Below are 144,179 nucleotides of genomic sequence, written 5' to 3' on the forward strand. Positions count from 1 at the left end.
CTTTGAATGCCTGCTCAGTATGAAGGTCCCGACTGGCTTCTTGTCGAATATAAAGGGAACAATAAATACGCCAGAGAAAAAGTTCCAGAACCTAAAGTCTCATGACTGCCACGTGATTATGATGCAACTGCTTCCGGTTGCATTGAGGGGGCTTCTACCGGAAAACGTCCGATTAGCCATTGTGAAGCTATGTGCATTCCTCAATGCAATCTCTCAGAAGGTGATCGATCCAGAAATCATACCAAGGCTAAGGAGTGATGTGGCGCAATGTCTTGTCAGTTTCGAGCTGGTGTTCCCACCATCCTTCTTCAATATCATGACAGACGTCCTAGTTCATCTAGTCGACGAGATTGTCATTCTGGGGCCCGTATTTCTACACAATATGTTCCCCTTTGAGAGGTTCATGGGAGTCCTAAAGAAATATGTCCGTAACCGCGCTAGGCCAGAAGGAAGCATCTCCATGGGCCATCAAACAGAGGATGTCATTGGGTTTTGTGTTGACTTCATTCCTGGCCTTAAGAAGATAGGTCTCCCTAAATCGCGGTATGAGGGGAGACTGACTGGAAAAGGCACGCTTGGAGGGGACTCAATAATATGCAGGTACGGATATTCTTGGTCTCAAGCACACTACACAGTTCTACAGAACTCTACCTTGGTGACCCCGTATGTCGATGAACACAAGAACAGTCTGCGCTCCAAACACCCGGAGCAGTGTGACGACTGGATTACATGTGAACACATCAGGACTTTCAGCAGTTGGTTGGAAACACGTCTCAGAGGTGACACCACTGTTTGTGATGAGTTGTACTCGTTGTCCAGGGGACCATCTTCGACTGTATTGACTTACAAAGGATACGAGATAAATGGGAATACATTTTACATGATCGCCCAAGATCAAAAGAGCACCAACCAAAACAGCGGTGTCCGCTTTGATGCAGCAACCGAGAGGGGAAAGGACACATATTATGGTTACATAATGGACATATGGGAACTTGACTACGGACATGATTTTAAGGTCCCTTTGTTTAAGTGCAAATGGGTCAATCTGTCAGGAGGCGGGGTACAGGTAGACCCATAGTACGGAATGACAACAGTGGATCTGAACAATCTTGGGTACACTGACGAACCGTTCGTCCTAGCCAATGATGTGGCACAGATTATCTATGTGAAGGACATGTCTACCAGACCGAGAAAAAGAAAAGATAAGGAAGCGAATACATCATACGATGAGCCAAAGCACCACATAGTTCTTTCAGGAAAAAGGGACATTGTGGGAGTGGAGGGCAAGACAGACATGTCTGAAGATTATGAAAAGTTTCATGAAATTGCTCCCTTCAAAGTCAAGGCTGACCCAAGCATCCTGATAAACGATGAAGATTATCCATGGTTACGGCGCAATAAGCAAATGACACAAGCGAAGAAAAAGTGAAGACTTTCTCCCGCAACTATTATGATGATACCATGCCAACTTTGTAACAGACGAGTATGATACCATTGTCCGTTTTGTACACGAAGTGCATCTAGTTTTTGCCGTAACCCTCTCAACTTTCTTGCACATGCTATGTGGATGAAATGATGATACCATGCCAACTTTCAACCTTTTCAGAGTTCATTTGAAATGCTTTTCAATCTTAGGGTCTTATAGCTCAAAATAATTAGTAAATGCATGAAAAATAACAGGCCAAAAATTAAAAATTATGCCACCTACTGGGCCACCACGACCTGAATACGATTAGAAACCCATCCATGGGCCAGGATTCAGGCCCGCAGAAGGCCCAGTAGGCCCACAGGCATGTACAAAGAGGTTAGGCCCGTAAGCCTGCTTTAGAGAGGAGCTCGACAGCTCAGGTGCACCGCAACTTATAAATGAAGGAAATATGCCCTAGAGGCAATAATAAAGTTATTATTTATTTCCTTATTTCATGATAACTGTTTATTATTCATGCTGGAATTGTATTAACCGGAAACATAATACCTGTGTGAATACATAGACAAACAGAGTGTCACTAGTATGCCTCTACTTGACTAGCTCGTTGATCAAAGATGGTTATGTTTCCTAGCCATAGACATGAGTTGTCATTTGATTAACAGGATCACATTATTAGGAGAATGATGTGATTGACTTGACCCATTCCGTTAGCTTAGCACTTGATCATTTAGTATGTTGCTATTGCTTTCTTCATGACTTATGCATGTTCCTATGACTATGAGATTATGCAACTCCCGTTTACCGGAGGAACACTTTGTGTGCTACCAAACATCACAACGTAACTGGGTGATTATAAAGGTGCTCTACAGGTGTCTCCGAAGGTACTTGTTGGGTTGGCGTATTTCGAGATTAGGATTTGTCACTCCGATTGTCGGAGAGGTATCTCTGGGCCCTCTCGGTAATGCACATCACTTAAGCCTTGCAAGCATTGCAACTAAAGAGTTTGTCGCAAGATGATGTATTACGGAACGAGTAAAGGGACTTGCCGGTAACGAGATTGAACTAGGTATTGAGATACCGACGATCGAATCTCGGGCAAGTAACATACCGATGACAAAGGGAACAACGTATGTTGTTATGCGGTCTGACCGATAAAGATCTTCGTAGAATATGTGGGAGCCAATATGAGCATCCAGGTTCCGCTATTGGTTATTGACCGGAGACGTGTCTCGGTCATGTCTACATAGTTCTCGAACCCGTAGGGTCCGCACGCTTAACGTTACGATGATAGTTATATTATGAGTTTATATGTTTTGATGTACCGAAGGTTGTTCGGAGTCCCAGATGTGATCACGGACATGACGAGGAGTCTCGAAATGGTCGAGACATAAAGATTGATATATTGGACGACTATATTCGGACACCAGAAATGTTCCGGGTGATTTCGGAGAAAACTGGAGTGCCGGAGGGTTACCGGAACCCCCCGGGAGAAGTAATGGGCCTTATGGGCCTTAGTGGAAGAGAGAGGGGCAGCCAGGAGGGGCCGCGCGCCCCCTCCCCTCTGGTCCGAATTGGACTAGGAGAGCGGGGGCGGCGCACCCCTTTATTTCTCCCTCTCCCCCTTCCTTTCCCCCTCCTAGTAGGAGTAGGAAAGAGGGGGGTCCTACTCCTACTAGGAGGAGGACTCCTCCTCCTGGCGCGCCAACAAGGGCCGGCCGGCCTCCCCCTTGCTCCTTTATATACGGGGGCAGGGGGGCACCCCATAGACACAACAATTGATCTATTGATCTCTTAGCCGTGTGCGGTGCCCCCCTCCACCATATTACACCTCGATAATATCGTAGCGGTGCTTAGGCGAAGCCATGCATCGGTAGAACATCATCATCGTCACCACACCATCGTGCTGACGAAACTCTCCCTCAACACTCGGCTGGATCGGAGTTCGAGGGACGTCATCGAGCTGAACGTGTGCTGAACTCGGAGGTGCCGTACGTTCGGTACTTGATCGGTCGGATCGTGAAGACGTACGACTACATCAACCGCGTTGTGTTAACGCTTCCGCTTTCGGTCTACGAGGGTACGTGGACAACACTCTCCCCTCTCGTTGCTATGCATCACCATGATCTTGCGTGTGCGTAGGATTTTTTTTGAAATTACTACGTTCCCCAACAATAAACAGGTGCGGATCTCTCTCAGCTAGCGAGGTGGGACTAAACTCCCACCACCACGCCGATGTGCAAGGCCATTGGTCCCGGTTGGTGGCATGAACCGGGACCAATTCCACCCTTTGGTCCCGGTTGGTGCCATGAACCGGTACTAATGAGGTTGTGGCCCCACGAGCACCTTTAGTACCGGTTCGTGGCACGAATCGGTACTAGAGTTTCTTACTAAGCAGTTTTTTAGTCCCACCTCGCTAGCTGAGAGGCACTAGGAGCGGTTTATAAGCCCTGAGTGCAGAGACGATGAAGAAGAGGCGCAATGCTCACGTTGCTTAGCTCCAAGCCTTGAGGAATAAGGTAGACTGCATGGAGCTATGTGCAGTGCAGTCTACACTATTCCGAAAGGCTTGAAGCAAATCAACGAGCATTGCGCCTCTTTTTTATTTTTAATAACTTATTACAACTCCGGACTTCTTGTGTTCCGACAAAATAAAATAAACTTTAATAAAATTTATGAAACTAAAATTAACAAAGTATTTTCTGTTCAAAACATTATAAGAAACCTCCAGTATTATTGAAACTAAAATCATATAAAATTGATGCAACTAAAATTATCGAAGTATTTTTTGTTCAAAATCATTAAAAGCAAAGAATTTTCATAAAGAACTTTTTTTGATAGAAACTTTAATAGCAAAAAGAATTATCATAAAGTAAAATAAATAAGTAATTAGAAACAAAATAAAATAAAATAAATAATTTTTTTGTTGTAAGTAGAAACAAAACAAAATAAATAAAGCAAAAAAGAAAACAAAAAAACTAAATACAGCAAAAAGAATTTTCATAAAGAACTTTTTTTGATAGAAACTTTAATAGCAAAAAGAATTATCATAAATAAAATAAATAAGTAATTAGAAACAAAATAAAATAAATAAATAAGTTTTTTGTTGTAAGTAGAAACAAAACAAAATAAATAAAGCAAAAAAGAAAACAAAAAAAACTAAATACAGCAAAAAAAATTGTTGGGGCGCTGCCCGCTGGGCCCTCCAACCCTCGGGTTTGCAAATACAGGCCCAGAAGGGCTAGAGGGCTCAACGGGCAGCGTGCCAAAGTTAGGCCCAGAAGCCTGCTATAGAGAGGAGTTCGAGACAGCAGCCGCAGCGGGGCTTATAAACCACTCTGAGCCCCTCTCAACTAGCGAGGTGAGACTAAACTTTTGGCCGCGACGCGGGCAGCAAGAGGCCTTTGGTCCCGGTTGGTGCCACCAACCGGGACTAAAGGGGTGCATTGGTACCGGTTCGTGGCACCAACCGGGACCAATGCCCCCCCTTTAGTCCCGGTTGGTGCCACCAACCGGGACCAAAGGCCGCCGCTTCCCGCCCTTTGCGCTGCTGAAAAGAGGGCTTTGGTCCCGGTTGGTGGCACCAACCGGGACTAATGCCTACCTTTAGTCCCGGTTGGTGCCACGAACCAGGACTAAAGGCTTTGCTATATAAGAAAACACTTAGGAAATTTTTCAGAGTTCATCTGCAGTTTTCCCTGACGACGCCGACGCCGCCAGGCTGCCCCGACGCCGCCCGCCGCCCCGACGCCGCCAGGCTGCCCCGCCTCGCCCGCCGCCCCCGCCGTCGCCCGTGCCAGTCGTCTCCGTCGCCGTTGCCCGCGCCCTCGCCGTCAGCCGCGCCCCTGCCCCGACGCGCGCCGCCCCGGCCCGTCCCCGTCATCGCCGTCGCCCTGCCCCGCCCTTCGCCGCCGACGCCTCTGCCCCTGCCCCGACCACGCCGCCGTCGCCTCTGCCCCTGCCCCGACGCGCCGCCGTCGCCTTGGTCAGGGCCGGCACTGCCCCCTTCCTTCCTGTCTTTTTATTGCATTTTTATAAAAATGTATATATGTATGTTCATGTATATATGTTCTCTGTGTATATATATGTATGTTCATGTATATATGTTCTCTGTGTATATATGTTCTCTGTGTATATGTTCATGTATATATGCAAAAGATAGATTTTTAGAAAAGTTAGGATTTTTTTTTCTGTTCATAGATTTTTTGGTGATATTAATTATTGTAGAATATGCAAATGTTTGTATATTCATATGAACAATGCATTAGGCAAAACCTTTACCTTTTTTCGAAATTTTCTATTTGAACATTTTTTATGAATGAGAGGAAAAAGGAAAATAAGAAGAGGAAGAAAGGAGAAGAAGAGGAGAGGAAGAAGAGGAGAAATAAATAAGAAGAGGAAAAAAGAAGAAAAAGAATCTTCTCCTCTTTTTTTTTCTTCTTTTTTTTCTTCGATCTTCTCCTCTATTCCTTTTCTTCTTCTCCTCTTTTTATTTCTTCTTCGTTTTCTTATGTTTTATCGGGTCTGTCGTCGTCGATATACCCCTCTCCCGATAACTTCAACACGAGGGGGGTCGATATACCCCCTCCCCGATAATATTATTTTCCCATGTACGTTCATTGTCGTTGTCGATATAACCCCCTCCCGATAACTTCAACACGTGGGGGGGGTCGATATACCCCCTCCTCGATAACATTATTTTCCCATGTATGTATGTCGTCGTTGTCGATATATATAACTCCCTCCCAGATAACTTCGACATGATGGACGGTCGATATTTATACCCCCTCTCGACCGTGATAACTTATACCACGGGAGCACCCCCCCGGCCCTCTCGCTCGACCAAAACTCTCGAGGACACCCAAACCGTAGAAAAAAACGATGTCGGTCTCCTACCCCCTCCCGCCGCGCCCCTACCCTTGAAGCGTTGCCGAGGCCACCCCAAACCCGGAATAAGCTAGGTCTACGTTTGCACTAACCACCTGCTGTCATGTTTGTGTAATAATTGCCATGTTGTAATATTTGCAGAAACAATGGAGCACGGACGAGACGAGCAAGCAGAAGAGGTGTTGGGGGACATAATCTTAGCCGGAGGTGATATCTTGTCGTATCTTAACGACAATGATGGTCTGGAAGAACAGGGTGAAGAAGCAGGCTACGGCGATCGAAGAGTGGAGGAGGAAACACATGATTATGATGGCTCCGGTGACCCAATGCTGGTGCAAGAAGGAGCCCGTGGTGACGGCTCCGGTGACCGAACAGAGTCCGTCCAGGTAAATATATTAGTTAAGCCTGTGCTGACTAGCTAATTGATGCATTCATTGTTTTGGTATGTACACATATTAATTAACACTCGTCTTTCTTCTTTTTTCTAGCCCTCCGGATCGAGCACAACTGCGGTAAAGAGACGAGGCCCGAAGAGAAAGTTGTGCTCGGATGGAAGGTTTGAGATCACAGCAATCGCGCGCGACGGCCAACCGATTGAACCCATCCGGACAAAGGATGCATTTGCTGCTCAGTGCGGGGTTCTAGTTAGGGACAAGATCCCGATCAGCATCCACCAATGGTATAAGCCTAAGAAGGAAGACCCTGAGGTGTCTTATGTCAATGATATGCAGAAAGATGATCTTTGGACTGAGCTGAAGGCAAATTTCACCCTACCGCCATAGGAGGATCCGGAGAAGCCAGTTAAAGAGCAATTAATCAAGTCTCATGCTCTTAAGAAGATGGCAGACCTATTCAGGAGGTGGAAGAATGAGCTAAAAACGTTTGTCGACAAAGAAGAGACACCAGAATTCATCGGCCGGTATGAGAAGATCAGAGATCACTTGCCCGCATTTGTGGCCCACAAGACATCGGAAAAGAGTAAGAAGATGTCAGCGACAAACAAGAAGAATGCTGCGAAGAAGAAGCTTCACCATCGCACGGGGTCAGGTGGCTACCTCAAAGCCCGGCCTAAGTGGGCCAAGGCTGAGAATGATCTGCTTGAAAAAGGGATCGAACCACAGACAATGAACTGGACAGACCATTGCCAGACTTGGTTCTTCGGGGCTGGAAGAACCTTGGACCCTGTATCAGGGAGGTGCATTTGGACGAACGAGCTTTTGAGAATACCAGTCAAGAAGATTCAGCAATATATGGATGCAGCGCGGGAAGGGACGTTCGTTCCAGACAGAGAGAACGACGAGCTCACAATGGCCCTCGGGAATCCTGAGCATCCTGGACGGACACGAGGCATGCCAGGCTCCGTTCCGTGGAAGGCTGGTTTTCCGGACGCAGGCGGTTACAAAAGCCAGGAGAGGAGGAAAAAATGGAGCAGACCCAAATTCAGAAGCTGCACGAAAGGGTTCAAGCGCTAGAGGAACGAGACAGCAATCGACATGCCGAAACTACCCCCGAAGCTACCCCGCCATCTCAGCGGAGAAGCAGTGTGGCTTCCACCGAGCTGCTTCAGCTGGAGCATGTCTTGACGGCTCCTGCTAGCTACCCCGTGGATGCTATCACAGAGTCTCAACATTGGCACCTTATGGCGCAATGGCAGAACTTCAAAGTCAAGGCGGCTGTTGGCTCTGTTTTACCTCCTGAACTCGGCGCAACCTACCACTGCCGGCCGATTCCAGAAGGTATGCTAGGGTGATGGTGGATGAAATAACGGAGGGATTTGAGGACCTCCAGCTTGACCACCCTACCGGTGAAGGGGAGACTCGGCTGGGTTTAGCTCTGAAGACTCCGTGCCTATGGCGGAAGGAGCTCATCAACCTTCCGAACTGGACGGCTCCGGCGAGTAAGGGCAGTCCGCCTCCTCCTCCGCCTCCTCCTCCGGCGAGTGATCAGGGCACTCAGCCTCCTTCTCCGGCGCGTGGCGGCACTCCGCCTCCTCCTCCGCCTCCTCCGGTGAGTGATCAGGGCACTCAGCCTCCTTCTCCGGCGTGTGGCGGCGCTCCGCCTCCTTCTCCTCCTGCGCCGGCGCGCCAGAGCAGCCAGCCTCCTCCTTCTCCGCCCCGTCAGCAAGGGCGGAAGAGACCCGCCGCCGCTGCGGCTGCTCCGGCGCGTCGTAGTCCTTCTCCTCCGCCTCGTAAGCAAGGAAAGAAGACAGCCGCAGCCGCTCCGTCTGCTCTGCCGGCGTCTAGCAGTACAACTGCCAGAGGCGGGAGGCAATATAGATTCGGTCCTTCTTTGAAGACTCCAGAGAAGTTACCATACGAGAGGACCGAGGAGGAAACCAGGAAGATCGTGCGAGCCGAAGTGACAAACTTCTTTGAAGGGGTGAAAGCAAAGAAACATCCACCTCCGGAGGAGAAGGTAGATCCGGTGAAAGCAAAGCGCACTCTGGCTGCCCTGACAAAACCACCAAAGTCTCCGCCGAGAGGCAACTATGAGCGCATTCTTGCAAAGACATATGCCGAAGCGGAGCGGTCGGGAAGTACTGTCAGTGATCAAAGGTTAAAAGAACGACGAGCTAGGAAAAAAAATTGCCCAGCTCGGCGAACAAGCGAACCAATCGTGCCCCCCGCTCAAGGTGTCAAAAGACATCGTCGCTAATGATCCGAGGATGGTGGCCGGTTATAGCAATCTTGGAGATTACCTGCCCGACGATGTACATTATGAAATCATGGAGGTGGATGAACACAAATACCATTACGGGAAGCCTCTCGTCAAAGATGAAAGATCTCTAACAACGATGATGCGAAGATTACATGATTGGTACATGAAAACCTGCAGAGAGTCTGATGGGACGAGTACTTTGACGCTGAGAGTTAAACCGGAGCATGACCTCGTTGGAATTGAACTGCTGAATGTTCCATTTGAGGATTTCTTCCAGTTTTACAATCAAAAGGCCCTCGATAAAACAACGATCACTTGCTACTGTCTGTAAGTAGTACTACTTCTATCATTAAGTCTCTCTATATAGGTCAGCTCTTTCATTGCATGTATTTATAATTATCCTCACTATATTATGCAGATTGAAGATCGCCGAATTGAAGAAAAGACAAATCGGTGATATTGGGTTCATTAACACAAATCTCATAGATGCATATACGGTTGAAAAACATCCCAAAGAAGCCGAGGCCAACTTGCTACGATCGTTGGTATTAAATCAAAACAAAGATATAATACTCTTTCCTTACAACTTCAAGTGAGTGTTATTGTCTTGTGCATATTCGGTTTCCCTTATTAGGCCAGGTTATGGTAATGTAATTGATGACTTATGCATGCATGCGCAGCTTCCACTATATTCTTCTAGAGATTAAGCTTGAGCAGGGAGTAGTAACCGTCTTAGACTCGAGACGAAAAGATCCCCAGGACTATGCGAACATGACTCAAATGCTCGAGAAGTAAGTTAAATCGATCATTATCCACCATATCGGCAACTTTGTTCATTTCCTGATATCAAGTAATTGTTTTCTTTGTCTGGCAGGGTTTGGAGAAAATTCACCACAAAAGCTCCGGGACTGCCAAAGAAGCTGCAATTTAAACACCCGAAAGTAAGTACTATAGTAGCATGTTCCGCGCATCTCCTAGTGATTCAAGCGCTAGTTTCATCAATACCATTTAGCATGCTTGCTTATCAGTTTGATTGACCTCTATTTCTTGTAAAGTGGTTGTGGCAGGAACCCGTGAATAATTACTGTGGATACTACGTTTGCGAGTCCATCCGCTACACGACCTGTGAGCGGGGCTACTCTGATGAACAATATGAAGTGCGTAAGCAATAATATTCATAATTTTATTTTATTACCATCATTTGTGTTGAGTTTCATTTATTCATATATATATGTATTGACCCCCTTCTTCAAATTAGATGTTTCGGAAGCGGGATGAACTCCTAGCACCAGATCGTATGCGAGCAATTCAAGAGGAATTGGCGGCATTCTTCCTTGACCACGTGATCGCTGAAAACGGAGAATACTATGTGGACCCTGTGTTCTTACAATTTAATTAGGAGATTGTATTGTAAGAGATAATTATTGTATATATGTAGCCGGTAGTGTCGGATAGATATACAAGAACTTGTTGTTCGACCAATCTCTCGGAGAAGGAGAGGTGGTCGATATCACTTCTCTCTGTATGCATATGTTCATGACGATCTTCTGTTTCCTTCATTTGATTACTAGCTAGCGTGTCTAGTCCTCTCCATACGTATATAGTACGTAGCGTCGACCAAGCACGGAGATAAGAGAGGACACTTCTCTCTATTAATTAGCTAGCTAACACAATATATGAAACACCTAAATTAACCCCCCAACCCCCCCCCTTTCAAAAAAACAAAAACCCCAGCCCCTGAAATGCTGACGCGTGGATGCCTATTGGTCCCGGTTGGTGACACCAACCGGGACAAAAGGCCCTGCCTATTGGTCCCGGTTGGTGGCACCAACCAGGACCAAAGGCCCCCCTGCCTGGGCTGGCAGCAGCGGCCACGTGGAGGACCTTCTGTCCCGGTTCGTGTAAGAACCGGGACTAATGGGTTAGGGCTTTAGTAACGACCCTTTAGTCCCGGTTCGAAAACCGGGACAAAAGGCCCTTACAAACCGGGGTAAAAGCCCCTTTTCCTACTAGTGGTACCTGGTGGGACGGTCGGGGGAGAGGGGTTGAACGGCGATGGAGAAGAAGCGGGGTGGAGCCCGACTGGAACCCTGGAGGTGACGGAGACGTAGAGTTCCGGCAGGGGTGTGGCGTGGCATGGCGGCCGGGGTGGTGGAGCGGCGGGGAAGGCAAGAGAGAAAGAAGGAAGGAGAGAAAATGGGGAGGATGGAGGCGCGGGGTCCGGGAAGGGTTTTGGGTGGGCCGGGGGTGTCGGAGTCCTACGTGTTTGTTGTCCGGACTCTCGCAAAGCTGCCCATGTTTGTCTTCGGTTGCAGGAGAAAATGCGTCCGAACCGTCCCGCGAACCGATACAAGACCGTTGGATGGTTTCCGCAGTCTGGACACAGTCTGGACAGCGCGGTGAGGACGTATGCGGGCGGTTTGCGGATTCGCTTTGAAGATGCCCTTAATAATGGAAGCTACATGCACAAATATAAATGTGGCAAATTTTAGTACACAGTTAGATGAAGATTGTATGACGATTGTGTGTGCCAGTAAATAGTGTACTTAATCATTAAGTATATGTTCATATAATATGTTACGGCAAAGCAAAATCTAGAGACGTATTCTCATGCTTTTATTGCCGTGGAGGTGTGAAGTAACTAGGTTGCTTACCCTGCGCCATAGGAGCAAACACAGACGAGGTTTATGGACAAGCACAACACGATCGATTGATAATCTTCTCCGAAATCGATATGTACAACTTAATCATCTTGTGGTTAATTTTGATAACGAATTGCCAATCCAACGCGAACCTTTCAACCTAAAAAGACATGCCTAAAGACATTACCCTTTCTGCCTTTCAAATCCTACATGAACTCCACACGGGAACGTGATCGATCCGGGCTGTCTGGGTTATATATAATATACCATAATGTACTCGAGGACGAGAAACGAAAGCATCTTTAGTTAACTGTCACTTTAGCCGCGCGCGTGAATACATCGAACCACCATGGACGCAAAACTCCTACACTACGACCGGAGCGACGAACAACCTTTGATGGAGCGCCGGGATAAGCAGCCAACGGGTACGGTGACTGCCATGGATATGCTAGTCATGGTCTTCGTTCTGTGTATAGTCGGCCTACTTTTTTGGGTTCTTGCCCTGGGTCTCGTCGGCTTGGAGGCATCCCGGCGACCGGAGTTCTCCGTGGTGATGGACGGATTCTCCGACCTCGAGGACCACGTCGCGCGGACGTTCAATCTCCCATGGTCATCAGCAACTTCAGGGGCAAGTCCGAGGTCTGCGTGGGCGGCGAGGCAGTGGTCTTATACGGAGGAGTACCACTCGCCGGCCGCGGCGTGCAGGATGTGTGCGTGCCGCCCAAGTGCTCCACGAAGTTGCCTATGGTCGCCGCGAGCGGAGGGGTGGGCCTACCGAGGGAGCTGGCCGACCGCATGACCGAGGAGAAGCGCGCTGGCGGCGCGGTGCAGGTAGAGGTTCGCGTCGTCTCGCCGAAGCACCGCTCGTTCGTGTCGTGCATGGGGGCGCTGGCTCGTGGGGCAGCGGCGCCGCCGTCCCCATGCCAGGGCGTGTTTCTCTCCGATGAATCCGACGGCGTTAGGCGTACGGATGACCCGCCCAGCTTTCTGTTCTGACTTCTGAGAAAGCTTGTATGCCTTTGCCAGTTTGTCTGCATTTTCCTCTTATTTTCCCGTTGGTACATAATTCGTGCATGTTAATGTACAAGAGCTCTTGTTTTGTAAAATCTGCTCTGGCCTATATGTACTTGGATCTAGCGATGAGCACGCTCCATCCTTGTCCTTCCTTTTCTTGAGGCATCGCCGTTCAGAACCTTTCTCGCAGTCAGAGTGTTGCCAACGGCGATGATAGTTGTTGATGTTTCTCTGCTGGAGGATGTACACCTTGCCTTCACCTCTGTGGACCCTTTTTTTTCCTGATGGGCCAATCCTTAATGGCTTGGCCAGTTCTCAATTTTAACATTGCAGAGACACTTAGACTAGTTACAATGGAGAGTAACATACACATATCCCTAAACTATGTTACTACCTTCATAGTGGGTAGTAACATAAGTATGATAACATGCAAAGCCTCATTTATTAGGTTATAGACTCATATTGCATTGGGACATGTGATGTTACAGTAACTAGCTAAGTGTGATGCCCCAGATTGAGCGTCGCATAGCATAATCCTACCCGGCGATCCCCTCCTCGTCACCCTGTTAGAGAGCGATCACCGGGTTATATCTGGCACTTGGAAGGGTGTGTTTTATTAAATATCCAGTTCTAGTTGTCATAAGGTCAAGGTACAACTCCGGGTCGTCCTTTTACCGAGGGACACGGCTATTCGAATAGATAAACTTCCCTGCAGGGGTGCACCACATAACCCAACACGCTCGATCCCATTTTGCCGGACACACTTTCCTGGGTCATGCCCGGCCTCGTAAGATCAACACGTCGCAGCCCCACCTAGGCTCAACAGAGAGGTCAACACGCCGGTCTAAATCCTATGCGCGCAGGGGTCTGGGCCCATCGCCCATTGCACACCTGCACGTTGCGTACGCGGCCGGAAGCAGACCTAGCCTAGCAGGCGTTCCAGTCCAATCCGGCGCGCGCCGCTCCGTCGCTGACGTCAAGAAGAGCTTCGGCTGATACCACGACGCCGGGATACCCATAACTACTCCCGCGTAGATGGTTAGTGCGTATAGACCAAATGGCCAGACTCAGATCAAATACCCAGAACTCGTTAAGCGTGTTATTTGAAGTAACCGCCGACGCCGACCAGGGCCAGGCCCACCTCTCTCCTGGGAGGTCTCAACCTGCCCTGTCGCTCCGCCACAAAGTAACAGTCGGGGGCCGTCAGGAACCCAGGCCCACCTCTACCGGGAAGGAGCCACCTATCCTTTCAGCCCCCTCATCAAAATCACTTGCGGGTACTCAACGAGCCGACCCGACTTTAGTCACCACATGTGTCATGTATATAAAGTATATAGTATATACCCGTGATCACCTCCCAAAGTGATCACGGCCTAGTAGTATAGCATGGCAGACGGACAAGAGTGTAGGGCCACTGATGGAACACTAGCATCCTATACTAAGCAGTAGGATAGCAGGTAAGGGTAACAACTGTAGCAACAATGCCAGGCTATGCATCAGGATAGGATTAACGAAAAGCAGTAACATGCTACACTACTCTAATGCAAGCAGTATAGAGAAGAATAGGCGATATCTGGTGATCAAGGAGGGGCTTGCCTGATTGCTCTGGCAAGTAGGAGGGATCGTCAACTCCGTAGTCGAACTGGGCAGCAGCAGCGTCAGTCTCGTAGTCTACCGGAGAGAAGAGGGGGAAGAAACAGTAAATACAATGCAAACATAAGCATGACGATGCGTGACATGACAATGAGCGGTGATAGGTGTGCCCTAACGCGGCAGTAGGTGGTACCGGCGAAGGGGGGAACATCCGGGAAAGTATTCCCGATGTTTCGCGTTTTCGGACAGTCGGACCGGAGGGGGAAAGTTCCATGTTCGCTATGCTAGGAACGTGTGGCTGACAAACGGACTACGTATTCGGATTCGTCTCGTCGTTCTGAGCAACTTTCATGTACAAAGTATTTCCATCCGAGCTACGGTTTATTTTATATTAAATTTTAAAGATTTAAATCATTTTTAGAATTTAATAAATTAATTTAATTAATGCATCAGCATGACGTCAGCAGTCAACGTTGACCGTTGACCTGGTCAACCTGACAGGTGGGTCCCACTTGTCAGGGGCTGTTAGCTAATTGACAGGAGGCACGGGCGCGTGGCGCGCGAACGCGCGCACTTCGGCGCGGCCAGGAGCAGGGGTGCGGCGATGCGGTTGTGCACGGGCCGGCGGGAGAGCGTGCTCGGCCACAGGGGCTAACGGAGGAGAAGGGGGAGCTCACGGGGTGTTGTAGGGAACGGGGCAGTGGGGCCCGAGGAGGAGGTCGGAGACGTCGTTCCGGCGGGGAGGCAGACCATCATGGTAGCTCCGGGCGGCGGCGGGGTCCGGTGGGCGTCGGGGTCGACGCGGTTGTCGGGGGCGAGCGCCGTGCGGTGGGGAGGAGGATGGGGATGCGGCGCAGGAGGTTGGGAGCCGCGAGGAGGAGGCCGGGGGTGGCGGTGCTCGGCGCCGGCGGGCGGCGGCCTCTAGGGAGCGGCGGCTCGGGTGTCGGTCGCCCGCTCCACTGAGCGTGCGCGCGTGTGGCGGCGCGGGTGAGGGGAACGATGGGGGAATCAAGTGGAGTGGGGGGTAGGTGGAGTTAGGGTTCGGGGGGGATAGGCCATATAGGCCGTGACTAGGCCAGCTGGTTGGTTAACTAGCTGGGCCGGTTGGCCCAATGTGGGGGGGGGGGCTTTCATTTTTTTAATTATTTTATTTATTTCACCTTTTCTGTTTTAGTTTTGTTTCTATTACTTCTTTTTTTGTTTTAGTAAAATATACACTTATCATCTCAATTAGTATCTCAACTTAGTCCATAGCCACAAAAAGTGTAGTCCTCAAATAAATTAGTTTGACATTTTATTAATTAAAAAAAAGGTATTTAAATAATTGTTTTGCTGGTGTTTTAATCATCTTAAGGTATTTAAACATTTTATAAAGGTGTGGTTTCTCCACCATAATTACCTATGTAATATTTGATTCACTCCGAACATTTTAGTTTTAATATTTGAAAACTTTTATGTTTGCGTGATTTTGAATTTGAATTTTGAACCGGTTTTTTGAACTAACGAGAGATTAGTAACAGTAACCGAGGTGATGTGGCATCATTAGCGTGGGATCACTGTAGCCTAATTATCCGGGCGTTACAATTCTCCTCCACTACAAGAAATCTCGTCCCGAGATTTAAGAGGTAGAGTAGGGGGAAAAGTTCTGGTTACGGAATTCTAACGAATCTTCTCGGTCTTGGTTGCTCTTCTCGAAGAAGTTGATCCGTTACGTTGATGTCTTCATTTTTGATGCTTAAGGTAATCATGATGAAGCTGGCATTGTTTCTTCGGGAACTCCATCGTGCTTACGAAGGACAAGGGGTAACTTCGGAATAACGGACCTCTGAATGGTTGACTATCTGGTTGATAACATCGGGGAAGGTGGCAGAAAGTAACTCTCGAATGGAAATTTAAGACAATATCGAGAGCAAAGTAAGGAGGTATCGTGGGGAAGTTTCGAGCGGGCAGGCAATCGCTCGATGCCTGTAGGGTTCAAAGCAACGGGAATAAGTATTGTGTCTGATACCAAAATTGATGATCTCACGAAAGGTGGCACGTGAATTACATACGAAGCCAAACGTGAGAAATAACCTTGGGAACAGGGGGTGTACAAGAGAGTCAGGTTTCGATCCTATGGAACTGTGGGTTATGGGCCCACCATGTGGTTTTTTTTGTAGGAGCAGTGACATCTTGCACGGTCATGATAGCAAGGCATGTCAGAGAGTACCCTGTCAGTTATGTCGGCAACACGTTGGTACCAAGGGCGAGGGACGAAGAGAACTATTTTCCTGCTCGTTGAAACGAGGCGGACCAATAGGCAAGTTCTCATCCATCGGTGGCTACCGAAATGTCCTCAACAAAAGTAACATGGTCTACTGAGAGAGTGGTACAACGAGGTGCTCAACTAAGCAGGGAATTATCTCTGCTCAGCTAAGTCAGATTACAAGAAAGGTTAAACAAAACAATGGAAAGGAAAATATGATTATCAGATTAAACAGAACAATGGAAAGGAAAATGTGTTTAAACACATATTTCAAGGGTATAACCTTCCCAAGGTCAAGCAGAGCATGATATCCATGACAGGATATAATGTAGAAAACCCTTTAGGTAAGGGGAGAGAAATTTCATGTCATTACCCATACAACGGTGTCTGGTTAATTGAGCAGGAAACAATTAGCTTTGGGCTTCAAATGTTTTTATTGAAGATCGGAGTACCATAGACATTCTTCGAGATAGCATTGACATGGTCAACAGGTGAAGATCAGACTTTGGAAACAAAAAGGATCCATCAGGAACAACTTATAGAATAAGTCTTACAATTCCCTCATGGAAGAATGGCTAACCTTGCTAAAAGGAAATGGTAACAATAGGTCCTCTGGCCAGGTGTGCTAGGCACGACATCGCCCTACCGGGTCATATAAAGACCAATGTATAACTCTTGGAAATATGTTCCAACCATCATATCTGACCGAGGTTCAGATCTGATTGGTGTTAGGATACCTCAGACTCAGGATGTCTGAGAAGAAAGGTGCAACACAAATTGATGGGATGACATTGTAAGATTCTCGGGAAATGAACTATGAAAGCAAGTTCCGAAACAAGAGTTCATCATTAAACCAAGGAGAGGATGAGGGGGTGGCTGATGGACTCAGCGACAATTCCTCGAGATTTCCAAAAAGAGGGATTTCCACACTTATGTGAACAAGGAGATAACATTTGTCAGATCAAATGATATAATGAGGTATGCTCGAGGAAAACATACACAATTAAACATTGGTTGAAAGGTGCACCCGAAATATGGGCTTAGGTAGAATGATCTATGTTAGAACGGTGATTCGATAACCAATGGTCTAAGAATGAAATATCGACCATTAACTTCAAAGCAATAGGGTTGCTAGGAGTTTTGAAGTCGCACATCATAGTTCAATTGTCGGTTTTCCGGTTAGAAACAACACGGGGATCAGAAAACAAATGGAGATGGCAAGAAGTATTACTATATCAAGAATTCTCAAGAGGTGGAGAAATTCTCACAATATCCTTGACATAAAAGATGGTAATACTCCAAGGTAGAACATAACATAAGCTGGTTAGCAAGGAGCTCCATAACATGATCAAGTTTGTGATGAAAGGAATGTAAGGATGTTGTCGATGGTAACTCAAATTACCAAGGAACGAGGATGGCACTTATCATCAAGAATTCCATTGATATCCTGGAAGGAGTCAAAATGTTGATGATGATCACGACATTTTGTTGTCGAGGGGATCCACGAAGAAGCAATTGATCAGCGACTGCATCAAGCAAAAGGACTGATGCAACAAAAGATTATTGGAGCCACAGATACTACACAAACTCGGGGTCAAGTTTGTTGTTCGAGGTGAAACGATATGACGAGGAAAATCGACGTAAGCTTAGCTCATCGTCGAAAGTGGTGCTCCGGGAATAAGGACCAGGTAGCACAGTTAAAATCATCAAGATAATGATATAGCCAAACAGGCTAGGAATGGCGTGATCGGGTACAAACTCGTACTTAAAGAAGATTACTAAGAGTTGTTGAACCGTAGTGCGGACTCGGTTCAGTTATCGGTGTCTTTGCGTGATTAATAACCCAGAGCGCGTGGAAAATTGGAATCAGTGAGAATGTAGCACTTGATGAAGAACTCATAAGAAGTTATGCAGTTCCATGATAATCTCGAGATACCAGGGGGTAATACTCGACGACAGATCAAGGTAGAGGTTGGACTAGGATATTGATTTGCAGAAGACAAGTGCTCAAACTTGCACGAGAAACGGAATCAAGGAGAAACATGGTCGGAACCACGATTGCAAAGGATCAATTCACCGACACCAGATGATATTATACCAGGGAAATAGCTATTATTATAAGAAGCTTCCCTGATAGGATCTACATCGTGTCCATGGGCATGAACACAAAGGTTCAAGGTCGACTCCCACTTCTTCAATGCATAACCTTCCATTCGCCTCTCGTATTTTGATAATGACATTAGTTGTGGAAAGTTTTTACCTAATGCAATACCAGATAAGTATGACCCGTGAAATCTTTCGGGTTCACACGGATTAGGGAAGGTGTAGGTTCAACCCATCAGGGCATCTTAGGAACATATACCACAAACTTCGGAGTAAATAATACAAGCTCAAAAATAGAGCATGGTTCACAAAGCAGAGGATACAATTTACCAAAGGCATCATGTATTCGAGGAAAAGCTCACAAGCTTATTTAATATGGAGGACATTGTCGGATAAAATCCGACAAAAGGTCTGGTGGTCCACAAGGGATCTGATGTGAGCATCAGTACTCAACCAGAGGAAGAAAGAATGCAAGGAGATCAGATTATAGAAACAACTGACTAACTCAAAAGCTCAAATGCAAAGGAATTATGAATTCCAAGACAAGGGATCAGAAGCAATGCTCTGATTAGGGATGGATAAGTCGAGTAAACTTACGGGTACAATCGATGGCAAATTTGATTGGTCGAGATCCAGCTCATGTTTAAAATGACGTCTGAGCCGGAAGGATGAATTCTAGGATCTGATTGAGGATTGCGAGCTTTCGCAACAAATTGAATCAACGGACTCAAAATGATAATGACAAGAGATGCCAATAAGATTTAGACTTATGGGATTAACCATAATGCAAGCAAGTAAGAATTTCAAGAGCAATAGGCTACTCAGGATTTCGGAAGTTCAAATAGTATTTTGAGGACTTTTGTGAAATACATGAATCAACTGGGGATGAGCAAATATCCGGTGAGTGCTAGAAATTATCCTTAATGATATTCATGTGGCAAAGAACAGCAAGGCAGTAAGCTCAAAGGATTCTCGGAGCAGCAAAGAGAATTTCGGGGTATCTTGTAATAACAAGATCAACTGGGAAACATTGTATGAATGGCGAGTATACGTGGCTATCCATAGGAGTTTATCGTTGAAAGGGAATTGCAAAAGCGATGAACACAAGTTCTCGGGTTATCAGCGGAGAGTATCTTCAGGGTCTTCACGTGCAACAGAAGATCATCAGTAATAAGGGGCTCTCCGGGTGAAAGTGATAACGAGATCCTAATGTCAGATTTAGCAAAATTCAATTAACCCGAATAGAAGAGAGATCAGAGTCCCAGAGTATAGACAAGGAGTAAAAGATCTTAATACCACCCAATGGCGACGTAGGCCCGTAAGACACACAGCCATGTTAGTAAAGTTTTGCAATGACTAGACTCAATTTCGGCCAAGGAGTTGGAAAGGGGACTCCTACAGGCAGTCGGCTCTGATACCAACTTGTAACGCCCCCGATTTGACCGTACACTAATCATGCATGCAAATGTGTACGATCAAGATCAGGGACTCACAGGAAGATATCACAACACAACTCTACAACATAAATAAGTCATACAAGCATCATAATACAAGCCAGGGGCCTCGAGGGCTCGAATACAAGTGCTCGGTCATAGACGAGTCAACGGAAGCAACAATATCTGAGTACAGACATAAGTTAAACAAGTTTGCCTTAAGAAGGCTAGCACAAAAGTAGTAACCATCGAAAAGGCAAGGCCTCCTGCCTAGGACCTCCTAACTACTCCTCGAAGCCGAACTCCACGTAGAATCATCCTCGGGGTCTCTAGCTCCTGGACTCCAGCATCTGGTTGCGGCAACCAGGTAGAAAGGAAAGGGGGAAAAGAGGAAGGAAAGCAACCGTGAGTACTCATCCAAAGTACTCGCAAGCAAGGAGCTACACTACATATGCATGGGTATATGTGTAAAGGGGCATATCAGTGGACTGAACTGCAGAATGCCAGAATAAGAGGGGGATAGCTAGTCCTGTCGAAGACTACGCTTCTGGCCATCTCCATCTTGCAGCATGTAGAAGAGAGTAGATTGAAGTCCTCCAAGTAGCGTCGCATAGCATAATCCTACCCGGCGATCCCCTCCTCGTCACCCTGTTAGAGAGCGATCACCGGGTTATATCTGGCACTTGGAAGGGTGTGTTTTATTAAGTATCCAGTTCTAGTTGTCATAAGGTCAAGGTACAACTCCGGGTCGTCCTTTTACCGAGGGACACGGCTATTCGAATAGATAAACTTCCCTGCAGGGGTGCACCACATAACCCAACACGCTCGATCCCATTTGGCCGGACACACTTTCCTGGGTCATGCCCGGCCTCGTAAGATCAACACGTCGCAGCCCCACCTAGGCTCAACAGAGAGGTCAACACGCCGGTCTAAATCCTATGCGCGCAGGGGTCTGGGCCCATCGCCCATTGCACACCTGCACGTTGCGTACGCGGCCGGAAGCAGACCTAGCCTAGCAGGCGTTCCAGTCCAATCCGGCGCGCGCCGCTCCGTCGCTGACGTCAAGAAGAGCTTCGGCTGATACCATGACGCCGGGATACCCATAACTACTCCCGCGTAGATGGTTAGTGCGTATAGACCAAATGGCCAGACTCAGATCAAATACCCAGAACTCGTTAAGCGTGTTATTTGAAGTAACCGCGGACGCCGACCAGGGCCAGGCCCACCTCTCTCCTGGGTGGTCTCAACCTGCCCTGTCGCTCCGCCACAAAGTAACAGTCGGGGGCCGTCAGGAACCCAGGCCCACCTCTACCGGGAAGGAGCCACCTGTCCTTTCAGCCCCCTCATCAAAATCACTTGCGGGTACTCAACGAGCCGACCCGACTTTAGTCACCACATGTGTCATGTATATAAAGTATATAGTATATACCCGTGATCACCTCCCAAAGTGATCACGGCCCAGTAGTATAGCATGGCAGACGGACAAGAGTGTAGGGCCACTGATGGAACACTAGCATCCTATACTAAGCAGTAGGATAGCAGGTAAGGGTAACAACTGTAGCAACAATGACAGGCTATGCATCAGGATAGGATTAACGAAAGCAGTAACATGCTACACTACTCTAATGCAAGCAGTATAGAGAAGAATAGGCGATATCTGGTGATCAAGGGGGGGGCTTGCCTGATTGCTCTGGCAAGTAGGAGGGATCGTCAACTCCGTAGTCGAACTGGGCAGCAGCAGCGTCAGTCTCGTAGTCTACCGGAGAGAAGAGGGGGAAGAAACAGTAAATACAATGCAAACATAAGCATGACGATGCGTGACATGACAATGAGCGGTGCTAGGTGTGCCCTAACGCGGCAGTAGGTGGTACCGGCGAAGGGGGGAACATCCGGGAAAGTATTCCCGATGTTTCGCGTTTTCGGACAGTCGGACCGGAGGGGGAAAGTTCCATGTTCGCTATGCTAGGAACGTGTGGCTGACAAACGGACTACGTATTCGGATTCGTCTCGTCGTTCTGAGCAACTTTCATGTACAAAGTTTTTCCATCCGAGCTACGGTTTATTTTATATTAAATTTTAAAGATTTAAATCATTTTTAGAATTTAATAAATTAATTTAATTGAAATTTAATTAATGCATCAGCATGACGTCAGCAGTCAACGTTGACCGTTGACCTGGTCAACCTGACAGGTGGGTCCCACCTGTCAGGGGCTGTTAGCTAATTAACAGTAGTTAATTAGGTTAATTAATTATTAGGTTAATAAATCTTAATTAGTTAATATTAACAGGATTAATTAAGTTAATTAATTATCTTAATTAATTAATTAATTTTTATTATTTATTTATTTTAAATCATTATTTATTTATTTTTTACTTTTATTCCTTTTTTTCTGGGGGTGGGCCCCATATGTCATAGGCAAGGGGGCCATAGCGAGTGTGGGCTACGGGCACAACCCGAACGGGCGACGGGCGCCAGCCCGCCCGACAGGGCGCTGCGGCCAGCGGGTGAAGGGGGCCGGCGCAGGGCCCGGCGCCGGCGACAGTGGCCGGAGCGGGGCGTCGGGCGACCAGGACTCGCGTCGGCGCAGGCGAGCGTGAGGGGAGGTCGTGGGCGCGACGACTGGAGGCGTCGCGGTTGGGCGAGGCAAGCGGCCGGGCAGAGTGGGGCGCGCGCGGGCAGCATCGGCACTAGCAGCGGCGGCGCAGCAAGCAGGCTGCAGCGCGGGGAGCGGGGTGGGGGCGGCGTGAGGCAGTAAGCCAGCGCGCGGGCGTGGCCAGTGTGGGGCGCACGAGGAAGCAGGAGGCACGGGCGCGTGGCGCGCGAACGCGCGCACTTCGGCGCGGCCAGGAGCAGGGGTGCGGCGATGCGGTTGTGCACGGGCCGGCGGGAGAGCGTGCTCGGCCACAGGGGCTAACGGAGGAGAAGGGGGAGCTCACGGGGTGTTGTAGGGAACGGGGCAGTGGGGCCCGAGGAGGAGGTCGGAGACGTCGTTCCGGCGGGGAGGCAGACCATCATGGTAGCTCCGGGCGGCGGCGGGGTCCGGTGGGCGTCGGGGTCGACGCGGTTGTCGGGGGCGAGCGCCGTGCGGTGGGGAGGAGGATGGGGATGCGGCGCAGGAGGTTGGGAGCCGCGAGGAGGAGGCCGGGGGTGGCGGTGCTCGGCGCCGGCGGGCGGCGGCCTCTAGGGAGCGGCGGCTCGGGTGTCGGTCGCCCGCTCCACTGAGCGTGCGCGCGTGTGGCGGCGCGGGTGAGGGGAACGATGGGGGAATCAAGTGGAGTGGGGGGTAGGTAGAGTTAGGGTTCGGGGGGGATAGGCCATATAGGCCGTGACTAGGCCAGCTGGTTGGTTAACTAGCTGGGCCGGTTGGCCCAATGTGGGGGGGGGGGGCTTTCATTTTTTTAATTATTTTATTTATTTCACCTTTTCTGTTTTAGTTTTGTTTCCTATTACTTCTTTTTTTGTTTTAGTAAAATATACACTTATCATCTCAACTTAGTCCATAGCCACAAAAAGCGTAGTCCTCAAATAAATTAGTTTGACATTTTATTAATTAAAAAAAGGTATTTAAATAATTGTTTTACTGGTGTTTTAATCATCTTAAGGTATTTAAACATTTTATAAAGGTGTGGTTTCTCCACCATAATTACCTATGTAATATTTGATTCACTCCGAACATTTTAGTTTTAATATTTGAAAACTTTTATGTTTGCCTGATTTTGAATTTGAATTTTGAACCGGTTTTTGAACTAACGAGAGATTAGTAACAGTAACCGAGGTGATGTGGCATCATTAGCGTGGGATCACTGTAGCCTAATTATCCGGGCGTTACACTAAGTTACTCAAACTACCTCTCTCCTCATTAACTCATTGCCACATAAGCAAATTTGCTGAGTTGGACTCGATGTTACTGCTGAAGTTACTCCCATTGTGGCTAGTCTTAGGCAAGTCTTAGTCAAGTGGCAGAATATATAGGGAAAGGAAGAAAAAGTTTAAAATAAATTTTGCACAGATCTCCATGTAAGATCTCATAAATTTAGCATCGACTGAGATTTAGCAATCCTGATTATCATTTAGAAAATAAAATATGGATGGCATATGGCAAAACAAACCCGAATGATGAAGCGATAAAGAGACAAGTCCATCATGAAGCAATGTTGTTCATAAATATAACCGAGGGAGGGTCAAAGGGGAGGTGTTGTTAAGATTAAGTTCGACAGACATACTACCGAACGAATGCATAGGGTTAGCCAAGTGTAAATTGTACCAAAGAATTCCTTAGATACTTTTTTTTGATGGCGTATCTGTCTCCATGCAGTGTGTGCAGCTTCGGGCGGCAGACAAAAACCTTAAGGCTTCAGATAATCCCTTGCCCAAGTACACCATCTGAAATGCTTTCTTTGATACGCATCTACTGGATGATTGTGCTGTGGCTGTCGATTCCTCACATAATGAGATTTTATCACTAGTTAGAGTGAGAAAACTGCAGCCAAAGTTGTGGCCAATGCCTTGTCGACGGTTTCAGCTGTCGGGGTTGCTGGGCCAGAGGCCGATGTGCCCGTGGGAGCCGTGGGGGGGATGCAGGAGAGGTGGTTGTTGTATCTCCCTCTTGTTACCGCGTGTAGGCGGTGAGGCGAGTGGCCAAAGCGGTGAGCTCCAGGGGAGTTCTCCTTTGTAATCAAATTATATAATGCATTTTTTAAACCTCTCTCGCTTTGGCTATTCTAGTAGGCGTACACAGCTTAAGGAGTACATTTACATGGAGCAAATTGATGTGGTGGCACTTCAGGAAATGATTTAGTCAGATTTACCTTTTACGATTTGCTTGCGTTGGATCCTACGCAACGTTTCGACTGGTGTTGGGTGGCGTCCGTAGGTCATTCTGAGAAGATCTTATTAGGATGTAGCCTTGATTGTTGCGACGTGGTTAGTTGGGATCAAGGTTCCCTTTTTCTGTCGGCAATTATTAGACACCGACGCTCAAGGAGTGGGTGGTGGTGGCTGTGTATGGCCCCGCTGACCGCACACTCTCTGGGTTTCTTGGGGGAAATCCAAGACCTGCTTGGGTTGATCTCCACGTGTAATCTTTCGGTGGTAGTAGGTGTCCATTCTAATTTGATCCGCTGAGGGGTGGACAAAACAACACAATCGTTGATTGGCCTCGTGTGCATCTATGTAACAATACTATTGCCTTGATTGCAATCAGGGAAGTAGCCAGATCGGGTGCGAGGTACACTTGGAAAACAAACAACTCTCTCCAATTCGTAGTGTTCTAGACACGGTTTTAATCTCCTCGGAGCGGGAGGTGCTTTTCCTTTATGTTTTTTGATCGCCAAAACACAAATTGGCTCTGATCATGTGTCGTTTGTCCTCTCCTCCGTGGAGGAGTGTATTAGGCATAGTCCAAGGTTCTTAGTAATGGCATGGTTTGAAATTGAGGGCTTCTACTAATTGATGACTGCGTGCGGTTGCGGCGGCTAGACAGCAGCAAAGCCCCATAGAGTTGTGGACGACGGTTGCTGCCAATATTAGGGCCTTGCTTCGTGGTTGGGGAGCCAATCTGGATCACACTGACAAACTTATAAGAGCTAGGTTGGTCGATGAGCTTGCCAACATTTAATGAGCGGGCTAATTAACTTGTCTTCTCATAGGCAAAGTGGCCCCGTAGGTACGCACTAGAAAACCAAGTCATGGCTATCTTGCATGCCGAAGAGGAGTACTGGCGGCATCAGGCGGTGTTAAGTGGGTCACTCAAGGCGACGTGAATACAACCTACTTTCATGCTTACGCGAATGGGCGTATGTGTAAGTGCTTTATTTTACGGTTACAATCGGAGCAAGAGCTCCTGATACGCCATGATTATATCGTTGTTCACATTTACGAATTTTATATTAACCTGATGGGCATAGCTGAGCCCAAGCCGTTGAGTGTGTGTCATAATTTGTGAGATCAAGCAGGCAGTGTATCGCAACATAAAAACGACGTACTTGACATTGTGGTCTATGAAAATACACACCGCCTCGGATCCGGACAGTTGGCCTATTGTTTTCTTTCATAAATTTTGGCCCATCTTAAAGGATGCAATGCTTGCTATTTTCAACGGTTTTGCTCTAGATATGGTCGACATATCTCACCTCATCTTTGGGTCGATCTCTCTTATTCACAAGGGGCTGATTCTATCAAACTCTTCCGTCTCATTGCTCTTATAACCTTCCTTTTAAGATCTGTGCTAAAGCTTACCCGTAGTGTTTTCTTCTGGTAGGCCAGCGTGTTATTCACAAATGCCGGTCCGCCTTTATCACAGGGCGGTATATTCTAGAGCGTCCGGTAGCTCTTCAGGAAATCGTACACAAACTCAACACGATTCTCCTGATGCTTGACTTCGAGAAAGTCTATGATCTCCCTAAAAAAAACCGTCCACGATCGCGTGAACAGAAAGAAAAATGACCGGTCGATATAAGTGCAATACACCAAAAAAAAAAAGATATTAGGGCGATACAAAATATACATAGACCTTGCACATAGATGGTTGTGAGTATCTCAGATGTGCTCATAAGGGTATGGTGTGTGTGTGTTCGTTGTGAGTTTATATGCGTATATGTGAGCATATGTGATTGTACTATGTTCAGAAAAAATATGGTGGGTCGATGTAAGTGCAACACAAAAAAAAAATTGATATTAGTGTATATTAGTGCAATACAAAATATACATAAACCTTGCACATAGATGGTTGTGATGATGCACTTTTTATATCCACTCGGCACGACAGTAGACGGTCAGCGCCACCTCGGTTCCGAGCGCGACCATCCTCACGCACTTCTGCTCGTGCCGCTCCACGCAGAACCCAGGCACGCGTCCCCACGCGAGCACGGCGCCCGCGTAGGAGACGGCCACCGACCCACCCTCCAGGCAGAGCCTCTGCGACTGCGGGCTCCCGCTGCTCGCGGCGTGGAGCGTGAGGTTGAACGTCGACGATATCGCGGGCGCGGGCGCGGGCGTCTGCAGCCCGTCGAAACCATCTAGGCTGACGGAGAAAGTCGGGAGGAGGATCTGCTTCGGAGTGGTGCCAACGTGAACTATGAACGCCAGGAGGATGGATACTGATAACGCGATCATGACGACGTAGACCAAGACTTTGCCGCCGTTGCGCGATGCGGCGGCGGGATGATGCGGCATCGTGCCTGCTCCCAAGTCGCTCTTCTCCATGGCAGATTCGGTCCCTGCAGCTTCCAAGATGATGTACTCCGTGGAAGGTTTCCGGGCGTAAGAAAATTTACTCCACTTGTTTTTGAATCGTATACTGGACGTATTCATTCACGCGCGTCAGGTCTCGACTATATACGTACGAGTTGGAGTTCGTATACATGACTTTGCCGGAGTTTGTTCTGGATATGAATTACTCTCCTATAAAAATAACTTTGCCGGAGTTTGTTCTGGATATGAATTACTCTCCTATAAAAATAACTTTGCCGGAGTTTGTTCTGGATAGGAATTAGGCCGAGTTCTTTTGCCGATTCTCCTAGAATTCTAAGAATTGAACCTACACCCAGCTTCTTCCAAAAATTTGAACCAATATGTTTTTAACAATCTTAATTGTTTACATCCTAACTAGCTACTGTGTGGATAGAAACAAACTTGGCGAGCCCTAGGTTTTTGGGTCGGGTATCTCCGGGGTTTTCGACCTGTTTTGTTCGGTTTCATTTTTCTATTTTTCCTTTTTCCTTTTTTCTATTTTTAAATATTGTTTTTTAAAATACATTTGTGAATATTTTAAAATCAACGAACATTTTAAAATTCATGAAAAAAAATCTAAATTCATTAAAAAATCCAAATTCATGAATATTCTTTGAAACTTTTTAAATCTGCGAATATTTAAAAAAAAGCAGCCATGAACAAATTTTTGAAAAAAGGACTTGTTTAAAAAATTTGTAAACAATTATCCAAATTTGTTGTGATCTTCAAGCGTACCGTACGCCGCTGCCGACGTAGCGGAACACCGTGGGCAACCGCATCATCCCCATCTTCGGCCTTGAATGCTGCTCTCTCTGCTCATGAAATCGACGGACACGATTTGAATTTTGAAGCAACTAAGGATTAGCAAATTCAAGAAAGGTTTCATCTGGTCGCGAGTTGCCACTGGATCATATTCTCTTACTCAGTTATTCTCTTCACGTACAAAAAAGCTTCAGCGCGGCTAAAAATCCCATATAGAGGTGAGCCGTGAGTCCCAACCACCAGATTATATCAGCACTGTTGAAAACCCCATATAGAGGTGAGCCGTGAGTGCTCAAAACATTATGTAGCTTGTCATGGTATCTTACCAGCAGCACTGTTGAACAATGTAGCAGATACGGGACTTGGTCTTCTCTTCTCTTCATCTCATTCATGTGAGCTGTGTCCAGGACGAAACTATACAGAAACTATTACCAAGCGATGTCAGATGGAGATTAAAGAAAAACTCTGTGACAAGATATTGCATTTTAACTTTGGTTGGGCTATCCGCTACAGAAGGTATTCAATAAATATAATCAAGATTATGTGTACCTGAATGGTTCGAGCCTTTTGGAAGCTAACCAGGGAGATAAATGTGTGATGATAGTATGATACACTGATCCGTATCTGACTGGACCAGTGGATAAACCTCGGGATCTATATCCCAATCTGCTGGTGGGTTGTTCTCGGAAACTCATATGGAAAGTCAGCGACAGTTTTCACTAAAAGGTAGCGTGTAGGAACCAATTGCTTATAGATCTAGTCGTTATCACCTAATACTTCTGTAGGCAAGTCAACTAAGCGTACCCTAACTATTACAGAAAAGAAATGTGTGACTTGCTCATGAAGTACCAGCCGGCCAAACCTTATGTCGGCTAGGATTAGGAAAAAAATAGAAAGAAAAAAGTGTAGCTTCCACATGAAGTAAATACATCTACTCAGCTAGGATTAGGAATAATATCAACTGATTAAGGTGGAGAAAATTTCCTGATAACACTTGTTATCTTGCAATCTTCAACTTACAAGGGCGATCGAGTCAGGTCTGACTGATCCTATTGTCGGCATGTCTTAGCTGGCAAAGATACATGATAAACCAAAAGCATGTACAGAGTACATGACTAGATTCACCAAAGGAATAGTCCGAATCACATGAGCATATACCCTCTGATAAAAGAAATAGTAGTATTTAGTAATGTTTATTGTTGGAAAAGTCAAATCGTTGTCTACGCTCTATCCTAACCATCAAATTTTTATCAATAAAGCAGCAGGCAGGATGCGTGTACATGCCATCTCTGTCTGATGTGAGAAGTAGCATCTTCTGTTGACCTAATGTATTGATACTCTAGCAACGTTTTAAAGCATTTTTTCGAAGGTTATACATAAACACCAGAAATTTGGAAGCTTACAGGCTGCTATTAGTTGACGAAGGGGCCATCATGTACCTTCAAAGAACCTAGCCCCTGTGCTCCGTTCTAATCCAAAGCCAGTATGTAGATTCCAGGAAGCTGCACGGGACGATCTTTTCTACATTATGCCCCGTCATAGCTTAGCCCTATTAAATAGGAAGTGTCCAAACTGGATTGTGATAGATTGAAAATAGGAAGTTTGTGGAAGTACAAGAGAGAGAAAGAGTGTTTTGTACTATATGTTCCATAGCTCTTCTTTTCCTTGCTTGAACTATTGAGCTGGATCCTGATATCCATATAATTCCTCACAAAACACCCCCATTTACATGGCTGACCAACGAAAAAAATAGCGCGCTACAAAATATAGCGAGCCCCTTCTCAAAATGCTACACAAGTTATAGCGTGCTATATTTTAAAATAGCGTTTGCACAAAATGCTAAATATATCCACAAATAAAGTATTTCAGTACCTTAAGACACCATCGTAGAGAGACATAATCTAGCCAGATAGGAATCACAAATTTTAAACTGAATGTCAAACTATAGTCAATCTATTTAACATATATTAACTCTGAACACTGAGCACTTAGCCTATATCTACCGTGCAATAACCACAAAATAAACCTGTGCTTCCCTATTTTTCTGATATTTTTTATCATTTGAACGTTATAACGTTACCCGCTACAACGTTATAACGCCCTGTAGCGCGCTAATTACGTGAATAGCGCCATAGCGGCTGAATTTGCTAAAATATAGCGTTTCCTTCTCAATACGCTATAACGGCGCTATAGCGTCGTTATAGCGTGCTATTTTTTTCGTTGTGGCTGACCCTAGCATGACGATTTGTGCAGCCCTGCAGCCTGTGTGTGGCTTCATCAATAACACAGGGGCGCCGGCAGCTACTGCAAGACGTTTCTCATCTTTCGTTTGCATCAAGCGCAACCGGAGAGCCCTTACGAAAGCCATTGAAGACCTACAAGCTGTAGAGAAGGTGGTTCAAGAACAAGTTAGCGTTGAAACCAACCAGCTCAACAAGTGCGATCCTCGAGTCGAATTATGGCTGAGCAGAGTTGATGGAGTCCTCGTTCCAATTGATGCCATCGAACAAGAGTGTGACCAACTCATGCAATACTCTTGCTTCTGTAGCTCTTCCCTAAGCCTTGGGAAACGCTATCGTCTTGGCAAGCGTGTTCTTGAGATTCTGGAGGATCTTCGTGGGCTAATTGAGGAAGGGAATCAATTCAAGGTATTCGGAAGCAAGCCTTTGCCAGCTTTGGTTGAGGATCAACCAAGGATAGAAGCCCTTGGCATCAAGCCTGTGCTGAAGAATCTCTGGGAATTTTTCAACAGCGGCAATGTGGGCATCATTGGAATTTGGGGTCCAGGAGGGGTTGGGAAAACAACCCTCCTCAACACCTTCAACAATGAACTCAAGGAGTGGGGCACCGATTACCAGGTACATAACTATGATACGTTGCCTAGATGAACATTTAGATGAGATTTGTTATATGCTTCCAGAGAAACTTAAAATGAACACAATAAGAAAAGTTAATGGACGCCCTTGAGTCTATTTCTTTACAGTAGATTGGAATTAACATAAAACCTTCCATTTAAAATATTTTTGACTAAACTTCAAGTACAAGTGTACAAATCGAGCTTTTGTCCAGAAGTGCGTGTGCATTTGCTATAAAACACTACAACATCAAATTTCTCAGTTCACTAATTATGTGCATACATCTAACCACTTAAAGATACACTGCAGTTTCATCTGATGGATATTATATATTTCTCCAAATATTTCGCAACCAAGATAAATAACTTATTTTCATTTCTCTATATATGCATTAGTTATAATTTGTATGGTTTTCGTAGAAATAAAAGGTAGTATCGATCCTTTGTTTAGTGGCATTAATTAGATAAAAGGAAGAAAATTTTCAGAGTAATTTGAATTTAAACACGTGTTCTGAAAATATTGAATGTATACAGCAAAAAATACGAAGTGAAAAAAAAAACACCCTTTTTCCAGAACCCCACATATTTAACTATGTTCTTCTTTCCCAGAAATTTGGATTAGTGTACATTCTCTGATATCACAGAGTCAAAAATTCACAATGTTTTACCTTGCCTGGCTGCATTTCTCGCGTGCATATTTCTGAAGTTACTATTAGTTAATTGAATAAAGGATAGAACTGCTTCCCTTGCTCAGATAGATTGGAATCAACAAAGCAGAACATCTCCCTTGCTCATATTAGTATGTCCCAGTTATTTTGTTAATAAGTGGACTTTTACATCAGTCCGGCAATGAACAAGAAAAATATGAGTGAACATTCTCTCACAATGTGAACAGGAATGAGAGCATAAGCACGTCACCAGGCAACCTATCAATTTGATTTGATTTTTGGAGCGTTTAGCAGTCATAGAATGATTAACTTACCTATACTCCCACTGCAACAAATTTTATTTACCTACACTTGATAAATTATTCACAAGTCAGAAGATTGACTGCATGCGAATCCACAACTTATTTTTTTTCATACATGTTTACTGGATCCTTACATTTCTACTGATTCAAATTGACTTCGTTAGGTGGTAATCATGATTGAAGTGTCCAACTCTGGAAATCTAAATATAGCAGCCATCCAGCGCATGATTACAGACCGCCTTGGCTTGCCTTGGAATGACATAGAGACAGTGCAAACTCGTGCCAGATTCTTGGCAAAAGCACTGGGAAGAAAGAAATTTATCATTTTACTGGATGATGTCCGGAACAAATTCAAATTAGAAGATGTCGGGATCCCAACCCCAGATTCTGAAATCAAAAGCAAGTTGATTCTTACCTCACGTGATGAGGATGTTTGCTATCAAATGGGAGCACACCAGAGTTTGATCAAGATGGAGTACCTAGAGAAGGAGTCAGCGTGGGAGCTCTTCCAAAACAATTTGAGCACTAATGCCATTGCAGCCATTGAGTCTCCTGCCCCTAATGTTGTACGAGAGCATGCTGAAGCAATTGTCCAGAGCTGTGGTGGTTTGCCACTTGCACTCAAGGTAATAGGGAGGGCCGTTGCTGGACTAACAGAACCCGAGGATTGGAGCCTGGCGGTGCAAGCAACCAAGGATGACATAAAGGACTTGCATGGAGTACCAGAAATGTTCCATAAATTGAAATACAGTTACGATAAGTTGATCAAGCAACAACAACGGTGTTTCCTGTACTGCACCCTTTTTCCAGAATATGGTTCAATCAGAAAAGATAAGCTTGTGGAGTACTGGATGGCAGATGGGTTGATACCTCAGGACCCCAAGAAAGGCCATCGTATAATCCGTAGCCTGTTGTCAGCATGCTTGTTAGAGAGTTGCAAATCTGACTCTTCGGAGGTCAAAATGCACCACATTATTCGCCATCTGGGGATTTCCCTTGCAGTGCGGGAAAATATTATTGTGAAGGCTGGAATGAGTTTGGAGAGGGCTCCATCAGAGAGAGAGTGGCAAGCAGCAAGAAGGATATCACTCATGTTTAATGACATAAGGGACCTTTGTATCTCACATGAGTGCAGGAATCTAGTAACTTTGCTAGTTCAGCATAATCCTAATTTGGAAAGGCTCAGTCCAACAATCTTCAAATTCATGCCTTCCTTGAGGGTCCTTGATCTTTCACACACCAGCATCACAACTCTTCCACCCTGTGAAACATTGTCCAAGCTTAAGTATCTCAATTTGTCCCACACATGCATTGAGAGGCTTCCTGAGGAGTTTTGGGTGCTCAAAGAACTAACCCATTTAGATTTAAGGGTTACCAAGGCCCTTAAAGAGACATTTGACAATTGTTCCAAGCTACACAAGCTAAGGGTCCTAAACCTCTTCCGAAGCAACTATGGGATTCGTGATGTTAATGATCTGAACATTGATTCCCTAAAGGAACTTGAGTTCCTTGGTATCACAATTTATGCTGAGGATGTGTTAAAGAAGTTGACCAAGACACATCCGCTGGCAAAGTCGACACAGCGCCTTAGCCTCAAACACTGCGATCAAATGCAGTCGATCCAAATATCAGACTTCACACATATGGTGCAACTTGGAGAGCTCTATGTTGAATCATGTCCTGACTTGAAACAGCTTATTGCTGACTCTGACAAGCGAAGATCTTGTCTGCAAGTGCTTACCCTTGCTGAACTTCCTGCTCTAGAAACAGTTCTTATTGGATCTTCGCCTCATCACTTTCGGAACCTCCTAGAAATTACAATCTCCCACTGCCAAAAATTGCACGATGTTACCTGGGTTCTGAAGCTGGAGGCACTTGAGAAGCTTTCTATCTATCACTGTCATGAATTAGAGCAAGTTGTTGAAGAAACAACTGATGAGGTGGAAAGCAAGAGTTCGGGAATTGAACAGGGCAGTACTCAGAGATGCAGGAGGAAAAATGGTTTCTCTGAAGAACAAGAGATACATGGTATGGTAGATGACGCATGGAATGAATATGCCAAATATTACCAGATTATGACCAAGAGTGGGCGGATCAATGGAACAGAGCACCAGGTAGACTTCCCAAAACTGAGATCATTGGTACTGACTGACCTACCAAAGCTGAGAAGGGTATGCATCCCAAGAGACTTTCCTTGTCTTGAAAGTATCAGGGTGGAGGACTGCCCGAATCTGAAAACAATTCCATTGGGTCAGACATATGATTGCCAGAGACTAAATAGGATTTGTGGATCATATGCCTGGTGGGAAAAGCTAGAATGGGGTGGCAAGGACATAATGGAGAGCAAGTATTTCATTCCCATCCAAGACAAAGACTAGCACAATCACGGCAACATGATGAAACAACATGCATTGCTGATATATTATGTTTACCTCAGAGTATGATGAATGTTCTGCATTACCTTCAATTTCATCTGCCACACTCAAGCATAAGCAACAATATTTGCTTCCTCAATCAACCTCTGGGGCGGCCTAGGATCCCTCCTAGGCCTGTGAAGATCCTCTGCAATAGGTGCATCATGAACAGCAATGATGTCAATCTATGTATATATTAATTACATTTATACGTTCAGGTTCATAAATAAGTGGCTTTGTATTAACCTATCTGTATTATATTATGTTCATGATGTAAATACCAGTCTATTAGTTCCATCTATTAATTACACTTATACTATCGTTCAGATTCACAAACAAGTGACTGTTGTACAAGCCTATCTGTATTCTGTACATACAAACCAAACTGTATAAAGCTATATATTGTGCACAGATTGTATTTTCACAGAGCATATCCTTTAAATGCCTACGCCCAAATAGCAATACAGTTAGCTCATACCTGATTGACTTCCCTTCGATGGTCACGCTTATAGCATACCAGAGGGACCAACTCTGCAGCTGCACTTGCTTAGTTTGCCATGCAACACCTCCCAAGGAAGCAACGAAATATCAGTCTCCAGATTCCACCATATATTCTTTCAAACAAAAAGTCACAAGGCTCAAAGCTAACCCGGCTTCAAGAAGATGATTGCTATATCCTATATGCGTAGCAAAACAGGTCAAAGCGTGCAACGGTACAAAGATCACAAACACGATGGATGACTCCCTGCCGTTGAGAACATCAAGTGTCCGCTCACGCATTTCATCGAACACCATACACCCGCAGACATGGCGGAGATCAGTTCTTTCTCCTGGAAGCCCTCCGCCGGTACAGCCCAGAAACCCTGAATACTCATGCAGGCCCCATCTGACCAAAGGTCGCTCTCTCGTTGGGCTTGCACTGGGCAGCAACCTGCCGACCAGGCAAAGTGCATTGCTGCTCCGGGTAGGCCTGCGGAGAGGCAGTCATTGAAGCACGTCGAACCTTGGTTAATCGTGAATAGTACTGGCTCATTCCGTGCGCGGAAAGGCACTGGATGGCACTCACGGCGAGCCTGCGATGGTGTGCCTACGGCTCTTCCCCGTTCTTCCCCGCCTCCGGCCTCCCGTCTGGAAGGCGACAAAGGAGGGAAGGTCACCTAGCTTTTCTTTTATTTTTTGATTGAGAACAGAGAAGGTCACCGAACCAGCCGGACCTCGCGAGGAAAGTTGTGGGCTGAATCCTGGCAGCCCGTGTAGGCAACCGAGGGCCGACGTTACCCCAATACCGAACAGCCGGGCCGTCGTGGTTTGCTGGAAAAAAGTACTGCGGCCGTTGGGAACTTTTATCCGCGGTGTCCCCTGCCGACGGCAACTTTTGTCATCCATCCATCCATCCATGGTCCACCTCCGAATTTCTAACCGCAACTCCGACGTCCAGCCACCAGATAAAAACCAGCTTCACCGCCGCCCGCCGGCCGAAATTCCCATATGGACCACTACCAAGCGTTCCAGAGCCCCGCGAGTGGAGAAGCCAAGGTAAGCTCCCAGGACGCGCGCTCCCCAGCTCGGCGCCGCACGCAACGTGTTCGATGGATTGACTCTTCCACACGCAGTCTCACCGCGAACGCAGCCGTTGCTTCGCTTGCGATCTCGGAGCTCCTCTTCCCGAAACAACGAGGAAACATGACCGCGGGGAGAAGTTTTCGCCCCCCGCACTCGGTTTCGGCTGGAAGAGTATGCCATCCACAAGTTTCCTTCTCGAATGATGACTTCTTCGTGCCTCCCATTACCCAGCTGCGCGTTCATATTTTCTCCAGACATGTCAGTCGCCATCAGCAGAATAGTTGCCGTGCCTTCGCCGTACATTCTCGCCGTGCTGCCCGGTTTGACCAGGGGACCGCGTGGCGTCTCGCCGTTGCATTGGGTTGTTCTTTATAAGCTTTACCTTTTCCCCCATATTGGCATCTTCCATGCCTACCCCTCCTGGCTGCCACTTGAAAATCGTTGATCCCAATGGCTGACGCGATCAGCGCCGCCGGTTCTTGCCTGCAGCCCCTCTGCGAATGCCTGGATGGCACAGGCATGCTGGACGCGGCGGCCCGGGAGGTCGCCTCGTTCCTTCACCTCAAATCCAACTGGTCCGATCTCGACAAGGCCAAGAAGCTACTGCTGGCTGTCGAGACGACGGTGAGGGCGCGAGTCACCGCAGAGGTGGACAAGCTGAACATCTGTGACCCTCAGGTGCAGGTCTGGCTGAGGCGTGTTGAAGAGCTACAACTGGATGCCATCGACGAGGACTACAGCCAGTTAAGGAAGTATTCTTGCCTCGGCCAGTGCACCATCCATGCTCACCGGCGTGCATCGATCGGCAGGCGTGTTCTTGAGGCTCTAGATGAGGCAAATAAACTTATTGAAGAAGGGAGGCGGTTCAAGAAATTTGGATTCAAGCCCCTTCCCAAGATTGTTGATCCATTGCCTCAGATCAAGACGTTTGGTTTGGAGACCATGCTGAGTCAGCTCTATGATCTGTTTGAGAAGGGCGACTCGAACATAATTGGTGTGTGGGGTCAAGGAGGTGTTGGCAAGACGACGCTTCTACATGTTTTCAACAATGATCTTGAAAAGAAGGCCCATGATTATCAGGTATGTTGCTTTCTCCAAGACTGCAATTTATCCCTTGGAGCACATGTGTAGCTGTACATTAATATTGCTATTTAACTTAAGAGAATACTTATCTCAGTGACCATGCTTATATTTGTAACAATAAAAAAGGGCAGCCCGGTGCATGTAGCTCCCGCTTGGGTCCGGGGAAGGGTCTGGCCGCTTTGGGTCTATAGTACGCAGCCTTTCCCTACATTTCTGCAAGAGGCTATTTCCAGGACTCGAACCCGTGACCACAACTTTACCGCTGTGCCAAGGCTTCCCTTCTTATATTTGTAACAATACTCAAAGAAATTTTATGTATAAGCAGAAAAGAGAAAATTTGTGCAGCCATGGATTTTAGAGAAGGCAGCAAGTTTCATTGTAGACAGCTACACAGTGCACTGAAGTAGTTAAGTCTGAAGTAATGCTGATGTTCTTGTACAGGCAAAATTTGACATGGTCTTCACACGGAGAGACACTTACCGTTCAGCATGAGAATTTGACTAGTTCATAGATATTATAGGTGCACATTAACCAGTAGATATGGGCATGAAAAATGCATTGTTATTTGATGCAATTAGTGTGTGTCATTTGCTGTTTTCCACAAGATCTTAAAAGGTTGTTCTTCTAAGCATATTTTACGTAAACCAAGTAAATGTGCATAAAATGCAGCCACGTAAATTGGTATTGTTGCCTTTTTGTGTAAAAAAAATTGACACATGCATCTCTTTTTTGGCACATCTTTCCTTGACTCTGTCTCGTCGTTTCTACTTTTCAGTTATATTTCTATTCATATTTAAAGTTACCTTCTAGCTATAATTCATGTTCCCATTTTCCTTAATTTGCGTGTGCCAGGTTGTTATCTTTATTGAAGTATCCAATTCAGAGGCGCTGAACACAGTGGAGATACAACAGACTATCTCTGAAAGGCTCAACTTGCCATGGAATGATGCAGAGCCAATTGCCAAACGGGCCAGATTCTTGATAAAGGCACTTGGTAGGAAAAGATTTGTAATCCTGCTTGATGATGTAAGGAAGAAATTCTGTCTGGAGGATGTTGGTATCCCAACTCCAGATATCAACAGTCAGAGCAAGCTGATCCTCACATCACGTTACCGAGAAGTATGCTTCCAGATGAATGCACAAAGAAGCTTGATTGAGATGCAGATTTTGGGTAATGATGCTTCATGGGAACTGTTCTTGAGCAAGCTGAGCACGGAAACTAGTGCAGCAGTTGAACCCCTTGGTTCCCAGAGTGCTACTAGAGAGCACGCTATGAAAATAGCCCAAAGTTGTGGAGGCTTACCACTTGCACTCAATGTCATTGGGACTGCTGTGGCAGGCTTGGAAGAGGGAGAGTGGCAATCAGCTGCGGATGCAATTGCTACCAATATGGACAATATTGATGGTGTGGATGAAATGTTTGGTCGGTTGAAGTACAGCTTTGACAGGCTCACACCCACTCAACAACAGTGTTTCCTATACTGCACACTTTTTCCAGAATATGGATCCATTAGTAAAGAGCAACTTATTGGTTATTGGTTAGCTGAAGGTTTGCTATTAAATGATTCTGAAAAGGGTTATCAGATAATCCGCAGTCTTGTTTCAGCTTGCTTGTTGCAGGTCAGTGGCTCAATGTCTTCAAAGGTAAAAATGCACCATGTAATTAGGCAACTGGGGCTATGGTTGGTCAACAAGTCAGATACAAAGTTTCTTGTTCAACCAGGGATGGCCTTGGATAATGCTCCATCAGCTGAAGAATGGAATGAAGCTACAAGGATCTCCATCATGTCTAATAACATCACCGAGCTTTCTTTCTCACCAAAGTGCAAAAATGTCACCACTCTGTTGATGCAGAACAACCCAAATTTGAACAAGATGAGCTATGGATTTTTCAGAACTATGTCATCCTTGAAAGTTCTGGATCTTTCTCATACTGCAATAACATCACTTCCAGAATGTGATGCATTGGTTGCACTGGAGCATCTGAATTTGTCTCACACACACATTATGAGATTACCTGAGCGCCTATGGTTACTGAAAGAGTTGAGGCATTTGGATCTGAGTGTGACTGTTGCACTTGAAGATACCATGAACAACTGCTCAAAGTTGCACAAGTTGAAAGTGCTCAATCTCTTCCGCAGCCACTATGGTATCCGTGATGTTGACAACCTGAATCTGGATTCTCTGAAGGAACTACTGTTCCTTGGAATCACTATTTATGCAGAGGATGTGCTAAAGAAATTGAACATGCCTCGTCCTTTGGCAAAGTCAACACATCGCTTAAACTTGAAGTATTGTGCAGAGATGCAATCAATCAAAATCTCTGACCTCAGCCACATGGAGCACCTTGAGGAGTTGTATGTTGAATCATGCTATGACCTGAACACAGTGGTTGCTGATGCTGAGCTTACAACTTCACAGTTGCAGTTCCTGACCCTGTCAGTTCTTCCCTCGTTGGAAAGTGTCCTTGTTGCACCAATGTCCCATAATTTTCAGTACATCCGCAAATTGATCATTTCACACTGCCCCAAGTTGTCGAACATCACATGGGTCCGAAGGCTTCAGCTTCTTGAGAGGCTTGTCATATCTCATTGTGATGGGGTGCTCGAAATTGTTGAAGATGAGGAGCAGTATGGAGAACAAATGAAAATGCAGGACCATGCTTCATATGAACAAGAAGAGCATGCTATGGTAGAAACTTCACGGAATGACACAGGGCAGAGTGACTTCCCAAAGTTGAGATTGATCGTATTGACGGGACTTAAGAAGCTGAGAAGTATTTGTAAAGCAAGAGAATTCCCATGCCTTGAGACCCTTCGGGTGGAGGATTGCCCAAATCTGAGAAGCATCCCGCTAAGCTGCACGCATAACTATTGGAAACTGAAGCAGATATGTGGTTCAGTTGAATGGTGGGAGAAACTGCAGTGGGAAAATAGGAAGGAGGTGGCATGTCTGGACAGCAAGTACTTCATTCCAATCTGACACAACCCCAATTTCAATGGCTTTTGCATGGCACGCAGGTGGCTTAGTTCTGTCTTCAGTCTTCACACAAATAAGAGGTCTCCTCTTAAATTGTTTAAAATTTGTATATGTGACAGGCATAGCTTCTGTACATTGTTAGTATTGTATTCATGTATAGAATATGATATACTCTGTAATTTTCTGGTATTGCATTCGTGTAATATGAATTGTTCATTTAAATCATAGTCCAATAAGGCTCTGTGACTTTCTGTCCTATCAATTGTGCAGTACCTCCACAAAAAAGTTTCAGGGCATTATTAACTCAGTTACATGTAATTACACCTTCTCAAGATTTACAGGCCAAACCTTGCTCTGGCATGAACATCAGGCATGGCATTGGATGCACCACTTTGTTACAATAGAGTGATTGACTGATGTGATGATATCAGGAGAAATGTTTCACTGATGGGATTGTACCCGAAGTAAAAGATGCCTTGAACATTTCTAGTATGTACAGGTACCTTTCTAGATTCTCTTTCCCGATGCTTTATTTTGTACTTTAGCTATAAGCCCTTGAGTGCTCACTACATTTAGAATATCACTAATAGATTCACTGAGAAGGCTTGTGAAGTGCCTCCGAAAGGGAAAGGCATTGGGATTGGCAAATGATCTGAGTTCTAGTAGCAGAAGCAAACACTACAACAGGCTGCTATTTCTTATCTGGTAGGGGTATCTCCTGCCTCTTGCTAGAATAAGGTACTGCATTATCCCAATTTCCGTTCCTGCTCTGTTTTGAATTCAGAAACAGCATACTTTATAATTTTACTTAGTATAGTCGAACAATGTGTTATTTCATTATTTTTCCAAAAGAACATTTGTCAGAAACAGCCAGCGATTGTCTTTTAGCAGAAATAGCTCGGTCAACTCCATAGATATGTTGTATGTTCTATATGGTGTTTGCAAAATCCTGTCATCGGGAGATCTGCATCTGTTCTCAGTAGTTTTCTCATTGTTGGTCATACCTCGCACACAATGTTCATCCTTCTGCTGGCAGCAAAGGAGAAGCAAGGAGTACAAGTCTGCCAAGTGCCTCATTTCAAAAGTTCTATTCTACGACGTAGAACTATGTTCCCTCTCAACCTCTCATGGTAGAAGCATAGCAGCTAGTATTTTTCATGCATTTCCAATGTAAACTGCATGGGGCAAATCAATGCACGTTCTGAAAATTTTGATATTCCAAGTAGGAATGACAACCAACCACCATAGCCTTGCAGAAGATCACATACTCGCTGACAGATATAAATATGTTTTCCTGTAAATATTATGAATGGTGAAAATATTATGAATTGGTATTTAATATCAGCCAGCTAAGCTGTGTCCACATGATTTGAGTCGAGGTCTGAAAATGACAACAATTTCGGACATTGTTAAACGGAGGATTAGGCAATGATAGAGCCAGGTCAGACAATGATTCGTCAGCAGTTTTAGATATTGTTAAACGGAGGATTAGGCAGAGTGGCAGACCACTTGCAAGACCAAGTTGTGAGAGAAGACTGAAGGGATGTACGCAGTACCTAGCTAGTAATGAAGATGGAATACATTATGACAGCAACTTGAGAAGGGATACGCGGTACCTACTTCCAGCATCTCCAGTAGATCATCACTAAATTATGGTTGGAGTAAAATATGTACATCACTAAAAAGAGATTTTTTTTTTCATCACCAAAAATCTTCAACTCTAACAGATGATGTAAAAAATGTGTTGCAAAATAAATCACGGTTTGTGTTCTTGTGAGTGCCCTATTTTACATTATCAGTTGGAACACTTGGACACTTGGTGATGTAAAAATAACACTTCACTATGCAAAATTTGCTTCAGCCGCGCGGTCCCCTGGTGATGTAAAATATGCTCTAGAGCATCAAGTGATGCAAATGCCCTATTTACATCTAGAGCAAAGCTGTAATAAAAATATTTGCATCTACTCCCTCTGTTCCTATATATAAGTCTTTGTAGAGATTTCATTATGGACCACATACAGATGTATATAGATGCATTTTAACATGTAGATTCACTCATTTTGCTCCGTACACTAGTAGAAAACAGGGCTTAGGTCACAGGGCAGTTTTCACATTAGCCCCGGTTCAGTCACGAACCGGGACTAATGTGAGCATTGGTCCCGGTTCGTGAGCCTAGGGGGCCGGCCGGGGCCTCGTGGGCATTGGTCCGGGTTCGTATGGACCCTTTGGTCCCGGTTGGTGGTACAAACCGGGACCAATGGGCCACGCTCCTGGCCCACCACCCTTTAGTCCCGGTTCATACCACAAACCGGGACTAAAGTGCTGGTCCTAGTTGCGGCCAGTGTTTAGTCCCACCTCGCCAACCGAAGGGCGCTCACACCAGTTTATAAGCCCGTCCCTCTATGCCTTGTTGAGCTTCTATTAAAGTGAAAATAGATGCCCTTATACAGGAAATTTGACTTAAATTCATAGTAAATTTCATAGAAATTTAGTATGAATTTAGGTTGAATTTTCTCTATAAGTGCATCAATGTTCATTTTTTATATTTATAAAATAAATAAACCTTAATAAAATAAATAAAACTAAATAAACCTTGATAAAATAAAATAAAATAAACTATAGTAACTACAATAAATAAACCTTAATTAATTAAGTAAAAATAGCAGCAAGTAAAATAAATAAAAATAGCAGCAGTAAAATAAATAAAAATAAAATAATTAAAGTAAAAGACATAAGTAATTAGAAATAAAATAAATAAGTTTTTTTGTAAGTAGAAAGAAAACCTTTTCAGAGTTCATTTGAAATGCTTTTCAATTTTAGGGTCTTATAGCTCAAAATAATTAGTAAATGCACGAAAAATAACAAATGAAGTCAGAAAGGATTGACAAATGATGATGTGGCTTTGAATGGTGCATTTTGAACACACAAAAAGTCAGGAGTTCAAATAAGTTTTAAAAAATGAAATCCCTTTGTAACAGACGAGTTTCCGGATGAAATCCTGATACTTTGAAAGAGATTGTCCGTTTTGTACACGAAGTGCATCCAGTTTTTGCCGTAACCCTCTCAACTTTCTTGCACATGCTATGTGGATGAAATGATGATATCATGCCAACTTTCAACCTTTTCAGAGTTCATTTGAAATGCTTTTCAATTTTAGGGTCTTATAGCTCAAAATAATTAGTAAATGCATGAAAAATAACAAATGAAGTCAGAAAGGATTGAAAAATGATGATGTGGCTTTGAATGGTGCATTTTGAACACACAAAAAGTCAGGAGTTCAAATTAGGTTTAAAAAATGAAATCCCTTTGTAACAGACGAGTTTCCGGATGAAATCCTGATACTTTGAAAGAGATTGTCCGTTTTGTACACGAAGTGCATCCAGTTTTTGCCGTAACCCTCTCAACTTTCTTGCACATGCTATGTGGATGAAATGATGATATCATGCCAACTTTCAACCTTTTCAGAGTTCATTTGAAATGCTTTTCAATTTTAGGGTCTTATAGCTCAAAATAATTAGTAAATGCATGAAAAATAACAAATGAAGTCAGAAAGGATTGAAAAATGATGATGTGGCTTTGAATGGTGCATTTTGAACACACAAAAAGTCAGGAGTTCAAATAAGTTTAAAAATGAAATCCCTTTGTAACAGACGAGTTTCCGGATGAAATCCTGATACTTTGAAAGAGATTGTCCGTTTTGTACACGAAGTGCATCCAGTTTTTGCCGTAACCCTCTCAACTTTCTTGCACATGCTATGTGGATGAAATGATGATATCATGCCAACTTTCAACCTTTTCAGAGTTCATTTGAAATGCTTTTCAATTTTAGGGTCTTATAGCTCAAAATAATTAGTAAATGCATGAAAAATAACAAATGAAGTCAGAAAGGATTGAAAAATGATGATGTGGCTTTGAATGGTGCATTTTGAACACACAAAAAGTCAGGAGTTCAAATAAGGTTTAAAAAATGAAATCCCTTTGTAACAGACGAGTTTCCGGATGAAATCCTGATACTTTGAAAGAGATTGTCCGTTTTGTACACGAAGTGCATCCAGTTTTTGCCGTAACCCTCTCAACTTTCTTGCACATGCTATGTGGATGAAATGATGATATCATGCCAACTTTCAACCTTTTCAGAGTTCATTTGAAATGCTTTTCAATTTTAGGGTCTTATAGCTCAAAATAATTAGTAAATGCATGAAAAATAACAAATGAAGTCAGAAAGGATTGAAAAATGATGATGTGGCTTTGAATGGTGCATTTTGAACACACAAAAAGTCAGGAGTTCAAATAAGGTTTAAAAAATGAAATCCCTTTGTAACAGACGAGTTTCCGGATGAAATCCTGATACTTTGAAAGAGATTGTCCGTTTTGTACACGAAGTGCATCCAGTTTTTGCCGTAACCCTCTCAACTTTCTTGCACATGCTATGTGGATGAAATGATGATATCATGCCAACTTTCAACCTTTTCAGAGTTCATTTGAAATGCTTTTCAATTTTAGGGTCTTATAGCTCAAAATAATTAGTAAATGCATGAAAAATAACAAATGAAGTCAGAAAGGATTGAAAAATGATGATGTGGCTTTGAATGGTGCATTTTGAACACACAAAAAGTCAGGAGTTCAAATAAGGTTTAAAAATGAAATCCCTTTGTAACAGACGAGTTTCCGGATGAAATCCTGATACTTTGAAAGAGATTGTCCGTTTTGTACACGAAGTGCATCCAGTTTTTGCCGTAACCCTCTCAACTTTCTTGCACATGCTATGTGGATGAAATGATGATATCATGCCAACTTTCAACCTTTTCAGAGTTCATTTGAAATGCTTTTCAATTTTAGGGTCTTATAGCTCAAAATAATTAGTAAATGCATGAAAAATAACAAATGAAGTCAGAAAGGATTGAAAAATGATGATGTGGCTTTGAATGGTGCATTTTGAACACACAAAAAGTCAGGAGTTCAAATAAGGTTTAAAAAATGAAATCCCTTTGTAACAGACGAGTTTCCGGATGAAATCCTGATACTTTGAAAGAGATTGTCCGTTTTGTACACGAAGTGCATCCAGTTTTTGCCGTAACCCTCTCAACTTTCTTGCACATGCTATGTGGATGAAATGATGATATCATGCCAACTTTCAACCTTTTCAGAGTTCATTTGAAATGCTTTTCAATTTTAGGGTCTTATAGCTCAAAATAATTAGTAAATGCATGAAAAATAACAAATGAAGTCAGAAAGGATTGAAAAATGATGATGTGGCTTTGAATGGTGCATTTTGAACACACAAAAAGTCAGGAGTTCAAATAAGGTTTAAAAAATGAAATCCCTTTGTAACAGACGAGTTTCCGGATGAAATCCTGATACTTTGAAAGAGATTGTCCGTTTTGTACACGAAGTGCATCCAGTTTTTGCCGTAACCCTCTCAACTTTCTTGCACATGCTATGTGGATGAAATGATGATATCATGCCAACTTTCAACCTTTTCAGAGTTCATTTGAAATGCTTTTCAATTTTAGGGTCTTATAGCTCAAAATAATTAGTAAATGCATGAAAAATAACAAATGAAGTCAGAAAGGATTGAAAAATGATGATGTGGCTTTGAATGGTGCATTTTGAACACACAAAAAGTCAGGAGTTCAAATAAGGTTTAAAAAATGAAATCCCTTTGTAACAGACGAGTTTCCGGATGAAATCCTGATACTTTGAAAGAGATTGTCCGTTTTGTACACGAAGTGCATCCAGTTTTTGCCGTAACCCTCTCAACTTTCTTGCACATGCTATGTGGATGAAATGATGATATCATGCCAACTTTCAACCTTTTCAGAGTTCATTTGAAATGCTTTTCAATTTTAGGGTCTTATAGCTCAAAATAATTAGTAAATGCATGAAAAATAACAAATGAAGTCAGAAAGGATTGAAAAATGATGATGTGGCTTTGAATGGTGCATTTTGAACACACAAAAAGTCAGGAGTTCAAATAAGGTTTAAAAAATGAAATCCCTTTGTAACAGACGAGTTTCCGGATGAAATCCTGATACTTTGAAAGAGATTGTCCGTTTTGTACACGAAGTGCATCCAGTTTTTGCCGTAACCCTCTCAACTTTCTTGCACATGCTATGTGGATGAAATGATGATATCATGCCAACTTTCAACCTTTTCAGAGTTCATTTGAAATGCTTTTCAATTTTAGGGTCTTATAGCTCAAAATAATTAGTAAATGCATGAAAAATAACAAATGAAGTCAGAAAGGATTGAAAAATGATGATGTGGCTTTGAATGGTGCATTTTGAACACACAAAAAGTCAGGAGTTCAAATAAGGTTTAAAAAATGAAATCCCTTTGTAACAGACGAGTTTCCGGATGAAATCCTGATACTTTGAAAGAGATTGTCCGTTTTGTACACGAAGTGCATCCAGTTTTTGCCGTAACCCTCTCAACTTTCTTGCACATGCTATGTGGATGAAATGATGATATCATGCCAACTTTCAACCTTTTCAGAGTTCATTTGAAATGCTTTTCAATTTTAGGGTCTTATAGCTCAAAATAATTAGTAAATGCATGAAAAATAACAAATGAAGTCAGAAAGGATTGAAAAATGATGATGTGGCTTTGAATGGTGCATTTTGAACACACAAAAAGTCAGGAGTTCAAATAAGGTTTAAAAAATGAAATCCCTTTGTAACAGACGAGTTTCCGGATGAAATCCTGATACTTTGAAAGAGATTGTCCGTTTTGTACACGAAGTGCATCCAGTTTTTGCCGTAACCCTCTCAACTTTCTTGCACATGCTATGTGGATGAAATGATGATATCATGCCAACTTTCAACCTTTTCAGAGTTCATTTGAAATGCTTTTCAATTTTAGGGTCTTATAGCTCAAAATAATTAGTAAATGCATGAAAAATAACAAATGAAGTCAGAAAGGATTGAAAAATGATGATGTGGCTTTGAATGGTGCATTTTGAACACACAAAAAGTCAGGAGTTCAAATAAGGTTTAAAAAATGAAATCCCTTTGTAACACACGAGTTTCCGGATGAAATCCTGATACTTTGAAAGAGATTGTCCGTTTTGTACACGAAGTGCATCCAGTTTTTGCCGTAACCCTCTCAACTTTCTTGCACATGCTATGTGGATGAAATGATGATATCATGCCAACTTTCAACCTTTTCAGAGTTCATTTGAAATGCTTTTCAATTTTAGGGTCTTATAGCTCAAAATAATTAGTAAATGCATGAAAAATAACAAATGAAGTCAGAAAGGATTGAAAAATGATGATGTGGCTTTGAATGGTGCATTTTGAACACACAAAAAGTCAGGAGTTCAAATAAGGTTTAAAAAATGAAATCCCTTTGTAACAGACGAGTTTCCGGATGAAATCCTGATACTTTGAAAGAGATTGTCCGTTTTGTACACGAAGTGCATCCAGTTTTTGCCGTAACCCTCTCAACTTTCTTGCACATGCTATGTGGATGAAATGATGATATCATGCCAACTTTCAACCTTTTCAGAGTTCATTTGAAATGCTTTTCAATTTTAGGGTCTTATAGCTCAAAATAATTAGTAAATGCATGAAAAATAACAAATGAAGTCAGAAAGGATTGAAAAATGATGATGTGGCTTTGAATGGTGCATTTTGAACACACAAAAAGTCAGGAGTTCAAATAAGGTTTAAAAAATGAAATCCCTTTGTAACAGACGAGTTTCCGGATGAAATCCTGATACTTTGAAAGAGATTGTCCGTTTTGTACACGAAGTGCATCCAGTTTTTGCCGTAACCCTCTCAACTTTCTTGCACATGCTATGTGGATGAAATGATGATATCATGCCAACTTTCAACCTTTTCAGAGTTCATTTGAAATGCTTTTCAATTTTAGGGTCTTATAGCTCAAAATAATTAGTAAATGCATGAAAAATAACAAATGAAGTCAGAAAGGATTGAAAAATGATGATGTGGCTTTGAATGGTGCATTTTGAACACACAAAAAGTCAGGAGTTCAAATAAGGTTTAAAAAATGAAATCCCTTTGTAACACACGAGTTTCCGGATGAAATCCTGATACTTTGAAAGAGATTGTCCGTTTTGTACACGAAGTGCATCCAGTTTTTGCCGTAACCCTCTCAACTTTCTTGCACATGCTATGTGGATGAAATGATGATATCATGCCAACTTTCAACCTTTTCAGAGTTCATTTGAAATGCTTTTCAATTTTAGGGTCTTATAGCTCAAAATAATTAGTAAATGCATGAAAAATAACAAATGAAGTCAGAAAGGATTGAAAAATGATGATGTGGCTTTGAATGGTGCATTTTGAACACACAAAAAGTCAGGAGTTCAAATAAGGTTTAAAAAATGAAATCCCTTTGTAACAGACGAGTTTCCGGATGAAATCCTGATACTTTGAAAGAGATTGTCCGTTTTGTACACGAAGTGCATCCAGTTTTTGCCGTAACCCTCTCAACTTTCTTGCACATGCTATGTGGATGAAATGATGATATCATGCCAACTTTCAACCTTTTCAGAGTTCATTTGAAATGCTTTTCAATTTTAGGGTCTTATAGCTCAAAATAATTAGTAAATGCATGAAAAATAACAAATGAAGTCAGAAAGGATTGAAAAATGATGATGTGGCTTTGAATGGTGCATTTTGAACACACAAAAAGTCAGGAGTTCAAATAAGGTTTAAAAAATGAAATCCCTTTGTAACAGACGAGTTTCCGGATGAAATCCTGATACTTTGAAAGAGATTGTCCGTTTTGTACACGAAGTGCATCCAGTTTTTGCCGTAACCCTCTCAACTTTCTTGCACATGCTATGTGGATGAAATGATGATATCATGCCAACTTTCAACCTTTTCAGAGTTCATTTGAAATGCTTTTCAATTTTAGGGTCTTATAGCTCAAAATAATTAGTAAATGCATGAAAAATAACAAATGAAGTCAGAAAGGATTGAAAAATGATGATGTGGCTTTGAATGGTGCATTTTGAACACACAAAAAGTCAGGAGTTCAAATAAGGTTTAAAAAATGAAATCCCTTTGTAACAGACGAGTTTCCGGATGAAATCCTGATACTTTGAAAGAGATTGTCCGTTTTGTACACGAAGTGCATCCAGTTTTTGCCGTAACCCTCTCAACTTTCTTGCACATGCTATGTGGATGAAATGATGATATCATGCCAACTTTCAACCTTTTCAGAGTTCATTTGAAATGCTTTTCAATTTTAGGGTCTTATAGTTCAAAATAATTAGTAAATGCATGAAAAATAACAAATGAAGTCAGAAAGGATTGAAAAATGATGATGTGGCTTTGAATGGTGCATTTTGAACACACAAAAAGTCAGGAGTTCAAATTAGGTTTAAAAAATGAAATCCCTTTGTAACACACGAGTTTCCGGATGAAATTTAAACTATTCAAATTTGGAAACTAATGGATTAACAGAAAGTTTATAATTATTCTGAGCTAAAAGCAAAAAGAATAAAAAATAAAGCAAAAATCAAAAGAAAATAAATAATTCAAAAAACAAAAAATACTGGAAAAAATAAAAAAATGCCGCCTAATGGGCCACACAGCCTGCATACGACTAGAAACCCATCTGCACATGGGCCAGGATGCAGGCCCGCAGGCCCAATAGGCCCAACATGGCAATGACAAAGGTAGGCATGTATAATGACTGCATATTAGAGAGGAGCTCAGCACCTGAGCTGCAGCACAGCTTATAAACAGGTGCTGAGCTCTCTCAGCTAGCGAGGTGGGACTAAACTTCCCACCGCACCGCGCCAGCACATTAGTCCCGGTTGGTGGCTCCAACCGGAACCAATGCTCCCCTTTGGTCCCGGTTGGTGCCACCAACCGGGACCAAAGCCCTCTGCTTCCCGCCCTTTGCGCTGGTGAAAAGAGGCCTTTAGTCCCGGTTGGTGGCACCAACCGGGACCAAAGGGTGGGTATTGGTTCCGGTTGGAGCCACCAACCGGGACCAAAGCCTTTGCTATATAAGTAGCACTTTGGAAATTTTCTGATTTCCATCGCCAGTGTCCCCCCGCCCAACGACGCCGCGAGCTCGATCTACGCAGCCAGGCTGCCCTGTCGTCGTCGCCCGTGCCCCCGAGCCCACGCCATCGCCCGTCGCCGTCGTCCTCCGCCCCCCCGCCGCCGTCGCCGTCGGCCTCCGGCGCGCGCCCCGAGCCGTCGCCCCGTATACGTCACCGTCGCCGCCCTCCGCCCCCGGCCCGCCGCGGTCGCCGTCGCCCTCCGCCACCCTGTGAGCGCCGCCCCGATCCCCTCCTCCTCCTCCCTGTAATGGCCGCCGCCGCTGCCGCCGCGCCCCCTAGCTATAGTACTAATTAGATGTGTAGTTAATTTAGTTAATTTAGTTGTGTAATTTAGTTGTGTACTAATTAGATTTGTAGAGATTCAAGTTAGATGTGTAGTTAATTTAGTTGTTGTAATTTAGATGTGTAGTTTAGATTTTTCATATTTAGAAGTCATTTATGTATGTTCATATTTAGAAGAAAAAGAAGGAGAGAAAAAAGGAAAATAAGAAGAGGAAGAAGGAGAAGAAGAAGAAGAATAAGAAGAAGAGGAGAGGAAGTAGAGGAGAAATAAATAAGAAGATGAAAAAGAAGAAAAAAAGAGTAGAAGAAGAAGAAATAGAGGAGAAGAAGAAGAAATAGAATAATATATTATTCTATTTTTCTTCTTCTCCTCTATTCCTTCTTCTTCTCCTCTTTTTTTCTTTTTTTCTTCGATCTCCTCCTCTATTCCTTTCTTCTTCTCCTCTTTTTTTCGTCTTCTTCCTCTTCTTATTTTTTATCGGGTATGTCGTTGTCGATATATGTACCCCCCTCCCCGATAACTTTTAGTAAGTACTACTTAGAAAGTGTTTAATAGAATTAGTTAGAAAAATAATAGAACTAGTTAAACTAGCTAGTTTATTTGTAGTAAGTACTACTTTATTCTATTTATAGTAAGGAAATTAATAGAACTAGTTTGTTTTTTTAGTTAAAGCAATTATTCCCGCATCGACGTCGACGATGCCTATCCCGCATCCTCGTCGTCGACTCGGCGGAGGAGGCCGGCTTGATCAGAGGGGCCATGTCCGGGACTGGGCTCCGCCGGGCTGGTTTTGGGAGGTGCTACCTTCCGGTGGGCGTAGGTTGGTGAGGAACCAGCCCGTCGTTGACCCGATCCTTGTTTGGTGGCGCTCGCGTGGGCCAGTGACGGTGCCGAGGCTTCCGGACACCGCGGAGGTGGTACGTCACCGTGTCAGCGAGGAGGACCAGCACGTCCGTCGCTACATGGTTGCGTTGGAGGGCAGGTTCGACAATACCTGGCAGGTTCTTCAGGGATCTCACTGGAGCTATGATCCTGTGATGGTTCCGTCCCTTTGGGTGTCCACCGCCCGCGCCGATGTCCGTCGGGCGCTACTGTTCTAGCTGTACTAGCGATGCTATATGTATGATAGTATTCGAGGTGTATTAGTGATAATATTCGGCGATGTACGGACGCATGGAGATGATGTAGTTTTGCTTATAATTGAATGCATCCTAATTTGAATACTACTTTATTTTGTGATTTGATTTTGCTTATTGAATGCTCAAAGTGGAAAACTACTCCGATCCTACTTTGAATGCTAAAATTGGAGAGCACTATGATTAGTTGATAGCTTATAGGGTTTTTGTTTTCGCAGAAATCTAGGAGCCCCCCGGCCCCTCCATCATCCCCGCCGTCGTCCCCGTCACCGCCCCCTCCGACATCGAGGTGAGACCAGCCAAATCCTCTTTTAGAAAGATAATTAAACGATATTTCGGGTTGACTGTAAGTCTGTCGAGTCTCCACCATATATGAGAGGACGAAGAATCCCGACTGTTGTCGTGGGGGTAGCTTCTCCTTCGTTCCCGTGTGCTAGACAATTTGGTGTAATGCACTCGAGAACGAAAGGAGGAGCTACCATCACCGACGGTCGCAAATGTCAGAGAGGAATCAGTGAGGGAGAGTTCCACCATATATATATGAGAGGACGAAGAATCCCGACTGTTGTCGTGGGGGTCGCTTCTCCTTTGTTCCCGTGTGCTAGCTAGACATTTTGGTGTAATGCACACGGGGACAAAGGGAGGAGCGACCATCACCAACGGTCGAATGTATACACCACGTGAGCTGAGAGTTTTCAAGAAAAGACTCGACAAACCGATAGTCAACCCGTGATGAATAATAATGATCTAACTTAGGTTTTTTAGTACATATATTTAATTGTAGATGTTTAATATTTGAATTATATATGAACATAGGAAATGTCGTACTCGGACGACGAAAGTCTCCCGGGGGAGTGCGACTGGTGCCACGACGACCGAGGTCAGTGCGACAGGCCTCACCTGGACGAAGATCGGCGCTTCAGTATTAAGCTGGAGGAGACGTTCGATGTTGAAACGGTACGCAACGACGACAAGTGTTATTTTTTCGTAATTAAGCACGACTTCAACTATTTCAACGTGTACTTTTCATCTTTTACAATTCGGCTAGCTTATCCCATGCCATGCAAGACGCTACGTCTTGGAGAGGATGGGTTTTGAAGACCATGAAAGTATGGAAACAAAGAAAATTCACCTAAGGACCCATCATGATATAGATTTTGAAGTAAAGCTGTATAATTCTGAGAGCGTAACCCATTTTGGTTGCAAAAATTGGGAAGCATTTTGCAAGATGTATGGTTTTGATGAGGGTATGCTTGTCACCATGGATCTTGGTGATCCTGACATCGAGCAAGACAATATGGACATTTGGGTCCTTGTTGATACGCCTCCAATTCTACCGCTATGTGAGTTTCTCAAACATAGTTATTAGCTAATTTATATTGTTCATTTCAAAATAGTTGACAGCTTATTTTCATTGACAGCTTATTTTGATTGTTCAAACAATGTGCGGAACATGGTAGACAGAACCTACTACACCGATGGCTCTGAGTTAACTTATAAGGAGAAAACTCATCTGGTCGGATTTTGTACTGATATTGAGAATTACAATATCTACAATCAAACTCCTCATCATTATGGTCCTCCATACGTGCCACTAGTGCACGTGTTGAACTACGGTAACTACTATGGAGATACCCTGGTAAGATTTCTTACTATTACGACATCCGTGCATATTTTGCATAGTTCTAAAACTAGTGCATTATCATTGCTAACTATGAAGTTATTACTATGTTTTTCAACAGATAATCCCAGAGGATTGTGTGCCTCATTTGATGTATCAGAATGGTAGGCTTGATGTTTTGAATATACAACCAGGTCATCCTACGAATCTCAACTGTCCATACCGGATTTCTAAAAGAAGTGGAGACATGCAAATCAAAGAATGGAAAAAATGTATGGACAGTCGCAAGGAGCTTCTTGGAAGCAAAAGGAAGCGAGGCGCAAGAATTGGAGACAGGATGATCTCCATTCTCCATAATGGAGAGTCAGGGTCTATATTGTTTTATGCTATTTTACCTTAAAGAGGGTATTTCGGTCCTACCTAATACTGATGATCATGTGCTAAGAACAATTAAGTAGGGTTGGTTCGATGACTGTGAGGATGATGATCGTATGACTTGTTATTAATAACGAGTAGAAGTTGTATGATGATGATTAGTAGGACTTGTTATTATATATGATGATGCATGATGCGTGCATGAAGAGTTATTATATATCAGCGGGTGAAATGAACATGGATTGGATTGAAGTGAAGGCAACATGCATGTGGTGCGTGTCGAAAGTAGTACAATCCAAACTTGATCAAGTCCGGATTAGTATTACTTTCGACATGCACCACATGTTGCCTTCACTTCAATCTAAGCCATGTTTAGGCATAGCAGTACGTAGCGTTGGTAAACCAAGCACGGAGATATAAGAGAGGACACTTCTCTCTAATAGCTACCTAATAACAACCTAAATTAACCCCCCAAAACCCCCAACCCCCCCCCCTTTCAAAAAAAACAAAAACCTCAGCTCCTGCCAGGTGCTGACGCGTGGATGCCTATTGGTCCCGGTTGGTGGCACCAACCGGGACCAAAGGCCCTCCTGCCTGGGCTCCCCGCACCGGCCACGTGGACGGCCTTTAGTCCCGGTTCGTGTAAGAACCGGGACTAAAGGGCTAGGGCATTAGTAACGACCCTTTAGTCCCGGTTCCTGAATCGGGACTAAAGGCCCTTATGAACCGGGGTAAAAGCCCATTTTCCTACTAGTGGTATGTAGTCTATAATGGAATCTCTACAAAGACTTACTCCCTCCGTTCCATAATACATGTCTTCTATTTGTCAAAATATAGACGTATCTACACATGTTTTAATATATAGGTACATCCATTTTTGGACAAATGGAAGTTAAGTATTTTGGAACGGAGGGAGTATTTTTAAGAACGGAGGGAGTACATCATTATGAGAGCGTCGTTTTTTTGCTCTTCATGATGTTAAAAGTGGACCCGATCTGTTTTACATCATCTATTGAAGATGTTCTTATCGTCTGTACGCGTGTGTGAAGCCTTTTTTTTTTTGGTTGGCAACATCACCACTGCTGAAAAATCATACTACTCCACAAGATGCATGCTTAATTATTACTCCCTCTATCCTGAATTACTTGTTGCAAAGATGGTTGTATCTAGAGGTATTTTTAGTTCTAGACACATTTATTTCTGTCAATTAAGTGATAAGTAATCCCGGCCGGCTGCCGTGTCTGACTAAGCGTAGTGTTCAGACTTCAGAAAGCGTGCCAAGTCAAACTTCAGGCCGCCAGTGGATGAGAAGAAGTACTTGGGGAAATGGTGATGGGACCCACGCAATGAATAAATGCGCCCACGTTCTCTGGCTCTCTATCCTCCTGAGCCGAGTCAAACGCTCCTACCTACCTCCTGCCCTGCTCTCCATCCACACCAGATCAGGGAGGGCACGGCGGGGTGCTCGCCGGAGCGCAGAGAGGATAGGAGGCGGCGGCCGATGATTTGCTTGCTTCGTTGAGCAGCGGCTGGTTTGCTTCATCACATCTTTCCATTCTTGGATAGCCACACCGGCCCGGCGACCACCTCTCTGCTGGTACGATATCCCATCCACATCCCCTCCTCAACTCTCCTCCATATGCCCCGTAGCTTCACAAGAGTAATCAGGCAACATCTGAAATAATTCACTACTCACGGAGGAGCTAGCTGCAGGCCTTGCATTTCCAGGTAATTAGTTACTGATTAACATCTTTTTATTGAACCTCTGCTAGCTTAACCATGTTTAACTCAGCTTTTTGCATGCTTACTGTCGATTTGCTGCCAACATGCTACACCTACCTCTCGGTCTAGTACAACTAGTTGGCAGGGATTCATGCAAACAGCAATACTAATGTTGGGTTTATTTTTATTTTTATTTATTTATGTTTTTCGAAAAGGAGGATGCATGAAAGAGATATATGCTTGCTTGCTTTGTTTCATAGCAACTTATTCAGAAATAGTACTGCTTCATAGTATATAGTATAATGCTACGCCTCGAGGAAAAAAACAGAAACAGTCTAACTAGTTTTAGAAGTTTATGTTAGGGGTCAAAGTTTTTCATTATATTCGCAAAACAGATGATGGTCTCTTGATCTGCTCTAACAACAAATAGTAGTCTCTCATAATAAATTATGTGCTTCATCTTGTTTCAAGCTAGGTTATAAGAACTCACATTACATATAACTGGAGTATCAATGGATCCCCAATTGCAAGCTAGTAGTAGTAGGAGTATTACACAAAGGGACCTGGAGCGCATGCTACTTGATGAAGCTGCAGAGCCCAAGGCCCTTCCGTTCTCACTTTTGGAGAAGATCACAAACAATTTCTATTATAAGAATGAAATTGGTAGCGGTGGTTTTGCAGTGGTTTATAAGGTATAGTGACCATTCCCTATTTTATTTTTACTGCTCAAATAACTTTACATGAAATAAAAGCTAAATTTATCCATGCATATCTCGTGACTGCAGGGAATGCTTAAGAATGGGGAGGTCGCCGTAAAGAGGTTACGCGATGCATATAAGTATGAGAAAGAATTCCTCCGAGAGGTTGAATCTCTCATGAAGGTGAAGCATAAAAATATAGTACAGTTCCTAGGGTATTGTGTTGACATACAAGGGAAGGTGGATAGGTACAATGGAAAAATTATTATGGCCGACGTACAAGAAAGATTGCTTTGCTTTGTGTATCTACCTAACGGCACTCTCAATAAGCATATCAAAGGTAGGATCATGTGCTGCCTAACATTTCTCTTCACTTCTATTATCTTCATTGAAGGTGACTTGGTTCAGGCAGCACATGCATATGATTGAAATCATTTACCATGTTGTAAGCTATGGTACAATGGAAATTAAAGAGGTGAAATGTCTCAGTTACGCACTAAACCCCCTAACTCATCTCTCATATGTAGACACATCTTGTGGGACTGAATGGAAAACATGTTATCATATAATCAAGGGGATATGTGAGGGCCTACATTACCTCCACAGTATAAATATTATGCACCTCGACTTGAAACCATCAAATATATTGATGGATGATAATATGATACCAAAAATAACTGACTTTGGTGTCTCGAGGAACTTTGAGGAAATGCAAACCCAAACCATTGCTACAAAAATGATTGGAACGATGTAAGCAATCTAAAGCATTTTGTAAGTAAAACCTTTACACAAGTATGATTATATCAACTAATCGATCTATTTGTTTTCATGCAGTGGATATTTGGCGCCAGAATTCCACACCAATGTAATCACACGCAAGTTTGACTTGTATAGTCTTGGTATTATAATAATGGAGATATTGACCGGAAAGAGGGAGTCTCAACCTGTTGAGAGTGTAAGAACAAATATGTGTCACCATTCAAGATAAATTCTCAATCGATAATAGCTCAATCAGCTTAGGCTTGAACATTGCATGATATTATATCCTAATTTTTTAGAATTTTCATTGTAGTATCATTTGTGGAAGTGTACATCTGAAAGTAAAAAGTAGCATAAACGGAAAATATAATTTGACATGGGAAGAAAGTTAGCATGCTTGGTAAGGAAATTTGACGGAAACTAACATGGTACCTAAATTATGAAGAAGAATTGAAAGTAAAAGATCAAGAACCTAGTCAATTTCTCAAAAGTCTGGTAGTCCATATATATAGTGACACGACTATTTGGGCTCCTGCTTCTTTTTAAAGAAAAAAGGTATGAACATTGATCACTACTAAAACGACTACAAGGAGCAATGTAGAATTCAAAATACATACAAATACATTGTCGCATAAGTTATTATTATCTGAAAGAAGTAGCGTACCATTTGATTCTAGATTTTTAATAAAACTTAAAAGTGCAATTTTCATGGTGCTAGATCACACGAGAAACTATGAGAGAACACATCATCTTTGTTGTAGTTTGAGTTGATGTGGTTTACGACTTTATACGTGTCAACATCGGGTGTGGAGTTCGCATATAGAATACATATGTGCTTTAATTTCTGTGTAAGGAGATGTTTCTGATCCATTTCATATACTATATGGCTATTTCTTAGGTGCTTGAAAGTTGGAACAGTAGGTTGGAGCTATCACAGGGAAACCAGCATTATGAACAAATACGAGCATGCGCTGAGATTGGGATTGAGTGCATACAAGACGATCCAACAAAGAGACCAGCTAATATGACACATATAATGGATAGGCTTGCTGAAACAGAAAGAACAGAGGTATGTTTAAAAATCCCCTGTCAAAATTGAGATTGATCGTTCAACTCTGCTATATGCACAAGATAAAATCTGGTAGAATGGTTGATGCCTTATCTAGAACTATTGCATGTGCTGTAGCTCTTTTTTCATTATTATTGTGCAGGCATCTGCTTACATTTTTAAAATACATATGCTTGGGATCTGCTCAAAATGTTTATTGCACAACACTGTGAAACTCATCCTAAAATAATCAATAATCGCTAAACTTATTAGTTGATGACTAAGGCGCCGGTTGCACGGGTAGAAACCTTTTTTTGACCCCCTCTGATGATCCAAGCAATGTGTGTGCGTGACTTGAAACACATTATCGTCCATTCCATGGATCCTTCATCCTCGCAGCTCTTTGCCTCCCACCTGCTCTCGATCACCACAGCCAGATGAACACACACGGGTACGAGTTGTTGACATGAGGTTAGCGGTTAGGATCGTTGGGTCTGAGGCCTGAACCTCTCCTTTTGGCGAAATCACTTAGGTACCCCTTGCAAAGGTCATTCCCACTTTCTGAAGGGCTGATAAGTAGCAGCTTGGGAGTTTGTTCGTAGATTTATTTTTCAAAACGTGTTTTTTCTTTTTGGGAGACGTAGGCGTGCCTCTCACAGAAGAAAACATGTGCCTCTAGTGGAAGGGAAAAAACATGTTTTTTTCCTTTCCGAGAGGCACAACCGTGTCTCTCGCAGTCGCAAATCTGTGCCTCCAGGAGAAGTAAAATATGTGCCTCTCATGGAAGCAAAAGAAAAACGCGGGTGTGTCCAGGGTGTGTTACTTGTGAGCTGCATTGAGTTCTTCCTCGAAGAGGAAGGGAGATGCAATATAGTAGCGGATAATATTTCCCTCAGTTGAGAAACAAGGTTATCAAATGCAGTAGGAGATTCATGTAAACAGCCGTCGACAGCACCTATGCACAATAGAGCAAATACTTGCACCCAACGCGGGTAAGAGGGTCGTCAATCCCCTTGTACTCGTTAATTGCAAGGATTAAATCTGATAGTTGCAAATAGATAAATTGTAAACTAAAATAAAAGCAATAAAATTGCAGCAAGGTATTTTTGTTTTTTATAATATGATTAATGTAGACCCAGGGGCCATAGTTTTCATTAGAGGGATGTCTCTCATAAGCATGGCATACGATAGGTAGGCAAATTACTGTTGGGCAATTGATAGAAACATGCATAGTTATGATGTTATTCATGGCATGATCATGTATATAGTCATTACGTCCATGACAAGCAGACCAACTCCTGCCTCCACCTACTACTATTACTCAACCAATCAACCGCTATCCAGCATGCATCTATTGTGTTAAAGTTCATGACAAACAGAGTAACGCTTTAGGTATGATGACATAATGTAGACAGAATAAAATCAAGCAATATGATTGAACTCCATTGTTTTTCCATTATTAGCAACAATGCAAATACGTGCCTTGCTACCCCTTCTGTCACTGGGTGAGGATACCGCAAGATTGAACCCACTACTATGCACCACTTCCACTGAAGACCTAATCGCCAACTTGGCCAAAGAAAACTCATAGATCAGAAAGCCTATATAGCTGTAACAATCATACATAATAAATTTCAAAATATAATTCAATTTCTTCAATGAATAATCTGATCATAAACCCACAATTCATCGGATCGCAACAAACACACCACACAAAAGTATTAAATCATATCGATCTCTGAAGAGAACATTGTATTGAAGATCGACCATCTGGCTAATCACTATGGACCCATACGTCTGTAGGAACTACTCACACATCATTGGAAGGGCAGCAAGGTTAATGTAGAAGCCCTCCGTGGTCGATTCCCCCTTCGGCAGAGTGCTGGCGGAGGCTTTCAGATGAGATCGCAGAAGAACAGAGGCTTGCGGCGTGAAGAATTGTTTTGGGACTCCCTCTGGTGTTTTTATGATTTTAGGGAATTTATAGAAATGGAATTAGGTCAAGAGGAATTACGCGGTGCCCACAAGCTCAAGTCCCCCACAACCCCCCCCCCCCCCCCCCCGGCGCGCGGAGTGAGCATGTGGCTCCCTCGTAAGGCTTCTAGCCTCCTCCCGAAGCTTCCTGGGTGTTTTCTGGTCGAGGAAAAATCACCGTAAATTTTTATCGCGTTTGAACTTCATTTGGTATAGTTTTTCCCTGAAACAATAAAATAGGCAAAAACATGAACTGGCATTGGACGCTAGGTTAATAGGTTAGTTCCCGAAAATGATATAAAATTACATATAAACTATGTAAGATTGATATAATAATAGCATGAAACAATAAAAAAATTATATATACGTCAGAGACGTATCAGCATCCCCAAGCGCGTACAGTTTTAGCTTCATCCAACAGTGTATGTACGTAAAAGGCCGTCTCTCTGTCTTGTGATACATCACGGCAGCGCGTACGGGTTACACAATGTGTAGAGCAACATTGAGTGAATGAATGATTCAATCGACAAGTTGAGTAAGGAGAAGCAAAACTTACGATTTCCTCCTCTGTCGCACAATGGTCACCTTGCTTCTAGCGGACCAACTGCATCACAAAACTTAGTGAGTGAGATCTGGACGGCGTACCATCGATACGCCAATGACCTCACATTGGATTGTTGGATGATGTGCATGTCGTAGGGCGCAATGGACTTTCGCGCGTGAAACGAATCATGCACGCGCTGCCAAAAGGGACCCCCTCTGCTCCTGCCTACGAAATCCACGGATACAACCAACCACACATCATACAACAACTCATCCTCCATGAATGAGTATGCCGCCATCCTTGGTACTCTAAAAAACGACATGGCGTTCGAAAATAAGCCATTTGACCGAACACATGTCGGGCGTCGTGACCGCCATGGACAAATTCGACAGGGGGGGGGGGGTGGAGTGTACCGACCTACGGACGGGTCCTGGGTCGTTGTAAAAGGCGAGCGGGCGCGTCGGTGCTGGTTGTGGAGGTCCAGAATGCATGTGTGCAGACCGGAGAGGAACCGCGACGGCAGCAGAGGAGGATGGTGGGGAAGCAGAGCAAGGGGGCGGATTGGAAGAAAATGGCCCCGGGAGGTGTTTTGGGTGGGCCAGGATGGTCAGAAACGGGCGTAGGTGTTGTCCGGACTCCCGCAGCGAAAAAACAGTGTGGCCGAGCCGTTCGCGGATTGATACAGGATGACATTGGATGGCACAACATGTCCGGACCGCGCGGTCCTGACGTACACGGACGGTTTGAGATTCGGCGTTGGAGATGCCCTAAGGAAGAGAGCAAGATTCCAATTCAGCGGTTCCCAACAAATTATTCTTTCTTTTTGCGAGGCCTAACAAATTGTTCCTAAACATTTGATCTAAATAATCTTTTTTTTGCATGGTAATACGTGTCTCATTCATATCATAAAGATCAAAGTACAAGTTACGTAAGGACCGACATGACAAAACTGAAAAGATAGCAGAACATCTCTGAGCTTGACACCAACGTCCGTCACCTGCCTCCGGCACCACCACAACAGCCATCGAAGAAAAGAATGACGAATCACCTCCACACTGAGCTCGACGCGGCTCCATCGCTGATATGCAGCTTTGCGGACCTTCAAGGTGGCTCACCAAAAGTGAAGCCCTAGCCGTTGAACGAATCAAACCTGACAACACCCCAGACACGCTGTCAAACTCCAGATCTGGCACCCCACCACGACTAAGACGCCGAAGGAGGAAATCATACCTGCCATCCACGAACCACGAACCCAGCACACGTTTCGTTTTCCAGATGCCGTCGATGCAGACCCCAATCTGCATCCGCTCCTGGACTACCTCCCAAGCTCTGCGCCGACGCTAGAGCAAATGTCGTCGCAACGGCGGAGCCTGAGGACACATGTCCACCACGAGGATGTCGCCGCCGCCACACCATCCTTGCTTGAACAGACTGGTTTCCAAATCCATTCTCAGCCATAGGACCGATGACCTCGTCATGCAAGAATCCGAAGAATCTTTATTCAGCGCCGTCATTGTCGCCGCCGAAGCCAAGACGATGAACAACCTAGAAACCTAGACTACGAGCGAGTAAAAACGATCCACATGAGTGGATCCGGCGACCCCCCTCACCACCGATGACCGAGATCGCCAGAGGACGGCGCTGGAAGATTGGCCTCTCCTAGCGGCGGCTAGGGTTCCAGCCGGCAGAGACGAGAGAAAAAACAATCTCATGTGCCCATTAATAATCTTATTATGTTAGTTTACACAGTGAGTAGTAGAAATCCTCTTTACTTCCCTCGTATTTATTTATTTTTCTTCAATCGATTTGGTAAGATTAAGTTGCTTTACACATAAAAAATGCAATTTTTGTTGGAGATAGAAGATGATTTTGAGTTGAATAGGAGCATGCAGTTGTTCCTTTTAAAATGTTTGTCCTTAGAACAAGCCATAGTTTGCAAGGCATCTATGAAAAAAAATTGTGAGAACATATTTATACACACAAAATAAATCGAAATGGAAAAATAATTGCAACCATATAATTTTATGTGCACAAAAGCCCCACTTCTATTATCTGGCACCAGGGCCCCTCATTTGTGACCAGTGCCGCCGGTTCTTGCCTGCAGCCCCTCTGCGAATGCTTGGATGACACGGCGGCCCGAGAGGTCGCCTCGTTCCTTCACCTCAAATCCAACTGGGCCGATCTGGACAAGGCCGAGAAGCTACTGCTAGCTGTCGAGAAGAGGGTGAGGGCGCGAGTCACCGCAGAGGTGGACAAGCTGAACCTCTGTGACCCTCAGGTGCAGGTCTGGCTGAGGCGTGTCGAAGAGCTACAACTGGATGCCATCGATGAGGACTACAGCCAGTTGAGGAAGTATTCTTGCCTCGGCCAGTGCACCATCCATGCTCACCAGTGTACATCGATCAGCAGGCGTGTTCTTGAGGCTCTAGATGAGGCAAATAAACTTATCGAAGAAGGGAGGCGGTTCAAGATATTTGGATTCAAGCCCCTGCCGAAGATTGTTGATCCCTTGCCTCAAATCGAGACGTTTGGTTTGGAGACCATGCTGAGTCAGCTCCATGATCTGTTTGAGAAGGGCGACTCGAACATAATTGGTGTGTGGGGTCAAGGAGGTGTTGGTAAGACGACGCTTCTACATGTTTTCAACAATGATCTTGAAAAGAAGGCCCATGATTATCAGGTACTATGTTGCTTACTCCAAGACTGCAATTTATGCCTCAGAGTACATGTTTGTCTGTACTTTAATATTGCTATTTAACTTACGAGAATACTTATTTCAGTGACCACGCTTATATTTGTAACGATGCTCAAAGAAATTTTATGTATAAACAAAAGAGAGAAAATTTGTGCTGTCATGCATTTTAAGATGGCAGCAAGTTTCATTGTAGAACAGCTACCCAGTGCACTGAAGTCTGAAGAAGTAATGTTGATGTTCTTGTACAGGCATATGAAATTTAACACGGCTTTCACACGGAAAGGCAGTTAATACCATTCACCATGACAATTTGACCTGTTCACAGAATTATAGGTACACATTAGCCGGTAGATACGGACATGAAAAATGCATTGTTTCTTGATGCAATTAGTGTGTGTCATTTTGCTGTTTTCCACAAACTCCTTAAAAGGTTTTCTTTTTTAAGCATATTTTGCGTAAACCAAGTAAATATGCATAAAATGCAGCTGCGTAAATTGTTATTGTTGCCTTTTTGTGTAATTTATTTTTTGACACATACATGCATCTCTTTTTGGCACATCCTTCCCTGACGCCATCTCGTCGTTTCTACTTTTCAGATTATATTTCTATTCATATCTGAAAATTACCTTCTACCTATAATTGATGTTCCCATTTTCCTTAATTTGCTTGTGCCAGGTTGTTATCTTTATTGAAGTATCCAATTCAGAGACGCTAAACACAGTGGAGATACAACAGACTATCTCTGAAAGGCTCAACTTACCGTGGAATGATGCGGAGCCAATTGCCAAACGGGCCAAATTCTTGATAAAGGCACTTACTAGGAAAAGATTTGTAATCTTGCTTGATGATGTAAGGAAGAAATTCCAACTGGAGTATGTTGGTATCCCACAGCCAGAGCAAGCTGATCCTCACAACACGTTACCGAGAAGTATGCTTTCAGATGAATGCACAAAGAAGCTTGATTGAGATGCGAATTTTGGGTAACGATGCTTCATGGGAACTGTTCTTGGGCAAGCTGAGCAAGGAGGCTAGTGCATCAGTTGGATGGCTTGGTTCCCAGAATGATACTAGAGAGCACGCTATGAAAATAGCCCAAAGTTGTGGAGGCCTACCACTTGCACTCAATGTCATTGGGACCGCTGTGGCAGGCTTGGAAGAGGGAGAGTGGAGATCAGCTGCGGATGCAATTGCTACCAATATGAACAATATTGATGGTGTGGATGAAATGTTTGGTCAGTTGAAATACAGCTACAAAAGTCTCACACCCACTCAACAACAGTGTTTCCTATACTGCACTCTTTTCCCAGAATATGGATCTATCAGTAAAGAGCAACTTGTTGATTATTGGTTAGCCGAAGGTCTGCTATTAAATGACTGTGAAAAGGGTTATCAGATAATCCGCAGTCTTGTTTCAGCCTGCTTGTTGCAGGCCAGTGGCTCAATGTCAACAAAGGTAAAAATGCACCATGTAATTAGGCAACTGGGGCTTTGGTTGGTCAACAAGTCAGATACAAAGTTTCTTGTTCAACCAGGGATGGCCTTGGATAATGCTCCATCAGCTGGAGAATGGAATGAAGCTACAAGGATCTCCATCATGTCTAATAACATCACCGAGGTTTCTTTCTCACCAAACTGCAAAAATGTCACGACTTTGTTGATGCAGAACAACCCAAAACTGAACAAAATGAGTTATGGATTTTTCAGGACTATGTCGTCCTTGAAAGTGCTGGATCTTTCTCATACTGCAATAACATCACTTCCAGAATGTGCTACATTGGTTGCATTGGAGCATCTGAATTTGTCTCACACACACATTATGAGATTACCTGAGTGCCTGTGGTTACTGAAAGAGTTGAAGCATTTGGATCTGAGTGTGACTATTGCACTTGAAGATGCCCTGAACAACTGCTCAAAGTTGCACAAGTTGAAAGTGCTCAATCTCTTCCGTAGCCAGTATGGTATCCGTCATGTTGACAACCTAAATCTGGATTCTCTGAAGGAACTAGTGTTCCTTGGAATCACTATTTATGCAGAGGATGTGCTACAGAAATTGAACATGCCTCGTCCTTTGGCAAACTCAACACATCGACTAAACTTGAAGAATTGTGCAAAGATGATATACATCAAAATCTCTGATCTAAACCACATGAAGCACCTTGAGGAGTTGTATGTTGAATCATGCTATGACCTGAACACAGTAGTTGCTGATGCTGAGCTTACAACTTCACACTTGCTGTTCCTGACCCTGTCAGTTCTTCCCTCATTGGAAAGTGTCGTTGTTGCACCAATGCCCCATAATTTTCAGTATATCCGCAAATTGTTCATTTCACAGTGCCCCAAGCTGTTGAACATCACATGGGTGCGAAGACTTCGTCTTCTTGAGAGGCTTGCCATATCTCATTGTGATGGGATGCTCGAAATTGTTGAAGACGATCATGCTTCAGATGAACAAGATCATGGTATGGTAGAAACTTCACGCAATGACACAGGGCAGAGTGACTTCCCAAAGTTGAGATTGATCGTATTGACAGGACTTAAGAAGCTGAGATGTATTTGTAAACCAAGAGAATTCCCATGCCTTGAGACCCTTCGGGTGGAGGATTGCCCAAATCTGAGAAGCATCCCGCTGAGCTTCACACATAACTATGGGAAACTGAAGCAGATATGTGGTTCAGTTGATTGGTGGGAGAAACTGCAGTGGGAAAATAGGGAGGAGGTGGCATGTCTGGACAGCAAGTACTTCATTCCAATCTGACAGAACCCCAATTTCAATGGCTTTTGTATGGCATGCAGGTGGCTTACTTCTGTCTTTAGTCTTCACACAAATAAGAGGTCTCCTCTTAAATTGTTTAAAATTTGTATATGTGACAGGCATAGCTTCTGTACATTGTTAGTATTGTATTCATGTATACAATATGATATACTCTGTAATTTGCTGGTATTGCATTTGTGTAATATGAATTGTTCATTTAAATCATAGTCCAACAAGGCTCTGTGACTTTCTGTCCTATCAATTGTGCAGTATCTCCACAACAAAGTTTCAGGGCATTATTAACTCAGTTACATGTAATTACCCCTTCTCAAGATTTACAAGCCAAACCTTGCTCTGGCATGAACATCAGGCATGGCATTGGATGCACCACTTTGTTACAATAGAGTGATTGACTGATGTGATGATATCAGGAGAAATGTTTCGCTGATTGGATTGCACCTGAAGTAAAAAATGCCTTGAACATTTCTAGTATGTACAGGTATCTTTCTAGATTCTCTTTCCTGATGCTTTATTTTGTACTTTAGCTATAAGCCCTTGAGTGCTCACTACATTTAGAATATCACTAATAGATTCACTGAGAAGGCTTGGGAAGTACCTCCGAAAGGGAAATGCATTGGGATTGGCGAATGATCTGAGTTCTAGTAGCAGAAGCAAACACTACAACATACTCGCTGACAGATATAAATACGTTTTCCTGTAAATATTATGAATGGTGAATATTGTGAATTGGTATTTAATATCAGCCAGCTAAGCTGTGTCCACATGATTTGAGTCGAGGTCTGAAAATGACACAACAACAATTTCAGACATTGTTAAACGGAGGATTAGGCAATGATAGAGGGGCCAATAGCTCCTGTGCGACGTTTTTGAGGTGAATTGGCAAGAGTGCGACGTTGTTCGAGCGAATGGCTGTGGTGCGACACATTTGAGCGTGTAAATAGCCCAGGGCCACATGGGGTGTTAAATGTGGTTAAATTGGTCGTCAACCAAGCCCGCCCGTTTATGTTAGGACATGTGGGTCCAACTTAATTGTTCCTCAAAACAGCTGACCGTGCCCTGCCGCCCGACCGTGACGGGCCCGCCACTTTGCCCCCCTTCTTCTCCGGTGGCGGCGGATCTTGCGTTCTCGGTGGCGGCGGCGGAGCCCTCGTTCTCAACGGCAGCGGAGCCTTCATCATAAGAAAATGGTGAGTGAATTCAAACCCTAGTCGCCCTCCCGTTCCTCTCTCGGGCCCGTAGATCTCAGCTCGTTTCCTCTGTTTTCGCTTGCGGAATCGATAGGTTGTGAGGGGAGCCCGTGGGCATACTGAGATGGAGCCGCCAGATTCAACTTCGAATAGGTAATGCGCCTCTCTCCGATCCAACTTTGCATGCAATTAGGGGGTGGCCTCGTCTGCTCTTTCTCACGGGCTCACACTGTCCGCCACTGATAGAGGGGATGCTGCCGCTCGGACCTTCGAATTGATAGTCAATTTCTTTCCATCAAAGGCAAAATTAGTTGATGGTAGCATACAGAACATTGAGAGAGACACAATTGTTAAATGGGAGGTTGAGTTTACTGAGATTGATCCACAAGTTCTACAGAACATGGGAGAGACGGCAGTGAAGAAATGGGTGGAAAAATTGGGGAGAATATTGTTTGGGGCCCAGAGCAAGAAGTATCACTGTTGCGGTTTGATGATTGGAAAGGAGAGTATGTGAGAATAGAAGATGGTGAACAGATTGTTGAAGAAATCGATCGGCAAAACGGCTGGACAAGCAAACGGGCTAATTTTTTTGCTGAGCTCGTTGATCTGAACATTTTTTCGAAGGTTGGATATGTGCCATCACAATTGGCTGCGCAGATGGTAGATGATGATTGGGCTACACAGAGGCCATTGATTCCCATGTGTACTGAACTTACAGTAATAGCCGAAGAGGGACAGGTGATTGGAACTGAAACTGAAACTGCAACAATTGTTGATTGGAATGTAGTTGAATTAGATGAGCCTATTGATTTGGTCATTGCACCAATGCCTGACATTGAAATGGCCAAACTTTTTGGCATTCCAGTCGATGACAGAGATAAGCAGGAGAGAGGCGAATCTAGTTTGCCTGCTAATGCTGATGAAGAAGTAGATGGACAGTTGATGGAACAAGCTGCGGATGAAGTAGATGATGCACATGATGATGAGCTGGTGCATGTGTATGACAAAGAAAACCCTGTCATTGAAGTAGGCAAGTTGTTCCCAAGCATGAAGGAGTTTAGGATGTGTTTCAAGACTTATGCAGTGAAACATGAGTTTGATGCCAAGACTGTTTGGACTGATAGAAAGAAGTTTTATGCGAGGTGCAGAGGATTTAATGGTAGTGTGAAGCCTTGCAAGTGGTACATATCTGCTAGACTGCAACCTGATAGAAGTACTGTCAGGGTTAACCAAATCCCCAATCAACATACTTGTATTACAAGTTCACAGAGAGTATCAACCATGACATCACAACTTTGGGTTGCAGAAAAGATCACCCCAATTTTAGCCAAAACACCAAACACTACTGCCAAGAAACTCAAAGCAGACTTGGAAAAGATGTACCCCATTAAACTGAAATATACCACAGTGGAAGGCAAAACAAAGGGCAATGAAAAATTTATATGGTGATTGGGCAAATACATTTAGGATGCTTTACAACTTCAAAGCAGAGGTGGAAAAGAGGTCACCTGGCAGTGTTGTGGAGATAGATACAGAGGTATCAGCCGAAGGTGAAGTCAAGATCTACAAGCTTTTTATGGCTTTGAAGCCTTGCATCGATGGGTTCAAAGCAGGGTGCCGTCCATATTTGAGCATAGACTCATCATTTTTGACAGGCAAGTGGAATGGTCAGTTGGCAGCATGCAATGCTCTAGATGGACACAACTGGATGTTTCCTATTGCTGTTGACTTGTTTCAGTCAGAAACAGAGGCTTCATGGACATGGTTCATGATCCAGTTGAAAAGATGCCTAGGGCCAGTGTCACCTTTGGCTATACACACAGATGCATGTAAGGGGCTTGAAAATTCAGTGAAAAATGTTTTCCCACATGCTGAGCAGAGGGAGTACTTCGGTCATTTGTGGATGAATTTGATCAAAAAAATTTAGAGGAGAAGAATTTGGGCGCATGTGGCCAGCAGCAAGATCTTACACTAGACAGACACACAAATATCATCTTGATAAGATAATGGCAGCATGTGATGAGTTTGGTCCATGGCTGAACACCTACCATTCTTTGTTATGGTACAGGTCAGCATTCAACACTGCCATCAAGTGTGACCACATCAACAACAATTTGGCAGAGAGTTTCAACAACAAGGTGAAGGAGTTAAAAGATTTGCCTGTGCATGACATGGTTGACCAAATCAGGATCATGCTCATGCGGTTGTGGGAATTGAGAAGAAGGATAGGTGATTGTCTGCAAGGTGATAAGCTTCCAGCAGTGGTACAACAGGTGGTCAATAGGAGCAGATGTCTTTCACATTTGTTTGTTGAAAAATCTTCACCTTGGGGTGCTGAAGTGAAGATAACAAAACTGGAAGGAGACATGTTGTTAACACTGAATTGCATGATTGCACTTGCCTCGAGTGGCAACACACTGGTAAACCATGTGAGCATGCCATTCTCTTCTTAGCATCCCAACCGAAGATAAACATGCACCCATATTTGTATGAATATTATTCGGTAGCAAGATTCAAAGCTGCATATGCTACTCCAATTCCAGCACTTACAGATCAGTCTCAGTGGCCTGAAGTGGACATTGAATTTTCCATGTGTCCTCCCTTGACGAAAAGAAAGGCTGGCAGGCCTAAACAGCGTAGATTCAAGGCATGGTTTGAGAAAGGTGGGAGTAGTAAGAAGGGAAAGAAAGATGGAAAGCCAAAAAGGGCCCAAAAAGGTAACAAAAACATATGCAAGTTGTGCCAGGAACTTGGGCATAGAGTGGGATCTGTCAAATGCCGTTACACTCCTGATAAGCCAAAGTATGTTCTTGTGTATTTGTTTGTGTTTTGATTTGGTGCTTTTTCCAATTACTATATCTATAACATTTTCCCAATGGCCAGGAGGAAGCGAGCAAGTCAGCCCCTTGTTGTTGAACAGTGTTGGCCAACAAAAAAAGCAAGAGTCAATGGCGGTAGAAAGAAGAGAAGTTTGCCTGAGCCTGAGCAGACTGAAGAAAATCTTGCTGCAGTCAACATTCAGACTGAAGAAACTGCCCTCAAGGTTGAAACTGAACCTGAGCCTGTCGAGGTTCAGACTGAAGAAACCCATGTTGAGGTACACACCGAAGAAACTGAAACTGCTGTCAACATTGAGACTGAAGACACTGATCACGAGGGTGTTGGCGAGGTGTTGAAAAGACCAGTGAAGAAAACCAAGATGATCAGTGAACTTGTGTGTGTAGTAGAACCAAAAACAAGAAGTGCTAAGGCGAAGAAGGGCACGCGACGTGGTAGGAAGAGGTAGAACAGAGAACAGTTTGAAAATTTGGGGCATGTAATAATATTTGTAACTTGGTGCGTACTGGTAGTCACTATGTATCCCCGTATTTCTATTCGAACTTGTTTGTTGGTACCTTGTCTAAACCAGCCAAATAAAATTTAAATTTAAATTCAAATTTGGGCTCAAATTTGAATTAGGGATGGGGTATTGATGTTTTAATGCTATCTAAAGTACCTCAACTGAAATATGTTTGCTTGCTGATCATTCCGAGCCCTTTTGGTAAGTTGAACTCATAGTCATGAAAAGTGTGTCTCAAATGACATCCAAAGGTAGGATAAACGGCCTCATATTTAAGCAAGTTTTTTTGGCACCTTGTCTAAACCAGCCAAATAATTTTTCTACACATCTATTCTACCTATATAGTGTAAATCTAAAGTCTCACTATTTATTGAATTAATTTTCTATTATTTATTTTTTGAAAAAACAAGGTTTAATATAAAATTATATATAAAACAAGTTTAAAACATGAAAATGAGAAAAGTAAGTTAAGATCTTTCTTAGTCAATCCAAAATGAAGTTTTGGTGAGGTTTTTACACTTTTCATTTTCAAAACCCCACCTACTCTCGGGTGCCCACTACTCTCTCCCTTGAACTCGATACTACATTGTTCGAGGAATGACAATTTTGTGAAGGATTTTTCATAAAAATGTATGTAAACCATATTTATATTTTTTCCTCGTTACTATACGACATAATAAGACTATGTGCGCAAGTTTTATATTTTTTTGATTTTTTTTGAATTAGTTATGCTCAACCCTAATCAGTCAAAACCCCTCAAAACCCCGCACACTACCGGGTCGTCGATCGTTGTGCGTGGACGGTTGAGATCAGGCGCTAGGGTTAGCTACAGTGTGCATCAATCCGCATGAGACGCGCTGATTGGTTGAATCAGTGTGCATCGATCCGCATGAGACGCGCTGATTGATTGAATCAGTGGGGTTTGGATCAGCCTCTCTTGTTGGGGCATCAGGACCGTTCATTTGAATCCAGCGGCAAGAGTTGACGCGGTGCATGGACCAAGCCTACGCAGTGCCCTTTCCATCGTTGCATGCGTGCCCGTGCCTACCCGCAGCATGCATGCCCACCCGCGGAACTGCGCCCGTGCATTGCATGCATGCCCTCGACGTAGCCCTGCTCCGCCACCCCTATCGACGCAGTAACCTGTCGCATGCCTACCATTAGAACTGATGCATCGTCGCATGAAAGCATGCACCCGGCCACAATGCAGCAGCCCGATGAAGACAACCAAAAAGCCAACGCTGCATTGCGTGCTGTACATGGCGTGCTCCTCTTTGAGGACGCAATACTGGCATGGGGTATCGATGTGGGTATCGATGCAGTTCAAATGGCATGCTGCCCGTTACAAGATGGGCAAATGAAGGTGTCCATTATTGTCACGTCTCCCATCGACGAAACGTTGCCCTCTAGCCAGGTGAAAGAACATGCGGTGCCCCCATGTTTGGTTTTGGTAATTGATGACAATCTCTATGGACTAATGGTTGCCTTGAGTTATATTTGAAGGATTTGTCCATAGGCATTTCTTGAAGTCCATGTGTTGGTTTCAAGGAGTTTATGTGGTGACCAAGGTGTTATTAAGGAATTATCCAAAGATTGGTCATGTGAGAGTTGAGCTTATTGCAAGCATGTCTTGAAGAAGAAGATTGTGTGATCATTCATGTTTACCTTCAAGACATCATCCAAATGAAGAGAGTTGGAAAGAGTCAAGGTTGATCAAGACTAAGTCAAGAGTGAATCAAGCTGATCAACACACAAAGCGCACAAGATGTACTGAGGGATCAAGCGATCCCATGGTATGGTAAGCATTGTCAATTACGCCTTGTGTACTAACCCATGGTCTTCGTGAGTGTTCTATATGGGGTTAGGTACGTGTTCATGGGCTTGCGTCAAGAGGAAGATATCACTCAACCCATGGAGAGGATGACATCAAGTGGTGATCATCATCAACATTGCCGTGTGCAAGTTCAAGTGGAGCATCACGAAGAGATCAAGTGCTTGAAGCTTGCCGTCCATTGGACAATGGACTTGTGAAGATGTGCGGAAGGGTGGCTCACCCATAGTGGAGTATGGGGGAGCAATCAACTAGTCTTCATCGAGCCAACGCAATCAAGAAAGATGGTCCATCTTGAGGGAGTCAAGATCGTCATCATCTAGCTCAAGTGGAGTGGATCATGTGCAAGGCAAAGGTTTGCCCTTGATAGGTTTTCTATTTTACCGGTCTCATGGTGGTAGGCCGGGTTATAGGATTGTTTGCCGTACTATCAAGGGGGGCTCTCGATGAGTAGCTTGATCGTATCATTCGTAGAGAGCTCAAACCATTGCATCCTTGCATCATCTTTCTTAGTTCTTGTTTGATTCTCCTTGTGAGTCTTAGAGCTTATGGTCATCTTGATGACAAGCTCGAGTTCATCGAAAACGGAGTCCACATGCATCTTCTATGATGTTTTCTATGTTGGAGGTTCTGCCGGTTCTTCTCTGTTGGAGGTTTCACTCCTCTTCTCTGTTGTCGCTGTTTTGATGCTACTCGTCTTCCTCTATCCAACAAGCTTGAGTTTGCTCAATTCGGAGCTCATTTGCAGAAGTTATGGCAGTTCTGGTCTTCCTTGGAGTGTACTTGTTTTCGTGGACTTGGCATAAGGTTGGCGCCAGCGGTAGTACCGCTGGACCGGAGCGGCAGTACCGCGTATCGCCACAAGCGGTAGTACCGCCGTCCCACAGCGGTAGTACCGCCTATGGCCATAAGCGGTAGTACGGCTCCGGTTCCGCGCTGGTACCGCCTCGACTCGAGACGTGGTTTTCTCGTGTCGGGTTCAGCGGCAGTAGTAGCAGCAGTAGGAGCGGTAGTACCGCTCGTGTGCAGTAGTACCGCGGCTACCACCGCCCCTAGTACCGCTGGGCCAAGTGGCAGTACCGCTGAGGCCAACGGTAGTACCGCTGGCTCCAGCGGTAGTGCCGCTCATTCGGCTCTGCCTCGCCCTCTGTTTTGCTCCGCTCTCTATGTTCTACCGCCCGGGCGGTACCGCTCCCCTGAGCGGTAGTACCGCTCGTGCGCGGACTGAGCACATAACGGTTGGATTCGGGAGCTCCTATAAAAGGGGGTCTTCTTCCCCAATGAACCTTATCTCTTGAGCTCGTGTTCTTCCCCCATTGTTGACCTTCTTCGAGCTTGCCAACTCTCAATCCCTCCATGGATTCTTGCTAGTTTTTGAGGGAAAAAAGAGAGGAGATCTAGATCCACATTTCCACCAATCACTTTCTCCTCTGTGTGAGGGGAACCCCTTGGATCTAGATCTTGGAGTTCTTGGTGTTCTCCTTCTTGTTCTTCCTCTCTTTTTCCTCCCTAGCATTAGTTGCTTCGGTGGGATTTGAGAGAGAAGGACTTGGGCACTCCGTGTGCCCTTGCCATTGCATTTGGTGCATCGGTTTGAGTTCTCCACGGTGATACGTGGAAGTTACAAGTTGAGAAGCTTATTACTCTTGGGTGCTTGGTGCCCTTGAGCTTGTTCCTCTTGGGTGCTTGGGCGCCCTAGACGGTTGGTGGTGTTCGGAGCTCAATCCTTGTGGTGTAAAGCTCCGGGCAAGCGTCGGGGTCTTCAATTAGGTTGTGGAGATCGCCCCGAGCAATTTGACGGGTACCGGTGACCGCCCCCAAGGGTTGCCAAAGTGTACGGGTTCGGTGACCGCCCCCAAGGGTTGCCATTTGTACGGGTTCGGTGACCGCCCGCAAGGGTCCCTTAGTGGAATCACGGCATCTTGCATTGTGCGAGGGCGTGAGGAGATTACGGTGGCCCTAGTGGCTTCTTGGGGAGCATTGTGCCTCCACACCGCTCCAAACGGAGATTAGCATCCGCAAGGGTGTGAACTTCGGGATACATCGTCGTCTCCGCGTGCCTCGATTATCTCTTACCCGAACCCTTTACTTATGCACTTTACTTTGTGATAGCCATATTGTTTCTTGTCATATATCTTGCTATTACTTAGTTGTTTATCTTGCTTAGCATAAGTTGTTGGTGCACATAGGTGAGCCTAGTTGTTGTAGGTTTTGTGCTTGTCAAATTAACCGCTAGGTTTATTCCGCATTTGTTCAAGCCTAAACCGTAATTATTTTAAAGCGCCTATTCACCCCCCCTCTAGGCGACATCCACGATCTTTCACCAGGCCCTAGCAAGATGTGCAAATTAATGGGCTACGGCATGAATGCACGGGCGGCACACGTAGAGAACCCGGGGCAGGCATGTCCCCTTGACCCATGACGGCACAGACGCGTGCGTGAGCCCGTCCCCCTTGACCCGCGACCGGTGGCACAGAAGGATCGCAGCCCGTTTCCCACGCTCGTGTACACACTTTCATGGGGCGCCACCAAACGTCGCCCGCCCATTAATTATACGGGGTGAAACCACGTCGCACTTGGGCTATTTAAGCCGGGCACTATCATCTTCCTCTCCCTCCTCATCCACACCCCATCCTCTGCCTCCTCTGCCCTCCTTCTTCCTTCTTCCCCATCAAACCCGATCGAGCCCTCGAGCCACCCCGCCACCATGCAGTACAACGGCCCCACCTACCGCTTCCCCCCAACCGTGCCGGAAAGGCTCTACCCGGCCGGAGTGTATGTAGAGAGAACCCTTAGGGTTTGGGCGATCTCGAGGTGGAGGGGCGCAAGGGAGTTAACGGAGTTCTTCCTTGCGGCCGGCTTCCGCCACCTCCCCCGCGGCTCTCCTCGGATGTACCATCTTGAGGAGGTCAACCACAACGGCGTTGTGGTTGGGCTCCTCGCCACGTTCACTAACCCTTTCGATGCTTTCCATCTCCTCGGGCGAGCGTATTGGGTTGGTTGTGAGTTCATAGCTTTCACAACCTACAATATCTTCACCGACTTCAACGGCATCTTCCCGTTATGCACACGCTCCCGTACCCCATCAACAACGGGGAGGAGTGAAGGGCAGCGCCTGGAGGAGCGAGGTGGCCTCGGAGGAGGAGGAGAAGAAGAACCCGAAGAACCCGCGTTTGGTGCCCCCTATCTATCTAGCTTGCTATAGATCTGTCGTATTAGTTTTTTTAAGTTGTAATCGTTATTCTACTATTATTAAGTTTTATTAGTACTTTAAGTTGTAAGGCTATCATGGAACTATGGATTGCAATCGTTATACTTCTATATAATCGTTATGCTACTATATATATTGTGTGTTTCGTGCTATTATTTGTGGATTGCTATGGGTTGTTTTTGCTTATTATTCGTGTATTGCTATGGTTGCTACGGGCCCGGGTTTCTACACCACAATCACCACACACACCATCTTCAAAATATTGGCCAAACCATGGACATGCAACTAGGAGCCCCATGCAAACCCACTATGGACATGGGTGCAACTAGGAAATGCAAACTAATTTACTTCGGGCACTTCATGCAAGCATCAACTCATTTAGTTCATGGAACCGTAGACATGCATAAAAACAATTAACATTTAGTTTTAGTGCATCAAAAAATAATCCATCACAAAATTTAGTGCAAGAAAAAGGCCAAAATAAAAACAAGTAACATTTTATTGGGCCCCATTCTATTTGCCGAAGTTAGAGGTGGGCTGGTGCCCCTACGCGGGTGGGCTGGTCACGGCCCAACATCTATTCGGCAGCCCAATTTTGTTTTTACTAGAAACTGAATTTGGGTATGTACTGTGTTAACTGAAGAACAAAAACAGAGGAAACAGAGCATGCATGAACACTGAATAATTTGTGTTCCAAATTGCTGCTTCAATTCAGATACATAACTTGGCATGGCGCACAGATCACATCCTCTACCCTGACAGGCCTAAATGCCCATTCTAATGACGGATGAACAACAAATAAAACAAAAACAGAGCAATGATACAACAATAGAACCCCCCTGCCATGATATTTGCTTGCTTCTGCAAATCGATCATCTGCATTAGATGTTTCTTGATCTTCTTCAGTTCCTCGGTCAGTTCGGACTCCGCATGCAGTTCAGCATTGCGCGCACACATCACCATTGGCACGACTCTGCCCGCCCCTCCGCCCGAGCTCCCCGTATTCTCCACAGCAATCGGCGGCACCCCGCCCAAATTGAGCTCCCAGGTTGCGGCCACGCTCGAATCAACGTAGCCCTCAAACTGAATCCTATCAACATATTCATCAATCCACTCGAAATGGTAACATTTCTTCAAGATCTGAAAAGAACAACATGAACCCTAAATCCCAAATTCGAGGAGAAAAAATAAAATATGGAGAAATCAGAGCAAAAGACAGCGAAAGAACGGGCTAAGAACTGAGATCTAACCTTGCCATCCCTTCCTGCCATTGGTTTGCTCAAGCATTTCACAAATTCCCGCCCAAGATTGTCATTGTCATCCCTCTTAGTGACCAACCGTTTAAGAGGGTCTGGGCGTGGGCAGTTAGGGCACCTTGTGAGCAGCACTGGTCCATACTGTCGCCATTTTGAGTGCGTGGCGGAGGAGGTAGACATTTGCGCTAGGTCGCCGGAGAAGAGAAAGATTGGGGAAAGGGGATGAATGGGCGGCGGCAGGCGAACGGGCACGGGCGCTCGTCTCTTCTATCTGCGAGGAGGTGGGTCCCGCGAATAGACAAGTGGTGGGTCCCGCGCTTACGTGGATAAGTGGTGAGTCCAGCCCCCAACAGCTAACGAGGGCATCAGTTGAGTTTAACAGCCATGTCGTACGTGGGCTATTTACCTGCTCAAAATTGTCGCACCACAGCCATTCGCTCGAACAACATCGCACTTTTGCCAATTCACCTCAAATGTGTGGCACAGGAGCTATTGGCCCATGATAGAGCCAGGTCAGACAATCATTCGTCAGCAGTTTTAGATATTGTTAAGGAGTTTTAGGCAGACCACTTGCAAGACCAAGTCGTGAGAGAAGACTGGAGGGACGTACTCAGTACCTAGCTAGTAATGAAGATGGAATACATTACGACAGCAACTTGAGAAGGGATACGCGGTACCTACTTCCAGCATCTCCAGTAGATCATCACTAAATTATGGTTGGAGTAAAATATGTACGTCACTAAAAAGAGATTTTTTTTTTATCACCAAAAATCTTCAACTCTAACCGATGATGTAAAAAATGTGTTGCAAAATAAATCACGGTTTGTGTTCTTGTGAGTGCCCTATTTTACATTATCAGTTGGAACACTTGGACACTTGGTGATGTAAAAATAACACTTCACTATGCAAAATTTGCTTCAGACGCGTGGTCCCCTGGTGATGTAAAATATGCTCTAGAGCATCAAGTGATGCAAATGCCCTATTTACATCTAGAGCAAAGCTGTAATAAAAATATTTGCATCTACTCCCTCCGTTCCTATATATAAGTCTTTGTAGAGATTTCACTATGGACCACATACAGATGTATATAGATGCATTTTAACATATAGATTCACTCATTTTGCTCCGTATGTAGTCTATAATGGAATCTCTACAAAGACTTACTCCCTCCGTTCCATAATACATGCCTTTCATTTGTCAAAATATAGATGTATCTAGACATGTTTTAGTATATAGGTACATCAATTTTTGGACAAATGGAAGTCAAGTATTTTAGAACGGAGGGAGTATTTTTAAGAACGGAAGGAGTACATCATTATGAGAGTGTCGTTTTTTGCTCTTCATGATGTTAAAAGTGGACTCGATCTGTTTTACATCATCTATTGAAGATGTTCTTATCGTCTGTTCGTACGCGCGTGTGAAGCCTTTTTTTTTTGGTTGGCAACATCACCACTGCTGAAAAATCATACTACTCCACAAGATGCATGCTTAATTATTACTCCCTCTACCCTGAGTTACTTGTTGCAAAGATGGTTGTATCTAGAGATATTTTTAGTTCTAGACACATTTATTTCTGTCAATTAAGTGATAAGTAATCCCGGCCGGCTGCCGTGTCTGACTAATCGTAGTGTTCAGACTTCAGAAAGCGTGCCCAGTCCAACTTCAGGCTGCCAGTGGATGAGAAGAAGTACTTCGGGAAATGGTGATGGGACCCACGCAATGAATAAATGCGCCCACGTTCTCTGGCTCTCTATCCTCCTGAGCCGAGTCAAACGCTCCTACCTACCTCCTGCCCTGCTCTCCATCCACACCAGATCAGGGAGGGCACGGCGGGGTGCTCGCCGGAGCGCAGAGAGGATAGGAGGCGGCGGCCGATGATTTGCTTGCTTCGTTGAGCAGCGGCTGGTTTGCTTCATCACATCTTTCCATTCTTGGATAGCCACACCGGCCCGGCGACCACCTCTCTGCTGGTACGATATCCCATCCACATCCCCTCCTCAACTCTCCTCCATATGCCCCGTAGCTTCACAAGAGTCCGTAGCTTCACAAGAGTAAGCATGCAACATCTGAAATAATTCACTACTCACGCAGGAGCTAGCTGCAGGCCTTGCATTTCCAGGTAATTAGTTACTGATTAACATCTTTTTATCGAACCTCTGCTAGCTTAACCATGTTTAACTCAGCTTTTGGCATGCTTACTGTCGATTTGCTGCCAACATGCTACACCTACCTCTCGGTCTAGTACTACTAGTTGGCAGGGATTATTCATGCAAACAGCAATACTGATGTTGGGTTTATGCATGGAAGAGATATATGCTTGCTTGCTTTGTTTCACAGCAACTTATTCAGAACTAGAAAAACGCCCGTACGTTGCAACGGGGCCACATTAACTTTAAAAGTTCAATATTAATTATGTTAATATTACATTAAATATTCTCATACATATTAAGTGACATTGACGACCTTTTTTACCATCAAATTCTCACACACACACCCTCTCCCTCGCTCTTCCTCACTCTCTCTCCTCCTCTCCCTCACTCGGGAGGTGGGACGAAAATAAACCCGGAACGAAGACTACCAACTGAGACATTAGGAGTAGAGATCATTTAGTTGATAAGAATAAATAGAAAACGGTGTTAAAAAGGAGAAACAGATTATAATACATTGAAAAACCAAAAGGACGATGTAAAAGGGGATACGCCCTGCCCCCCGGGCCTTGCCACCGAACCGGCTCAGCGGTCCAGTCCCGGGGCGGTCGTCTTCTCCTATTTCCCGAGCCGCGTCGCTACAGAGCCAGGCTCCCGCCCGACCACCTCGCTGGCATCGAAGGGGAATGGATAAGGGTGACGCCCTGCCTTCCATGCCCCCATGGCCTCACTGCTCCTCGACGCCCCCTCCCAGATCCACTTCTCCTCCTCGCTCGCTCGATCCCGTCGATCTGGACGAAGTCAGACGCCACGGCCACCATGACCGACCCCGTCCACATGGCCACTGCCCTCCCTGCGGGCTAGGAGCTTGTCGAGGAGCTCCGAACGCCTTCGCTACTTCGTCTGCGCCAACGAGATCAAGTCCAGCACCCCCGCATCGACGTCGCTGCCGTCTTCCTCAACCTTGGGCCACCGCGACATTGCCGTTCGATCCGCGCAGTCCCGAGCTCCCATGTCTTCCCCTAGGGCGCCATTGACACCGCCATGGTCTCCTCTTGCCTTTCCCTTGTTTCCCCTCTCGTTTGCTCTCGTTAGGTATTTCGCCGTGGCCGAGAACCGCCGTCCGCCATGGCCATTGCAGGGGTAGCCACCGAGCTCCTCGGATTGACCCCGTGGCACATGCCCGCTCCTATGCACGCCCATGCCCGAGCCTGCCGCTCTTCTTCCGCGCCCGCGGGGCCACTCCCTCTCCATGCCCACGCTCGTGCTACACCGCGTCGTTCGCGCCCGCCGCTGCCGTCGCGCTCGCCGCAGCCACCGCACCACTGTGCCCTGCGCGACACACACCCTGGCCGCGCGCCACACTCTCGCTGGCTGCGCTCGCCCCGTCTGCTGCCGCCTATCCCTTCGCTCGCCCCGCTGTCGCGCCCCTGCCTCGCGCCGCCTCCAGTCGTGGCCATCTTCTGCCGGCCGCCCCCTCAGCCACGCCGGCCGCATCTCTGCCCTCCACTGTCGGCCGCTTGACTCGCCTGCTGCGTGTTGCTTCCTGCTGCTATGCGCTGCTCTACCGCTGGTACACTGCTGCGCCATGCCCTCGACACCGTCGTGGACAAATGTGGCGGAGGGATTGTTAATGGAGTACGAGAAGGAGGTGGCGGAGAAGGTGTGGAGAGGCAGGAGGTCTGGGGCGGTGTCACCTGGTTGCGCTGGAGGTGTTTATACGAGAAGGAGCCGGAGTGGAAGGAGAGGTCACAATTGGAAAGAATCGCAAAAAAATCATAACCCGGAGATCTCAGTTCAAAAAAATGCTAATATCGATGGAAAACATAGGAAATATTGGTTGTTATCAAGGAAAGGTAAAAATTTAGGAAAGTTAGGATTTTTGAACCGATTTCTATGCAAATGGGGTTTTATTGTTTGGTAACGTGATATCAGTACCTGCCCGTTTGTGACGTGTCTGATTAGGAAAGTTTGCAAAAAATGTTAAGAAACTATTTATTGGGAGGAAAGTTGTGATGTGTCTGTTATTTGTTTCCTAAAACAAATTTCACTAATAAGAGAAATCGATTGATTTAGATAAGTTAGGAAAGTTATATTAAAATGTATTATTTGTTTCCCGAAAATCTGTTATTTGTTTCCTAAGACAAATTGAACCAATAAAAGGAATCGATTGATTTGCATAATTTAAGGAAGTTAGATTAAAATGTATTATTTGTTTCCTGAAAATCTGGTATTTGTTTCCTAAGACAAATTGAACCAATAAAAGGAATCGATTGATTTGCATAATTTAAGGAAGTTAGTTCCGTGATTTGTTATACGTTAGGAAAGTTCTGGTTGTAATAAAGAGTGGAGAGAAAAATAAACCGATGGACCAGGGTGGGAGGGGGTGGTGGGAGGAGAGACGAAAAAAACCCAGCGAAAATAAACCGCGGAGACGATTCACCAACTCGTCCATTAGGAGTAGAGATTAGTACTCCTTCATACTACCTCTGTACCGAAATACTTGTAGCTGGGGAAACTAGTCCGCCAACTACAAGTATATCGGTACAGAGGGAGTAGTATATACTCCCTCCGTCCGAAAATACTTGTCATCAAAATGGATAAAAATAGATGTATCTAGAACTAAAATATGTCTAGATACATCACCTTTTATCCATTTTGATGACAAGTATTTCCGGACGGAGGGAGTATAATTTTACGCCTCAAGGAAAAAAAAGACAGTCTAAATAATTTTAGAAGTTTATGTTAGGGGTCAAAGTTTTTCAATATATTTGAAAAAAAAGATGATGGTTTCTTGATCTGCTCTAACAAGAAATAGTAGTCTCTCATAATAAAATTTGTCTTCATCTTGTTTCAAGCTAGGTTATAAGAACTCACATTACATATAACTGGAGTATCAATGGATCCGCAAGCTAGTAGTAGCAGGAGTATTACACAAAGTGACCTGGAGCGCATGCTACTTGATGAAGCCGCAGAGCCCAAGGCCCTTCCGTTCTCACTTTTGGAGAAGATCACTAACAATTTTTATTATAAGAACGAAATTGGTAGAGGTGGTTTTGCGGTGGTTTATATGGTATGGTGACCGTTCCCTGTTTTATCTTTACTGCTCAATATAACTTACATGAAATGAAAGCTAAATTTATCCATGCATATCCCGCGGCTGCAGGGAGTGCTTGAGAATGGGGTGGTCGCCGTAAAGAGGTTATATGATGCATATAAGTATGAGAAAGAATTCCTCCGAGAGGTTGAATCTCTCATGAAGGTGAAGCATAAAAATATAGTACGGTTCCTAGGGTATTGTGTTGACATACAAGGGAAGGTGGATAGGTATAATGGAAAAATTGTTATGGCCGATATACAAGAAAGATTGTTCTGCTTTGCATATCTACCTAACGGCAGTCTCGATAAGCATATAAAAGGTAAAATCATGTGCCGCCTAACATTTCTCTTCACTTTTATCATCTCCATTGAAGGTGACTTGGTTCAAGTAGCACGTGCATGTGTTTGAAGTTATTTACCTTGTTGTAAGCTATGGTGCAATATAAATTAAAGAGGTGAAATGTCTCAGTTAGGCACTAAACCCCCTAACTCATCTCTCATATGTAGATGGATCTTGTGGAATTGAATGGAAAACATGTTATCGTATAATCAAGGGGATATGTGAGGGACTACATTACCTGCACAGTATAAATATTATGCACCTCGACTTGAAACCTTCAAATATATTGATGGATGATAATATGGTACCAAAAATAACTGACTTTGGTGTCTCGAGGAACTTTGAGGAAATGCAATCCCGAACCGTTGCTACAAAAATGATTGGAACGATGTAAGAAATCTAAAACATATTGTAAGCTAAGCCTTTATCTTTTACAAGTATGATTATATCAACTAATCGGTCTATTTGTTTTCATGCAGTGGATACTTGGCGCCAGAATTCCACACCAATGTAATCACACGCAAGTTTGACTTGTATAGTCTTGGTGTTATAATCATGGAGATATTGACCGGAAAGAGGGAGTCTCAACCTGTTGAGAATGTAAGAACAAATATGTCACCATTCAAGATAAATTCTCACTCGATAATAGATCAATCACCTTAGGCTTGAACACTGCATGATATCATATCCTAATTTCTTAGAATTTTCATTATACTATCATTTGTGAAAGTGTACATCTGATGGTACAAAGCAGTATCGAGGAAAAATAGAACTTGATATGGAAAGAAAATTAGCATTCTTGGTAAGGAAAATTGATGGAAACTAAAATGGTACATAAATTATGAAGAAGCATTTGGAAGTAAAAGATCTGTATATATGGTGATATTTTTCATCTTGGACTATTTGGGCTCCTGCTACTTTTCAAAGAAAAAAGGTATGAACATGGATCACTACTAAAAAGACTACAAGGAGGGATGAAGATTTTCTTGAGTCGAACCCTTTTAAATGGATCAGAAGGTTTTCTTGAGTCGCATAAGTTATTATTATCTTAAAGAAGTAGTGTACCATTTGTCTGTAGATTTTTAATCAAACTTAAAAGTGCAATTTTCATGGTGCTAGATCACATGAGAAACTATGAGAGAGCGCATCATCTGTTGTAATTTGAATTGATGTGGTTTATGACTTTACGTGTCAACATCGGGTGTGGGGTTCGCATACAGAATACATATGTGCTTTAGTTTACGTAAGGAGATGTCTCTGATCCATTTCGTATACAATATGGCAATTTCATAGGTGCTTGAAAGTTGGAACAATAGGTTGGAGCTATCACAGAGAAACCAACATTATGAACAAATACGAGTGTGCGCTGAGATTGGGATTGAGTGCATAGAACACGATCCAACAAACAGACCAGCTAGTATGACACATATAATGGATTGGCTTGCTGAAACAGAAAGAACAGAGGTATGTTTCAAAATTGAGATTGATCGAGCTTGTATTTTCTTTTCAACCCTGCTATATACTAGGGACTACATACAGAGCAAAATGAGTGAATCTACACACTAAAATATGTCTATATATATCCGTATGTAGTTCGTAGTAGAATATCTAAAAAGACTTATATTTAGGAACGGAGGGAGTACACAAGATAATCTGGTAGAATTATGGATATGCCTTATGCAGGGAGCTGCTTACATATTTTTTAAATACATATGCTTGGGATCTGCTCACAATGTTTATTGCACAACACTGCGAAACCCATCCTAAAATAATCAATAGTTACTCCCTCCATAAACTAATATAAGAGCGTTTAGATTACTACTTTAGTGATCTACACGCTCTTATATTAGTTTACAGAGGGAGTACTAAACTTCTTATTAGTTGATGACTAATGCCTCGGTTCCATGGGTAGAAAACTTATTTCGACCCCATCTGATGATCCAAGCAGAGAGTGTGTGTGCGCGCGCGCGCGCATGACTTGAAACAGATTATCGTCCATTCCATGGACCCTCCATCCTCGCAGCTCTCTGCCTCCCACTTGTTCTCGATCACAGCAGCCGGATGAACACACACTGGTATGAGTTGTTGACATGAGATTAGCGGTTAGGGTCGCTGGGCCTGAGGCCACAAGGGTTCCATGAATACCTCCTTTTGGGTGTACAAGGAATCCACAGGCTAACTTTGACCGTTAGTTTTACTAACAAAATATTACTCGTGATCCATTTAAAAGGGTCTGACTCAAGAAAATCTTGTACCAATGTAAAGTTTTTTTTTTTGAAAACCTAGGCCAATAGATGTGGATATTCACCGCCTCAAAAATCTCATCTTCCCTTCTAATTTTGGCATAATTAGTAGCAAACCATACATACTGAGAAAGGCTCTCGCCCCACTACGACCAAACTCATACAACTCGATAGAACAACACACACAAGGCAAGAAACATGGGCGTTAAGAACAGCTACACTACTCCCATACAACTCCAAGCCATCTACAAGAAGGAAGAGAGGGCACCGCTCGATGTCTTCGGAGTCCTCAATCATGAATGGGTCACTACGAAGAGTTGAAGCCATGCACGATGAACCGTGTACTCCAAAGCGGCACCTTCAGGAAAGGCACGACACTGGAGCACCGCCACCGCCCGATCAGGGATCAAGAATTCCCCTGGAGCAATGTGGAAGACAAAGAGGAACCACGAGGACGGCTTCAAGAAGTAGACGACGCCCGTAGGCGCCGCCGCCGCTGTCTTGGCAGGACGTAGTGCAGCACGCCACGAAGACGCTCGTTGCACCGCCACTACTGATGGTCGCACATTAGCTACCACACTGCCCTCACGACCATGTAACCAGCCAACACCCTAGCCGCAAGCTCCGCCCATGAGCACTGCTGCTCCCACCACCAAGGTCGTCGCCCCGACATCCAAGACCACCCCTCGACCGCCATCACCGCACATAGACACCGTCAACCTGTTAAGGGGCAGAAAAGACCCCTCCTTCTGCCCCAAATGAGTTCCTTTGGCCGGAAGGGGCCTCACATGTAAGTTAACGGTCAAACAAACGGTTTGTTTAGGAGCGGCCCGACCTGTCATAAATAAAAGCAATTTTAATTTTAAACCATACAATCATTTTTTTCTTGAAACAACCAACCAACTTTGTGGTAGCTTTTTGGAAATTTTGTAAAGTGGTAGTTTTTTGGAATCCTAGCGCGAATTGCGGTAATTTTATGCTACTAGAACAATGCCCGTGCGTTGCAACGGGATATAAATATTTTAGTACGTTAGTTTGTGATTTACCTGTCAATAATAATGTGATTGTGTAAATAAATGTCCATCAAATTCTGCCCGTAAATTACCTTGTATTTTGATTAGATGTTTGGTATGTAAATTAAAGTGAAATTGGTTGAGAAGGTAAGAGCTGATTGATTATCATATACATGAAAGGTTGGACGAAGGGGTGGTGGAAAGAAAGATGAAATGGGAACCTTATGTTCTTTCTGTTTTATTTTGTTTTTTCTTCTTTCTTTGTTTTTTTGTTTTTCTTTTCTGTTTCTTTTTTCTTTATTCGTTTTCTTATTTTTCAAGTTTAATATCTTTTTTACAAAAGTTAATATTGCAAAAGTTGTTCAGAAACTCAAAAAATTGTTCATGGTTTTAAAAATGGCTGTGTTTTCCTAAGTGTTCATAAATTCAAAAAATGTTCACATTTCTAAAAAATTGGGTACTTCAAAAAAAGTTTCTGTTTTTCAAAAATTGTTCAGAATGTTTTCTTTCATTTTTTAGTACACCGGGATTTCAATAAATGTTCCTGTTTCCAAAAAATGTTCACAAATTTTTAAAAAGTGTTCTCTTTTTCACATTTTTGTTCACGGATTCAAAATGTGTTCCCATTTCAAATTGTTTGGGATTTTCAAAATTGTTCGCCATTTCAAAATTTGTTCTAAAAATTCAAAATATGTTCGTGATTTTAATAAGTGTTTAAAAATATTTTTTGAATTCTAATTTTTTATCCTGTTTTCAGAAAACTGTTCATAATTTCAATAAATGTTCTCACTTCCTATTTTGTTCAGATTTTGTTGAGAAAAAATGTTTGAGGTTCCTAAAAATTGTACATGTTTTGACAAAATGTTTGAGCTTTTAAAATTGGTTCACAAATTTGCAAATGTTCGCATTCAAAAAGTTGTTCACTTTTCTAAATAATGTTGAAATCTTCAAATTTTGTTCGCAGATGACTAAAAATGTTTGGAACTTCAATTTTGGTTAATTATTTTGAAAAACCTTCATGATTTCAACATTTATTCATTTTTACTAAGAAAATAAAATTTCAAAATTTGTTCATCTATTTTAGAAATTGTTCGAAACGGAAAAAGAATCACCTTCACAAATATTGGTTCTTGTTTTTAGAAAATCTTCACAATTTTTTTAAAATCTGTTTGAAGTCCCAAAACAAATTCGTGTTTTCTAAAAACTTTTTTCAGAATTTGAAATCTTGTTCACATTTATTCAAAAATTCGTTTCATGTTTTCCGAAGTGTGTTCAATTTTAAAAAATGTATACATGTACAGAAAATAACATGCAACAGGGAATATCCCGCAACTTTAAGTCTTAAATAAGGTCCCGATGCACTTTTAATTACATGGAGCAATTAGCTCCAGTGGCTAGCACCACTCGTTGAGGAGATGGGCGTCACAGGTTTGATTTCTGTTTTTGCGATTTTTACTACTATAAATACAATTCGCGGGTGCCTCTCAATGGGCCGGCCCAGTCGCACGGCTCCTGTGCGTCACGCTCGCAAATCGCCGCAAAATGCGGCGCATAGGAGCTCCCTGGACACGACCGAGGGGACCCAGAGTTTCTGCACCCGAGCTCAACAGCAAAATCAAAACAAAATTCAAAAAGTTCTAATTTTTTTGTGAGAAACATTGACAAAAGTTTTAAGAGCTTGCAAAAATTCTTCATGGAATCTCATTCCTAGAAGCGCGTGGCAAAAAAACAAAATTCAGTGTTTCTCCCAAAAAAAGGGAATTTTTTTGAATTTTTTTCGATTTTACTGTTCACCAAGCTCATTTGAGCTCGGGAGCAGAAAGGCATTTTTGTAGTTGAGGCTTCTTTTTTACAATCATCTCCTCCTTTATTCATTCATAAGGGTTGTTGCATCATCTACAATCATGGATACCACCGGCTCCTTACAATAATCCATCGAAACATTAGAAGGAGCAAATCTAGCTATCCTAGCTAGTTCATGAGTTACCTGGTTACTCTCTCTAATACAATGTTCATAAATTATATGATTAAAATCTAGTGACATGTAGTAACAGTCGTCAAAGGTAAAGCTAGCTATTGAAGAAGAGTTACCATCTTGCAAAGCTGTAATGACCTCCGCACTATCCGAATTGATCTCTATCTTGCTACAACCAACCGTACGTGCAAGGTTCATACTGAATCTCACCGCTAATGCTCTGTTGTGGAGTCGAAGCAAATATCAACTTTTTCGTTTGCTGCAGCTATGAACTTTCCATTGTGAACTCGGAGGATGGCACCAACGGTTCCTTCAAGCAAATCATAGTCAAAACCAGCATAAACATTGAACTTCATGTATCCAACTCTTGGCTTCATCCATCCATCAGACCAAATCTTGGCCTTTGGCTTACATGCAATATAATGTAGTTCGCTGCCAGCCTTCCCACCACAAGACTAATTTGTGATGCACTTTGGGTCTCTTTTCCATGAATAAGCTTCATGCGCTCGTACCACAAGTACCAGGGCATTGTGGCAAGCGTCTCTCTCAGTTTAGGCAAACCAAGAACCTGAATGTCATGGTCCGGTAAACATAGCACGTACTCAAGTACCACTGCACCTGAAAGGTCAACCTGGCACACCCTTTTAATAATATCATACACCCCTAGTAACTTCCAAACTTCAACAGCCATGGGTGTTGGGAAAAACATAGTAGTAGAAAACAAAAATATCATCTTGCGGATCAAACCCAAGAACTATGAAGATGCAGATGCGGATTAGATTGGATCTTTACCAACTAGAGTTGCAACAGAAGAAGAGTCGGTGAAGATCATTGATACAGATTCCTGCAGCTAGGATTTACATCCTCCCAACCGCGAGAATTTTCTCCCTCGAGTGAAGATCGAAAGAACGATCTCTCTGTAGATATATACGCATATGTAAACATTGATTCGGCAGCGATTCACTATCTAAAACTTAGCGGTGCCGAAGAACTAGAGGTGGAGCAGCCTTGCGGCGTGATGGAACTATTCTGGTGGAGAACGAGAGAGGGGAGGGGCAGCCTAGCTTGCGCCTGGAATTGTGCAAATAGAGGGGTTGTCCCCTTCACTATATATGGGCGCAGGGGCAGGGAGGAGAGTTGGAGGAGGGGCTCCCTCCCCCTAGGGAGGGCGCAACAAGGGGTGGGCCCCACACCCCAGCCCTATCGCACCAACCTAGGGTTGGGCGCCAAGGAGGGGGCGCCCTCCTAATGGGCCTCTAAGGCCCATGGGGTTAGCCACCTATAGGCCTTGCTTACTGTGGCTGGGCCATGGCGCTCCTATGTCTCCGGGAGGTTCCAAAAAATTCTGCAATCTTCCCATAAACTTTTTATCCCCTTCGAAACATTTTTTGGTCTCCCGGTTTATCTGGTTTTCTCCAAAACGCTTTCCGTTTCACTGAAACACTTCCGGTTCTCTCTCAAAACTATTTTCAACATCTCTGAAACTTTTCTGATGATTTTCTCTTAAGCTCCTAACCTATCTAGTACTCGACAAATCGTTGACCCTTAAGCATATGATACCATAGGTTCGGTAAAGTATAGACATGACCGGAACTCCTTCCGTTCAACGATCAATAGCGGAACCATGGACATAAATATTGACCCCTATACCTACAGGAATTATTATCGAGTGAACCTGTAGTTACCGTGCGTTATTCCTTTTGCTTCGCGATATTTTACAAAATCCGAGGTGAGATTTATCGGCATCCCCGTGAACAACAACTTGATCACTATGCTAGTTTCCTCGTTACCAGTTTTGTTCTCTTTTCTCGTTCCCGCGTTCTGGCATCCCTGTGATTGAATCACGCTATGTCTTGCTAGACGATGATGTATACCGTCACACGAGAGGGTCCTAAGAATAGCTCTCCATCGTCGGAAGAGAAAATCCAAGTCTCGAGCTATCTAGTCCCTTGTCATTACCTTTTTGATGAATTTGTAAGTTTCTATTAAGGTTGAAGAACCCACAAAGTGCATCATCCGGTATGAACCTGATACTATCATAGTCTAAGGAAACATGCATAGTTTAACATTTTTGTGTTGTATACTATAAGCTTGTGACGAAAGGATCTCTTAGTATAACATTCAATTTGGGTCAGTTCAACACAAGTGTTCTTCTAACACTGTGTCCTCAAAGTTGTCGGTATCCTTGTTACACTAACTTATGCCCATGATTAGGAAAACAGAACCATCATGCAGCACTTGAACTAGTCTTAGAGGCGAGACTAGGAATCTATTTTACCATTATGATTCCACACATGCATATTAGTTTTCCTCTTAAGCCTCTTGGATATGCAGACTCGAGAACCATTGCAATTATAGCACAGAACATAAACATAATTATAAACTTGAAAATAAATAATAACATTTAAAATTGCCTCTAGTGCATATTTCCAACGAGGGGACACTCAAACAACAAGTTTCTAACATTGTCCAGGCCAAGATTGCATGTCGGGCAATGTGATTTCACCTTAATGTGTCATTCCGCAAGAATATCTCGACATGGAATAGCACTATGTAAAGCCCTCCAAATGAAGATCTTGATTTTGGATGGCCAGAGTAAACTCCAAACCGAATCCCAAGTATCGGTAGGTGTAGATGGGCCTATAGAAGCCTGCAATCTATGACCAAACTAGTTCTCCCACTCCGAATGGTAGGCTGACCGCACCATAAAAATACCAATCTTCGTATGACTCCAAGCCAAAAAATTCGTCCTTTCATGTAACGAAAAATCCTTTGAGCATCTACTTGCCAAAATGTTTGATTCACCAATTGTACATCCCAGTCTCCTGTTGAGGGGTCAATGAGATCACAGACCTAACAAAGAAAGATTACTGCTCAGACGGTTAGCACCTTTCGCGTGGGTGATTGTGGGATCCATGAATCCTCCCAAATTTTAACTCTCTCGTTGTCGCCAATTCTCAATATGTGACCACATATCAAGGTGTCCACTCCTGCCATAATGTGCTGCCAAGTATAATATGTTTCGTTTTCAAAGTAGCATTCATAAGATCTCCATCAGGGAAATATTTAGCCTTGAGAATAATAACACATAGTGAATCTGGGTTATCAATAAGACGCCAAGCCTGTTTTTCCAATAGTGCAAGATTGAAACAATGAATAACCCTAAACCCCACACCACCTTTCTTCTTTGGTATACACATCTTCGACCATGCGAACCAGCGCATCTTCCTCTGGGTTGTATCATCACCCCACCAAAACGAGACATCGCATATGTGATTCCTGTTCATTTTTTAGGAGTTTTAAAGACCATCGCATAAGTTGGTATAGCTTGCACAACTGATTTTAAGAGAACCTCTTTCCCTCCAGAAGATAAACACTTCTCCTTCCATCCCATTAGTCTCTGAATTAGACGATCAACCAAATACTGGAAACTATCACCTTTATCAAGTCCAAGGGCAGTCTGGAGCCCCAGGTTTTTTTTTGAAAAGGAGGATCACCCCCGGCCTCTGCATCTGAAAGATGCATGCGGCCAGTCGGGAGCCCCAGGTACTTGTCATTCAAGGCCTCAGTCTTAATATTGAGAGAGATGAGCAAATTTCAGCCTTCATTTTCACCTCAGTGGTTGGATTGGAAATAATCTTGATTTACCAATAACAAGCTGTCTTGATTTATCAGTACTAACAAGTTGATCCATGCCTCAGATCAAGCCGTTTGGTTTGGAGACCATGCTGAGTCAGCTCCATGATCTGTTTGAGAAGGGCTACTCAAACATAATTGGTGTGTGGGGTCAAGGAGGTGTTGGCAAGACGATGCTTCTACATGTTTTCAACAATGATCTTGAAAAGAAGGTCCATCAGTATCAGGTATGCTGCTTGGGAAAGTAGTGGCTGCACCCACCTTCCGTGCACCCACGGTGCACCCACGCAAGAAAACATAGCAAAAAAATTCTGAAACTTTGTGGGAATGAGCATCAACAAATGTTATGGGGGCTTGCAAAGTTTGGTGGTCACATAACATTCGAGGAGCTCTCTACAAAAAAGATAAAATTACAAAATCTGCTCAAACAGTGCCCTTACATTTTGACTAATTTTCAGTGAATTTGCCTTTTTTGTAGAGAGCTCCTCGAATGTTATTTGAGCACCAAACTTTGCAAGCACTCATAACATTTGTTGATAATCATTCACATAAAGTTTCAGAATTTTTTGAAATGTTTTGCTACGTTTTCTTTGCGTGGGTGCACCGAGCCTGGGTGTAGAAAAATTACTCTCATGCTGCTTTCTCCAAGACTGCAATTTATCCCTCGGAGTGCATATTTATCTGTACATTAATGTTGCTATTTAACTTAAGAGAATACTTATTTCAGTGACCATGCTTACATTTGAAATGATAGTCAAAGAAATGTTATGTATAAACAACAAAGAGAAAATTTGGCTGCCATGCATTTTAGTGAAGACAACAAGTTTCATTGTAGAACAGCTACACAGTGCACTGAAGTAGTTAAGTCTGAAGTAATGTTGGTGTTCTTGCACAGGGATAAGAAATTTAATATTATAGGTAAACATTAGCCAGTAGATATGGACATGAAAAATGCATTGCTATTTGATGCAATTAGTGTGCGTCATTTTGCTGTTTCCCACAAAATCCTTAAAAGGTTGCTCTTTTAAGCATATTTTTGTAAACCAAGTAAATATGCGTAAAATGTAGCTGCGTAAATTGGTATTGTTAACTTTTTTGTGTATTTGTTTTTTGACACATACATGCATCTCTTTTTTGGTACATCCTTCACTGATGCCATCTCATCATCTCTACTTTTTAGGTTATATTTCTATTCATTACCTTCTAGCTATAATTCATGTTCCCATTTTTCCTTAATTTGCTTGTGCCAGGTTGTTATCTTTATTGAAGTGTCCAATTCAGAGACGCTGAACACAGTGGAGATACAACGGACTATCTCCGAAAGACTCAACTTGCCATGGAATGATGAAGAGCCAATTGCCAAACGAGCCAGATTCTTGGTAAAGGCACTTGCTAGGAAAAGATATGTAATCCTGCTTGATGATGTGAGGAAGAAATTCCGACTGGAGGATGTTGGTATCCCAACTCCAGATACCAATAGCCAGAGCAAGCTGATCCTCACATCACGTTACCGAGAAATATGCTTCCAGATGAATGCACAAAGAAGCTTGATTGAGATGCAGATTTTGGGTAACGATGCTTCATGGAAACTGTTCTTGAGCAAGCTGAGCAAGGAGGCTAGTGTAGCAGTTGAATCGCTTGGTTCCCAGACTAGAGAGCACGCTATGAAAATAGCCCAAAGTTGTGGAGGCCTGCCACTTGCACTCAGTGTCATTGGGACTGCTGTGGCATGCTTGGAAGAGGGACAGTGGAGATCAGCTGCGGGTGCAATTGCTACCAATATGGACAATATTGATGGTGTGGATGAAATGTTTGGTCGGTTGAAATACAGCTACGACAGGCTCATACCCACTCAACAACAGTGTTTCCTATACTGTATTCTTTTCCCAGAATATGGTTCTATCAGTAAAGAGCAACTTGTTGATTACTGGTTAGCTGAAGGTTTGCTATTAAATGGTTCTGGAAAGGGTTATCAGATAATTCGCAGACTTGTTTCAGCTTGCTTGTTGCAGGTCAGTGGCTCAATGTCTTCAGAGGTAAAAATGCACCATACAATTAGGCAACTGGGGTTTTGGTTGGTCAACAAGTCAGATGCAAAATTTCTTGTTCAGCCAGGGATGGCCTTGGATAATGCTCCATCAGCTGGAGAATGGAAAGAAGCTACCAGGATCTCCATCATGTCTAATAACATTACAGAGCTTTCTTTCTCGCCGAAGTGCAAAAACGTCACTACATTGTTGATCCAGAACAACCCAAATTTGAACAAGATGAGCAATGGATTTTTTAGAACTATGGCGACCTTGAAAGTGCTCGATCTTTCTCATACTGCAATAACATCACTTCCAGATTGTAAGACATTGGTTGCATTGGAGCATCTGAATTTGTCTCACACACACATTGTGAGGTTACCTGAGCGCCTATGGTTACTAAAAGAGTTGAGGCATTTGGATCTGAGTGTGACTACTGCACTTGAAGATACCTTGAACAACTGCTCAAAGTTGCACAAGTTGAAAGTGCTCAATCTCTTTCGCAGCCGCTATGGTATCCGTGATGTTGACGACCTGAATCTGGATTCCCTGAAGGAACAACTACTCTTCCTCGGAATCACTATTTATGCAGAGGATGTGCTAAAGAAATTGAACATGCCTGGTCCTTTGGCAAAGTCAACACATCGCTTAAACTTGAAGTATTGTGCAGATATGCAATCAATCAAAATCTCTGACCTCGGCCACATGGAGCACCTTGAGGAGCTGTATGTTCAATCATGCTATGACCTGAACACAGTCGTTGCTGATGCCGAGCTTACAACTTCACAGTTGCAGTTCCTGACCCTGTCAGTTCTTCCCTCGTTGCAAAGTGTCGTTGTTGCGCCAATGCCCCATAATTTTCAGTATATCTGCAAATTGATCATTTCACAGTGCCCCAAGTTGTTGAACATCACATGGGTCCGAAGACTTCGTCTTCTTGAGAGGCTTTTCATATCTCATTGTGATGGGATGCTCGAATTTTTTGAAGATCGGGAAGACGAGGAGCAGTGTGGAGAACAACTGAAAGTGCAGGGTCATGCTTCAGATAAACAAGAAGATCATGCTATTGTAGAAACTTCACGGAATGACACAGGGCAGAATGACTTCCCAAAGTTGAGATTGATTGCATTGACGCAACTCAAGAAGCTGAGTAGTATTTGTAAACCAAGAGAATTTCCATGCCTTGAGACCCTTCGGGTGGAGGAGTGCCCAAATCTGAGAAGCATCCCGCTGAGCTGCACGCGTAACTATGGGAAACTGAAGCAGATATGTGGCTCATTTGAATGGTGGGGGAAACTGCAGTGGGAAAATTGGGAGGAGGCGGCATATGTGGAGAGAACCTACTTCATTCCAATCTGACAGAGCCCCAATTTCAATTGCTTTTGTATGGCATGCAGGCGGCTTAGTTCTGTCTTCAGTCTTCACACAAATAAGAGGTCTCCTTTTAAATTGTTTAAAATTTGTATATGTGACGGCGTAGCTTCTATACATTCTTAGAACTACATTCGTGTACATGGTATACTCTGCAATTTGCTGATATTGCATTCATGTAATACGATTTGTTTATTTAAATCACAGTCAATAAGGGTCTGTGACCTTGTGTCTTATCACTTGTGCAATCTCTTCACAAACAAGTTTCAGGGTCATTATTAACCCAGTTACATAGGATCATTACCCTTCTCAAGATTTGAGCCAAACCTTAGATCTGGCATGAACATAAAGCATATGGCATGGGATGCACCACTTTGTTACAATATAGGGATCGACTGATTTGATGAGATCAGGCGAAATGTTTCACTGATTGGATTATATTTGAAGTAAAAATGGCTTCAACATTTCTAGTTTATAGAGGTACCTTTTGTAGAAACATGCCTTCGGGCGGCGGCGGCGGCTGCGGTCGGCGGCGGCCGGCTTGGCTGCGGTGGCGTGCAGGCTGCCTTCAGATCGGCGACGGCGGCGTGGAGGGCCTGGTGGTCTCGTCGGTGGCACCTTCGATCAGATCTGTTCTGACCGGTGCAGCCGGCGGTGGTGGTCATCTCTTCCGCCAGAGGTGGTCGGCCTGAGGCTGGGTGTTCGGATCTCGGGATCCGTCATCTGGCACCAGCTGCGAGTCGGGGAGACGTAGTTGCTGGTGAAAACCGAGCCGACGGCGGGCGATGGCGGCGTTCCACGTCGTTACCTTGATGAAGGCATCGTCATGTGACTACCGTCGACCCACTCGTATTGCTCCGGGGAAAACCCTAGGATCTGGTGTTCCAGACCGGACGATGGCGGCACTGCGGTGTCGTTTCTCTCTTGGGAGCGTCGTTTTGTGGAGCAGGGCTAGAAGTCAGAGGCAGGAGGTGGAGCGGCTTCGTCTTGCACGGAGCTTTGGTGGAGATGTCAAGTCATGCCTGACCGACAGGTGCTAAGCTTGGTCATGCCTGGTCGGCAGGTGCTACGCACGACAGATCCTCCAAGGGCTTCAAGCTGTGTCGGCTGGTGGTACTTGGCAGCATGGCGCTGAGGTGTATCAGTGGCGACCGTGACGTGTACAGCTGTTTGCGCCCAGATGCAGAGGCCAGGGGTCATCCTCCTTTTCTAAAAAAAAGAGGTACCTTTTGTAGATTCTTTTTCTCGATCATTTATTTTGTACTTTGCCTATGAGCCCTTCATTGCCCACAGCATTCAGAATCTAAGATGGCATGTGAAGTGCATCTGAAAGGGAAAGGCATTTGGATTGGAAAATGATCTTAGTTCCAGTTGCAGAGGTAAACACTGCAACAGGCCTGCTATTTCTTATTTTATTTTTTTGACTGTGTTAAAAATTATTATTTTTTGACTCTGCCTGTTCGGTAGGGGTATCTCCCTGCCTCTCTTTTTTGGGACATCCCGGCCTCTTAGAACAAGTTATTGCTGCTGTCCCAATTTCTGTTCCTTCTCTGCTTTAAAGTCAGAAACAGCAGATTATATATTTTTACCTAGTATAGTCAAACAATGTATTATTTAAAAAAGAAAATTCAAAAGAACATTTGTGAGAAGCAGCCAGCGTTTTTCTTTAGTAGTAATAGGTTGGTTAACTCCATCAATGTGTTGTATGTTCTATCTCCTGTTACCAGAATTATCATCGGGAAATCAGCATCTGTTCTCACTAGTTTTCCCATTGTTGGACATATTTTGCAGGCAACGTTCACCTTGTGCTGTGCGGGCAGCAAAGGATTACAAGTTTGCCAAGTGCCACATTTCAAAAGTAATATTCTACGAGGTAGAACTATGTTCACTCTCAATCTCTCATGGTAGCAACTTGATGACCTGTACAAGCATAGCAGCTAGTATGTTTAATGCATGCTTCCCATGTACTCCCTCCGTTCCTAAATATTTGTTTTTTTAAAGATTTCAAATGGTTACCACATACGGATGTATATAGACATATTTAGAGTGTAGATCCACTCATTTTGTTCCGTATATAGTCACTTGTTGAAACCTCTAGAAAGACAAATATTTAGGAACGGAGGGAGTAAACTGCATGGCAAAATCAACCAAGTTGGAAATACCACCAGTCCACCATAGCCTTGCTGAAGATCAAATACTTGCTGACAGATATAAATACGTTTTTCCTATAAATACTATGAATGGTGAAAATATTTGAAGGCATGCCAATTTTACAAGCTTGATTGACAAAGCAATCGCTTCATTCGTTATTTTCCCCATTTTCTATTGTACATAATAAAAGGTATTACCTAGGTCTCTATGCATCTATTTTCATAGTGTAGTATGACAATGTGATTATATTACTGAAAACATGTTGCGACAAAACTGGAATAGTTAGTTAACATCTATATAAGCTGCCATAGACGTTGAACTAAGGCTGAATGTTGCTCATTCTTCTTCTGCTTTAGCTGTGCACTGTATTAATCCCTTGACAAACATCACATATAGTGTAGCCAAGGCCTTCACAGTATGGGCACTTTGTGTCTTCGCCAACCCACTCCAAGAACTGCATTTTTTAAAAGTTAATGATTAAATGCATGTTTGAGAAGAAATAACAAGGTTAAATTAATAACATGGTGCGCTTCTGCAACCCGAACTCTAGCGCACCTGCGGTTCAATGTTGGGCTCACCTGTTCCATCGCATTCTGCAGGAATGAAGAAGGATCGCATCAATAGTCACAACATCGCAGAAGATTGACAGTAATAAGTAGTACAGAAGTCAAGCCAATGGCAGTGGTTTATGGCACACCAGAGGCTGGGATTTACACTAGATACCAATGTAGAGTTAAGCAGCAGTGACTTGAGTACCTAGGCACAGGAGGCGGCCTTCGCCCCGGCAGGTGATGCACTGCTTTGTCGACGCAGCAGTAGAACCGCTGATCGGCTTATCCTTCTTGGTCAGCCTGGATGGATCTTCCCACCGGTTTTCGCCGAGAAGGTACACTCTGTGCTTGTTGTAGTCAATTTTTCCCTCCACGGGTTGCTGAACCTCTGCAGTTTCTGTTACAGGTGGAACAAGTGCTCCGTTTACGCCTTCCTGCAAGTAAAACAGAAGTATAACAGTCTCAGATGTGCGCATCAGGATCTCAATGTGTCGCCATGACCCATGACCACATCACTGAAAATCTGACTCTGGCTTGAAGTTTCCGAACTTGCCTTTCTGATATCGTCCTCGGTCCGTCCTGTGAATAGCATCTCGAGTAGCTCCGACGTCATCAAGCCGTCCTCCGTAGTCCCTATCGATGCCTGCAAACAAGAAATGCAATGTGGTACTGTGTGTTTATACTGGCTTAGCAGTTAGCACAGCTGTATCAGCGAATGTATGATGCGCCGGGCGTTATATTGACCTGCCATGTCTTGACGGCTCGTTCGGTGCCGGTTGAGAAGCTGGAGAACTCCGTGTCCTCTTCGCCCGAGTAGAAACCGAGCTTTTCCAAGGCTTCCTGCATGATGCACGGTACACTTGGATTTATATACAACCATGTACACAGAAAGTTCTAGCTCACATTCACATATACAAATCGGTACTATCCCTAAGTGCATTAGTTCACAGCCACGGTTCTTAACAATGTAGGGTAGAGCAACAGCAGATTGCACAACTTGCAGTGAGGATATCTAGCTACGTAGAAAGAAACACAACATTGCCAACAGAACAGAGCATCTCTGTAGTGTGTCGAACCGCTGCCATGTTCGGCCCAAGCCCAACAACAGGTCGTGCATGGCGAATCCTAGCCAAAACGAGAGGTGCGCGACCGCGGCTACGCTCACCTGCATCGCCCGCACTTCCTCGCCTTCGCTCCCGACCCTCAGCGCCCGCTTCTTGCCGCTGCCGGCCCCCGCCTTCGGTTTCGGCTTCGCCTTGGCCTTCTCCTCGACCACCACCACCTCCTTCCTCACCTCGACCTCCTCCGCCACCGGCGCCGGCGCGGGCGGCGGAGGTGGCGCCACGCGTGCCGCAGGCGGAGGTGGAGCAACGCGCGGAGACGGCGCGGGGGGATGCGGAGGCGGAGCGACGCGCGCAGCCGGTGCTGGGGGAGGCGGAGGCGGAGCGACGCGCGCAGCCGGTGCTGGGGGAGGCGGAGGCGGAGCGACGCGCGCCGCCGGTGCGGGAGGAGGCACGGGCTTGGCGGCGGGCGGGAGCGGCTCGAGCGCGCGGAGGCGCAGACGGAGCGCCGTGATCTCGGCGAGGAGGGCCTCGCGCTCGGCACGCCAGCGCGACTCCTCGCGGAGCCAGCGCTGCTCCTCTCGCAGCCAGCGCTGTTCCTCGCGTAGCCACCGCGCTTCCTCGCGCTCCTCCCACGCCGAGGAGGAGGAGGAGGAGGCGGCCGACCGGACGAGCTGGAGCACTGCGCGGCGCGGGCAGGGCCTGTGGTGCGGGCGGTGGAAGGAGGAGACGGACGGGAATGCGGCGGTGGTGATGATCATGGCTGGTGGCGAAGGGTAGTGGCGTGGAGCTCAGTGAGGAGATTGGCAGTGGCCTCTGGCCAGTGGCCAGTGGATATCTCTCGGCTTCGGCCGTTGATATTTCGGGCGCGCCGGTACGGTACCGCAATTGCAGTTGGGGCCGGCGGCCCGATTTGTGAACATTTGCCCAGTTGGCTGTAATAAGAAGGCTTGGCCTACACAGAGCATTTTTTTTTTTAAAACGAAGACGCTAGGAGCGTCCGGCTTTAAATTAAGTACGCCGATAACTGCCACACGTGTGGGCGTTAAGGAATCTGCCCACACGTGCGGGCGTTAAGGAATCTGCCCACACGTTCTGTGTGGTGCCTAAGAGGACCAGCCCACACGTCTGTGTGTGGGCAAAACAACTAGCGCCCACACGCCTCTTTTTTTCCCTCCCGGTCCCTCTTACACGCGTGCGTGTGGGCGAAATAGATAACGCCCACACGCCCGGTACGTCAGGCCTCGTACCTCGTGGTCCCGCACACCCCACGTGACACTTTACCGCGCGCCCTGCAGTTGCCATGGGCTAGACCCTCGTCCATGTTTGTTTAAGTGCAGTTGCCATGTCGCTGAACTACGGTTGCCATGTCGGACAACTACAGTTGCCATGTTTGCTCAACTGCAGTTGCCATCTCAGGTCAAAGTTTCAGATTGCCATTTTTTGGACAACTACAGCTATTGCCATGTGTGGTCTGGTCTACTGCAGTTGCCATGATTTCAAAACTTTAGGAGTTGCCACCTACTAACACTAGGCAGTTGCCATGTAGCGCTACAAAAAAAGGCATGGCAAAAAACAGGTTCGGGTAAAAAAGAGAGTTGCCATGTGCTCACAAGCACGCTAGGGCAGTTGCCATTTAAAAAGAAAGAGTTGCCATCTGCTTACGTGCACGCTAGGGCAGTTTGCCATGTACCATGCAAAACATATGGCAACTGACATGTTCGGGTAAAAAAAAGAGAGAGTTGACATCTGCTTGCAATCACACTAGGGCAGTTGCCATGTACACTGCAAAACGCATGGCAACTGGCAGCTTGGGTGTGGGAGAGGAGGCAGGCGTGTGGGCGAGATGGCAAACGCCCACACACCAGCCCTTGTGCGTGACTGAAAACTGGTGTGTGGGCGAACTGCTAAACGCCCACACACCGGCCCCTCCGTGTGGTAAAACGGATATGTGGGCGACCTCTCTCGCACACCACACACGCGAGTTGTCCTACGTGGCATACAAAATCAGCTAATTCGTGTGCAGAAGTTAATAAAGCCCACAGCGGAACAGGCAGAGTATCAGATAGATGGTCACACACCCAAACACAACAACACGGCCCAACGATAACGATAGTCTAAGAAGGGTCCAAAAGTTGGGCTACGAGCTGATTACAAGGCTGAAGCCCGTGAGCAGAAGCACGCAGGCTCGCGAAAACAAAATGAATGCCCCACCGTCAAGGAGGCATCGCCGGCTCCCTAGCCGCCACATACACTTGGTGCACCCAAAGTTGCACTATCTTCATGAGATCAGTGTCCTTCCGCTTCGCCAACGGACTCCATTGCTGCAAGAGGATAGAGCATTTGCATATAATGTTAGCCGGGTGCGACGGGAACGTTCCTTCTATGGTAAACTTGTTGCGTGTGAGGCATAGCGACCAAAGCATCGCTCCGATACTGGTCCAGAGCACCCGTTTCGCCTGACCCTGCACCGAATGTAGGAGTTCTACAAGTTCGAAAGTGGATCGAGGATCCCAGGCAATCCCCCCAGCCTCCCGCACGGCACTCCACGCAAACCGAGCAAGAGGGAAGAGAAAAAAGGCGTGATTCGCGTTTTCTGGGTTCCCACACAACGCACAAGCTCCCGTTGTCGGGCCATTCCTTTTAGCAATGTTGACCGAAGTGGGTAACCGGTCCTGGAACATTTGCCATAGAAAGACTTTGATCTTAAGCGGAACGCGAGCGTGCCATAGACCTTTCACTTCTCGCTGCGCCGACCCCTGGCACAGTTTGTGGTATAAGGATTTAACGGTAAACCTCCCGGAGGTGTTGAGGTGCCAGGACACCCTGTCCGGCACGTCTGTTAGCATCACTGAGGTCGTCAGAGCCAACAAAGCCTCCCACCTTGCTGATTCCTGCACGTTGAAGTTTCGGCGGAAAGCTAGGGCCTGAGGAGCACCATAGCCTCGGCCACCTTAAGGTTCGGATGAACCGCTAGGGCATAGAGCTCTGGGAACTCTTCCCAGAGTGGTCGGTCGCCCACTGATAACCCACAAGTATAGGGGATCAATTGTGGCCTCTTTCGATAAGTAAGAGTGTCAAACCCAACAAGGAGCTAAAGGTAGAACAAATATTCCCTCAAGTTCTATCGACCACCGATACAACTCTACGCACGCTTAACATTCGCTTTACCTAGAACAAGTATGAAACTAGAAGTACTTTGTAGGTGTTTTTGGATAGGTTTGCAAGAATATAAAGAGCGCGTAAATAAAAACTAGGGGCTGTTAAAGTAAAGACACAACTAAAGTAAATATAGCGAGTGTGGAAAAGTGGTGGTAGGAGTTGCGAAATTGTTCCTAAGCAATCGACTACTTTACTAGACCGATAGCAAGTTTTATGTGGGAGAGGCCACTGCTAGCAATGTCATCCCTGACTTGGAATTCTATGCCTTATGATTGGAACTATTAGCAAGCATCCGCAACTACTAACGTTCATTAAGGTAAAACCCAACCATAGCATTAAGATATATTGGTCCCCCTTCAATCCCGTATGCATCAATTTCTATGCTAGGTTGAAGCTTCTGTCACTCTTGCCCTCCAATACATAGTCCTATCAACATACAACTAACCCTATGGTGTGATCCACGCGCGCGCTCATATGATGGCACCAAAGGACAGCAACATAACCACAAGCAAATTAAATCAATCATAGCAATTCATCAACCACCGATAGGACAACGAAAATCTACTCAGACATCATAGGATGGCCACACATCATTGGATAATAATATGAAGCATAAAGCACCATGTTCAAGTAGAGGGTACAGCGGGTTGCGGGAGAGTGGACCGCTGTAGATAGAGGGGGGAAGGTGATGGAGATGTTGGTGAAGATGGCGGAGGTGTTGGTGTAGATCGCGGTGATGATGATGGCCCCCGGCGGTGTTCCAGCACCACCGGAAGCGAGGGGGAGAGAGCCCCCCTCCTTCTTCTTCTTCCTTGACCTTCTCCCTAGATGGGAGAAGGGTTTCCCCTCTGGTCCATGGTCTCCTTGGCGTGGGAGGGGCGAGAGCCCCTCCGAGATTGGATCTGTCTCTCTGTCTCTCTCTGTTTCTGCGCTCTCAGATTCTGCCCTGGCACCGTTTTTTTATATCCGGAGATCCGTAACTCCGATTGGGGTGAATCTTTCGCCCAGATCTTTCTCATAAAATTATCTTTCTTGCGGCAAAAGAAGAGCGTCAACCGCCTTACGGGGTGCCCACGAGGGTCCAGGGCGCGCCTGCCCCCCGGGGCGCGCCCCCTGCCTCGTGGCCCCCTCGGGCACCGTCTCGCATTGATTTTACTTCCCAAAATCATAAATATTCCAAAATAATTCTCCGTCCGTTTTTATCCCGTTTGGATTCCGTTTGATATGGGGTTTTTGCGAAACATAAAACATGCAACAAACAGGAACTGCCACTGGGCACTAGATCAATATGTTAGTTCCAAAAATAGTATAAAAAGTTGTCAAAAGTATATGAAAGTTGTATAATATTGGCATGGAACAATCAAAAATTAGATACGACGGAGACGTATCAGCATCCCCAAGCTTAATTCCTGCTCATCCTCGAGTAGGTAAATGATAAAAAAGATAATTTTTGATGTGGAATGCTACCTAGCATAATCTTGATCATGTATCTAATCATGGCATGAATATTAAGACACGACTGATTCAAAGCAATAGTCTATCATTTGACATAAAAACAATAATACTTCAAGCATACCAACCAAGCAATTATGTCTTATCGAAATAACATAGCCAAAGAAAGCTCATCCCTACAAAATCATATATTCTGGCTATGCTCCATCTTCACCACACAAAGCATTCAAATCATGCACAGCCCCGATGACAAGCCGAGCAATTGTTTCATACTTTTGAACGCGCTTCAGCCTTTTCAACCCTCACGCAATACATGAGCGCAAGCCATGGATATAACACTATAGGTGGAATAGAATATGATGATGGAGGTTGTGTGGAGAAGACAAAAAAGGAGAAAGTCTCGTATCGACGCGGCTAATCAACGGGCTATGGAGATGCCCATCAATTGATGTCAATATGAGGAGTAGGGATTGCCATGCAACAGATGCACTAGAGCTATAAGTATATGAAAGCTCAGCCTGAAACTAAGTGGGTGTGCATCCAACTTGCTTGCTCATGAAGACCTAGGGCATTTGAGGAAGCCCATCGTTGGAATATACAAGCCAAGTTCTATAATGAAAATTCCCACTAGTATATGAAAGTGATAACTCAAGAGACTCTCTATATGAAGAACATGGTGCTACTCTGAAGCACAAGTGTGGTAAAAAGGATAGTAACATTGTCCCTTCTCTCTTTTTCTCTCATTTTTTTCTCATTTTTTTTCTTTTTTTGGGCCTTCTCTTTTTTTGGCCTTTCTCTTTTTATTTTTTTATTTTTTTCGTCCGGAGTCTCATCCCGACTTGTGGGGGAATCATAGTCTCCATCATCCTTTCCTCATTGGGAAATGCTCTAATAATGATGATCATCACACTTTTATTTACTTACAACTCAATATTACAACTCGATACTAGAACAAAGATATGACTCTATATGAATGCCTCCGGTGGTGTACCGGGATGTGCAATGATCTAGCATAGCAATGACATCAAAAAACGGACAAGCCATGAAAACATCATGCTAGCTATCTTATGATCATGCAAAGCAATATGACGATAAAAGCTCAAGTCATGTATATGATGATGATGGAAGTTGCATGGCAATATATCTCGGAATGGCAATGGAAATGCCATGATAGGTAGGTATGGTGGCTGTTTTGAGGAAGATATAATGAGGCTTATGTGTGACAGAGCATATCATATCACGGGGTTTTTGCTACTGGATCAACATCCACCATCTTCTTCGGACTCAGACACAAGAACGAAACCGCCAAAAACATGAAACAGAACAAAGCGGAGTAGTACAGCAACTGAATCATAGTCTGACACCGTCGATGGTTGGCTGTCGTTTGGATGCACCGGCGAAGTTTGCACCAACTCTCGAGGTGAGAAAGGGCAATGCACGGTACCAAAGAGGCTAGCAATGATGGAAGGGTGAGAGTGCGTATAATCCATGCACTCGCATTAGTCATAAAGAACTCATATACTTATTGCAAAAATTTATTAGCCCTCGAAGCAAAGTACTACTACGCATGCCCCTAGGGGGATAGATTGGTAGGAAAAGACCATCGCTCGTCCCCGACCACCACTCATAAGGAAAGCAATGAAATAACACCTCATGCTCCGACTTCGTTACATAACGGTTCACCATACGTGCATGCTACGGGACTTGCAAACCTCAACACAAGTATTCCTCAATTTCACAATTACTCAACTAGCACGACTCTAATATCACCACCTTTATATCACAAAACTATTGCAAGGAATCACACATATCATATTCAGTGATCTACAAGTTTTATGTAGGATTTTATGACTAACCATGTGAATGACCAGTTCCTGTCATCTCTCTAAATAGATATAAGTGAAGCAAGAGAGTTTAATTCTTCCTACAAAAGATATGCCCACGCCCTAACAAATATAAGTGAAGCAAAAGAGCATTCTGAAAGAACATGCGGTGCCCCCATGTTTGGTTTTGGTAATTGATGACAATCTCTATGGACTAATGGTTGCCTTGAGTTATATTTGAAGGATTTGTCCATAGGCATTTCTTGAAGTCCATGTGTTGGTTTCAAGGAGTTTATGTGGTGACCAAGGTGTTATTAAGGAATTATCCAAAGATTGGTCATGTGAGAGTAGAACTTATTGCCAAGCATGTCTTGAAGAAGAAGTTTGTGTGATCATTCATGTTTACCTTCAAGACATCATCCAAATGAAGAGAGTTGGAAAGAGTCAAGGTTGATCAAGACTAAGTCAAGAGTGAATCAAGTTGATCAACACACAAAGCGCACAAGATGTACCGAGAGGGATCAAGCGATCCCATGGTGTGGTAAGCATTGTCGATTACGCTTTGTGTACTAACCCATGATCTTCGTGAGAGTTCTTTGTGGGGTTAGGTTGCGGTGTGCAAGTTCAAGTGAAGCATCATGAAGAGATCAAATGCTTGAAGCTTGCCGTCCATTGTGGCGACAATGGACTTGTGAAGATGTTGCGGTGCGCAAGTTCAAGTGAAGCATCATGAAGAGATCAAATGCTTGAAGCTTGCCATCCATTGTGGTGACAATGGACTTGTGAAGATGTGCAGAAGAGTGGCTCACCCATAGTGGAGTATGGGGGAGCAATCAACTAGTCTTCATCGAGCCAACACAACCAAGAAAGGTGGTCCAACTTGAGGGAGTCAAGATCGTCATCATCTAGCTCAAGTGGACCATGCGCAAGGCAAAGGTTTTTCCTTAATAGGTATTCTATTTTACTGGTCTCATGGTGGTAGTTGGGAGACCGGGTTATAGGATCGATTGTCGTACTATCAAGGGGGGCTCTCGATGAGTAGCTTGATCGTATTGTTCGTAGAGAGCTCAAACCATTGCATCCTTGCATCATCTTTCTTGGTTCTTGTTTGGTTCTTCTCTTTGTGAGTTTTGGAGCTTATGGTCATCTTGATGACAAGCTCGAGTTCATCGAAAACGGAGTTCACTCGCATCTTCTATGATGTTTTCGATGTTGGAGGTTATGCCGGTTCTTCTCGGTTGGAGGTTTCACTCCTCTATTTGTTGGCATACCTCCCCTGCCTCTTCTTACTATAACTAGTCGCTGTTTTGATGCTACTCGTCTTTCTCAATCCAACAAGCTTGAGTTTGCTCAATTCGGAGCTCATATGCAGAAGTTATGGCAGTTTTGGCTTCCTAGCGGTAGTACCGCGGCCAGAGCGGCAATACCGCTTATCACCCCAAGCGGTAGTACCGCTGTCCAAAGCGGTAGTACCGCCTATGGCCATAAGCGGTAGTACGGCTACGGTTCCGCGCTGGTACCACCTCGATTTTGGGTCTTGCATTTTTCGTGTCGAGTTTTGCAGTAGTTGCACGGCAGTTCCACCTATAAGCGGTAGTACCGCCCTGATGGGCGGTAGTACCGCCTATAAGCGGTAGTACCGCTCCGGTCGGGTGGTAGTACCGCTACTGCATTTTTGGTCCCGTGTTCTGCTCCTCCAGCGGTAGTACCGCTGGGGTGCGCGGTAGTACCGCTTATAAGCTGTACTACCGCCCCAAGGTTCATGTTTGGTTGCTCCTTTTCCCTGCTTCTTCTGCCAGAGCGGTAGTACCGCTCGTGGAGCGGTAGTACCGCTCGTGTGCGGGCTGAGCACACTAACGGTTGGATTTTTCCCCTTCTATAAAAGGGGGTCTTCTTCCCCATTGAACCTTATCCTTCGAGCTCGTGTTCTTCCCCCATTGTTGACCTTCTTCGAGCTTGCTAACTCTCAATCCCTCCATGGATTCTTGCTAGTTTTTGAGGGAAAAGAGAGAGGAGATCTAGATCCACATTTCCACCAATCACTTTCTCCTCTTTGTGAGGGGAACCCCTTGGATCTAGATCTTGGAGTTCTTGGTGTTCTCCTTCTTGTTCTTCCTCTCTTTTTCCTCCCTAGCATTAGTTGCTTCGGTGGGATTTGAGAGAGAAGGACTTGGGCACTCCGTGTGCCCTTGCAATTGCATTTGGTGCATCGGTTTGAGTTCTCCACGGTGATACGTGGAAGTTACTAGTTGAGAAGCTTATTACTCTTGGGTGCTTGGTGCCCTTGAGCTTGTTCCTCTTGGGTGCTTGGGCGCCCTAGACGGTTTGTGGTGTTCGGAGCTCAATCATTGTGGTGTAAAGCTCCGGGCAAGCGTCGGGGTCTCCAATTAGGTTGTGGAGATCGCCCCGAGCAATTTGACGGGTACCGGTGACCGCCCCCAAGGGTTGCCAAAGTGTACGGGTTCGGTGACCGCCCCCAAGGGTTGCCATTTGTACGGGTTCGGTGACCGCCCTCAAGGGTCCCTTAGTGGAATCACGGCATCTTGCATTGTGCGAGGGCATGAGGAGATTACGGTGGCCCTAGTGGCTTCTTGGGGAGCATTGTGCCTCCACACCGCTCCAAACGGAGATTAGCATCCGCAAGGGTGTGAACTTCGGGATACATCGTCGTCTCCGCGTGCCTCGGTTATCTCTTACCCGAACCCTTTACTTATGCACTTTACTTTGTGATAGCCATATTGTTTCTTGTCATACATCTTGCTATCACTTAGTTGTTCATCTTGCTTAGCATAAGTTGTTGGTGCACATAGGTGAGCCTAGTTGTTGTAGGTTTTTGTGCTTGTCAAATTAACCGCTAGGTTTATTCCGCATTTGTTCAAGCCTAAACCGTAATTATTTTAAAGCGCCTATTCACCCCCCCTCTAGGCGACATCCACGATCTTTCACATTCTACAAATGGCGGGTTTCTATATGAAGAGAAACAGGCAATCCTAACTTCGAATGATATAAGTGAAGCACATGAAGCATTCTATAAAGCCATACTCAAAAGATTTAAGTGAAGTGCAAAGAGCATTCTATAAATCAACCAAGGACTATCTCATACCAGCATGGTGCATAAAAGAAAAGTGAAAACTAAATGCAAAAGACGCTCCAAGATTGCACATATCGCATGAACGAAACGAATCCGAAAACATACCGATACTTGTTGAAGAAAAAGGGGATGCCTTCCGGGGCATCCCCAAGCTTAGACGCTTGAGTCTCCTTGAATATTTACTTGGGGTGCCTTGGGCATCCCCAAGCTTGAGCTCTTGCCTCTCTTTCTTCTTCTCACATCAAGACCTTCTCGATCATCGAACACTTCATCCACACAAAACTTCAACAGAAAACTCGGTAAGATCCGTTAGTATAATAAAACAAATCACTACTTTAAGTACTGTTGCAAACCAATTTATATTTTGTTTTTGCATTATGTCTACTGTAATATAGATTTTTCATGGCTTAATCCACTGATATAAATTGATAGTTTCATCAAAACAGGCAAACTATGCATCAAAAACATAATCTGTCTAAAACAGAACAGTCTGTAATAATCTGAACATTCACCATACTTCTGGTACTTGAAAATTCTGCCAAAATTAGAAAAAATAAAAAATTTGTACAGAAAGACAGTGCAAAAAGAATCAGAACCGTTTGGCATTACAGTAAAAAATTAAAAATCACGCACTACAACCAAAGTTTCTGTCCTGCACCGCACAAACCAACAAGCATCGTAAACATCCTAAAGGCAAACCTTGGCACATTTTTTTATTTTTAAACTTTATTTATAAAAGCACACAACAGAAATAAATGACTCTCTAAAACTTCCGGGTTGTCTCCCTGGCAGCGCTTTCTTTAAAGCCATTAAGCTAGGCATATAGTGCTCAAGTAATGGATCCACCCGGATCCCAAGGTATATCAAAGCCAATTTTAATTAACAATGATTTTGCATTTAGTAGTGAGCACAAAGCAACATATATCATGTAATGACGAAGTCTAACTATCTTCCTATGCATCGGCATGTCATAAAAGAACAATTCATGTACACCTAGTAAAGGCCAATGCATAGTATAAACAGTTTCTTGCAATTTTGTCATGTGGGAAACATAGAGAGGTGGAGATATAGTTCCTCTCTCATAATAATTGCAAGTAGGAGCAGCAAGCACATGCATATTATATTCATCAAAATCATCATGTGTAACGGTAAAAGGCAACCCATCAATATAATCCTTAATAAGTGCAAACTTCTCCGATATAGTGTAGTTGGGAGAATTCAAAAAGATAATAGGACTATCATGCGTGGGTGCAATAGCAACAATTTCATGTTTAACATAAGGAACTATAGCAAGTTCATCTCCATAAGCATAATTCATATTGGCATCTTGGCCACAAGCATATCAAGCATCATCAAAAAGGATATTTCAAAAGAATCAAAGGGATCATAACAGTCATTATAGCAATCATCCTTCGGTAAGCACGAAGGGGAATTAAACAATGTATGAGTTGAAGAGTTACTCTCATTAGAAGGTGGGCACGGGTGATCAATCCGCTCTTCCTCCTCATCTTTTTCATCCAATGAGCTCACAGTTTCCTCAACTTCTTCTTCCAGAGATTCCTGCAAAATATTAGTCTCTTCTTGGACAGCGAAGACTTTCTCAATAAGTGCATTAATATCGGAATTGTATTCATAATTCTCATAACAATATTTGAGGATAGCTAAATTTTCAGGTCTATAAACAGCATCATCAAAATCTTCAAACTCTTTAAACATAGATTCAATTTCATAAGCACCCATAAAAGCATCAAATTCTTCTATTTGTTCCACATCATAGTAATCATATATACCATTAGCATAAGAAGCTAAGGTTTTATTATCATTAAATTTGCATGAAAAAGGAAGGTGTGGAGCCTTCATCCTAGAGCAACAAGTATAATCATAACTCAAGCATACTTGCCGAGCATACCACTTCAATATATAAATTTGATCCCATAATAGTTTCCCTTTTTGAGTCAAGAGATAATCCCTAAAGTATTCACGTTGATCCAACGTGTCTCCCATAACATAATTGAATGGGGTTTTCTCGGGATTATCAAAGTAGTACATAATATCTTTCACATAACGAGCATCGAGGGTTTTAGAAGGTTCCTCATCTCCATGAGTAGCAAGTAAACCTAATTTTTTTGTTATTTCATGTTCCATATCCATAACTAAAGATAAAGAACAACTAAGAACAAAAAATAAAAATTACTTAGTGATAAAGCAAACAAGCACACACGAGAATATTCACCCCACGCTATTGCTCCCCGGCAACGGCGTCAGAAAAAGGTTTTGATAACCCACAAGTATAGGGGATCAATTGTAGCCTCTTTCGATAAGTAAGAGTGTCGAACCCAACGAGGAGCTAAAGGTAGAACAAATATTCCCTCAAGTTCTATCGACCACCGATACAACTCTACGCACGCTTAATGTTCGCTTTACCTAGAACAAGTATGAAACTAGAAGTACTTTGTAGGTGTTTTTGGATAGGTTTGCAAGAATATAAAGAGCGCGTAAATAAAAACTAGGGGCTGTTAAAGTAAAGACACAACTAAAGTAAATATAGCGAGTGTGGAAAAGTGGTGGTAGGAGTTGCGAAATTGTCCCTAAGCAATCGACTACTTTACTAGACCGATAGCAAGTTTTATGTGGGAGAGGCCACTGCTAGCTTGTCATCCCTGACTTGGAATTCTATGCACTTATGATTGGAACTATTAGCAAGCATCCGCAACTACTAACGTTCATTAAGGTAAATCCCAACCATAGCATTAAGATATATTGGCCCCCCTTCAATCCTGTATGCATCAATTTCTATGCTAGGTTGAAGCTTCTGTCACTCTTGCCCTCCAATACATAGTCCTATCAACATACAACTAACCCTATGGTGTGATCCACGCGCGCGCTCATATGATGGGCACCAAAGGACAGCAACATAACCACAAGCAAATTAAATCAATCATAGGAATTCATCAACCACTGATAGGACAACGAAAATCTACTCAGACATCATAGGATGGCAACACATCATTGGATAATAATATGAAGCATAAATCACCATGTTCAAGTAGAGGGTACAACGGGTTGCGGGAGAGTGGACTGCTGTAGATAGAGGGGGGAAGGTGATGGAGATGTTGGTGAAGATGGCGGAGGTGTTGGTGCAGATGACGGTGATGACGATGGCCCCCGGCGGCGTTCCGGCGCCACCGGAAGCGAGGGGGAGAGAGCCCCCCTCCTTCTTCTTCTTCCTTGACCTTGTCCCTAGATGGGAGAAGGGTTTCCCCTCTGGTCCACGGTCTCCATGGCGTGGGAGGGGCGAGAGCCCCTCCGAGATTGGATCTGTCTCTCTGTCTCTCTCTGTTTCTGCGCTCTCAGATTCTGCCCTGGCACCGTTTCTTTTATATCCAGAGGTCCGTAACTCCGATTGGGGTGAATCTTTCGCCGAGATCTTTCTCATAAAATTAGCTTTCTTGCGGCAAAAGAAGAGCGTCCACCGCCTTACGGGGTGCCCACGAGGGTCCAGGGCGCGCCTGCCCCCCTGGGGTGCGCCCCCTGCCTCGTGGCCCCCTCGGGCACCGTCTCGCGTTGATTTTACTTTCCAAAAATCATAAATATTCCAAAATAATTCTTCGTCCATTTTTATTCCGTTTGGATTCCGTTTGATATGGGGTTTTTGCGAAACATAAAACATGCAACAAACAGAAACTGGCACTGGGCACTGGATCAATATGTTAGTCCCAAAAATAGTATAAAAAGTTGCCAAAAGTATATGAAAGTTGTATAATATTGGCATGGAACAATCAAAAATTATAGATACGACGGAGACGCATCAGCCACCCAGAAATCTAACCAGAAACGGGCAGAACGACCATCGCCGACCGTAAACTTGGCCCCTAGATCAAAGGCCGGTCTGGTGGCCTGCAAATCTTGCCAAAAGGGGGAGCCCCTTGCTTCCCCTTCGAAGAAATCCCCGTTTGGGAAGTACTTGGCCCGAAGGATGTCAGCCCATAAGCCCGTCGCCCCTTGCTATAGCTTCCAAATCCATTTACACATCAGCGCTAAATTCTGTAGCCTAGTGTTAATGATCCCTAATCCTCCCATGGATTTGGGTCTACATACCGCAGCCCACTTGACCAAGTGGTATTTGCATTTTAGGCCCGTCCCTTCCCAAAAGAACCGAGCCCGAGGCGTGTCCAGCTTGACGTGAACCCCTTCAGCCAACAAGAACAAGCCCATTGCAAACATGGGCAAGGAGGAGAGATTTGAGTTAGTGAGGACAAGTCTCGCCGCGGAAGACATGAACTTGCCCCTCCAAGGACTCACTTTCTTCTCTGCTTTCCCAGTTAACAGAGCCCACTCCTCGATCGTCATGCGGCGCGGCGCAAGGGGTAGGCCTAAGTACGTAAAGGGGAACTTTCCCACTTTACAGTTTAGGAGGTCCGTGAAACGCTGCCCCTCCTAGCTATCTATCCCCATAGACAGCATTTCGCACTTGTGAAAATTGATTTTAAGGCCGGACATGAGTTCAAAGCTCAAAAGCAACGCTTTCACAGTGGCAATACTGTGGGCGTGCGGCGGAAACAGTAGCATGGTATCGTCTATGTATTGCAAGTGCGAGATCCCCCCCTGGGATAAGGTGGCCAACCACTCCCTTGATGTGGCCAGCTGTGGTCGCCCTCCTAAGCATTGCCGCAAGGGCGTTGACCACAAAATTGAATAGGAGCGGGGACATGGGGCCACCCTGACGCAGTCCCCGCTTGTTTCGGAAGAAACTCCCTATCTCCCCGTTCACCGAGATCGCAGTCTGGCCACCCGTGACTAGTTGCATGACTCTGTGAACCCACACGGCCGAGAAGCCTCTACTAAGGAGGACCTGACGCAAGAAATTCCAGTTGACACGGTCGTATGCTTTCTCGAAATCTAACTTTAGGATAACGGCCGGCTCCTTAGTGCGTTTAAGTTCATGGATGATCTCCTGCAATGCTAGCGCACCCTCCAAAATGTTCCGACCGCGAATAAAAGCTGTTTGAGTACGACTAATAGTACGTTGAGCGATCGGGACTAGGCGCGTGGTTGTGGCTTTGGAGCAAATCTTGAAGGGGACGTTAATGAGCGCTATAGGCCTAAATTAACGGATATTGTCCGCACCTGCCACCTTGGGAATCAATGACAGGATCCCAAAGTTTAGCCGGGAAATGTCGACTGTCCCTCGCATGAAACCGTTGCACACCTCAAAGAGCGGCCCCTGAAGCGGCGACCAGAAGTGTTTGAACATGGCAACAGGCCAACCGTCTGGTCCTGGCGCTGTGTCTGCTTTCATGCCCCGCAAAGCGGCGTCGATCTCCTCGGGCAAAAATGCGAGCCCCAACTCCTCATTTTCCCGGTCAGTGACCAGCTGGGAAGGGTCCCATAGATCAGCGCGCACCCCTGCTCGCTGTTCCTCGCTCGTCCCCATGAGCTGAATGTAAAAGTCGTAGACGTGCCGCACGATCTCTGCCTGCGTTAGCAGAAACCCCTGATCTGACTGCAGACAAAGGATCACGCACCTGCGTCGTCTCCCGTTGGCGTAGGCGTGGAAGTACTTGGTATTTGTGTCACCTTTTATCACCCAGTTGAGGCCTCCCCGGTGCCTCTAGTATTCCTCCTCCGCACGGAGAAGTGACTGCACCTGATTTTCCAGAGCGTATCGGCGGGCCCATTCTTGTTCGGAAAAAGGCCGCTCATCCGCCTGTCTATCGAGGCTCGCAATCTCGGCGACAATACCTTCCCTTAGCGATCTATCTTGACTGCCTAAATTGGCCCCCCAGCCTTTTAAGCTAGCCCGCAGGCGGCCACCAACCGCTATCCAGAAATCCATTGGGCTGCGCTGGTGGCCCACCTGACTAACACAATCGATCTACCTTACCCTAAAGATGGAGTCAAATTCGGGTTTTTCGAACCACGCCGTTTCAAAGAAGAAACGGGGGCTGCGCCTGACCCTGTCCTCCCCTGAGGCTAGGATAAGAGGCACGTGATTGGAACCGATCCTGGTTTCTGCGATCAGCGAGCTCAAGGGGAACAGGAACTCCCAGTCAGGTGATATAAACACCTATCGAGCACCGATCGCACCGGGTCTAGCTGTTTGTTCGTCCACGTGTAACGAGCCCCGGACCTGGCCAACTCCCTGATAGCCATGGATGCAATGGCGTTGTTAAACATGGACACCCTAGCCCAGTTTATGTTACCATTGTTTTTGTCCGCACCCGAGCGAATAAGGTTGAAATCCCCCCAACCACGAAAGGGATCAGCGCAGAACTAACCGCGAGCACCTTCGCTTGTAGTTCACCTAAAAACTCTACCGATTGAGCGTGATCCGCTGGGCCATAGACCTGAATCACCACCAGCTCCCTCTGAGTCTGACGGTGGCGAATGTGCCCAGCTAGGAAGAAAACGCCCGCGTCCCAGGCTAACACCTCAAATACACCTTGATCAAAACCTAGCAGCATACCCCCTAAGTGCCCAGACGCAGCTAAATGATGCCAAGAGAAACGTTCCAATGGATCTATTGCTAGTAGCTCGTGGTGGCGAAAATCAAGCTTGATCATCTCCTGCAGAGCTGCGATGTCTACAGCCTCCCTACGCATGTACTCCTTCAACTGGGTCCGGCGCCCTGCGTGTCCGAACCCACGGATATTCCAAAAGATTGCACGCATTTAAATGATCCTGTTACGCAGGCGGATGCCCCGCGAGGACACCGCTTTGGCCACTCGCCTCACCTTGGGCCTGCCAAGTGAGGGAGGGGAGGCAACCCCTGTTGCCTGAGCCCCCTCGTCGGGCCGGATCGCAAGTGGAAGAGAGGCCCCTGCCTCTTGCACCTGCGGATCCGCACGAGCCGCAACAGCAGCCGTGATCGCCGCTTGCGCCTGCTCTGCCGCTCGCAGCAGAGGAATCAGTTCACGCGTGCCCCCTGAACACGACGCGCCCACCCCACTCTCCTCCAGCACCTCCGCAAGATGATCGTCGGTGAAAGTATGTAAAATCGAGAAACGCGGGGGAGAATTACCTGAGATGTCGAGATACTTCTGGGCTTGGATGAGCTGGGCCCTTTGCATCGCCGACAAACTTGCCTTGGCACCCCTGGATCGCGAGCTAGAGCGGACCGGCGCCGCAGCCACCGCCTTGGAACGCTTGGCCTTCACGATTGGCGCCGCCATGGACGCCTCCTGAAACAGGGCATCACCGAGCGGTTGAGCCAGAGGAGAGGCAAGCCCGATGGCCTGAACTGAAGCAGGCCCATGAAGAAAGTTCAGACCAGTGGCTATGAGCAAAGCACTTCTTTTCTTGTTCGCCTCAAAAAATAAAACTTATTTTTTCTTGTTCTTTCTATTTTCTCTTTGTCTAGCAAAGTACCCATGCCTTGCAACAGATCAAATAGATTAATACATATTCACAAACTTGAAAATGTACCATTTATAGTATTTATCTTTAAAATATGATAGCTTTGACCCAAATTTTATATTCTTCTTATTTGTTTGGATGAGGGGAGGGATGAACTTACTCTCAGCCGCGCTCGGGCACCATGTTCCCTTTGAACATCTACACCTGCACCCAAAACTCGCATCACTTGTTGGCAGAGAGGCTGACGATGCGAGGAGGGCCGCTGACCAGCCATTGCTTCATCACCGGCCTGAACGTACGCGGGATGATGAGCATGGAGATGCCCTCCTCGTCAGTGATCTGCACGTAGAACCTGATAGGTTCCCGTGCACCCTCTTCTTGCCCCATCCTCGGCCTCCTGCCAGCGCCCAGCGGCATCCTTATGAACTCCATCCCGCCAGGGAGCACCACCCTCTTCAGGCACCGTTTGGTGGGGATGAGGTCCTCCACCCCCTCTGCGCCAGCGACGACCTGCGCACCACCGCCGGCTCTATCCCACTCTGTCTTTATTATCTTGTCAGCAAGATGGCCATCAGTTAGCAATACATATGACACATGATCAAAGCTAACAAGTAGAACGTGATGTATGCTCGCCGAACACAACTTACCATGATCACTACTAAGTACTACTACCTCCGTCCGGGTTTTTAAGTCCCCCAGACCAATTCACAGGGACCAAGGATGGAATTGATTGCCTGGTTTCTTTCGCATCTGTGCATGCAGCTGTACTGCAGCAGAACCAAAGTGGGACGCGTGAATCCAACCACCGAGCTCCCTTCCTCGCATGCATGGACATGCATAGGCCCAAGTCTCTTCGCTGCATGCTGGAATTAATTGCGCGCAAAGAGACGTGCTGATGTGGGGCCGGTCATTTCCCTTTTCACAGCGAAAACGAGGCAGCGGCCTTCTAATCGCGTACACGCATGCGGTGCCTAGCGGACTAATATACCCGGACGGACGTAGTAACACATTAGCAGTGCTACTCTGATCAATGTTTATAGTTATCAGTGCTAACACAGATCAGATGAAGCCACCGCTCACGTGTCCTACTTGCATTTATTATTTTTGGCATTCAGGTATATCCTACTTGCATGCCACATGCACTCACATACCCTAGCAACAAGAGCAACATAACAAGAGCAGCAAGAAGAGTAGCATGAACAACATCAGTAAGAACTAACAACATTAGCATATACACTAGTAGTAGCATCAAGAACACACAATGTGGCACTACAAACTAACAATTTGGCAGTAGAAAGTAACAATGCGGCACTAAAACGATGCAAGCTACCACTACATATGAACAATCTAGGCATGTGGGATGAACAAAGTAAGCATGCACTCTTGTTCGTCCCCAAAACAGTGGATTATCATCGAATCCGGTCGAATCTAGTAGAATCCAGTCGAATCGGGTCAAATGAATGGGCCACAATCTAATCTAGCACACTATGAACTACCCTAAGAACCCTAACTAAGAAGCAGAGGGGGATTTGAGAGCTTACAGTGGGGGTTGCTGGTGTAGCGTACGCCGGCCGTGGTGAAAACCCTGGCGGGAAGAGGGGTGCTGCCACCGCCGATGAAGAGGACCCGGCCATTCCTAGGGCCGCGGCCGTGCACCTCGGCCTGCACTGGCTCGAAGATGACGCCGGCGTCCTTGAGCTCCCCTCCCCTTGCACTGGACACAGAGGAGAAAACCCTCTTACGGGGGTAAAAATACCCCCATAAGAGGGGCCTGCAAAGGACGGCGCTGGCGGGTATTGGATCCCCGCGATGTTCGAGCCGATGGAGAGGACCATCGGCTCCGATGGCGGAGCCAGAGCGACCGGCGCCGGCGCTGCATTGGCCCGGGGCGGCGGCATGGTGCAGAAAGGGGAGGGAGCTCGCAGTGCCGCCGCAGATCTACTCCGGCCGCGGAGAGGCCGGCAACCCACCTCTCTTGGATGGGATTGCTGCCGGCGATGACCTGAGTGGGTGGGGCGTGGCGAGACGGCGGCGTGGCCATCGGAGAAACCGAACGAGCGATGAGGTGAGAGAGAGGGAGTGGGTGTGAACTGGCGAGGGAGGTGACGGGAGAGGGCGTAGGGAGTTATGAGCAGTCGCGTCGTCTCCCGCGTGTCCCAAGGCGTGCAGGCGCTCGCCACGCGTGGCTCGAGCGAGCCTGGCTCACAAAAAACGGCCGATTCGGCCGTTTTCTCCAGAGCCAGGCTGAGACCTGCTTTGAAGTTCGTGCAGTCCAGGTTTTTGATGTCGTCCAGGCAACTGAATGGGGCAGATTCTTCCCGCACGAGTCTGACACAACCTAATGCGACCAACCAAACGCGTCCTTATATCTCACATTCTCACTCAAGGCGCAGCGCGAACAGGACCAGCTCGATCGACTTTGACTGAGGAACATTGCCGCCGTGCCGTACCGTGCGTGTGTGTACATGCAAAATGTTCCTACGATAGAACAGGAGCAACGCAATCGCTCCAAAGCAACACACGTCGGATCCATGTCAGTAACGTGAGGGAGGACCCTGCTGTGTTTACCGTGTCGCTAAAGTTGCACGACGTTCACAAAATCTCTCGATCCAGTCCCGTCCTCAGTTAGCGAGCACGCACCGACGCACGCGCGTACGGCGACTCGGCGATACGTTCCCGTAATCGACCGGTCCTCTCGTACTCTTGGATGCTGACGGCTCGCTCTGACTTGTCCAACTTTGGTTGGTGGCTGTCTCCGTCGTGTAGATATATCTCAAAGATTATTAAACGGGTCACGAGGAAATGTGCAAGTAATGTCAGAAACATATCGACCGTGACTGAATCCGCTTGCTGCAGAACTCTGTCTGCACAATTAAGTTTCAGGAATTCAATGGACTTATACACAAGAAAAAACAGTGATCTCATCCACTTGGAAATTCATGTACGTATAAGTTGGCCATTCTACTTTCAAGAAACTTAGAATACTACTCCTAAATGGAAAATATTTGAAAATGTCTTGGATAGCCTAGCTTCTTGTGGTACGATTTGCTTCATCTAATCAACGGTCATTCTGGTATGGGAACTGGAATGCCACCCTGCTCCACCGATACTTCCTGCATATTGATGTTCAAGAGATCATGAAGATCAGAGCGTCGCCACGACTTGGTGGAGATGTAATCGCTTGGGCGGCCGAGCGGACCGGAGTATTTTCAGTTCGGAGTGTGTACCACCTCGCCCTCAACGAACGACTTCTGCCTACTTCAGTCGCATCGAGCAGGGCATCGGACGGGCGACGTTTCGTTTGGGCACTAATATGGAACTGCCCTGTTCCACCTAAGATGCGTATATTTGCATGGAAGCTCGCATCAAATTCTCTGGCCACCTGGGCTAACAAGCACACACGGTTCTTAGAAACCTCCGACATATGTCCATTATGTGCAATGAAGCGAGAGGACATGTTCCACGTCTTCTGCAGATGCCCTCGGGCGGTTGCTATGTGGAATGCTATGGCGGAGCACTGGAGACTGCCGGACATATCAAGGGTCCGTCCGACTGGTGTTGAGTGACTGTTCGATCTGCTATATGATCTAGGAGATGATGTGCGCATGCGAGTACTGATGATCCTCTAGCGCACATGGCATGTGCGTAATGAAATAGTCCGTGAAAAATCACCACCTCATGTGGAAGCATCTTGTCGTTTCCTACAAAGCTATATGAAGTCACTGTTTAGTACTATCAAGTATCCCCCAGCTGGTGATGTGGTGAAAGGCAAGACGGCAGTCGATGCAATGGGCCGGCCGTTACTGATCTCAGATGGGATGGCTGGTCTCGTAGCTCCTGCTAGGTGGTCTACCCCTGCCCATGGCCATGTAAAGCTCAATGTAGACGGATCATATATTCAAGACACGGGCGAGGCTGGTGCCGGGATGGTCCTCCGTGACAGTACTGATGGTATTAGGGCATGTACTGTTGGAAATATGAGCAATTTATCAAATAATTTTATTAACAAAAATACTAGATAAAGCATAACTAGTATAGCCACTACTACAAAAACAGCTATAGCCAATATGGACACTAATGGCGCACTGTGCATGTGGTGCGCCATTACTATGTGTTGGTGCATCATTAGTGTGTAAATACTAATGGCGCACCACATGCACTGTGCGCCATTATTAATTTTTTTTATTTTTTCAAAACTAGTAATGGCGCACCAGGGGATGATGTTTCAAATTTTTTATGTTTCCATTAGTATTGGCGCTACTAATGACGCACTGTGGGTGTGGTGCGCCATTACTAGTTGAACTAGTAATGACGCACCACTCCCATGGTGCGCCATTAGTAATTTGGCCCAAACATTCCCCCGAATGCACCCCCGTGGACCGCCTTTTCAGTTTCAAAAGAAAATGATAGAAATGTCAAAAAAATAAAAGAAAATAAGATTCCCATGTGATATATGGTCTAGTTGTTAGCAAAATTTACAAACATGAATTTTCGACTTTTTTGCAAAATCTCTCGAGAATTTGTAAAATGGGCATAACTTTTGCATACGAACTCGGATGAAAAAGTTTTTTATATGAAAAATCATCTAGTCGAAAAGATACATATGAATTTAACCGGGGGAACCCGTTAAATTTTTTCAAAATCCTCAAAAACCTAACAGAAAAAAAGATACGGGGCTTTTAAGATCTGGAGAGGCAAAAAAATTCAAAAAAAAAATTCAAACTTACTAATGGCGCACCTGCCAATGGTGCGCCATTACTATCTTCCCGCCTTCAAAATTCAAAATAAATCAAAAAAAAAGTAATGGCGCACCTGCCCACGGTGCGCCATTACTATGCCGTATATATGGCTGGGCGTGGTCCTATCCTCCTTACCTCTTCATTCTTCTCCTCCACTCCACCTCTCCTCCACTCCATCTCCTCTTCTCCTCCACTCCATCTCCCCTTCTCTCCTCCACCATACTACCCTCCTCCTCTCCGGCGACCTCCTCCTCCTCCTCCTCTCCGGCGACCTCCTCCTCCCTCCTCTCCTCCCCTCCCCTCACGGTTTCTCCTCCCTCCTCTCCGGTGAGCTCCTCCTCCCTCCTCTCCTACCCTTCCCTCATGGTTTCTCCTTCCTCCTCTCCGATGCTCCGGTGAACTCCTCTCCGGCGACCTCCTCCTCCTCTCCGGCGATGTAGGCGAGCGCCTCTCCGGTGACCTCGGCCCTCCTCTCCGGCGAACTCCTCTCCGGCAAAAGAACACGGCAAAAGAACGTACAAGATCCAAAAACGAGAACAAAATTTGAAAAAAAAGAGCAAAAAAGGGCAAAAAAATCGCGATCCAGATCCAAATTCAAAATTCAAAAATAGCAATGGCGCACGATGGGGGTTAGACGATGCGCCACTACTATTTTCCCGCCTTCAAAATTCAAAAATACTAATGGCGCACCGTGGCCTATACTAATGGCGCACCAGTGGTGCGCCATTAGTAAAAAATACTAGTGCCGTGGTACTAGTGGCGCACCAGTAGTGCGCCATTAGTAGGCAAAACTGGTGCGCCACTAGTAGGCCTTTTCCTAGTAGTGAGCAGTGATAAAACAAGTCATGCGATTTGCCAAAGAGAAGGTAAACAACATCTTCATATATGAACTGTAACTAAACATATCTAGAGTAGACAGTATAGCAAGTTGCATACATGAAATAGAGCCTAACATATCTAGGGAAAACACTAGAACAAGGAACTGTAGCAGGGCCTCTAAAAGAAAGAGGAAGAACACATACGGGACAGCAGCAGCAGAAGCGCTAGACTTGGGGTCAGTGTCCTCGCCAGCCATGTCGTCAAGGACGTTGTCGACGCCGGGGAAGAAGTCGTCGGAATCTGGGGCGTCCGTGACGAAGAAGTCAGTAGTCGCGCGAAGCGCTCCCCAAAAACCTTATCACCCTTCTCCCGTACAGGACTCAAAGAGGTGCAGTTTCGGAGGCCTAATGTACCGACCTGTGGTGCACGCCGCAAGCCGGTATGGGGAAGGACATAAAGTTTTGGTGCGTTTCTCTGAGAGGAGCGACCTCCCTTTTATAGGCGCAAGAGAAGGAGGCGAGAGGCTGCGCGGGGAGCTGAAGGGAACGAGGGAGACGAAACGAACAGACTTCAGCCGAAGAGGCGAGCCATTCGGATTCAGTGTCCACTACAGAAAAACGTTTCAGCTCCCGCAACCCGCGAGGCGGCGCGTCGTGATGAGGTGGACGGCGGAGGAGGAGCGCGCGTGGATGTCCATCTTGTTCCCATCCTCATACATGTGGGGAAAGAGCCTCCCTTATAAAGAGGTCCAACTCCCTCTAAACTAGCAATGTGGGACTAAACTTTAGTTCCACCTCTTGCCTTGCACGAATGGGCTGCGTGGGCCTCTAGGATTTATTAGGAATTTCTGAAACTGCTATTGGGCTTGGACCAAAATAGACAAAATTCCAGCAATCCCCCACCAGATCCCAGAGGCACACAAAATTTGCCTTTGGTTCCAAAACACAGTTTTATATACCGGTATTGCAGTGGAGATTGTTAAGTTGAACTTCCACCTAGAACTCTATGCTACACTAGTAAGCAACTTGAACAGTGGACTGGGCCTTGAACTGCAAGTTTTCTGCGAATCTAGCTTCACATAAAGCCTTGACCGATACGTGGCTACCGTGGGTCTTCCCCGCGGGTGGAGCTTATGCGTCATACTCCGAGACTTTCATGAGTTTACTAGAAAGAACTCTACTCTCATATATTGCGACGTTTAACAATCAGACTCATATAGGTGTGTTCTTCAAAAGATGTTCTGCAGGACAACATCTCTGCTTCGATGAGCCACTTAGAACGCATTAAGATGTACATCAACCTGCCATGCAGATTAGTAGAGTATTGCATCTTCATGGAGTGGTTTTGTTAATAGTAAGGATACTCTCCTCTCAGTTGATCAACAGCTTGATTTCCACATCTAATTCACGGGATCTCTGATCACATAGACTAGGTTATCACTGTGAACAACTCATATTGTGGGTCTCATACCCATCTCCCTCGATGCATTATCTATCACATTACATGATAGACCCTTAGTAAAAGGATCTGCCAGATTTTTAGATGTTTGGATATAATCCAATGCAATAACTCCGGAGTTTCTCATTTTTCTAACAGACTTTAACCTTCTCTGAACGTGCCTTGACGAGTTCATGTTATCTTTTGAGCTACTCACTTTCGTGATCACAGTTTGATTGTCGCAGTTCATACGGATACCCGGTACAGGTTTCTCAACAACCGGCAAGTCATTCAAGAGCCGACGAAGCCAATCTGCTTCGACCGTAGCTGTATCTAGTGCTGTGAGTTTTGCTTCCATTGTTGACCTCGTTAAGATGGTCTGCTTGAAAGACTTCCAAGAAACAACGCCACCTCCATGAGTGAATACATGTCCGCTCGTGGCCTTTATCTCATCAGCATCTGAGATCCAGTTTGAGTTACTATACCCTTCAAGCACCTTTGGGTGCCCGGTGTAGTGAATTCCATAATTCGCAGTGCCTTTCAAATAACGCAAAACTCTCTCTAGAGCTTGAGACAAACCGACTCAGTTTGCTAACAGCAAAAGAGATGTCAGGTCTTGTAGCACTGGCTAAGTACATAAGCGAGCCAATAATCTGAGAATATTTCAATTGATCTCTATCAATTCTTCGATTCTTTCGAAGCAACACACTCGCATCATATGGTGTTGGAGAGGGCTTGTAGTCACTATAGCCAAAGCGACTCAAGATCTTTTCCACATAGTGAGATTGAAGCAATGTAATCCCACCATCATCGTCTCTCAACAACTTGATGTTCAGAATGACATCAGCCACTCCTAAATCCTTCATCTCAAAACAACGAGATAGGAAATCCTTGACCTCCTTAATAACATCCAGATTTGTTCCGAAAATCAGAATGTCATCAACATACAAGCAAAGGATAACTCCCTCGCGCCCACCATGGCGATAGTACACACATTTATCAGCTTTGTTTACAACAAAGCCTGCAGCTGTTAAAGTTCTTTCAAACTTCTCATGCCACTGCTTGGGTTCTTGCTTAAGTCCATACAAAGACTTCAGCAACTTGCACACTTTTCCTTCCTGACCATCTACTACAAACCCATCTGGTTGTTCCATGTAAATTTCCTCATCCAACTCTCCATTTAGGAAAGCAGTCTTAACATCCATTTGATGAACGAGAAGACCATGTGAGACTGCTAGAGAAGTAGTACTCGAATAGTAGTCCGTCGAGCCACATGTGAGTAAGTATCAAAGAAGTCTTCACCTTCCTTTTGGGTATAACCCTTGGCCACAAGACGTGCCTTGTATTTCTCAATAGTACCATCATGCCTAAGTTTCCTTTTGAATACCCATTTGCACCATATAGGTTTGCATCCATAAGGACGCTCAGTTATCTCCCAAGTTTCATTTGCCAAGATGGAATCCATCTCACTGCGGACCGCTTCCTTCCAGTAGTCAGCATCTTCAGATGCATAGGCCTCTGAAATAGAACTGGGAGTGTCATCTATGAGATACACAAGAAAATCATCACCAAAGGACTTTGCAGTCCTCTGTCTCTTGCTCCTAGTAGGAACTTCATTGTTCTCCTCCACAGGATTTTCAAAGTGTTCCATCGAAATGGCAGGTTCAGTACTTGTAACTGGTTCCTGATTCGATGAACTAGGCATCTCCTGATTAGATGAGGTAGCCATATCCTTCATGGGAAATATATCTTCAAAGAAAGTCGCATCATTCGACTCCATGATCGTACCGGCATGCATCTCAGGTACCTCAAATTTTACAACCAAGAATCTAGAACCAATGCTATGAAAAGCATATCCCAGAAAAACACAATCCACAGTTTTTGGTCCAAGCTTGCGCTTCTTTGGAATTGGCACATTGACTTTCGCCAAACAACCCCAGATTCGTAGATAAGAGAGCTTTAACATTTTCTTCTCCCATTCCTCGAATGGAGTTATCTCTTTGTTCTTTGTGGGGACTCGGTTTAGGACATGACATGCTGTCAATATCGCCTCCCCCCACCATGCCTTGGAGAGACCCGATGTGTCTAACATGACGTTAACCAAATCAGTTAAAGTACGGTTCTTTCTTTCGGCCACCCCATTTGACTGAGGTGAATAAGGAGGCGTCCTCTCATGGATTATACCATGTTCCGCACAAAAGGAATCAAATTCATTTGAGAAATACTCTCCACCACGATCGGACCTAAGCCTCTTGATCTTTTGATCAAGTTGGTTTTCCGTTTCAGCTTTATAGATCTTGAAATAGTTCAAGGCCTCATCCTTAGATTTCAAAAGATACACATGGCAGTATCTAGTGGAGTCATCAATTAACGTCATAAAATATTTCTTTCCACCTTTTGTCAAAACACCATTCATTTCACATAGATCTGAATGTATGAGCTCTAGTGGTGCAAGATTTCTCGTTTCCACCTTTTGTCATGTCTACATAGTTCTCGAACCCGTAGGGTCCGCACGCTTAACGTTACGATGACAGTTATATTATGAGTTTATATGTTTTGATGTACCGAAGGTTGTTCGGAGTCCCGGATGTGATCACGGACATGACGAGGAGTCTCGAAATGGTCGAGACATAAAGATTGATATATTGGAAGCCTATGTTTGGACATTCGAAGTGTTCCGGGTGAAATCGGGATTTTTCCGGAGTACCGGGAGGTTACCGGAACCCCCCGGTAACTTAATGGGCCTTAGTGGGCCTAGGTGGAAGAGAGGAGAGGAGGCCAGGGCAGGGCCGTGCGCCCCTCCCCCCAGTCCGAATAGGACAAGGAGAGGGGGGCGGCGCCCCCCCTTCCTTCCTCCCCTCCACCTCTTCCCCCTTTCTCTCCTAGTCCAACATGGAAAAGGGGGGGAGTCCTACTCCCGGTAGGAGTAGGACTCCTCCTGGCGCGCCTCTCCTCTAGGCCGGCCGAACCCCCCCTTGCTCCTTTATATACGGGGGCAGGGGGGCACCTCTAGACACACAATTGATCAACGATCTTTTAGCCGTGTGCGGTGCCCCCTCCACCATATTACACCTCGATAATATCGTAGCGGTGCTTAGGCGAAGCCCTGCGTCGGTAGAACATCATCATCGTCACCACGCCGTCGTGCTGACGAAACTCTCCCTCAACACTCGGCTGGATTGGAGTTCGAGGGACGTCATCGAGCTGAACGTGTGCTGAATTCGGAGGTGCCGTGCGTTCGGTACTTGATCGGTCGGATCATGAAGACGTACGACTACATCAACCGCGTTGTGTTAACGCTTCCGCTTTCGGTCTACGAGGGTACGTGGACAACACTCTCCCCTCTCGTTGCTATGCATCACCATGATCTTGCGTGTGCGTAGAATTTTTTTTGAAATTACTACGTTCCCCAACAGTGGCATCCGAGCCTGGTTTTATGCGTTGATGTTATATGCACGAGTAGAACACAAGTGAGTTGTGGGCGATATAAGTCATACTGCTTACCAGCATGTCATATTTTGATTCAGCGGTATTGTGAGATGAAGCGGCCCGGACCGACATTACGCGTACGCTTACGCGAGACTGGTTTCACCGTTGCGAGCACTCGTTGCTTAAAGGTGACTGGCGGGTGTCTGTCTCTCTCACTTTAGTTGAACCGAGTATGGCTACGCCCGGTCCTTGCGAAGGTTAAAACAGCACCAACTTGACAAACTATCGTTGTGGTTTTGATGCGTAGGTAAGAACGGTTCTTGCTAAGCCCGTAGCAGCCACGTAAAACTTGCAACAACAAAGTAGAGGACGTCTAACTTGTTTTTGCAGGGCATGTTGTGATGTGATATGGTCAAGACATGATGCTATATTTTATTGTATGAGATGATCATGTTTTGTAACCGAGTTATCGGCAACTGGCAGGAGCCATATGGTTGTCGCTTTATTGTATGCAATGCAATCGCCATGTAATTGTTTTACTTTATCACTAAGCGGTAGCGATAGTCGTAAAAGCAATAGTTGGCGAGACGACAACGATGGAGATCAAGGTGTCGCGCCGGTGACGATGGTGATCATGACGGTGCTTCGGAGATGGAGATCACAAGCACAAGATGATGATGGCCATATCATATCACTTATATTGATTGCATGTGATGTTTATCTTTTATACATCTTATCTTGCTTTGATTGACGGTAGCATTATAAGATGATCTCTCACTAAAATTTCAAGATAAAAGTGTTCTCCCTGAGTATGCACCGTTGCGAAAGTTCTTCGTGCTGAGACACCAAGTGATGATCGGGTGTGATAGGCTCTACGTTCAAATACAACGGGTGCAAAACAGTTGCACACGCGGAATACTCAGGTTAAACTTGACGAGCCTAGCATATGCAGATATGGCCGCGGAACACTGAGACCGAAAGGTCGAGCGTGAATCATATAGTAGATATGATCAACATAGTGATGTTCACCATTGAAAACTACTCCATTTCACGTGATGATCGGTTATGGTTTAGTTGATTTGGATCACGTAATCACTTAGATGATTAGAGAGATGTCTATCTAAGTGGGAGTTCTTAAGTAATATGATTAATAGAACTTAAATTTATCATGAACTTAGTACCTGATAGTATCTTGCTTGTCTATGTTAATTGTAGATAGATGGCCCGTGCTGTTGTTCCGTTGAATTTTAATGCGTTCCTTGAGAAAGCAAAGTTGAAAGATGATGGTAGCAATTACACGGACTGGGTCCGTAACTCGAGGATTATCCTCATTGCTGCACAGAAGAATTACGTCCTGGAAGCACCGCTGGGTGCCAGGCCTGCTGCAAGAGCAACACCAGAAGTTATGAACGTCTGGCAGAGCAAAGCTGATGACTACTCGATAGTTCAGTGTGCCATGCTTTACGGCTTAGAACCGGGTCTTCAACGACGTTTTGAACGTCATGGAGCATATGAGATGTTCCAGGAGTTGAAGTTAATATTTCAAGCAAATGCCCGGATTGAGAGATATGAAGTCTCCAATAAGTTCTACAGCTGCAAGATGGAAGAGAATAGTTCTGTCAGTGAGCATATACTCAAAATGTCTGGGTATAATAATCACTTGATTCAACTGGGAGTTAATCTTCCGGATGATAGCGTCATTGACAGAATTCTTCAATCACTGCCACCAAGCTACAAGAGCTTCGTGATGAACTATAACATGCAAGGGATGAATAAGACAATTCCCGAGCTCTTCGCAATGCTAAAGGCAGTGGAGGTAGAAATCAAAAAGGAGCATCAAGTGTTGATGGTCAATAAGACCACTAGTTTCAAGAAAAAGGGCAAAGGGAAGAAGAAGGGGAACTTCAAGAAGAACAGCAAGCAAGTTGCTGTTCAGGAGAAGAAACACAAGTCTGGACCTAAGCCTGAGACTGAGTGCTTCTACTGCAAGCAGACTGGTCACTGGAAGCGGAACTGCCCCAAGTATTTGGCGGATAAGAAGGATGGCAAGGTGAACAAAGGTATATGTGATATACATGTTATTGATGTGTACCTTACTAATGCTCGCAGTAGCACCTGGGTATTTGATACTGGTTCTGTTGCTAATATTTGCAACTCGAAACAGGGGCTACGGATTAAGCAAAGATTGGTTAAGGACGAGGTGACGATGCGCGTGAGAAATGGTTCCAAAGTCGATGTGATCGCCGTCGGCACGCTACCTCTACATCTACCTTCGGGATTAGTATTAGACCTAAATAATTGTTATTTGGTGCCAGCGTTGAGCATGAACATTATATCTGGATCTTGTTTGATGCGAGACGGTTATTCATTTAAATCAGAGAATAATGGTTGTTCTATTTATATGAGTAATATCTTTTATGGTCATGCACCCTTGAAGAGTGGTCTATTTTTAATGAATCTCGGTAGTAGTGACACACATATTCATAATGCCGAAGCCAAAAGATGCAGAGTTGATAATGATAGTGCAACTTATTTGTGGCACTGCCGTTTAGGTCATATCGGTGTAAAGCGCATGAAGAAACTCCATAATGATGGACTTTTGGAATCACTTGATTATGAATCACTTGGTACTTGCGAACCGTGTCTCATGGGCAAGATGACTAAAACACCCTTCTCCGGTACTATGGAGAGAGCAACTAATTTGTTGGAAATCATACATATAGATGTATGTGGTCCGATGAACATTGAGGCTCGTGGCGGATATCGTTATTTTCTCACCTTCACAGATGATTTGAGCAGATATGGGTATATCTACTTAATGAAACATAAGTCTGAAACATTTGAAAAGTTCAAAGAATTTCAGAGCGAAGTTGAAAATCATCGTAACAAGAAAATAAAGTTTCTACGATCAGATCGTGGAGGAGAATATTTGAGTTACGAGTTTGGCCTACATTTTAAACAATGCGGAATAGTTTCGCAACTCACGCCACCCGGAACACCACAACGTAATGGTGTGTCCGAACGTCGTAATCGTACTTTACTAGATATGGTGCGATCTATGATGTCTCTTACTGATTTACCGCTATCGTTTTGGGGTTATGCTTTAGAGACGGTTGCATTCACTCTAAATAGGGCACCATCAAAATCCGTTGAAACGACACCTTATGAACTATGGTTTGGCAAGAAACCAAAGTTGTCGTATCTTAAAGTTTGGGGTTGCGATGCTTATGTGAAGAAACTTCAACCTGATAAGCTCGAACCTAAATCGGAGAAATGTGTCTTCATAGGATACTCAAAGGAGACTGTTGGGTACACCTTCTATCACAGATCCGAAGGCAAGACAGTCGTTGCTAAGAATGGATCCTTTCTAGAGAAGGAGTTTCTCTCGAAAGAAGTGAGTGGGAGGAAAGTAGAACTTGATGAGGTAACTGTACCTGCTCCCTTATTGGAAAGTAGATCATCACAGTAATCAGTTTCTGCGACACCTACACCAATTAGTGAGGAAGTTAATGATAATGATCATGAAACTTCAGATCAAGTTATTACTGAACCTCGTAGGTCAACCAGATTAAGATCCGCACCAGAGTGGTACGGTAATCCTGTTCTGGAGGTTATGTTACTAGAACATGACGAACCTACGAACTATGAAGAAGCAATGGTGAGCCCAGATTCCGCAAAATGGCTTGAGGCCATGAAATCCAAGATGGGATCCATGTATGAGAACAAAGTATGGACTTTGGTTGACTTGCCCGATGATCGGTAAGCCATTGAAAATAAATGGATCTTCAAGAAGAAGACTGACGCTGACGGTAATGTTACTGTCTATAAAGCTCGACTTGTTGCGAAAGGTTTTCGACAAGTTCAAGGGATTGACTACGATGAGACCTTCTCACCCGTAGCGATGCTTAAGTCTGTCCGAATCATGTTAGCAATTGCCGCATTTTATGATTATGAAATTTGGCAAATGGATGTCAAAACTGCATTCCTGAATGGATTTCTGGAAGAAGAGTTCTATATGATACAACCGGAAGGTTTTGTCAATCCAAAGGGAGCTAACAAAGTGTGCAAGCTCAAGCGATCCATTTATGGACTGGTGCAAGCCTCTCGGAGTTGGAATAAACGCTTTGATAGTGTGATCAAAGCATTTGGTTTTATACAGACTTTTGGAGAAGCCTGTATTTACAAGAAAGTGAGTGGGAGCTCAGTAGCATTTCTGATATTATATGTGGATGACATATTACTAATTGGAAATGATATAGAATTTCTGGATAGCATAAAGGGATACTTGAATAAGAGTTTTTCAATGAAAGACCTCGGTGAAGCTGCATATATATTGGGCATCAAGATCTATAGAGATAGATCAAGACGCTTAATTGGACTTTCACAAAGCACATACCTTGACAAAGTTTTGAAGAAGTTCAAAATGGATCAAGCAAAGAAAGGGTTCTTGCCTGTACTACAAGGTGTGAGATTGAGTAAGACTCAATGCCCGACCACTGCAGAAGATAGAAAGAAGATGAAAGATGTTCCCTATGCTTCAGCCATAGGCTTTATCATGTATGCAATGCTGTGTAGCAGACCTGATGTGTGCCTTGCTATAAGTTTAGCAGGGAGGTACCAAAGTAATCCAGGAGTGGATCACTGGACAGTGGTCAAGAACATCCTGAAATACCTGAAAAGGACTAAGGATATGTTTCTCGTTTATGGAGGTGACAAAGAGATCATCGTAAATGGTTACGTTGATGCAAGCTTTGACACTGATCCGGACGATTCTAAATCGCAAACCGGATACGTGTTTACATTGAACGGTGGAGCTGTCAGTTGGTGCAGTTCTAAGCAAAGTGTCGTGGCGGGATCTACGTGTGAAGCGGAGTACATAGTTGCTTTGGAAGCAGCAAATGAAGGAGTCTGGATGAAGGAGTTCATATCCGATCTAGGTGTCATACCTAGTGCATCGGGACCAATGAAAATCTTTTGTGACAATACTGGTGCAATTGCCTTAGCAAAGGAATCCAGATTTCACAAGAGAACCAAACACATCAAAAGACGCTTCAATTCCATCTGGGATTTAGTCCAAGTGGGAGACATAGAAATTTTCAAGATACATACGGATCTGAATGTTGCGGACCCGTTGACTAAGCCTCTTCCACGAGCAAAACATGATCAGCACCAAGACTCCATGGGTGTAAGAATCATTACTGTGTAATCTAGATTATTGACTCTAGTGCAAGTGGGAGACTGAAGGAAATATGCCCTAGAGGCAATAATAAAGTTATTATTTATTTCCTTATATCATGATAAATGTTTATTATTCATGCTAGAATTGTATTAACCGGAAACATAATACATGTGTGAATACATAGACAAACAGAGTGTCACTAGTATGCCTCTACTTGACTAGCTCGTTGATCAAAGATGGTTGTGTTTCCTAGCCATAGACATGAGTTGTCATTTGATTAACGGGATCACATCATTAGGAGAATGATGTGATTGACTTGACCCATTCCGTTAGCTTAGCACTCGATCGTTTAGTATGTTGCTATTGCTTTCTTCATGACTTATACATGTTCCTATGACCATGAGATTATGCAACTCCCGTTTACCGGAGGAACACTTTGTGTGCTACCAAACGTCACAACGTAACTGGGTGATTATAAAGGTGCTCTACAGGTGTCTCCAAAGGTACTTGTTGGGTTGGCGTATTTCGAGATTAGGATTTGTCACTCCGATTGTCGGAGAGGTATCTCTGGGCCCACTCAGTAATACACATCACTATAAGCCTTGCAAGCATTGTGAATAATGAGTTAGTTGCGGGATGATGTATTACGGAACGAGTAAAGAGACTTGCCGGTAACGAGATTGAACTAGGTATCGAGATATCGACGATCGAATCTCGGGCAAGTAACATACCGATGACAAAGGGAACAACGTATGTTGTTATGCGGTCTGACCGATAAAGATCTTCGTAGAATATGTGGGAACCAATATGAGCATCCAGGTTCCGCTATTGGTTATTGACCGGAGAGGTGTCTCGGTCATGTCTACATAGTTCTCGAACCCGTAGGGTCCGCACGCTTAACGTTACGATGACAGTTATATTATGGGTTTATATGTTTTGATGTACCGAAGGTTGTTCGGAGTCCCGGATGTGATCACGGACATGACGAGGAGTCTCGAAATGGTCGAGACATAAAGATTGATATATTGGAAGCCTATGTTTGGACATCGGAAGTGTTCCGAGTGAAATCGGGATTTTTCCGGAGTACCGGGAGGTTACCGGAACCCCCCGGTAACTTAATGGGCCTTAGTGGGCCTAGGTGGAAGAGAGGAGAGGAGGCCAGGGCAGGGCCGCGCGCCCCTCCCCCCAGTCCGAATAGGACAAGGAGAGGGGGGCGGCGCCCCCCCTTCCTTCCTCCCCTCCACCTCTTCCCCCTTTCTCTCCTAGTCCAACATGGAAAAGGGGGGAGTCCTACTCCCGGTAGGAGTAGGACTCCTCCTGGCGCGCCTCTCCTCTAGGTCGGCCGAACCCCCCCCTTGCTCCTTTATATACGGGGGCAGGGGGGCACCTCTAGACACACAATTGATCAACGATCTTTTAGCCGTGTGTGGTGCCCCCCTCCACCATATTACACCTCGATAATATCGTAGCGGTGCTTAGGCGAAGCCCTGTGTCGGTAGAACATCATCATCGTCACCACGCCGTCGTGGTGATGAAACTCTCCCTCAACACTCGGCTGGATCGGAGTTCGAGGGGCGTCATCGAGCTGAACGTGTGCTGAACTCGGAGGTGCCGTGCTTTCGGTACTTGATCGGTCGGATCGTGAAGACGTACGACTACATCAACCGCGTTGTGTTAACGCTTCCGCTTTCGGTCTACGAGGGTACGTGGACAACACTCTCCCCTCTCGTTGCTATGCATCACCATGATCTTGCGTGTGCGTAGATTTTTTTTTGAAATTACTACGTTCCCCAACATAATGCACGTTCTTCCGCCGCACGATCTTCCCCAAAGTAAACTTCAGATCGACCATGCCAACACCACGAACAGAAGCACTTGAACCGTTGCCCATCAGCACGGTGGAAGTCCCTGCGGTCTGATAAGATAAAAACATGGAAATATCACCGCATACATGCACATTAGCACCCGTGTCAATTAACCAATCAGGAGAATGACATACTGAAAGAATAGTGGGAAATATACCATACCCAACATCTTTCATGTCAATGTCTCCAATGACAACATTAGCGGTCTTGCCGCCTTTCCCAGGATGACGCTTGTCATAGCAATTAGGGCAACTAGGAGCCCAATGATCAGGATCTCCACGGACATGACAAACACCTTTCTTCTTGTCATTCTTCTTCTTGAAGTTCATGTGCTGCACAGCCTTGTTCTTCCCATCAAACTTTGCTTTACCATCAAACTTGCCCTTGTTCTTGAACTTGTGGGGCTGGAAGTTCTTCTTCTGTACCAGATTGGCACTAGATCCTCCCTCAATACCTCGAGCACATATGTCCTTTGCTCTCGCCTTTTCTTCCACATCAAGAGTACCAATGAGATCCGGAACGAAAAACTCCTGCCTCTTATGCTTCAGTAAGGTAGCAAAGTTCCTCCACGAAGGAGGAAGCTTAGTGATGATACCTCCGGCAACAAACTTGTCCGGTAGCATACAACTGAAGTGCTCAAGTTCTCTAGCAAATGACTGTATCTCATGAGCTTGCTCAACCACGGAGCGCTCTTCAGTCATCCTGTAATCATATAATTGCTTCAGGATGTACAGCTCAGTGCCAGCATCCGAGACCCCAAACTTGGCCTCGAGTGTGTCCCACATATCTTTTCCATTATCAATTGACGCATAAGCATCAACTATGTTCTCACCAAGAACACTCAAGAGAGCAGCCTTAAGCAAAGTATCCATTTTCTAAAAAGCTTGTTCCTATTGGGCATCATACTCCCCTTCAGGTTAGCCAAGAGTGGCGTCATAGCAACTCATGGTTTGAAACCATAAGACTGCTCTCACGCGCCACCTCAAACATAGGAGGTTTCATGGAAGCAGCAAAACCACTCGGGCCGAGAGGCTGCGCGGGGAGCTGAAGGGAACGAGGGAGACGAGACGAACAGACTTCGGCCGAAGAGGCGTGGCGTGGCGAGGCGGGCGGCGAAGGAGGAGCGCGCATGGATGTCCCTCTTGTTCTCATCCTCATACATGTGGGGAAAGAGCCTCCCTTATAAAGAGGTCCAACTCCCTCTAAACTAGCAATGTGGGACTAAACTTTAGTTCCACCTCTTGCCTTGCACGAATGGGCTGCGTGGGCCTTTAGAATTTATTAGGAATTTCTGAAACTGCTATTGGGCTTGGCCCAAAATAGACAAAATTCCAGCATATACAATGGAGGCTACACCATAGGGCTGCCCCATGATCCACGTATTTAGAATTGTACGAAGCAGTTGCTAAAAATTTCATCCACCCAATGCATCTATTGCCTCACTGGGCCCACACTTTTCCTCAACCCAATTTTTCTCCAATCTTGCGTACGCACCATCTCCTTGCTTTCCCCTGCCTTTTGTGCTTTTGCCAGGGAAGAACCCGATTCCTCTGCAAGATCCCACTTTGCTTTTAGAGCAGCAGGTTGAGCTGATTTGGCGCATCAAAGCTAACGTAGAGGGCTGGGGCAGCCGTTCAGGGTGGAGCATTGGCCATGCCCTTATCTTCTCGGCGCGCAGGTACCTTTTGCACTGCGCGAGTCCTTTGCAAGCCGAGCTAGCGGCATGTCTGGAAGGACTAAACTTTGCGATGCAATGGTCTACACTACCGATCGATGTTGAAATGGATTGCCAAGTTGCTGTGGACTCTATTCAAGCACTTTCCATGGACAGATCTGAGCACGTGATGTTGGTGAATGAGGTTAGGAAACTTCTTGATGAAAGGGATAACTCCATTTCTCATATTAGTAGGAACCAAAATGTCGTAAGTCATAGGTTAGCTTCTTTTGGGTGTGTTGAAGCTCGTATGGCAATTTGGATAAAGTCTGGTCCTGCTAATGTACCACAATTTTGTATGGAGGATCTTCCTTCAATTTGAGCAATGAAATTTCTTTGACCCTGCAAAAAAACGGTCATTTTGGTACCCGAGTGAATCGATAAGCTGCAGTGGATATATAGTCCATTTTTGCTGCTTGCTTACCCTTTTGCCCCCTTTGCAGTTACAGTACCATCGGTGAAATACAATTCAATTATATTGCTCCAGTACTCATAAGATGTGTAGCTAGCGACCAGCCATTTTGCCTGATTGGCTTCGTGGCCATTGCCCACGTGCTCACGCATGACAATCTTTGATCCGACAGGGCCGAACCACATTCTATCGCCGTCGCTTCCCAACTACTACTTCCACTGCTACGGCCCTGTCACTAAAAGACATCTCCTGCGCCTACCCGCCTCCCTCAACTGTTTGGACAATGTGGTCCGGACCACGGAAGCCATCTAATGTGATTTTATGTCGGTCCATGATACGGTCCAGACGTGATTTCTTTTACAAACCGAAGAAAAAAGTGGGGGAAGTTTGTGCGAGTCCGGACCGATCCAAAGCTCGCTTCTAACAGTTCTGGTCCACCAAAACCCCTAACCCCCCCTCCCCGCTCATTTTTGGCCTGCGTCACTCTAGAGCGTCAGCGTCCGCATTCATGTCCGGCCAGAGCGGATGCGACCGCTCATTGGCGCCGGCATTGAAGCGGCAGGCCGGCCGAGAGAGCGCCGCCCGCGCCGCTTCCTGGTGCGCAGGCGACACTGCGCGTTCAAACAACACGACGGCCGCCCGCATTGCTAGCACGCGGTCACAGAGGCGTCTCCTCCGGCGTCACCCGTCCATCCCTCTGCCACCCAGCGAAACTTAAACCACTGCCTCGGTGCCCCGTCCATAGCCACTGTCATCCCTCTCCGCACCACTCCGCGCCATGGGTCCCTCCGCCACCAAAGCTCTCTGGGACGGGCTAACGTTGGAGCAGAAGAAGGCTATGGCCGCCATTGCTGCCTACTGGCAGGCCGGCAGGCAGCCGGAGGACGCCTCTGACGACGACGTGCAAGTGGAGAACGCTTCCGACGATGAGCCAGCGCCACCCTCCTCTTCCTCCGCGGTACCCTCCTCCTCCGCTCCACACTCGTCAGTGCATTGCACCATGACCATCGGCGAGGCGCGTGCTCATTATATGGACATGGTGCGGGAGCAGCGGTTCCGGGAGGTGCATGACGGCGCCAACTACAACCACAACCTCCTACAGGAGCATATGTAGGCGGAGGAACAGGTCGCCGCCGGCAGGGCGGTCGCTCTGGACGCGGACTTGGCGGAGCAGAAGACGCTGCTCGAGTCCTACCACTCCGCCCGTGAGATCCGCCTCGCCCACTGACGGTACCGGTAGCGGGTGGCGGAGGTGGCGGCCGCCAGTAAGGAGTGCAACGACGAGGCGTTGTTCGGCGACACCGACGAGGAGGACATCGTCGAGGCCGCGCCCCGGCGCCACGACCATGAAGAAGCCGACATGTCCGCGGGCGCCGCCGGCAGCGAGGAAGAGTAGTGCACGATAGGTCGCCGCCGCTCCCTGTCCCATGAAGGCCACCGCTCCTCCCTCCCGTCGACACCAAGCTTGGTGGGCTGAGCATGTTCGGTCGATTAGTCGCCTGGCGGCGATGTCGAGGCGAACAACTTCAGTTCCCGGGGCTCCGAAGGCGGAGATGGAGACCGCCGTGGCGAAACTGAGGACGGTGAAGCTTCAGTTCTCAGGTCTGATGGCCGGAGACGGGGACCGGACGCCGGTGATCATTTAGATTAGGTATTAGTTATACTCCAGAGCCCGCCTAGGACCGCTTTGATGTATTTGTAATGACATCCGTCATGTTTATATGAAATCCGGTACGTTTATATGAAATCCAGCCGTGTTTATATAAATTCCGAACTTGTTTGAACGAATTTCGTGCGGTTAGTTTGAGTTGTTATGAAAACGTATGCGGCTACGGTTGCATGGCTGACCTCCATATCCGCGTCGGCGAAGTGATCCCATATCCACATAAGGATGCGGAAGGATTTCTGCGGATGGACACCCTCTCTTCAGTGCACGCCATGAATCACGTCACGTTGTTGCATCCCGATCGCGACCGCTCGGTGATAAGATAGCCGATATGTTCAGATCGCAAAAAAGAAAAAGAAAAAAAGGGAAAGAAGATAAACCGATGTTTTCCGGTGGTAGTTGGTGGCTCACCGTGGCCAGGGCTTCTATGCTGCGTCTACACGCACGCAACTTTGCGGAGGCCCCCGCGCACGACACACGCCACCACTGCGGCCGGCCGGCGCGGATGATAAGAAACGCGGCGCTACACCAACTCCCATCGGCCGGGCCAATTAAGCAGCTCCGTGGTTACGTGTGGGATTTTTAGATGATGACCGTGTCAAGCTGCTTTCGATCGCTTTGGCAGAGCCGAGTTTGTTTCTCTGGAACGGGCGCCATTCGTTGCAGGTCATGAGTATCTTTCGTCCATTATTCCCCTTCAGATGCGACAATGCCTCTTTCGATATCGGCTCAGAGTGAGCGCGGGTTTTCGAAAAAGATAAATTGAAGTGTCAAAATAAATAAAAAATCTCCCCTCATCAGCAGCTATCATCTTCTCATCGTCTGCTCCCTTGACTCCTACGGTAAACTATTCGCCCTGGCACCGGCAAGCCAGTGGATTTGTCTCCCCTCTGTGTGTTAACACATAGTGTACCTGTGTATGTATTTGTACTTGTACTCCTAGATAATAGGATCATGGAGCACGCCCTGGCCTGCATGCCACTTCCATCGGGCTGTTTGTTGTAACTCCAGCATGTATATCTTGTGACCGTCTGGGTGATTGGAATACAGAGAGATCATTTCTATCATCCAGCTTGGTATCAGCGACCAGGTCCCTCTCATGGCTCCGGACTCCACCTCCTCTGCCACCTCTCCGGCTATATCGCCGGGCTCCCTTTCCTCGGCCACCGGCCCAGCCCTCGAAGGCGACTCCACGTCCACCGCCACCTCCCCCGCTTCCTTTGTCTTTGGGACCGCCCCAGCTCTCAACAGCGGCTCCTCCCTCCCACCCACCACCCAGTTCGCCCCCATATTCTCTTCCACGGCGCCGACTCCTCCCCCTGCCCGCAACCCTATCTACAACGACAGCATCCACAACCACATCAAGTTTCTTCTTAATCCCGACAAGCACAACTATCACAAGTGGAAGTCGTTCTTCCTGCTGGTTCTGATCCGCTACGGTGTCACTCAATTCATCGAGCACCCCCTTCCAGCCAACACCACCGCCCAACAGTGGGAGCTCGATGCCCATCTCGTGCTCTGGATCTACGCCACCCTCGCCAACAACCTTGTCGATCATGTCGTCGGGGCCACCACCACCTATGATCTCTGGAATCACATCCGGGATTACTTCCTCGCGAACAGGGCGGCTCGGTACATGATGCTCAACACGCAGTACCGTAACCTCAAGTAGGGGGATCTCTCTGTTGCTGAGTACGCCCGCCGCATGAAGTTGATCACCGCCGGGCTCGCCGACATCGACCACGCCGCCACCGAGGTGGATCTCACCACCCAGTTTCTTCACGGCATCGACAAACGCCTCGACACCATCCGCGTCGTCCTCGGGGACACCGTTCCTCTGCCGCTGTTCGAAACGGTCTTCTCTCCTCTGGAGCTTGCCGAGGAGAACCTCGCCCAGCGCGAGGCTGCTGAGCCGGTCACCATCCTTGCCGTCACCGGGAGCGGCGGCCCTGCCGGCAACTCTTCTGGTCCTGGCGGCTCCTTCGCACTCGTGCAGGTGACCGCGTCGATCGCCCCGACCGGGGCGCTGACCGCGGCAGCGGCTCCCAGGCAGCTCGCGGATCTGGCAACCGCAACGACGGCGGTGACCGCTGCGGACGCGGCCGGGGGCTCGGTGATCAGGGCGGTCGTGGCCATCCCCCGCCCATGTCCTACAACCCATACAAGGGCTTCTTCGCACCCTATGGCATGGCGTTGCCGAACCCGTGCCCCGGTTGGGTTCCTCCCAACTCCGCCCAAATGGTGTACTCGGCCCACGTCCCGGGTCACATGCCCAGGCGTACCAGATGCACATCTCAGGCTACCCCGCACCGCCGCCGCCCCAGCCTCCTTCCTGGGATCACCTCGTGATGCTCCAGGCCGCCTACAGTGCCCAAGGCTTCCCCAACAGCAGCTCTGCTCCTCATGAGTGGTACCTCGACAGCGGCGCATCCTCCCACGTCACCGGCAACTCTGGTAATCTCGACCTCTCGAATTCTTCTTTAAAGCCTCGTTTTTCAAGCATTGTTGTTGGTAACGGCACTCACCTTCCCATTCATGCCACTGGTGCCACTACCCTCCCCCTCACAACTTTCAGCTTAGGGATGTTTTATTTTCTCCTCACGTAGTCACCAACCTTATCTCCGTTCGCCAATTCACCAAAGACAATTTATGCTCCATTTAATTTTACCCATATGGCTTTGTTGTGAAGGATCTTCGCACCAGGAGGGTAATCATGATCTCCACTAGCTCCGGCGAACTCTATCCGTTCTTCGGCAATAACAAGACTTGGCGCTCCGCTTTCTCCACCACCACCTCCACCGCTGACGTGTGGCACCACCGGCTCGGCCACCCAAGTCCTCAAATACTATCTTCCTTAGCCGCACAAGATTTTCTTTCCTCATGTAATAAAAAGGTGCATACACCATGTAATGCATGCCAATTAGGCCGGCATCCTCGGCTCCCCTTCCCTTCTTCTAGTAGTCGCACGTTTGCTCCTTTTGAGTTACTCCACTGTGATCTATGGACTAGCCCTGTTGTAAGCTTTTCTGGTTTCAAATACTACTTAATTGTGCATGATGATTACACGCACTTCTCATGGTCCTTTCCACTTCGCAATAAATCGGACACCTCTGAAACTCTCCAACGCTTTTTCTCGTTTGTACGCACTCAATACAAGGTAATCATCAAAGCCCTACAATGTGAAAACGGCAGCGAGTTCATCAACTCTTCCTTGCGTGCTTTCTTCTCCACGAATGGTATCGCCTACCGCTTCTCGTGCACTCACACATCACCTCAAAATGGCAAAGCCGAGCGTCTCATTCGCACCACCAATGACACCGTTTGCACTCTTTTACTTCAAGCCAATCTTCCACCCCCCTTTTGGGTCGAAGCCTTGCACACGGCCACGTATCTACTAAACCGACGTCCTTCCCGTGCCATCCACGGCCACACCCCTTACTACATGCTACACGGCATTCACCACACGTACGACCACCTACGAGTTTTGGGTGTCTTTGCTACCCCAACCTTTATGCCACTTCTCCCCACAAACTTTCCCCATGCTCTACCCGTTGCGTTTTTCTTGGCTACCCACTCGAGCATAAGGGATACAGGTGCTACGACCTTACACAGCGTCGCGTGATCGTCTCTCGTCACGTCACGTTTGATGAGAGTATTTTTCCCTATGCACCACCCTCTCCATCGCCTACACCACCGCTAGCCACAGCAAATCCCACCCGGCCGCCCCAGCTACCCACAGAAAATCCCTGCCCTACCTCGTACCAGGACCCACTCGATCCTCTCGATGGGACACCCCCATGCACACCCAATCCGGCTCGCCAGCCCACCCCCACCCCGTCACACTCGTCGACGTGCCACCTGCCCCTGGCTCCCTATGGTCCAGCGTGCCCACCTCCCCACTACCTCCGACCCCACGTGCTTCCTCGGGTCTATCGCCCCCCGTACCTACTGCGTTTGTTTCCTCAGATCGCGCCACCGATCCGCCTGCCCAGCTATCATCCTCGGATCCCACGCTCTCTGATCCTGTACCCGACCCCACGCCATCTTCCTCTCATTCCGCGCCCTCCACTCCTATCTAGCCATGTCTCCCCGCTCGCGCACAGCCAATCAAGCCCCCCATAACTCGCATAAAATGCAAAATCGCGCCAAGTCTGGCTTCTGCCAACCGAAACGACTCTTCCTCGCCAACACCACCACCTCTCCTATTTCACCCATCCCCCAACATACCGTTCCGCAATCAAAGATCCAAATTGGCACCATGTAATGCTTCATGAATATGATCCTTTAATCAAGAATTCTACTTGGTCTTTGGTTCCAAAGCCTGCACGTGTCAACGTGGTGACCGACAAGTGGATTTTCCGCCACAAGTTCAACACTGATGGCACTCTGGCGCGGTACAAGCGCGTTGGGTGGTCTGTGGGTTCACTCAAAAGGAGGGTGTTGATTATGATGAGACATTCAGTCCGGTGGTCAAACCGGCCACCATTCGAGTTGTGCTCAGCATTGCAACGTCAAGCTCGTGCCCCATCCATCAACTCGATGTCAAGAATGCATTCCTTCACGGCGACCTCAAGGAGACGGTGTATTGTGCTCAACCGGTGATGTCTACTACACAACCTTCTTCTTGTAGACGTTGTTGGGCCTCCAAGTGCAGAGGTTTGTAGGACAATAGCAAATTTCCCTCAAGTGGATGACCTAAGGTTATTCTTTAATGTGCAACAAAGAGTCACTCCAAAGTCACTAATAACAAAGAACAAACGAAGAGATTATTGTAGGGTACGAAACCACCTCAAGGTTATTCTTTCTGATCGATCTATTCAAGAGTCCATAGTAAAATAACACGAAGCTATTCTTTCCATTCGATCTATCCTAGAGTTCGTACTAGAATAACACCTTAAGACACAAATCAACCAAAACCCTAATGTCACCTAGATACTCCAATGTCACCTCAAGTATCCGTGGGTATGATTCTACGATATGCATCACATAATCTCAGATTCATCTATTCAACCAACACAAAGAACTTCAAAGAGTGCCCCAAAGATTCTACCGGAGAGTCAAGACGAAAACGTGTGCCAACCCCTATGCATAAGTTCACAAGGTCACATAACCCGCAAGTTGATCACCAAAACATACATCAAGTAGATCACGTGAATATCCCATTGTCACCACAGATAAGCATATGCAAGACATACATCAAGTGTTCTCAAATCCTTAAAGACTCTATCCAATAAGATAACTTCAAAGGGAAAACTCAATCCATTACAAGAGAGTAGAGGGGGAGAAACATCATAAGATCCAACTATAATAGCAAAGCTCGCGATACATCAAGATCGTGCCATATCAAGAACACGAGAGAGAGAGAGAGATCAAACACATAGCTACTGGTACATACCCTCAGCCCCGAGGGTGAACTACTCCCTCCTCGTCATGGAGAGCGCCGGGATGATGAAGATGGCCACCGGTGATGGATCCCCCCTCCGGCAGGGTGCCGGAACAGGGTCCCGATTGGTTATTGGTGGCTACAAAGGCTTGCAGCAGCAGAACTCCCGATCTAGGTTTCTTTTCGGGGGTTTCTGTATTTATAGGAATTTTTGGCGTCGGTCTCGTGTGAGGGGGGTCTCCGAGTCATCCACGAGATAGGGGGCGTGACCAGGGGGTAGGGCGCGCCCTCCACCCTCGTGGACGGCTCGGGACTCTTCTGTCCCAACTCTTTTACTCCGGGGGCTTTTTTTGGTCCATAAAAAATCATCAAAATTGGCACGTCAATTGGACTCCGTTTGGTATTTCTTTTCTGTAAAACTCAAAAACAAGGAAAAAATAGAAACTGGCACCGGGCTCTAGGTTAATAGGTTAGTCCCAAAAATTATATAAAACAGCATATAAATGCATATAAAACATCCAAGATGGATAATATAATAGCATGGAACAATTAAAAATTATAGATACGTTGGAGACGTATCAAGCATCCCCAAGCTTAATTCCTACTCGTCCTCGAGTAGGTAAATGATAAAAACAGAATTTTTGATGTGGAATGCTACCTAACATATTTATCAATGTAATCTTCTCTATTGTGGAAAGAATATTCAGATCCATAAGATTCAAGACAAAAGTTTAATATTGACATAAAAATAATAATACTTCAAGCATACTAACAAAGTAATCATGTCTTCTCAAAATAACATGGCTAAATAAAGTTCATCCCTACAAAATCATATATTTAGGCTATGCTCCATGTTCGTCACACAAAATATTCAAATCATGCACAACCCCGGTTTCAGCCAAGCAATTGTTTCATACTTCAGTATTCTCAAACTTTTTCAACTTTCACGCAATACATGAGCGTGAGCCATGGACATAGCACTATAGGTGGAATAGAGTGGTGGTTGTGGAGAAGACAAAAAGAAGGGGATAGTCTCACATCAACTAGGCGTATCAACGGGCTATGGAGATGCCCATCAATAGATATCAATGTGAGTGAGTAGGGATTGCCATGCAACGGATGCACTAGAGTTATAAATATATGAAAGCTCAACAAAAGAAACTAAGTGGGTGTGCATCCAACTTGCTTGCTCACGAAGACCTAGGGCATTTTGAGGAAGCCCATTATTGGAATACACAAGCCAAGTTCTATAACGAACATTCCTACTAGTATATGAAAGTGACAAAATAAGAGACGCTCTATCATGAAGATCACGGTGCTACTTTGAAGCACAAGTGTGAGAAAAGGATAGTAACATTGTCCCTTCTCTCCTTTTCTCTTTTTTTTTTGTTTGGCTTCTTTGGCCTCTCTTTTTTCTCATTGGCTTCTTTGGCCTCTTTTTTTTTCCTCACACGGGACAATGCTCTAATAATGATGATCATCACACTTCTATTTACTTAAAACTCAAGAATTAGAACAAAATATGACTCTATATGAATGCCTCCGGCGGTGTACCGGGATGTGCAATGAATCAAGAGTGACATGTATGAAAACATTATAAATGGTGGCTTTGGCACAAATACGATGTCAACTACATGATCATGCAAAGCAATATGACAATGATGGAGCGTGTCATAATAAACGGAACGGTGGAAAGTTGTATGGCAATATATCTCGGAATGGCTATGGAAATGCCATAATAGGTAGGTATGGTGGCTGTTTTGAGGAAGATATATGGTGGGTGTATGGTACCTGCGAAAGTTGTGCGGTACTAGAGAGGCTAGCAACGATGGAAGGGTGAGAGTGCGTATAATCCATGGACTCAACATTAGTCATAAAGAACTCACATACTTATTGCAAAAATCTACAAGTCATCAAAACAAAGTACTACACGCATGCTCCTAGGGGAAGGGTTGGTAGGAGTTAACCATCGCGCGATCCCGACCTCCACACATAAGGAAGACAAGCAATAAATAAATCATGCTCCAAATTTGTTACACAACGGTTACCATTCGTGCATGCTACGGGGCTTGCAAACCTCAACACAAGTATTTCTCAAATTCACAATTACTCTACCAGCATGACTCTAATATCACCATCTTCATATATCAAAACAATCATAAGGAATCAAACTTCTCATAGTATTCAATGCACTTTATATGAAAGCTTTTATTATATCCTTCTTGGATGCCCATCATATTAGGACTAATTTTATAACCAAAGCAAATTATCATGCTGTTCTAAAAGACTCTCAAAATAACATAAGTGAAGCATGAGAGTTCATCTATTTCTTCAAAATAAAACCACCTTCGTGCTCTAAAAAGATATAAGTGAAGCACTAGAGCAAATGACAAACTACTCCGAAAGATATAAGTGAAGATCAATGAGTAGTTGAATAATTATGCAACTATGTGAAGACTCTCTAACATTTAAGAATTTCAGATCTTGGGATATTATCCAAACAACAAGCAAAACAAAATAAAACAAAATTACGCTCCAAGCAAAACACATATCATGTGGTGAATAAAAATATAGCTCCAAGTAAAGTTACCGATGAACGAAGACGAAAGAGGGGATGCCTTCCGGGGCATCCCCAAGCTTAAGCTTTTGGTTGTCCTTGAATTTTACCTTGGGATGCCTTGGG

At 45.2% G+C, this 144,179-nt stretch overlaps 4 protein-coding genes and 1 pseudogene across 7 annotated transcripts; 4 read left to right on the forward strand and 1 right to left on the reverse strand.

Annotated features, from left to right (window-relative positions):
* Positions 1–29,869: 29,869 nt before the first annotated feature.
* Positions 29,870–34,369, forward strand: LOC123054007 (disease resistance protein RPS2). Its single transcript, XM_044477646.1, has 2 exons — positions 29,870–30,852; positions 31,983–34,369. The coding sequence occupies exons 1-2, from the start codon at positions 30,232–30,234 to the stop codon at positions 34,194–34,196; spliced, it is 2,835 nt and encodes a 944-aa protein (XP_044333581.1). The 5' UTR covers positions 29,870–30,231; the 3' UTR covers positions 34,197–34,369.
* A 1,414-nt stretch (positions 34,370–35,783) lies between these two features.
* LOC123054006 (disease resistance protein RPS2) lies at positions 35,784–40,098 on the forward strand. The gene is made up of 2 exons (XM_044477645.1): positions 35,784–36,875; positions 37,731–40,098. Exons 1-2 carry the CDS (start codon positions 36,246–36,248, stop codon positions 39,858–39,860), a joined length of 2,760 nt encoding a protein of 919 aa, XP_044333580.1. The 5' UTR covers positions 35,784–36,245; the 3' UTR covers positions 39,861–40,098.
* Positions 40,099–54,665: 14,567 nt separating this feature from the next.
* LOC123054008 (disease resistance protein RPS2-like) lies at positions 54,666–65,734 on the forward strand (annotated as a pseudogene).
* Positions 65,735–78,042: 12,308 nt separating this feature from the next.
* LOC123054009 (disease resistance protein RPS2) lies at positions 78,043–94,407 on the forward strand. Of its 4 annotated transcripts, none has more exons than XM_044477650.1 (9): positions 78,043–78,325; positions 78,447–78,474; positions 81,361–81,575; positions 81,669–81,921; positions 82,109–82,331; positions 82,421–82,541; positions 83,235–83,405; positions 90,874–91,035; positions 92,059–94,407. In XM_044477650.1, the coding sequence occupies exons 3-9, from the start codon at positions 81,402–81,404 to the stop codon at positions 94,192–94,194; spliced, it is 3,240 nt and encodes a 1,079-aa protein (XP_044333585.1). In that variant the 5' UTR covers positions 78,043–78,325; positions 78,447–78,474; positions 81,361–81,401; the 3' UTR covers positions 94,195–94,407. The 4 variants fall into 4 exon arrangements, with proteins under 4 accessions (XP_044333585.1, XP_044333583.1, XP_044333584.1 ...); XM_044477648.1 differs by having other exon boundaries at positions 81,365–81,575; XM_044477649.1 differs by lacking the exon at positions 78,447–78,474 and having other exon boundaries at positions 78,076–78,325; positions 81,365–81,575.
* A 2,081-nt stretch (positions 94,408–96,488) lies between these two features.
* On the reverse strand, positions 96,489–98,887 carry LOC123054010 (protein disulfide isomerase pTAC5, chloroplastic). Its single transcript, XM_044477652.1, has 6 exons — positions 98,074–98,887; positions 97,653–97,748; positions 97,462–97,551; positions 97,114–97,342; positions 96,913–96,950; positions 96,489–96,811 (listed from the first exon to the last, which is right to left on the reverse strand). Exons 1-6 carry the CDS (start codon positions 98,728–98,730, stop codon positions 96,710–96,712), a joined length of 1,212 nt encoding a protein of 403 aa, XP_044333587.1. The 5' UTR covers positions 98,731–98,887; the 3' UTR covers positions 96,489–96,709.
* Between the last annotated feature and the right edge of the window lie 45,292 nt (positions 98,888–144,179).

This window comes from Triticum aestivum, chromosome 2D (assembly GCF_018294505.1).
Source record: "Triticum aestivum cultivar Chinese Spring chromosome 2D, IWGSC CS RefSeq v2.1, whole genome shotgun sequence".
Classification (NCBI taxonomy): domain Eukaryota; kingdom Viridiplantae; phylum Streptophyta; class Magnoliopsida; order Poales; family Poaceae; genus Triticum; species Triticum aestivum.

Bases quoted from the DNA above. Each gene is read 5' to 3' on its own strand.
- LOC123054010 (XM_044477652.1), bottom strand. From the start codon at position 98,730: ATGATCATCACCACCGCCGCATTCCCGTCCGTCTCCTCCTTCCACCGC. The intron at 97,749-98,073 runs GTGAGCGTAGCC...TGCATCATGCAG, and splicing joins AGGAAGTGCGGGCGATGCAG to GAAGCCTTGGAAAAGCTCGG. The intron at 96,951-97,113 runs GTACTCAAGTCA...TCATTCCTGCAG, and splicing joins AGGCCGCCTCCTGTGCCTAG to AATGCGATGGAACAGGTGAG.
- LOC123054006 (XM_044477645.1), top strand. From the start codon at position 36,246: ATGGCTGACGCGATCAGCGCCGCCGGTTCTTGCCTGCAGCCCCTCTGC. The intron at 36,876-37,730 runs GTATGTTGCTTT...TGCGTGTGCCAG, and splicing joins AGAAGGCCCATGATTATCAG to GTTGTTATCTTTATTGAAGT.
- LOC123054009 (XM_044477650.1), top strand. From the start codon at position 81,402: ATGGATCCGCAAGCTAGTAGTAGCAGGAGTATTACACAAAGTGACCTG. The intron at 82,332-82,420 runs GTAAGAAATCTA...GTTTTCATGCAG, and splicing joins ACAAAAATGATTGGAACGAT to TGGATACTTGGCGCCAGAAT. The intron at 91,036-92,058 runs GTATGCTGCTTG...TGCTTGTGCCAG, and splicing joins AGAAGGTCCATCAGTATCAG to GTTGTTATCTTTATTGAAGT.
- LOC123054007 (XM_044477646.1), top strand. From the start codon at position 30,232: ATGACGATTTGTGCAGCCCTGCAGCCTGTGTGTGGCTTCATCAATAAC. The intron at 30,853-31,982 runs GTACATAACTAT...TGACTTCGTTAG, and splicing joins AGTGGGGCACCGATTACCAG to GTGGTAATCATGATTGAAGT.